Here is a 143,470-nt window from a genome sequence, read left to right as displayed (position 1 = left end):
TTTTTTTTTTTTTTTTTTTGGTTTTTCGAGACAGGGTTTCTCTGTGTAGCTTTGCACCTGTCCTGGAACTCACTTGGTAGCCCAGGCTGGCCTCGAACTCACAGAGATCCGCCTGGCTCTGCCTCCCGAGTGCTGGGATTAAAGGCGTGCGCCACCACCGCCCGGCTTGTATCTCATTCTTATATTCTACATTTAACCCAGAAATGCCTTCCCAGAGCTTGGTCAGTCCTGTCCTTCCCAGACTCCGTGGCTAAATCTCTCCATAGCTGGGAGGGAATATTTAGAATATGATCTAGATTGGAGTCGCTTCCTACCTGAAATCCTTCCACGGCTGCTTCCTGATTTAGGATAAAGTTCACAGTCCTTGTGATGCCATGAGCCAGGCTTCCTGCCTTCTCTAATGCTCCGGCCTCACGGCTTTCCATAGGTCCTCCAGCAGGCCACAGGACCTTTGCACATCTATTCTCACTACCAAACAGGAACTCTTCCCTCCTCAGGGAAACTTTCCCTCCCTCCACCAGTCTACACTTTTCTGTCTTTGTGGACTTTTCAACAGAACCCAGATTCCATTTTTACTTAGGTGAGATTACGTGGTTGGTAACTGTCTTCCCAAATGAACCCCAAGCTCCATGAAGACAGAACCTGTGTGGGTTTGATTTACCACTGAACGCACAGGGACAACGTAACTGGTACAATGTACCTATTCAGTAATGTTGGACAACATGTTGCCACCTGGAGGGACAAGCAGACGGTGAGGAAGCATGAAATAAAGCTCTAGATTCAAGAAGCCCAAGACAGGTCAGTGTGAGACACAGTATTCTCCCCTGGACTTGGGGAACTGAAAATTGTCTCAGTTGTCACCGGACACCCCCAGAGTTCCCTCCCTTACACAATAGAAGCTCTCTGGGACTGTCCCCAGAGGACAGTGAGAAAGCAGCTTACCCCTTGGGGAATGAAGGGGGACAAAAAAAAGGGGGGGGGGGCAAGAGAAGAGACAGGGACAGGAGTGGCAGCCTTCTGAGTAACCTATTTAGCTCTCTGAAATGCAGCTTTGTCCCCGGCTATCAGGAGCCAGAAAGAGGTGGGGAGGAGAAGGTCACAGACACCAGCCACGTCCCTCCCTCTATCCCCAGCTGCAGAGCCAGAGCTCAGGTTATCTCGGAGAACTGTCTTCCCTAGAGGCCGGTGGGGGCTGGGGCGGACGCGGACGGGGAGATGTAGAACAGTCACCTAAGTTAAACACAGTGGCTTTTCGCTTAGGTTATCAGACACATGCCCATTCAAGGGACACAAACCAAGCTGAAGTTTAGGTTCTCTGCCTGGGCCACTGAGTCCCATCAATTACACCACGTGGAAGGAAAAAAAAAAACCCTCTGGACAGTTAAAAATAACATAGGGGTCTGGTGTTTGGCATGCCAGCTTGTCAAGCACAGAGTGGAGCCCTGCCTCCCTGAAGAGTGTTCTGGAAACTCAAATACACACACCAGCCTGCCCAGGAGGTTAAGGGTTAGTGGGGTGCCCCAGCCTGCTCCCTATCACCCAGATAATGACAGCAGCAGCACATCCCCAATCAGGTAGATAAGCACACAGACTAACTCTCCACCCTTCCCCCACCCCACCCCATCCTTATATCCCCAATTAGGTAGACAAGCACACAGACTAACCCTCCACCCTCCCCCTCACCCCCCGCCCCTGGGGTCTGAGGGACTTTCAGCCCTTCTCTAACTGTGAGACAGAAGGGCAGAGTCCATCCATGCAAGGAGGAGGAGGCCGCCATGGAAGCTGGATGCGGGAGGCCAGGTGCCAACCCGTGTCACGGCTCTTCTGAGGGCTGTTGTCAGGATCTGTGAAGTTCCTGTTCTTTTTCACCAGGACCCAATATCAGCAGCAATTAATTAGTATGTAAATAGTAGAGATAAATCTTCCTCAAAGCCTCTTCTAGACCATTTGTTCTAAGAGTGAAAAAAAAATTAGTGATAATACTAACCAGGCATGGTGGCCCCCCACCTGTAATCCCAGCACACTGGAAGGAGAAGCAGATCAGGAGTTCAAGGTTGGTCTCACTTCTATAGAGTTGGAGGCCAGCCTGATCTCAGAGATCTAGTCAATAATCATAATCATAATCATAATCATCATCATCATCATCACCATGTTATCTTACTTCTAGCAAAGTTATAATTTCTCCTACATTTCCTTTAAAATGCCAGTATGTATGGGGGGGGTCATATCCACCAGCTTGCCTTTCCATTTTAGAGATGAAGAAACAAGTCACTGCCGACATCTGTCCCAAGGTGACATGTATCGATACTTCTAAGGACCCCAAAAATACTGCTTAAGTCTCCCAACAGCCCTATCAAACCATAACTGTCAGTCATATTCCACAGATGGGGAAACTGAGTCACAGAGCTTAGGAAACCTGCCTAAAGTCATAAAGATTGGATTTGAACCCAGACTCTGGCCCGAGAGCCTGCACCTAAGCTATAGGTCACGTGACAACTGCTCCCCTAGGTCTCGGCATCTAAGCTTACAGGGTCCTCCATAGGGATGGCACAAGCCTCCTCCTGAAAACCAGCTGTAGGTAAGATGAAAGTGGATGATTGGATGGCTGGGGGTGTCTGGCAGGGGCCGGGCCAATCCAGCCTCAGCCTTGTTCTTCTATCTGAATCATGAAACTCATTCTTGGGACACCAGGCTTGGAGATAGAGGGTCCACATCTCTATGCTCATCCTTGGATTTAATTTTTTTTTTTTTTTAAACAGGGTCTCATGTAGCCCAAGCTGGCCTCAAGCTCACTACCCTAGCCAAGGATGACCTTGGAGCTCCCAACTGCTGGAATTCCGGGAATGCAGTAGTGCCAATGGTGTATGTGGTACTAGAAACTAACACAGGGGTTCATGCATGCTGGATAGCGCTGGATTGGATCTTTACACTGTATTTACTAGTACCATTTCCAGGTTATTGTTTTTGAATAAAAAGAGTATTAACAGCTGGACCTGGTGGCACACAGTTAGCAATAGTAAGGGAAAGCCATCGGCTCAGAAGGCCAGCTATGGCTGCATGAGGCTTTGTCACACGCACAAAGGCTTAAGGAACAAAACAGGGTGATATCTAACTTTTGTTGTTATTTTGCTTTTTGGTTTTTGTTGTTTTGTTTTTGTTTTTCAAGACAGGATCTCTCTCTCTCTCTCTGTGTAGCCCTAGCTGTCCTGGAACTCACACTGTAAACCAGGCAGGCCTCAAACTTAGAGATCTACCTGCCTCTGCCTCCCAGGTGCCGGGATTAAAGGTGTGTGCCAGCATCTAACTCTTTGATCAACATCTAAGTCTTTAATCCACTGCTGGGCTGGGCTGGGCCCTATCCCTCAGCTCTGCCCTTTGCAGCAAGACTATCCATGCAGCTAGACAGGGCTGTCCCAAATCGGGAGGGATGATGGCTCACCCCAGGACAGGCCTGGTAGTATATACCTCCTAAATCTCTACTTGCCCTGGAAGGCACCCAGGAAAGTACTCAGAACACATCACAGGGGCAGCAAAGATGGCTCAGTGGGGAAAGGTGCTTGCCTCCAAGACTGATGGCCTGGGTTCAATTCCCAGGACCCACATGGTAGATGGAAAGAACTAACTCCCACAAAGTTGTCCTCAACACACAAGATGTGGTACATGAGCGTATGCATGTACACACGTACACACACACATACACACACACACACACACACACACACACACACACACACACACACAAATACGTGTAATTTTAATTTTTTTTTTTTTTTTTTTTTTTTTTTTTTTGGTTTTTCGAGACAGGGTTTCTCTGTGTAGCTTTGCGCCTTTCCTGGAACTCACTTGGTAGTCCAGGCTGGCCTCGAACTCACAGAGATCCGCCTGGCTCTGCCTCCCGAGTGCTGGGATTAAAGGCGTGCGCCACCACCGCCCGGCCAATTTTTTTTTTTTTTTTAATGAACACATAGCACAGGAACCCAGGACCACCAGGATCCAGCTTAACCCTGAGAGCAAAGTGATTAGACATAGACTGGAGGACCCAGAATTACAGCCCCCCAAGCCAGGTTCCCCTCTGTACCTCCATTTGAGTTCTTTCCAGGATTTGTTCCAAACAGAGGCACACGTAGAGCCCACCCTGGGGAAGGGTGCTCACTACTTTCTGTGCATAGACACCCAACATTTTTTTCTTTCCCGTGTTCCTTCTCACCTCATCTTCCCTTCCCCGGAAAATAAGGGGGTCCTGGATGGAGTCACCCAAATGCTTTTTTTTTAAATCTTCATTCACTCCCTTTCCTATGTGATGCTCCCCAGTCTTACATTCTATGGAGCAGTTCCCGGGGTCCTAATGGCAGATGGGAGTCCACTTCCTCTTTATCCCTCCATCTCAGCCCGCCCACAGCTCTCCTTTCTCTCCCATTAAATGCTGACCAGGCCCAACACTGCTTAGCTTCTGAAATACACTAGATGTGTCCATTCAGGGTGGAGCAGCTGTGGACATCCATCTACCTTCTCCTGCTTGCAAAGACTACTTCCTTGAGGAACTACTTGCTGTCGGGAGATGTTGGAAGAGGAGGAGGAGGAGGAATCCTTGTCTTCGATGGTGCAGCCACTGTTGAGTTCCCTTGCTCTGGTGAATAGCTCAAACTCACAACCATTTATCAAAAAACAAAAACAAGACCAAAGTTCACGAAAGCGGGAGGGGGGCTTCTTGGAGGGGGTGACCACAGAGAGATGGAGATGAGAAGGTTGGGGGCATGGTCAGAATGCATTATATACACGTGTGACATGGTCAGTGAAACAAATGTGATACTAAAAACTATATGCCAGGTGTGGCGGCACACACCTCTCTTTGGTCCCAGCACTTGGAGGGTGGCGGGGCAGAGGCAGGTGGATCTCTGTGAGTCCAAGGCCTGCCTGGTCTACAGAGTGAGTTCCAGGTCAACCTCTTGGCACCTCACATCCCCGCAGCTTCTCTCTGCGGGTCTCTAAGTCTGTCCTTTCTTCCCCACTTCCCCTCCCCCACTCACAGATCCAGTGGACCACCCTTAGAGACGAAGCCGGGTACTCTTTCCTCGCTTTTGTGCCCCTCTGATTCTTTCAGATCGCTGTGCTAGCCACAGGGCACAGGAGAAAGCTGAATGGGGAGCAGAGGCAGGCGAGGAGGGGTCAGAAGGAAGCACAGGCTGGAGGTGTGAGCCTTGGCAGGAAGCAGTAAGTGGATTACTCCTCCATCCGTGGCTCGGAGGGCCTTGGAGCAGCTTAGCTCTGAGCAGAGAAATGAAATAAGAAACAGAAGGCCAAAGCAAAGTCCATGGGTTCCCGGTGGGATTTTTCTTCCCGGGGATTTGAGAAGCTGCAGGAAGTCGAGCCCGGCAGAGAGATGCTAGGAGATGGGACTGCCCAAGAATGCCAGCTCTGGGTCTTAGCGAGAGGTGCGCGTGTTTTCTTGAGTTCTGCAGCATTTAGACCAGTTCACCTGGGTAACTCGGGAGACAGGCACTTGGCCCAACCCTGGGCAATAGTAAAGACAGTCCCATCCATCAGAGGTTCTATGGGTCTGTATTTCCCTGTAAACTGAAGACATTCTGGGCAGATAAAGGCCAAGAATGAATGATCACCGGAAGAGAGGACAATACTATTGGGTCCTCTCAGTTTGGCAGATCATAAAATAAGAAAACAAGAGTCTTATTGCTCTAAGATCTAGCTGGGTCTCAGAGAGGCTCCAAAATTTAGACTCATAAACCAACTAGACTCCATCCCTCCCCAGACACAGGCTGGGATCGCTAGTCCCTGGGAAGGCAAACAAGGCCCCTCGTAGGCTCTGGGCCAGGGAGCTTGAAGAACTTCCCAAATTTCATAAAAGCCTATAGATCAATGTTCGTCCCAAGTACCCTGTGTATCACTGACCTAAAAGGGAGAGTCCAAACCTGTTTCCAACTCCCCAGAGATACATGTCAGTAGACAAAATGAGCACAGAATATGTGAAAGTATCTGCTAGACTGGGATGGCTGCCCAGAAAGGAAATGAGTGTCGGGAATGGGACAGCCCTCTTTGCCCCTTCCTCCTGAGGGGCTGGAGCGGAATTACCTCAGAGCATAGGTGCTAAGGCACTGTGACCTTTCAGAGGTGACAGGCACTCTTGCACAGTTCTGTTCCTACAGCCTGCACTTTGTACAACGTCCTCATGCTTTCCGACCTTCTACCTTGAAGGAGGGTCGGGGTTAGGAGGTCCAGCAGACCTGGATCTGGACTAAAATTTAACTCCAAGAGTCTGACCCCTCCTCACCTTCCTCCAGACACAAAGACGAGATTTCCCAGAAGTCTTTCTGTGACAAGTAACCCACGTCACAGAAAGATCTGGAGGATGGTGGTGCATGACGAAGGTGTGCCGGAGTTACAACCCCAAGTCAGCGTCTCTCCTAGTGTGAGAGAGAGGCACTCCAATGACCCGGGAACACCCGTTCCAGCAGCAGTGTCCAATGGAGCTATCTGCACTGGCCATGTGGGGACATCGAGTCATGGGAGTTACTATCCCACCTAGGCCCCTGCACTGTCAAAGTGTACGGAAGGCATTCTCCAAGAAGACGTAAGTACACTACAGCTGGACTGACGTCAACTCCAGAGCTTGATAGAACAGGCAGTGTGCTCTCATCAGAGTTCAACCTTAGCTTCAACCATTGCAGGGTTTATTCCTCCTACTTTTGCCTGACTTAAAACCCCAAAATAGGTGAACGTATAGTTCAGTCCATAGAGGACTTGCCTACCATGGATGAAACCTGGGTTTGATCTCTTGCACCTCACACGCCGGGCACGATCACACATTCTTGTACTCCCAGCCCTTGGGAGGTGGAGGCAAGAGGATCAGGAGCTCAAGTCATTACACAGTAAATTTTGAAGTCAGCCTAGGCTACAGAAGATCCTGTCTCTTAATCCTAGCACTTGGGAGTTCGAGGTCAGCCTGGTCCACAAAGTGAGTTCAGGGACAGCCTGGACTGTTACACAGAGAAAGCCTGCCTCAAAAAATCAAACAAACAAATCTGGGCATAGTGGGGGCAGTGATGGCCGTGCATGCCTTTAATCCCTGCACTAGGGAGGTAGAGGCAGGTGGATCTCTGTGAGCTCCAGCAGACTAGCCAGGGCTGCAGAGTGAGACCCTGTCTCAATAAATAAATAAGCAAGCAAGCTAGACATGGTGATGCCTGCCTTTAATAACAGCATCGGGAAGCAGAGGCAGGTGGATCTCTGTGAGTTCAAGGCCAGCCAGGGCTACACAGTGAGAACTTAGCTCAAAAAATTGAATTAAATTAAACCCCTAAAAGACTAGAGTTGAACTTAACAATAAAGTATTTGCCTAGCATTTGCAAGGCCCTAGGTTCAATTCCCCCACACCACAAAAATAAACATAAAATCCAGGAAAAGGTCCTTCGGCACACATAAGGCTAAAGGAAATGCTATACAGTGCTGAGCACATATTACACACTCAATAAAATGTGGTAAGGTCATCCATAGCTATTCACAAACCCTGAGTTACATATCCCTGAAAGAAACCAAAGCAGTCCAAGTGTGGTGGCCCATGCCTGTAATCCCAGCATTCAGGAGGCTGAAGCAGGTCAAATGCTGTGAGTTCAAGGCTAGCCTGGGCTCCAGAGTGAAAAAGAAAAAGGGTTGCCTTTACTTCTTAACACCAAAGTGGAGTCAGGTGTGGTGGAGCATGCCTTTAATCCCAGCACTTGAGAGGCAGAGGCAGGAGAATCTCTGTGAGTTCAAGGCCAGTCTGGTCTATAAACTGAGTTCCAGGACAGCCAGGGCTGTTACACAGAGAAACTCTGTCTGGGGGGGGGGGGGGGGGGCGGGAACCAAAGTGGAAAGCCAAGCCATTTGTATCTACTAGAGCAAATGACAAGACTCAGAAACAGCCATTCCCCCCACATGTCACACAGTCAAGCCTGTGTCTGATGCCTGACACCTGAAATTAAAGAATGTTTACAAAGAAATCGACTGCCTTTCCCAAATGCATGCCATTAAAGTGGACAATGAGAACCAGTCAATCCTAAAGACAGGCAGAGCAAGGTACCTACTTCCTGGCTTCGTTTACTCAGACACTCACCAAATGACAGCTAAGCCAGGTCCTAGGGACACAAAAGCACAGCCAGCCACTGCCACTGCCTTCCAGAGCTTCTTCGCCATAACTGATCACAGTGAAGTATTTCTATGATGACAGGAGGAAAGGCATGCCGTGCGCAGAACTGAGGGGCCGAGGGCAGGTGTGGACAGCCCCACCTGAGGGTCAACAAGGGCTACGATGGGGGAGGGAGCACTGGGGCTGTCTGGAGGGGACAGGCAGATGTGGACCCAGTGTGTCTGGAAGTAGGCTGGGCTAGAGCAGCGTTGAACTGCTGACCTACAGCAGCATACGAGGTTTATTGAGATGTCAGAGGACTCAGGGCAGGGCGGGGCTGCCTCTGCACAGGGAGGCCGAGCATCCTGAGTATTCCATGGTGGTGCACATCTGTAATCCCAGCCTTCAGGAGGCAGAGGGGGGAGAACTGGGTTCTAAGTCAGCCTGGGCTAACACTGGGAGACTCTCTCTTTCAAAAAAAAATAATTTTAATTAATGAAAGCATTCTTTCAGACTGAGAAGTTCACCCACCTCTCTCATGCTGAGGCTGTCACCCAAGAACCAGGACATCTGCAGGGCATCCACAGATGCATTCATCATAGCCTGGGAGCTCCATAAAGCCATATGTGGAGGTTCACACTGGGGTGCATCTACTCCTAGGGAGCTGATCCACAGCCTCCAGAAGATTCCTGAGAGGGGCTATGACTACCACAGAAAGGTAAAGAGAAAATGCCCAGCAACACACTGTGAATACCCCGACCACAGTGTCAAGATCGGGCTTTCCCTCATTGTCTCCTGAGTGTATGGCTCCTGACATATAAGGGTAGGTAAGGTTTCAGGACCTGACAGAGCTACAGGGAGCAGAGGTACACTCCAGTGCAAGAAGACTGGCAGGGAAGACCATTTTCATCACCAAAACAAACGTCTGTATGTGCTGGGCCTCAGGCACTGGGCTAGACTTTTAAAAACCTTAGGGAAGAAGAATGTCTTCCCAGCCTCTTGTTCCCTGGGCTATACTACAAATCGAAGTCCCTAAATGTAGACATAAACCACCCAAGGCAATTCACTGCCATCCCCAGAACAGGCTTAAACTTTAGCTGGCAGTTGCCTAGCAACAGGTAACCCCAAAGACATATCACCAAACCCAGATGTCAAAAGGTCATTTTGTGGACACACGGGTTCTAAAAACTAGTCGGCCAAAAGCCTGTCTGCCAGACCTCTGTAGAGCTATAGGACAAAGGTGCAGACCCCTCCGTGCAAAGGAGGCTGGCAGGGGGAGCCAGGAAGCTGGGCGGATGGCTGCACGTTTGCCCACCACTGCAGAGTAGCAGGCAGAAGCAATAGCTGCCTCTTCACTTCCTTCTTCAGATCACACCAGCAATTAATCTGCCAAGAAGTTGCTCAGCTGATCCCAGCCATGCCTAAATAAAGACGCAGTCCATGCCATGAGCACTGAGCTGAACCTGTCTCCAGCCTGGCTTTAGAGCCAGCACCCTTAGCAGCCACAAGGATCTACTAGGCCAGGTATGATGGTCCCCCAGCTACAGAGTTGAGGCTGAGGCAGGATCCTCCACGCCCAGGCTGGGCAACACATAGTAAGAATCATTGGTTTTATCGTTTGGTCGGTTGGATGTTTTGCTTTTGGGTGTTTTGTTTTGTTTGAGACAAGGTCTCGCTATGTAAACTGGGCTGGTCTGAAACTCACTTTGCAGACCAGGCTAGTCCTAAATTCATAGAGCTCTACCTGCCTCTGCCTCTTGAATACCAGAATTAAAGGAATATGCCCGCCACACCTGACCCGACCCCCCACCCCCCATCTACTATTTTAAAAATAAAAACCTCTGAACTGTGTGAGGCTCTGGTGGGCAGGATGACAGACCTCAAAGTACAACTCAAAGTGAACCCCAGGGAGCAGGTTTTTGCCAACTCCCCACCCCCTCACCCCCTCAAAGCAAGCACAAGAGGCCAATGGGCCTCACTGTCTAAACCCGGAATTTATTTTTCTCTTTTCGGTTTTCTTCTTATCTTTGCTTTCTTCATTTTTTTTTTTTTTTAATGAAAAGCTCATAAACTCCGTCATCTAAGAGTCAAGTGAAATTTGAGTTTTCTAAGGCAAAGTCTATGAGGCAAACCGTCACAGGACCCCCCACTAAAGTAGACCTTCTCTGGAATCCATCCTCCCATCTTGGGGAAAGGTCTTGGGGGTAGGGGGGTCAGGGGCAAATAAACACACCCACCTAAAAGCCGTTCCGGAGGGGCGAATGTGGAAGTCAAACAACAACAAATAAAGGGGATATAAATCCAGATAAAATATTAAAATCATTAAATGGCTGCTGCTCCTGAAGATTGGGAAAAATGAAGAGAGTTAATTAAAAGCAATCTCCATGCACTGCTGAGCCGGCCAGCCCTGATAAATCAACAGCTGGGGCTGCTGTGGAGGGCAGACAGGGGCTGGGGCGGGGGCTCTGCCTCACGGAGATGCCTGTGACGGTGAATTGAACGCCGGGACTGAAGTTTCATGTTTTATTAAATATTTTATGACTGCTGAATAAAGTTGTTCTTTAGAGAGAGAGAAAAAAAATGATGGGCTGAGAGAAGGGACATTCCTTACAGATGAAGAAGTATGTTTGATTTCAAACACACTTGGGGCATTTCTAATACTGTCCCCATATGCAACGGTAGATAAAACATTGTCTTGGAGAACCTCTCTGAGAAAGCCTGGGGTTTTGTGAAGGTTTGTGGAAAACAGCACCTAGGGAGGAAAAGATACAGAAAGGAGACGGGAGTAGGAAAGAGACAGAAAACAAAGACAGAGAAGACTTACAAACTTCCCACTGGTGATCTAAGCTAGACTTTTAACACAAAACTAAAGTCAGCAGAAAATGGCCCCCCTCTCTCTTTCTCTCTCTCTTTCATCTTTACTTCCTTGAGTCCTTTTTTCTGCAGCCAAATAAAGTTTGGAGACTTTATTATTATTTTCAATGTTTTACAACGCTCAGAATGTTCAAGCCCAGTTGAAGTAGAAAGACCAGCCACTTCTTAGGTGTCGGAAGATAGATCCCGTCTCTATTCTGAGGGGAACCCTCAGTCCTTCCCTGATGAAAATATAATCAAGGGAAATGATTGGGAGAAGTGTTTTTTTTCTCCTCCATAGACTTGGGATTGGAAGGAGAGTTGTGTGCGTTGGGGAAACATAAGGACTTATGCATTTGGATATGCATTTTAATTAGGTGGACAGAAGCAGCCGCCTGTTAATTTTTCTTGCTTGTTTCCACTTAGCATTCATCACAGGCAGAACCACCATAGAGCGCTCCCATGATAATAGATGGTTCTGCATTGGCTAAGTCCTCAGGGAAAATAATTAGCGCGAGAGAATATATTCTCTCCACTCCAATGCCCCAGACACCCTGCCCTCCCCCATCTCCAGCAGCAGTTGCCTCCCCTCTCAGCACCCCACCCCACCCCAATGACAGTGGTTTCCCAGGGAGAGGCCTAGGGGAACAGTCAGCCTCCTGCTTCACCGGTACTAACTTCACCGAAGAGTAAAGTCTAGAAGCAGAAACAGAAACCAGGTCCTTCTGGAAGTAGATGCTCCTAAATACAGACAGGGAGGTCATTTGGCTTGTAATCAGCATTTGGCCAGGATGGGATGAAGGATGCTCCAAAGTCAGATCCAGTGAGACTGTCCCCACTGGACTCAACAGAGATCCATGGGAAGCCGTTGCTTGAGGATGATGGCGGTAGGAGGGCTCTGTACTTGATTTGCTTCTATAAAATAAAAGACCCTTGTAGTTTGCTTCAAGATTGTATCTGAAGTACCTCCAACACTAGAAAACAAGATCTGACTTAATGACTCAAACCCGTCATGAGCTTTTAAATCCAGTTTTCTATAAATAAGATGTTCTTTTTCACGGCCTCCCACATCAACAGTTGGCCTTCCTTGGGTCTCCAGCGGATGCAAGCTCCAGCTGACTTTCATGCCCTCTTGCCCCTTCATCATCTTGATGGAAGGAGCCAGAGCTTGGCTGATGACCCAAGCCCCACACTCCAAGGAAAGCCCCCCCTTACCCACTGACCTTCCCACTTCTGCTGATTCTGTGGATGACTCAGTTCAGGGCTTCCAAAGGGAAATGGGGGCTTTTCCTGAGCTCATCTTCTCACCTGCTTCAAATCCAGACCCTGTGAAACCCCTCTGAGCTCCCAGGACTATTGAATCACAGAGGGATGAGCAAGGTTTGCATTTTCTAAGAAACAGTGATTAGATAGGATGCCAGTGACGTGCCTAGATTCAGTCTTTTGGATAATGTTTAATCAGCCAGCCATGGTGGGGCAGACCTCTGACCCCAGTTACTCAGGAGGCAGGCCCAGAAGATACCTGGTAAGGCCTGGTCTCAAAAGAACCATACTAGCTATGTGGCTCTACAGAAAACTCGCCAAGCATGGGCCAGACCCTGGATTTGACCCCCAGCAACACACACATCTAATAGATTAGGTATCATTGACGCTGAGAAGGCCTCCATTCATGACAGGAAAGTTTAGCTTTCCAGGAACATCACACATTTGGAGTTTCCACTTTCTGAAAAGTTGTTTTATTGATGTTGGTTTTATTTTTTGTTTTGGGGGGTTTGTTTGTTTGTTTGTTTGTTTGTTTTACTTCACTTGGGCCCTTGAAGAATAAGCTGGGGCTTGAACAAGAAAAGAGTAAATAAAAGGAGATGTAGGCTCTCCTCACCATGCAAAAAGATGGGCTCTGTTTTTTTTTTTTTGTTTTTTGGGGTTTTTTTGGGGGTTGGTTGTTTTGTCTTTGTTTGTATATGTGTGTTTCTATGTGTCTATGTATTTTAGACAAATTCTTGTGTATCCCAGGCTCACTTCTCACTGGGTAGCTGAAGAGAGCCTTGAACTCCTAATTCCCTGCCTCCACTTCCTGAGGGCTGGGATCACAGGCACGTGCCACCATGCCTCCTGTATGTGGTGCTAGAGTTCAAACTCAGGGCTTCAGTGTTAACCAACACTCAACCGACTGGGCTACACCTTTAGGCCTGTGCTGTTGTTTTGCTTTGCTTGAGACAGAGTCTCGTTCTGCAGCCCAGGCTGGCCTTGAACTCCCAAATGAGCCACCACTCTTGACTCTCAATCTGTCCTGACATCCCAGGTGTCCCTCCCTCACATGGTGACAGATCCCCTCATAAGGGATTCTTACCCTAATGTCAAAAGGGGAACAAGGGGCCATCACTGTAGCCAGGGGTGGGAGAAGTGAGGCTCTGGATTTCCAGAGTGGTGTGCCCAGAAGAGGAGGAGTAAAGAAGCTGAATTCTGCAACACTATTAGCATTGTCTGCGGTGTGATAACAGAGCGACAGCCTCTCCCATCTAGAACCCTGGCCTCCGATTTGTCACGAGTCCGACAATAAAGGCAATCTAGTCCTCTGCCCTAAAGAACTGAACACAGAGAATCAAGCAGTTACTAATACAAATGTTCAGAGGAGCTTTATTTGCAACAGCCGCGAGTGAGAATGGCCCAAGTGTCCACTAACAGATAGATGGATAAACAAAGTGTGGCCTCTACATACAATGGCCATAAAAAGGAATGAAGGTCTGATGTATGCTGCAACATGGATGACCCCTGAGTCACCGAGCAGGGTGACATAAGGCAGACACAAAAGGACAAATACTCAAGTTTCCACTCATCTGAGATCCTTAGGCAGAAAGTAAAATGACACTTCTAGATGTAGGAAGCAGGGTCTGAAAGACACAATTTTGTTTGGTGCTGAAGACTGAACCTGAGGGCCTTGCCCATACAAGCCCCTGCTCCCACTGAGCTATCTCCCAGCCCAGCAAGGTGTTTAATGAGTACACATAAAGTTTTGTTTGGAGTGATGAAAAAGCTCTAGAAATAATGATAATGGCTGACCAGTAACTATAAGTGTATTTAATGTGGGCTAGCAAGATGGCTAAGTGAATAAAGGTACTTGCCACCAAGCCTGGCAACCTGAATTCAATCTTTGGGACCCACATGGTAGACAAAGAGAACTGACTTCCTCAAGTTGTCCTCTGGCCTCCATAAGCACATGGCACACCAGGGCATGTATCTCCATGTGTATGTGTGCCCAAGCACAATAAATAAATATTGTTAATTTGTATTTAACACTGCTGAATTGCATGCCTTAAAAAGGTGGTTTTTAGCCGGGCAGTGGTGGCGCACGCCTTTAATCCCAGCACTTGGGAGGCAGAGGCAGGCGGATCTCTGTGAGTTCGAGGCCAGCCTGGTCTACAGAGTGAATTCCAGAAAAGGCGCAAAGCTACAGAGAAACCCTGTCTCAAAAAACAAAAAAAAAAAAAAGGTGTTTTTTATAGTATGTATATCTCATCACAGATTTTTAAAAGTAAAGGGTGATGTGGGATGGTCTATATGTCAAATGTGTTGCTGATTGGTCAATGAATAAATCACTGATTGGCAGTGGCTAGGCAGGAAGTATAGGCGGGACTAAGAGAGGAGAATTGAGAGAACAAGAAGCTGGGTGAGGGAGACACTGCCAGCCGCCATCAGGACAAGGAAGATGTAAAGTACCGGTAAGCCACAAGCCACGTGGCAAGGTATAGATTAATAGAAATGGATTAATTTAAGCTGTAAGAACAGTTAGCAAGAAGCCTGCCACGGCCATACAGTTTGTAACCAATATAAGTCTCTGTGTTTACTTGGTCGGGTTTGAGCGGCTTGGGACTGGTGGGTGAGAGAGATTTGTCCTGACTGTGGGCCAGGCAGGAAAACTCCAGCTACAAATGGCGCCCAACGTGGTGGCAAGAGTTTCCACCTAAAACCTGAGAAAAAAGATTCTAAAACGGAGCTAAAAACAGCTTCCTAATTGTCTCTCTCAAATGAGCGGCAGCTGCCGGTTTGAGCTACTGGCGGGTTGCTGGCGTGCGCGCTCGACCTGCCGCCATATGGCGGGAATGAGGCCTCTGCAAGTGGCACATTAAGCTACATTGTGGATTTAGCCTTTGTTAGTACAAAACAAAAAAAGAGGTTTCTGGGCTACACACTGCTTTGATAAAAGCGTAGACCCACTATTTCTGAGACTTGATGGTTCCCAGAGCTGGCGGTAACCGCCATGTTGGGAAGCTAAAGTGGGCGGAGCCAGCAGCCACAGTGCCGTTTCAGGCTTAGAAGGCTGCAATTTAAAGCAACAGGTTTACAATAAGACAGATTCAGATGTAATAGTTTAAAATGTGTGTAAAATATACGTAGGCTTGAAAGAGACAAAAAAAGGTGATATATACAGTATAGAAACAAATACATGGTTTTAAAAAATAAAGTCTTTAAAGAGACAGTCAAATTAATATAAAAAATAAGCCACATAGAGATGACTATTACACAGAGAGTCTGGATTGTGTTGTCTTTGGGATTCTTAACTACAGAGAGATGTTTGATTGTAAAGGAAGCTGAGTTAAACCAGTACGTATATTTTAAAGATACTTTGACTTCAAAATTTGGATGTAAGGATATGTTGCTTTGGAAAAGAGTCTCTTTTGTTTCCACAGAAAGCCAGAGGCTATGGATTTGTTCCAGAGTAAGATACATCAGGTTTGACCAGCCAAGACCCCCTGAAAGGTCTCCGATGACACCATGGCCCAGATGATCCAACATCCAGAACCGTTTCAAGACAACTGGCTCAGATGATACAGCCTCACGGACTACTCCATGATCCTAAAATTTTCTTTGTTTCCCCAGAAGATACAGCGCCCCCCTCCAGCAGGAAGTAGTAAGAGAAGCTACGCCCAAATTCCCAAATATACCAAGCTGACTTTGGAGATGTGTAAAGGTTAAAACCTTCCTTTTTAAGAAAAGAAAAGGGGAAGTGATGTGGGATGGTCTATATGTCAAATGTGTTGCTGATTGGTCAATGAATAAATCACTGATTGGCAGTGGCTAGGCAGGAAGTATAGGCGGGACTAAGAGAGGAGAATTGAGAGAACAAGAAGCTGGGTGAGGGAGACACTGCCAGCCGCCATCAGGACAAGGAAGATGTAAAGTACCGGTAAGCCACAAGCCACGTGGCAAGGTATAGATTAATAGAAATGGATTAATTTAAGCTGTAAGAACAGTTAGCAAGAAGCCTGCCACGGCCATACAGTTTGTAACCAATATAAGTCTCTGTGTTTACTTGATCGGGTTTGAGCGGCTTGGGACTGGTGGGTGAGAGAGATTTGTCCTGACTGTGGGCCAGGCAGGAAAACTCCAGCTACAAAAGGGGATGCCTGTCTGCCGGAGATCAACTATTTCATTTTTTCATTTGGTTTAGGACTCAGGATTTACATGCTGGCTTCTGTGCATTTGCTGATAAATTCCGCAAGCCCTTCTTCCTCCTTTAGGCTTGTAGAAAATTGCCAAGGGAGATTTCAACCACGGAAAAGCCTGATAATAATCCCCCAGTGGAGTCTGTGATGTCAATAAAGGGAAGACAATGAAATTCCAATCTAGAGGCTGCTGGTGCCCACATAGGGATAAGCCAACTCCTGGGTGTCCATTGGGCACCTCTCTTTCCCCAGCAGTAGCACAAGCTGCACTACAGGAAGCTCACTGAGACATCAGTACAGGCCCGCAAACTTCCGGTCGCTTAGAAACCAGGCTCTTGTGGCTGTGCAAATGAGAAAGAAACAAGCACTTTGCATCCATGTCATTTGGACTGGGTACCACAGCAAAATGATGGCGTAGAGGAAATCCAGAGGATCAGCTTAAGGCTTGGTTCCCTGTTCTCTAAACTCAAGAATCAAACCCAAGACTTCACAGGTTCTAGATGAGCACCCAGCAATGAGTTACAACCCTGATATTAAAAAAAGGAGGAGGAAGAGGAGGAGGAGGAGGAAATGTTTTCAATAATTCCATTCTTCTTCACATCTTTCCAGATGTGAAATTTCCACTATTTGACTGCTTTTTTTTTTCTTCTTTTTTTGGGGGGGGAGGGTGTTTCTCTGTGTAGCCCTGACTGTTCTGTAACTCACTCTGTAGACCAGGCTAACTTAGAGATTCACCTGCCTCTGCCTCCTGAGTGCTGAGATTAAAGGTGTGCACCACCACCATCCAGCTGAGTGCTTTTAAATAACAAAATAGGACAACTGGTCTCCTTGCTGGTCTTTCCTTTCTCCTAGGCCTCTAGTTGCAGGGCCAATAAGAAAAGCCCACGTTCTGAACTGCCAGGCCACCAGGTCCTCAGTCTTAGGTCCTGAGAAGGGATGGGATGTCCCATCATGTTAGAACCCCATATGGAAACTCTATGTGGCAAAACTGGACCCCAAAGAGTAAAACTACAGAAGGGCTTCCAGGCCTTACCACTCCTCTCTAGAAAAACACTCTAGAAACAAGAGACTGACCACTAACTGTCCTCCCCACCCAAAATGACTGAAGTAAGAGCTAGGAAGATTTTTGGTTTGATTTTTGGGTTTTGGTCTTGTTTTGTTTCATTTTGGGTGAGGGAGAGTTGCTGTTTTGAGACAGGGTCTCACTGTGTAGCCCTGGCTGTCCTGGAACGCACTCTAAACCAGGCTGGCCTCAAACTCCCACACAGAGATCTGCCGGCCTCGGCCTCCAAGTGCTGGCATTAAAGGTGTGTGCCATCACACCTGACCAAAAGCCAGAACTTTTTTTGCCTTGGAGGGAATTACGAAATTGAGTGCATCTCCTCATCTTAAAGGAATAGGAAGCTGCGGGGAGGGACATGTCAGGATAGCAGAGCTAGCCGAGAGGGCTCTGAGCTCCTTGTGAGCTGCTTCTGCACCCTGACTCCAAAGTTACCAAAGCTACTATAGTCACTGGTCAGAAGAGACAGCCTGCAGTGCAGACAGCAAAAGGGTTAGAAACAGGAAACATTTGCTGGTAGATGTAAATGTCAACTATGCATGTTACAAAGAGCAGGTTCGGGGTTGGGGATTTAGCTCAGTGGTAGAATGCTTGCCTAGCAAGCGCAAGGCCCTGGGTTCGGTCCTCAGCTCTGGAAAAAAAAAAAAGACAAAGAGCAGGTTCTCCAGATGAGTAAGAATGACAAGGACATTTAAGGCAACCTGAGGTGACCACAGTCCCTGGAATCTGGGCAGGGTGGTTAAAGGGGGATGGGTAAATGGAGAATTAGACATGTCATTGTTTTCCAGCTTCAGCAGACCTGGTGGATTGAGGCTCAATGAAAGCTAGCTGAACCCCATCACTAGGGGTACGGAGTCTGAACTCAGCCTTCCCTGCCTCCACAGAGCCCCTGTCTCAGCCTCCCACAGCTTCCTCTCTTCACAAACACAGGACCCAGACATTCTCCACACTCGGCTTCTCCAGTCCCATCCCCTCCCCCAGGGACACCTCCTAACTCCTGCTTTTAAAACTCTAATGCAAATCACAGGCTTCAAAACAAAAATACCTTCCCTTGGTGACAGTTTTACGAGGCCAGCTCTGTTCGTCCATATGGTTTGACAGACTGTGAAACACCAGTAACTTGACCAATAAGAAAAACAAACCACACACAAACACCACACCTCATCCCCTCCCAGTCACTCTGGCAGCTAGAAAACTTGAGAGCTGGAAACAGCTCATCCTGTGGTGCTCTTCTGCAGTTAAAACAGTCATCTCCGCAGTTCCAGACCACACAGTGGCTTTATCCACTTACCTATCCTCTCCTCCCTACCCCAGGCCACTTTGTCTTCCCTTGTTAAATACCTTCATAGTTAAAGACTATTTAAAATAGGGTCATGCTTATATAAGACTCCCCTCGGAAAATCGCAGCAGGGTAAAAAATATTCCAGCGCTTGTGGGATTTTTTTTTTTTTTTTTTTGGCCTGAGGTTTGCCACATTTGGCTACATTTCTGCCTTCGAGTGACTTTCAAAACACTCAAAACCCACAAAAGTTACTTTGCGGAGGTTGGGATAATAAACAGGCCCCCCGGATCCTGGGGTTGTTTTATGATGCTGTCCCTGCTGCCACCTCCATCAACAGGGCTGCAGTTTGAAAAATGGATGCCAGCCTCAGTTTCCATTCTTTTTTGGGTACATGCTCAAAACTGAGCTGAGAGGATGGTTCTTGAGATGTTATGGCTTTTCGAGGGTGAATCCGAATTCCAGCTGCCCGAGTGATTCCAAAGAGTGGAGGGAAGATGTAAAGCTTCCAAGTCAGTCACTATGGGATCCCGGTCCGCTTTACAGGTCTCAGATGTTCCCCAGGAGGTCTGCAGACTGGACTGTTTTCAAAGGTTTACCCTGTGACAATGCCTCCACTTGGATTCTGACAGAAACTGAGGTCCTTTGTGGGTATGAACATCCCATGGGGGGGAAAAATGTTTGCTAATGAAGTTTAGAGGCTTTAGGGCTTTTTTTTAAAGATGTATTTTATTTGTGTATGTGTGTGTGTATGTGTTCCTGCAGAGTCCAGAAAAGAGTGTCAAATAATCCCTCAAGCTTGTATTGCAGGCAGTTTGAGATGCTCTATTTGGTGCTAGGAACCGAACTCAGATCCTCTGGAAGACAGCAGCAAGTGCTTTTAATGGGGACCCATCTCTTCCTGCATCCCTTTTTATTTTTACACTGATGAGTAAAAGCAAAGACGCCAGAGTCATGTTCAAGCATCTGTTGGATTCAAGGGTCCCCTTTTCCATAAAGGACTAAAATAATGTCCATAAAAGGCTGCAAGTTCACAAAGCCCCAACCCCACTGTTCTCCACTTAGTCCCTACTCACCACCCCCTCCCCAACCAAAATAGCCTAGACAAGATTAGGAGCAGGAATGTGGCCCTCTGGCCCTTCCTCTCTGATAGCTAAACTGGCCGCCACAGTAAGAGTAAGGTCTGGCTTCTAACTCTCATGTGCCCCAAGACCACTTTAGATTAGAACATACATTATCCACGTCGGAGACTGGATAGAAAAAATGAAGGCTGGAGGTCCAGCTATACACATGAGCCATGTTGGATCTTGATTAAGTAAACATTTACTTCTCTCATAGTTATGTCCTTCATAATAAAGCAGAGATATCAACCCTGACCTCCAAGATAGGGTTACTCTTTACAAAGTCAAGTTTAGATGCAACTGTGTACATGTAATCATAGTGATAAGCAGGACTACATAGTTTACTTTTCTTATTGTTTATAATCCAAGTATTAAAGCCCTAACTAGAGTAATTAAATAATGATAGCATTTATTCCTCTCTGAGCTTGGAGTTATAAAAATAGATACATATGTACATGATCAAGTCTGGCAGAAGGTGGCAGGCGTTCCCAGTTAAGTGCTACGGCCAGGGTTTCGAGAAGTCTCTGAGAGATTGCACTGTTTAAAGTGCTGTTGGCAGACATGGGGGAAGGTGAGTTACCTAAACTAGAGTATTGAGGTTAGAACTTACAACAAAAGCGATAAAAGGCAGGAGAGATAGCTCAGCAAGTCATGGTGCTTGCTTCCAAGCCTGAGCTGAGTTCAGTCCCCAGAGTGGAGAGAGAGAATCAACTCCAAAAGTTGTCCTCTGACAACACACATGTGTACACACACACACACACACACACACACACACACACACACACACACACACACTTGCACTTATACCAACACCTCACCCAATCAAGATACACACCCATAAAATAGTAGCTCTGGCTGTCCTGGAACTCACTGTGTAGCCTAGGCTGGACACGAACTCAAAGAGACCCACCTGCCTCTGTCTTTCAAGTGCTGGAATTAATTAAAGGCGTGTGCCATCATGCCCAGCTACAATAAGTAATTTTTTTTAATTTAAGCATTTTATTTCCTAAGTATATAGAAATCAACAAGTATACAATATGTAACTTGCCCACACGCCTTTACCAAAGCTATAGGTGGCCCTTACCTGTGTATACAGAAATTGAGGATGACTCCAACAGTCTGCACTCAGACAATGTAGCTGCTAACTTAAATAGCACACAACTCACATGTACACACCATACATGTCCACGCGTGCTGTTGAATTCTATTTGTCCAGATGCGACTGCTTCACTGTAGGGCCTCCTGCTGAGTCCCCTTTCTGATCTAATCTGTCCAGGCAGCTCCAGTTTCTGCCTCTAACACCCTATTGGGCAGTAACAAGAAGTTCAAGGCTACCACGGAGAAGCCAGACTGTCAGCTTCAGAGAGGAAGGAGTGAAAGCCACAAGGAGGAAAAGGGGAGTTGAGAGGCGATCAAAGCCAGCCAGGAAGAAAGGCAAACCACCAAGAAAGGCTGTTTTCAGGCGCTTGGGACTCTACAGAAGACACCCCCCACCCCACCCCACGAAAAGCAAAGAGATTCAAGTTAGCCATCCAGTCACCCAGTGAATTGAATTATTAAATGCCCCACATGGAAAAAAAAAAAGACCTAGCATGATGAAAAGTAACCTATAGTCTAAGAAGGCAGAGCCCTGCACAAGGTTGCATGAAAGAAACCTGAGCTGGCTTCTTCTCCACACCGTAACTACTGCTACTTATCCCGCCGTCCAAGAGGAAATCTTTGTGCGACCAGTTTCTGTAGGGGGCGTCCGTGATGTTGCCTTTTTAAAAACGAGAGAGACTGCGCGCACACGGCGAAAATGCTAATGCGGTTTGGAGCTCCGGTTCATTGTCAGGAGGGGCACACAAGGATAAACACATAAGCTCTCCAAACCATTCTCCTCGCTCCTCCTCCTCCCTGAGCCCCCATCCATCCCTTCGGCTTGATGTGGTCGCTGCGCTTTGTTCTAATTTAGCCCATGCATAATTTATTCACGTGTGTTTTGTTTCCTAACCAGCAACTTCTAAAAACAAATGAAATATGTAGATGTTTTATTAAACAAGTTGTTTTTTAAAATAATAATAATAATAAAAGCAGATGACGTCGGTCTCCCAGTAACGACGCGTGTGCTCCTGCGTGCGGAGTTTTTAAAATGTCCAGGCTGTAAAAAGCTTGGCCATTGGGGTTATTGTTTACACCCTTAGCCCTGGGGGGGGGGGGGGGAGGATGGGATGCAAAAGGGGTCGGCTAATTATAAAGTGACCACTCGACTCCCTCCTAGGAAAGGCAGGCAGGGGTGTTGTGTGTGAGCTCCCGTGTGCCAAGACAGAGTTACAAATGCATCCCACGGCAAGTGTTTCCAATTATTAAGGAGTACACGTGTAATTCAGAACTAATTCCACTACCGAGATTGGCCACCTTCTTGCTTCTCTGTCCCTTCCCCCACTACCCCTACACACGCTCGCTTCTGTGTCCAGAAGAAAAAAAAAAAAGTGGACCGATCTGGGGAACCCTGGAGCGTGGAGCTCCTGCGCGCGTCCGAGCGTAAGCCCGCTCCCGGGCATCAAGGATACCGCTTTCCCAATAAGGAAGCCCAAACACATAGCAAATAGATCTCTCAGACTTGAGTTTACCAAGCGGCATCAGCTCGGCTACGTGATTTCGGCTGGAAATGAGGAAATTGCAAATCAGCTGTGTGGGTTCTGGAGAAACTCCCGGCATCAGCGGTGTGGCGGCGCGAGTCGGCGAGGACGCGGCGAAGTTACGCCCATTTAGTCTGCCATAAAACATTTTCTCTCTTAGGTGAAATGCTGTCGCCAGTGCAAAGTAGCTGAGCTTCCGTGCGAGAACTGGAGCCAGGAACTCCCATCAAGCTCAGCCTCCAATGTCTTCTTTACAGCAATATCTTGTAGAAACTCCGAGATCTGGGACATCCCTGCCCTATTCCTGGTTGCTGGCTGGTGCAAACGCAGCGGGTTCTCCCTAGGCGTTTCTTGGCACTAGGAATCCCCCACACCCCCACACCCCCGCCCCCTGCGCCACCCTCCTGCTCTCCAAAGCAAACCATGTTTTTGACTCCAGAAGCCAGGGGTTAGGACACTGCAGAGAGCAGTTAAAAGAGCCAGGGTCGACCACTGCCACACATTAGGAAGAATTGGCACGAAACATCCACGCGCACCCTCCTTCTCCCAGAGGCTTTCACCCGGGCGGGGAAGTCCTAGAACACCCGGCACCTACCCGGAGCCCACGCTGCGCCGCGATTCCCAGGGATCCACCCTCTGCCAACATCCCTGCCAATAGCGCCCCTTGAGAGCCACACTAGTTTTCCGAGGCCACCCCCGGCTCCGCGATCGCCCGCGGACTTGGCGGCTCACATTCCCAGTCCACTGACTGGAAGGAGGAAGGAAGGGAGGAAGGGAGGAAGGGAGGAAGGGAGGAAGGAAGGAAGGAAGGAAGGAAGGAAGGAAGGAAGGAAGGAAGGAAGGAAGGAAGGAAGACAGGCAGCTCCGACCGGGGACCGGCCCCCGCGAGTCCTCGCGCAGCCCGCCCCCCTCTGTCCGCTCAAAGTCTCCCGGAGGCACCTGCCCTTCGCTGTTGCCAGAGCCCCAAACCGCCTCCGCCCGCCTCGGCTTTTCACCCAGAGCAGGCGAGCACACCATTCATAAGACCTGCAGCTTCCCTGACTCCATATCAACCCCCAAATTAATCCAGGTCGTTAATTTACTACAGCCCACAAATACGCAAACACACCGGCGACCGCCCGGAGCGCCTCCCTGATCCCCCGGCTGCCCGAGTGGAAAAGCCTGGGGCAAGCACCTGGGCCCCAGGACTCCCGAGACCCGCCGGTCTGCGCGCAGTCCTCCCAACTCCGGAAGGTTTGCACAAACTCCCTGCGAGAGCTCGGAAGGCAGAGCGAACGCCCAGCAAACTCCGCAGCCACAGCGGTCGCTCATCCCGCCAGGGCGGACGAGCAGCGGAGCCGGGAAGCCTCCGGCTTGGAGCGCAGGGGCTCAGCGGAGCGCACGACGCGGCCCCTGGCCCGCGCTCCGACCGGGCTCAGCCAGCCTCGCGCGGCGCCGAGAGAGGCAAGAGGACTCCGGGGACCGTGCAGCCCCGAGCTGCTCGCGACCCCCGCAGCTCGGGAGCGGGCGCCGCCGCTCCGGGCTCCCTCCCGGTCCGGGTCAGCCAATTAAGCAGAACGCAAATGTAACAATTTTCTTTTTGTTAATTGCATCTCCTGACATTTCTGCGCGCTGGGAGGGAAAAAAAAAAAGATGAAGAAGTAAGAGCAGAAGAAAAGAGGAACCCGGGCGCAGCGGGAGGCGTCTGCAAGAGCCGGGCGCCGGCTGCGCTCCGCAAGGCGCCTTTTTTTCATATTGAAACCACGCGGAATATGTACATTTTTTAGTCTTACTTACGCTTTCAGGGGGTTGTGAATGACAGTCGCCATTTTGCTACAATGTAACAGAATATTGTCTGTCTCAGAGTTCTAAAGGTTCGCTCAGGGGAAGCGGCAGGCCAATCAGAGCACGGGATACCGGCCTGCAGGCCAATCGGCGCGGCTGGCCGCCAGGTAGGCGGGGCCTGCGTGGTGGTAGTTATTAGGGGAGCTGTCAAAGCCCAGAGGTCACTCCCTTTTGTAGAGCCCGAGAGCGAGCAGGTCTTAAAGGGGCAGTACAGTGTTGGTAGCGCCTTTTCTGATTGGGGCTAGTGGAGACACATGGGAGAGCATTCTCGTTTAGTTTGAGTCTCTACTTCACTAAATAACTGCAGAGAGTTTGCGCTCCTGGACAGGAATATTTACATAGTGCCAACAAAACCATTAAATCCCATTCATTAGCTTTGGGCTTTATATATCACGGGTTTTAACCCTTCCCCTCACCCCCCCACCTCCCCCCACCCCCGCCAGCTCCGGGTACACCACAGTGTTTCAGTGCAAGAGTTGGAAGGTTGCAGTTTCCTGCAAGAAATGACTACTTGTGTTCCACCGTTTGCTAATAATGCACTAGGTTCTGAGGCTGTTTAATATTCTTGTTCCCGAAGTGTTTTCTTTATCTCAGCCACCTTCCCCGGTCGGTTTCTGGGAACTGGCGAGTCCAGGACAGCAACTCCCTTCCCCCTGGAATGTCTCAGTGTCTGGCTCGCCCTCTCCTGCAGCCACGGTTTTTGTTACGTAATTCGCGGGTGGTCACTGCACGGTCGGTCCCCTACGACCACCGTTCTCCACTGTCAGTGATTGACAATGATCTGATACGGGCCAGCTGGAGAGCAAAGCGAGACCTGGCACTCTTCTGGCAAAAGGGTAGGGGAGATTTGAGGCAACTTTAGGAAACGCTGCTAGGGAAGGGAAATGGTTAGAGCCTGAGGTGGGTGTTGCTGGAGTTCCCTCAGGGAACAGCGCTGCGGATTCGGGCGTCACCTTTCTGGACTTAGATAGGAGGTGAAAAGAATTCGCAAGTGAATATTGCGACGTGACTCGAGGCTTCTTCCCGAGCCTGCCGCGGCTCAGAATCTGGTGAACCCTTGAAGAAACGGAGAGACTTCTGCGAACTCAGGCTTCCACGGAGCAGAGAGAGGCTCAGAGGGGGCGAACTCGCACAGAGAGCAGAGGCGTCGTTAGCATATAGAAGCCTGGCTTTCGGACCCATAGCTGTTTAACCAGGCCAAAGAGATGGAGGGGGGTAGAGTGAAAAGGAAAAAAAAAAAAGAGAAAGATGCTGAATTGCCAGTTCATAATCCCACCTGCTCTTTCTTTTTACTACTTTTTTTTTTTTACTCTCAATGAATAAAGTAAAATACAATCACAAAGCAGTCCAGAACTTTCAGATTCCAACTCCATTCACTATTAGAGTTACAGATAAGCTCAGCAAAGCTGAGTGAGTACGTGTATGCAGACTGGAAATATTTAACTCTTTGTTTGCCTAGTAGGGTGGTGTTCTCCCCACCCCGCTTCTCTCACGACAGGGTCGTGTGTGTTGAGAGCTGGCTTTGACGAACTACACAGAAAGAACCCCTCATGATGGCGCTTTCTTAAAGTTCAAAACCAGCCTGGACTACACATGCAAACCCAGTCTTAATGCTCTCCCCCCAAAAGAATAGTATTGCCTTGTTTTTTGTACTTGATGGAATGTCATTTTAACTGTCAATGCAAGTCTGACTTTAGAGTCCCTTTTTTGGGGGGTGGTGTTTGGTTTTGTTTGTTAGGTTTTTGGTTTCTTAGGTTTTTTTTTTTTTTGAGACAGTTTCTCTGTGTAGCCCTGGCTGTCCTGGAACTCACTCTGTAGACCAGGCTGGCCTCGAACTCAGATCTGCCTGCCTCTGCCTCCCAAATGCTGGGATTAAAGGGGTATGCCACCACCGCCTGGCCCAAAACCCTTCTTACTGACTGTGATGTCAAAACACTTTTTTTTTAAAATCACATTTCAGGGGCCAGAGAGATGGTTTAGTGGTTAAGAGCACATGTTGCTCCTGATGAGGACTTAGGGTTTCTCCCAGCACCTGCGTGGTGGCCTACAACCACCTCACAACAGTTCCGAGGGGGCATCTGATGCCCTGTCATGAACAGTTCAGGCACAAGGCACGCACATGGTGCACAACATACGTGTAAGCAAAACACACTCGTACACGGAAAATTAAATAATCTAAAAAAAATTAATTCCATGTCAAGGGCCAACTCAGTGCCTGCATAGTATGTATCTTTCTCTGGGATTGAACCCATGACAGCACAAGGGAGAAAGGAAAGGGGGGTGATAAAGGGAGGGAGTAGGGGAGGGGGAGCAAATTCCCATTTCTAAAGCTCTATTAGCCTCATATGTGAATAGGAGCCCCATCTTTTGCACCCTGATCTGGGTGGCTAGGCAGGCTGTGGGGAGTGCAGAAGCGAACCCGGGTGATGACATCCCCACCTCACCTGGGTAGCTCTGAGCTTCGCTGCCCAACATGGTTGTCCAGCGCCCAGGTGACCACTGAGCATGGGATCCGTGGTAATTAGATGTGTCACATATACACACAATTTCATAGGCTTAGCACCAAAAAAAGAGTGTAAATTAGCTCATGAGTTGACTCTGTTAGGTCTCACCCTTGCTCAAAAGCATCCTTCTTTCCTCCACCCCTATATTACCATATCCTTTTCTTTAAGATAGGGTCTCATGATGTAGCCCTGGCTGCCTCCTGCGTGCCGGAATTAAGGTGTCCATTATACCTAACCTTAACTTTAACTTATTGTTATAAAACTTCCTCCCTCCAAATAACTGAATTATTTTATATTGATCACAAGTTGAAATTGTATTTGGGGTTTCCTGGATTAAATAAACGTTAATAAAACTAATTTCATATATTTCTCTTTACCTTTTTAAAGGGTGACTACTAGGAAATTTCAAATCGCACCTGTGGCCCAGGTTGTATTTTATCATGTAGCTTTATACATGGGAAAGAATCAATCACATTAATTTTCCCCCTACATAGCTTTCTCTAACTCAGAATTGATGTCAGTGAGCAAACCTCTCTGACTCAGCTCAGGGATACATCAAGTGGCCAACAACTTAAATCACATGGGTACCCATCTCTGTTTACTCCTAAGTTCTGAGACCATCTGCAGACAAAGGCAAAGCATGGAGACATGGGAGGTGTGACCTTTACAACACACCAGAGAGGAGACGTAGGTACCCCCAAACAACCAAAGGGTCCATACGAAATAGAATACCAGCCAGGCCTCGTGGTGCACATTCATAATTCCACCTACCCAGTAGGCCCAGAGAGGAAGATAACAAGTTCAGGCCTACCTAGGCTATAGGTGGGGTTCAAGTTCAGCCTGGACAACTTAGTGAGGCCATGTCTCAAAATAAAAGTAAATAAATAAAGTGGTGGGGCTGGAGAGTTGGCTCAGCAGTTGAAAGGCACTCGCTGCTCTAGCAGAGGCCCTGGTTCCATTTCCAGGATCCAGACAGCATCTCACAACATTCTATAACTCCAGTTCCAAGGGATCTTATCCCCTCTTCTGGCCTCCATGGGTACTGCACATGATACGGAGACACACTATGCAGGCAAAGCACCCGTACACATATAAAATAAAAATAAATAACCGGGCGGTGGTGGCACACACCTTTAATCTCAGCACTCCGGAGGCAGAGGCAGGTGGATCTCTGTGAGTTCGAGGCCAGCCTGGGCTATAGAGTGAGTTCCAGGAAGGGTGCAAAGCTACACAGAGAAACCTTGTCTTAAAAAAAATAATAAGCCGGGCGGTGGTGGCGCACGCCTTTAATCCCAGCACTCGGGAGGCAGAGCCAGGCGGATCTCTGTGAGTTCAAGGCCAGCCTGGGCTACCGAGTGAGATCCAGGAAAGGCGCAAAGCTACACAGAGAAACCCTGTCTCGAAAAACCAAAAAATAAATAAATAAATTTTTAACAAAGTAAGAGTAATGTTAGGGGAATAGCTAAGTGCTACAGTGCTTACTTAGCATGCACAAGGCCCTAGGCTCAACCTAGGCTCAGTCCTCAGTATCATCCCTCAACCAAAACAAAGTAAGTGTGCCACAAAAGCCATGCAAAATGAACGCAGTTCCTCAAAGGCTCTGAGAACTGAAAGAACTTTATTAAAGACAAGAGCAAGCTCCCCTTCCATCTCGCCATTCATCCACAGCACAGGCAGCCATGACCTCAGGAAGTGGTTCCCTGAGATCCACAACCAGCTCTGATATGTTCTAAGCACTCAGCTGAAGTAAAATCCCTTTGAAGAAAGTGAAACATTAAAACTGTAGCCAGCAAAGCAGGGTGGGAGTGGGGGCACACGCCTTTAATCTCAGCACATGGGAGGCAGAGGCAGGTGGATCTCTGAGTTGGAGGCCAGCCTGGTCTACAGAGCAAGTTGCAGGACAGCCAGGACTACACAGAGAAACCTTGTCTCAAAAAAACCAAATAAATAGATAAATAAATAAACAAACAAACCAGGCATGGAAACAACCCTTAAAATGCAATTCCCATCCATCTGCAGAGAGAACCAAGACAGTCAGACTAAACCCTACAAGCAAGCAGAGCAATTGCTTTATGTGACTTAAAAGGAAAAAGGAGCCCCCCACTTATCTTCCACTGTGGCCTGGTGCACACGATCCCAATAGTCATATCCTTGAGTGTTTATTGGGTGCATCTACTTTTGAAGATAGTCAAGAGTTCAAAGTATGGAGGTTTTTATACATTAGCATGAGACAAAGAAGTGAAAGGTGTCAAAAGACCTGAGTGGAGGGATTGAGGCCATTCCACCATCAGGAGAGAGAAAGGCTCCATGAAGAAGATATCAATTAATTTGATTTGCTTAAGGAGTCCTTAGAAATGAGACAAGGGGTAAAGGGTCCTCTACACTAAAAACATGACCTAGCAACAACTACTTTCCAAAGCAAGTGTTTGTAGATTCCCTGCTGCTGGGCTGTGGGCACAGAAAAGGACAACCACTACATATAAGACTAGATGGTATTTGAAAGGCAGAGGAAGGGAGCATTGGGCACTTAGGGTAAGACAAGAAACGCCCACGAGGCCAGAAGATCAGGGGTATCCCCTTAAAGAGGGCATGCCTGAGCTTACTCTCAATAGCAACGAGGGGGTGTGGTGACAGCACCTTCAGAGGCGACTGTAAGAGAGCACTGGGCTTGTGAGCAACCCCTCGGGTGGGAAAATAGTTGCACAGGATGAGTGGGAAGGAAAATACTGGAGAGGGTGGGGTGGGGTGTAAACACTAAGAGATGTGACATTCGGTCGTGGAGGCAAATGACCAACACTGAAAGATTGTAAGCTGGGGCTGAAAACGAGGAGCCTGCCATTGTAGAAAAGAGCAGGGATTCAGGTTACAGGAGGCTGGCTGGGATGGAGGTCGGGGTGATGGTGACTTGGGCTGGGATTCTCTTGATTCCACCCTCTACCATTTACTTTTTGGTTGGCTGGTTGGTTGGTTGGTTGGTTGGTTGGTTGGTTTGGGGAGGGGGGCCTTACTCCATAGCTCACACTGACCTAGAGCTTACTGGATAGCCCAAGCTGGCCTTGAATTCACAGCAATCCTGCCTCATCCTCCCAAGTGTTAGGATTTTAGGAATAAGATGTCACACCTGGCTTCGTACTCCACTTTCATCTGGGACCTCATCCAACCCCTACCCCTCCTGCTAATTCTGCCTTTTACCTCGAAGGCAGTCTAAAAGTTAGGAGGGTTCCTTCTGGTTAGCATCTGCTCTTAAGAATAGATTTTGGGCGGTGGTGGCGCATGCCTTTAATCCCGCAGTCGGGAGGCAGAGCCAGGAGGATCTCTGTGAGTTCAAGGCCGGCCTGGTCTACAGAGTGAGTTTCAGGAAAGGCACAATGCTACACAGAGAAACCCTGTCTCGAAAAACCAAAAAAAAAAAAAAAAAAAAGAATAGATTTTAGCCGGGCAGTGGTGGCGCACACCTTTAATCCCAGCACTCGGGAGGCAGAGGCAGGTGGATCTCTGTGAATTCGAGGCCAGCCTGGGCTACAGAGTGAGTTCCAGGACAGCCAGGGCTACACAGAGAAACCCTGTCTCGAAAAAAAAAATAGAGTTTAGAGCTGGGCAGTAGTGGTGCACACCTTTAATCCAAGCACACAGAAACAGAGGTAGGCAGCTCTCCGTGAGTTTGAAAGTAGGCCAGCCTGGTCTATGTTATGAGTTCCAGGACAGCCAGGGCTTTTACACAGAGAAATCCTGTCTCAGAAGGGAAAAAAAAAATTAGGACTCTGCAATCTGCTCACAAGGAAAAGACCTCATCAGCCAGGTAAGATAGCACATACCTATAATCTCTGCAAGTGGTAGGCAAGGCTGGAAGATTAAGAATCCTAGGACAGCCTGGGCTACATAGAGACCTTGTCTCGAAAAATCAAACAAAAAGAAAGGAAAACCCCTCTTGAGATGCACAACACACGCACGTGCACACACCATGCATAAGTAGTCACCGGACTTCAAGCACCAGGGTAGACAATGGGTAGAACATTCCCCCCCACCTTTGTCCTCTCTGATCACACCCAGCAGCCCAGTCCTCATAGAGGACCTGCCCTGGCGCCCTTTCCGCCTCCTGGAGGCCAGACCAGCCTGAGCTGGCCTTGGATCTCCTTTCCAGTGAGCCACTGGCTACAGAGTCCTTGTAGCTCTTTTTCCAATAGCCCTCTTTACCCTCTACCTGCCAAGTCTGGTTTGCCAAGCTTTCCCTTGCCCGTGTAGATAGATGGATGAAATCCTGGGAGCTCGTACATCCCAAGTCCAAGTACTGGCAAGGGGGAGGAGAATCCTGGCCACAGCCACCAAACTGTGACCCAAGACAGATGTGAATCAAATTTCTCCACGATCACACATACACACTGGGAAACAAACGCACCCCTCCCTCCCTCCCTTTGGCCATTTCCTAGGTAATCTTCCCATCTGCAGAGGTAGCTCCCCCAGGGTCCCCCCAAGAGAGCTCACTGCAGGGTGTTGCTTTAAGTGTGGTAACACTCCCAAGCACCTGTTTCGCTCACTCACCCCCACTTACATGACCTCAGGCTTCTCTGCTCTGGCACTAGGCGGGAGTCATCCCAAAGCCTGGGAGCCAAGCATAGGAGGGCACATCAAGCCTTGCTGTTCTGTCGATATTTACACTACCATATAAAAATAGGTGTCTACCAGCAGGAGAGATGGACAGAAGCCATGAGACCTAAAATGTCCCACACCCTGGCAAAGGCAGGGGCCGAAGCCTGCTGGGTTTAAGCAGGTGTTTTCTATCCTCTGACAGCTCAAAGGCAATGAACTCTGACCTGCATAACTGCAAAAGGACCTCCACACCATGTTTACTCCAAAATTAAAAGGGAGGAGGCAGCTGCCTTAAGTGCCAGGTGTGGTAGTCCTTCCCTGTTATCCCAGCATGCAGGAAGCTAGAAGAGCCAGAAGTTCAAAGCCAACCTTATCTATATAGCAAGATCCTGTCTCCAAAAAAAAAAAAAGGCTGGGCAGTGGTATCGAACACCTTTGGTCTCAGCGCTTGGGAGTCAGGGGCAGACAGATCTCTGTGAGTTCAAAGCCAGCCTGGTCTATGGAGTGAGTTCCATAGAAACGTATTGTTTATTGTAATGGTAGGAGACAAAAATCTGGAAGTCAGGCCAGGTGGTGGTGATGTACACCTTCCATCCCAGCACCTGGGAGGCAGAGGCAGGCGGATCTCTGAGTTTGAGGCCAGCCTGGTCTACAGAGTGAATTCCAGGACAGCCAGGGCTGCACAGAGAAACCCTGTCTCGAATAAATAAATAAATCTGTAAGTCAAGGCTACTAAAGAAATTTACAAAGGAAATTAACTTTCACTGTCTGGTTCCCACCATCAACAGATGCTGTGTGCTCCCACCGAAGGATGGCACAGCTTGTTCTAATCTTGTACCTCAGCTGAAACCGCAGCAACCATCTTATAAGAGTTGGGAGTCAGAGGCAACTGCAAAGCCAGGGCTGTTCTCCAGATACAAGTGAGCTGGTTTGTTGGTAAACCTGAGAGTCGTGGTGTTTCTCCTAGGCTCTTACATGAAATTGATGTTAAGCATTTTATATCTTGGTTTTTTCATTTGTTTTCTGGTAGTCTTCTAGAGCCTCAAATTCAATTTGTTGTCAGGGTGACCTTGAACTCCTGATCCTCCTAACCTTCCACCATCCAAGTGCTAGAATTATAGGCATGTGCCATTACATCATGCAGATATTCAGTGTTTTACTTTTGCCCGCTTGGCAGCTTGAATCAAAACCTATTGGGTTAAAAGGATCTCAGCTTACGCACATGCTACTTTTGACTCTTGCAAAGTTTCGTACATAGCTCCGTTAAAATACTTGTAATTTTCTGGAGCTGGAGAGATGGCTCAGCAGTTAAGAGTACTAGCTGCTCTTCCCAAGGACCCAGGTTTGATTCCCAGCTCCACACTCTGTAACTCTAGTTCCAGGAGATCGAATGCCCTCTTCTGGCCTCTGCCAACACTATATGAAAGTGGTGTACAGACATACCTGCAGGCAAAACCCTCATCCAGGTAAAATAAAAAGAAATAATAAGATCTCTAAAAAATATATACTTGTAATGTTCTGTTTCCCCACCCTCCAAGGCATGGAGGGCAGATATGGTTGGTAATTTGACATCTCTAGTGCCTGGCCACAGTCTATTCCCTGGTTGACAACTGGTAGTTTAAAAGTTCAGTGAAACCATAAATAACTAAACTTGATGATATAGATCTTACCCTACTTTTAAAAAGAAGTCTCTGTTTACACCTATTAGGGATGGTTAAAATGATAAAGAAACCAAACATGGCAATATTCTCCTACAATCCCGGCACTCTGGAGGCCCAAGAAAGATTATAGTAGGGTTGAGGCCAACCTGGGCTACACAGTTAGATCTTGTCTAAAAGAAAAGCAAAATTCAGCCGGGCAGCGGTGGCACACACCTTTAATCCCAGCACTCGGGAGGCAGAGGCAGGCGGATCTCTGTGAGTTCCAGGACAGCCTGGTCTACAGAGCGAGATCCAGGACAGGCACCAAAACTACTCAGAGAAACCCTGTCTCGGAAAAAAAAAAAAAAAAAAAAAAAAAAAAAAGGAATACTGTTATATGATATGCCACAATGTGAATGGATTTTTTTTAAGCCTATTTACTTATTTCTGATGAGGACTCATTATTTGTCCCTGGGTGGCCTGGAACACATTAGACCAAGCTAACACTGAATTTGTGGTAGTCTTGCTGCCTCTGTTCACCAATGCTGGTGTGTCTATGTCACCATACATGGATGGAACTTATGCTAAGTGAAAGAATCCAGTCAAAAGGTCACACAGGCCGTGTGATTTCAGCACAGGGAAATGCAGAGAGAAAAATACCCAGCCTTTTCTTAGGACTAGAGGAGCAGGTATATGGGAATAAGAGGGTGAGAGAGGGCACCGTTTCTGCTTCTTTTTTTTTTTAAGGCTTATTTTATCTTTATTTATGTATCTGTGTGTCTGTGTGTGCACACATATGTGTGGGGACTGGAGAAGGCCAGAGGAGGATGTCAGGTTCTCTGGAGCGAGAGTTGTAGGTTTAAGCCAGGTGATTGTCAGCCACCAGCTAAGGGCTCAGGGAACTGAACCTGGGTCCTCTGTAAGAGCGGCAAGTGTTTTTAACCACTGAGCCACTTCTCTGGCCTTCACCATATTCCTTCTTCAGGAGATTGAAAAAAAAAGTTCTAAAATTGATTGTGGTGACCGTTACATGTCTGAACATTCTAAAGCCATTGAACCACACACTGGGGGAGGAGGCTATATGGGAGATGAGTTAGATCTTGAGAATATTTCAGAAACTCCCTCCTCATAACAAATGCTGGTAGCTGTTTTCTTTGGAACAGCGTTGGGCATGGAGAGGATATTGTGTGGTATGCGGTTTACCAGTCAGTGATTCCACGCTAATCACAGTCTGTTGCTTCATAGCAGGTATCAGAGGGAGAAATTTTTTTTTTCTTTTCTTTTCAAGACAGGGTTTCTCCATACAGCTCTGGCTCTCCTAGAACTCGATTTGTAGACCAGGCTGGCCTTGAACTCACAGAGATCCCCCTGCCTCTGCCTCCAAGTGCTGAGACTAAAGGAGTGCCCCACCACTGCCCAGCTCAGAGGGAGAAATTTTGTTCCCTGGAAAACTTAAAATACTGAAGCTGTAACCATGCCCAAACACATGCGCCCGTTAACTGGGAGTACAGGCCACACCGCCAGGGGGCTGGAGGCCTCTGGGTATCTAGAAAGTCCATGCAGCCAAATAAATACATTTTCACCTTACATATTAGCCATACTGGAGAGACTCCGAAAGCATAACCTCATATTGCAAGGGCTGAGTGGGAGCCTGTTGTGACCACACCCAGCCCCATCCCAAGTAGTGGGTTGTTTGTTTGCTGGTAAGAGTCTCTGCTATATGGCCAAGGCTGGCCTTGAACTCCTGGTTGGACTGCCTCTACCGGCTTTCTGTGGTTGGGTTGTTGTTGTTGTTGTTGTTGTTGTTGTTGTTGTTTGTTTTTTCTTTTTCTTTTTTCCTCTATTTTGAGACAGGCTTTCCTTGTGCAACCTGGTCTGGCCTCAACTCTCAGCAATCCTCCTGCCTCAGCCTCCCAAGCCCTAGAATTACAGGCACGAGCCACTATGCCTAGGTTATGCTTGCCTTATGGTTTAACTGAGAGTCCAGGGATGGGTAAATCATAGGAATATAAGTCTTTTGTCATTTTTTTATGTCTTTAACTAGTTTTATTGTGAATTGTGGATTTTTTTATAACCTTTCTTAAAACATCCTGAAACATTTATGACATTAAAAAATATGAAAGTACAGAAGAAATAGAAAAAAAACTCTTAAATAAGTCAGAAAATTAACCTCTGGCAAGTTAACTTAATCCTGAACCTCAGTTTATTCCTCTGTAAAATGGAACTACTCATACCAGCTTCTACATATGACAATATAGGTGATACATAGAAATGTCATTGATAGGGCCAGTAGGCTAATTCGGCAGGTAAAAGTGCCTGCCACAAAGGCTGACAACCTGAGTTTGATCCCAGGGGCCCGCACAGTGAGAAGAAAGAACGGACTCCCACGAGTTACCCTCTGACCTCCACGTGGATGCCATGGCACCTGTCCTTCCCATATTAGTTAACTGAGTAATTTCTTAAAAGACGAATGACTGAGCTGGGAACGTGGCTCGGTGGTAGAGCACCCGCCTGGCATGCACAAGGCCCTGGGTTCAATTTCCAGAACCACAAAAGAAGAGAAGAAAGAGAAGGAGAGAAAGAAGGAAGAGGGGGGAGAAAAGGAGGAGGAAAAATAAAAGGAGGAGGAAGAGGAGGAGTGGGGGGAGCGGGAGGGGAAACTGAGGTACTTCTCCCTGCTGGTCAGGGAATGAAAGACCAAGGACTGGTTGCCGAGGACCTAAAGGAATGGGACTGGGTGGGAAGTAGTGGAGTTACAGGAACCAGGGGTCACCAAATCTGAAGCCAAATAATCCTGGGCCACAGTGGGAGCTAAGTCCCTCCTATGTGAAGGCAAAAAGACATCAGACCCACCAGAGCCAACCGGGGGCAGTCTGGCCTGTTGGGAACCCCTCCGCTCAGGAGGGGGCCCGTCCTGCCAAGGCGTTCCTTGTGGGGTATCCTGGAGTCAGAGATGGATGAGGCGGAGGACCGTGGGAAGGGATTAAACGTAACTCCCAGGACACACGAGTTGTTCACTGCTGTCAGGGATGTTTCCAAAGCCGGGTGTGTTGGAAACCAAGGTCTAGACCTCGTCAGCGTACCTCCTCCGATGTCCGGTTGGGAGGAGGGTCGGGACGCACAATGGTTCTCCACGGAAAACAGTCAAGTCGAAGTGGAACCTGCACACAAAGTTCCGGGACCCAAATTTGTTACTGGCAATTGAGTGCCCTCTAGTGTCAGTCAGTGGGAAGACACATTTGTAAAACAAAAAAACAAAGGTTGAGAAACTCCTAGAAGTGCCAAACAGTAATGTTTTACATGGCTGTGGATATTGGGGGTGGGGAGGGGTACCGATAAATCTGGACCGGCAGTGATGGTTCAACCGGTGGCAGGCACTTGCTGCCAAACCTGATGATCTGAGCTCGATTCCGGGAATTCACTCGGTGGAAGGAGAGAGCTGATTCCCGAAAGTTGACCTCTGACCTCAGGAACATGCGCGCGGGTGCACGCGTGAGTTTACATTGGTGGAGAAGTTCAAGAGCAGAGTGGATCTTCCCAAGATGTACGTGGGAGGAAAGAACAGCGCTAAGTCTGTGGCAGACCATCCTGGGTTGCTGCCGTAACAGAGTGTTGACTGTAATGACGACACCACCCGCCAAACCAACGCTTGGCTCCTCGGATTTACGATTCACTCGGAGTGACGCAGGTGGAGAGGAACCAGGTGAGGCATAGCAGTTACTACTTTCTTTGTTGTTAGAACAACGTACCTGATCTAAGCAACTGAGGGAAAGAAGGGTTTGTTCTGGCTCACAATTTGAGAGTACAGTCCCTCACGATGGAGCCTGGTTGCAGGAGCCGGAAGGATCTGGTCACATTATGTCCACAGTCTGGAAGCTAGGGCCCAAGTAGTAGCTTTCTCCTTTTTAAGCCCTCTGGGACCCCAGCCTAGCACATGATACCACTCACATGTAGTGTGAGTTTTCCCAGTCTGAATTAGTATGATATAGAAAATCCTTGGCACACACACACAGAGAGAGAGAGAGGAGAGAGAGAGAGAGATTTGTCTCCAAGATGACTCCAGGTCCTATAATATAAATCATCACACAAGGTTTATGTTGAATTGAAGTTAAACAATTTGTTCTAATGGGCAACAACAACAAAAACCGCATTTGAGAGCGCTAGGGAGATGGCTTAGTGGGTTAGAGCGTTTGCTCAAGCATGAGGACCCGAGTTCAAATCCCCAGCACTCACATTAAAAGCCAGGTCTGGTCACAAGGGCGGTGGGGCGGGGAACAAGAGAATTGTTGAATTCTCTGGCCTACCTGCAGATTCAGTGATAAATCTCACTGGGAATAAGAGCACAATAGGGCAGGACACGGGACATGGACATGTGTACCTACACACACACACACACACACACACACACACACACACACACACACACACACACACACGTATGCTGTTATCAGAACCCCCCTTTTTTTTCTTCTCTGAGCTTTGGCGAGTCCATTTGCAAGGTAGGGAATGTGGTTTGCCCTCTCAGAAAAAAGGCTACCCACAGTTGCACGTATAGGGAAATCCACAAAACCAACAGGATATTTTTCTCACATGTGTTGGCTCCAGTGGAGAAAGCACACCCACTTCCGCAGCCAAAGCAGGGCTGGCATCCATCTCCCTGACAGTGAACGGAAAACCCTAGCCACACCGACATACCTCCACCCGCTTGCCAGTCCAGTTCGTGAAGGTCGCCAGGAAGTCACAGTCGGTGAATTCAACCATTCACAGTGTGGATTGGCCTGAAAAGGTGGGGGAAACAGCCCTCTCATGCAAAGATGCACTTGGAGCAGAGAGCTGGAATGGCTGGGATATCTAGCAGTCGGAACCCACGTTCTCCCTGCTTGGAGGATCTGGAGACCCACTGCCTCCTCAGTAAGAATGCAGAGTGTGACCCAGACTACTCCCATTCCACCCCAAATGCAGCGCCTTCTGCTTCCTCCTTTGTGAAGGTCACACAGAAGTTCTGAGACTTGAGCCAAATCAGGTCAATTACCTGAAAAGGGAGAATCCAGAAAAACGGCCTGACCTCTGTTTTACAGACTAGGCCTTTCAGAAAAACTCCAAAAACCTGACCCACAGATGAACACTGTTTGATGTGGAAGACACCAAGGGACACCTTTATATCTCCTACATTCTTTTTTTGAACACTTACTACCATGTTTTAATGTGTGTGTATATGTGGGGGGGGGGGTGCACACTGCGACCAGAGCATCTGATGTTCCAGAGCTGGGGTTAGAGGCAGTTGTGAGCTACTGGATGTGTGTGCCAAGAACCGAACTTGGGTCCTCTGGAAGAGCAGCAAGTGCTCTTAATTGCTAAGCCATCTCTTCAGCCTGGGACACTTTACTGTATTAGTTAGGTTTCTGTTGCTGTCATAAATACCATGGCCAACAGCAACTTGTGGAAGAAAGAGGGATTTTTTTCAGTTTACAAGTGATGTCTATCATGAAGGGAAATCAGGACAGAAACTCAAGGCAGGCCCCTGAAGGTGGGAACTGAAGCCACGAGGACCACTGCTCACTGGCTTGTTCTTCATGGCTTGCTCAGCTTGTCTTCTTTTTTGGTTTTTCGAGACAGGGTTTCTCTGTGTAGCTTTGGAGCCTTTCCTGGAACTCACTTGGTAGACCAGACTGGCCTCGAACTCACAGAGATCCGCCTGGCTCTGCCTCCCGAGTGCTGGGATTAAAGGCATGCGCCACCACCGCCTGCCTAGCAGCTTGTCTTCTTATAGAACCCAGGCCCACCTCCCTAGGAGTGCTGCCGAGCACAGTGGTCTTAGCTCTCCAGTATCAACTGTGAATCAAGAAAACGCCCCCACAGACTTGCCCACAAGCCAATTGATGGAGGCAATTCCTCAGCTGATGTTACCTCTCCCTAGATGACCCTAGCTTGTGTCAAGTTGCCAAAAATAATTAACAAACTTTAAAAGTACGGGGCCGGGCATGGTGGCACACACCTTTAATTCCAGCACTTGGGACGCAATAGCAGGTGAATCTCCGTGTTCGAGGCCAGCCTGGTCTACAAAGAAAGTTCCAGGACAGCCAGGGCTACACAGAGAAACCCTGTCTTGAAAAAGAAAAAAACCTAACCAGCGCAGATCCCCAGAGCACAGAATGTATGAAAACTCCAATGGTTATTCCCAATCTTCTTTCTGGGGCCAGGAGAACAAAGAGAACAGGGGCCTTGGGGCTTCAGGCACATGAGATGCTACTGGAAAGGAGATCAAAGCCATCTCAGACCAAACCCTTTAGGACGCAGATCAGAGCAACCTGAGCTTACTCGCTTCTAAAAGTGAGGCAGGGAGTGCCCAGCCACCAACAGCACACTGTGAAACCAGAAGTGAGGAGGAAACAGGCCAGGGTCCTACATTTGCTCTGCACTGTGGCCATCACTCAACAGCGCTGGCTTCTGGGAGCCCTGCAGGGCCTCTGCCTCCCGCCTTGTCTTTGGGACTCTGACCGCGAGTGCTCTTAATGGATGAGTGGAAACAGTGTAGGGAGAAATTCAAGAAAGAGGAAGAAGAAGCTAACTCCCTTCAGAGCTTAGAGGGCTTTGACAGTGTGTCAGGATGAAATAAAACACCCCGCCCAAGAGCAAAGCTGTCATTTACCTCACAGCATGATATTGTGACAGGCCCTCTGGTGTTGTTGCTATTGTTTGCTTGCTTTTTAAATATGCGTGTCTGGTTTTGTCTGCATGTACGTAGTGTGTAAATATGCATGTGCATCGTGTGTTTACCTAGTGCTCTCAGAGGCCAGAAGAGGGCATCTAGATCCCCTATATTTTAATTGTGACTGTTACAGATGGTTGTGAGCTGCCCTGTGAGTGCTGAGAACTGAATCCAGTCCTCTGTAAGAGCAGCCAGTGCTCTTAACCATTGATCCATCTCTCTAGCCGCTCCCCCCCCCGGGGGGGAAATAATTTTTAATTATTAGAAAATATCTTGGGGGCTGGAGATGCTGGTAAAGAGTTTGGTTGGTAAAGCGCTTGTCAAGAATTCACAAAGCCCTGGGCTGGACTCCCAGCACTCCAGAAATCAGGGAGAGTGGTATGCACCTGTAATCTCAACACTCTATTGGCAAAGGCAAGAAGATCAGAAGTTCAAGGTCATCCTCAGCTATGTAGTGAGTTCAAGACCAGGCTGGCCTACATGGGACCTTTTCTCTAAGTATTAAAAAAAGGGGGGGGGGGGTAGGAGGGAGGAAGAAGAGGAGGAGGGAGAGGAGGAGGAAATAAAAGACATCTGATATGAAATCTATTAGTATCCCAACAGCTGAACCTACATCCTGTGGCAATCAAAACATCAGTCATGCCTGACTTTCTTGTTGAAACAGTTATTTAAAGAAATCAAAAATACTTCACAATCTATTAAGTCCCTAAACTTCTTTATAAGTTGACTATCTGTAACCGTTGATTGAATCTTACCCTCAAATAGAATTTAGTGCCCTCGAGTCCATGGTTTCAAGTGAAGTATAGCATACACTGAGTAATTCAGACAGTGTGTCTGAATCTTAAACTACATCAATACATTAAAGGCCATTTTTTAAAAAAAAGGTTCCAAAAAGAAAAAAAAATAAAAAAAATAAAAAAAAAGGTTCCATGGCATTTCCCATGCAAGATGAAAAAAAGATGCCAAGCAATAAGAATCACCCTTGGCTAGTTTCTCCCAAGTCCACAGTTTGAAAGCCTTTTATCCTTGTGAGCACTTGGAAGCGACTCTCAACACCTCCTTCCCCAAAGGGGGAGCCTTCCCTGGCAGCATCTCTGTTTGCAAATGGTTAATGATTTAAAGCAAACTCATCTACGGTCATTTAAATGAGAATGCCCCCACAGGCTCACATATTTGAACACTTGGTCTCCAGTTGGTGGCGCCATTTGGAGAGGTTTAGGAGGTTTAGGAGGTGTGGTCTTACTGAAGGAGGTATGTCCCTAGGGACAGGCTTTGAGAGATTAGGGCCACACCCTACTGCCAGCTTGACATCTCTCTGCTTCTTGTTTTTAATGGAAGATATGAGCCCCTAGCTCTTAGCTGCCATGCTTTCCTCCATGATGAACTCCTTTGTTTGTTTGTTTGTTTGTTTGTTTGTTTTTCAAGACAGGGTTTCTCTGTGTAACAGCTCTGGCTCTCCTGGAACTTGCTTTGTAGACCAGACTGGCCTCGAATCATAGAAATCTGCCTTGCCTCTGCCTCCCGAGTGCTGGGATTAGAGACATGCACCTCCACTGCCCATCCATGATGGACTCTTATCCCTCTGGAACCAGAAGCTAAAGTAAAGCCTTCCTTCTGTAAGTCCCCTTGGTTTTGGTGTCAGTCACAGCAACAGGAAAGTGACTAATACAACATTCTAAGGAGCAGCCTCAATGTAAAACGAGACCAAGTTTCCCGGTCTCTACGTGGCACTCCAAATAACCTACTTTCAGGTTCAAAGTACAAAAATAAATTTTTACACTTGAGTCTAAAACTGGCAACAATGGGTTTGTGTCATCACACACTGCTATTTTCTTTAGCTACCTACGAGGCAAGGAGGAAACCTCATTCACAAACCAATAAAACCAGACCTTTGAATCAACAGGCGATACAGAGCGGCATCCCCGCGGTTGCAGAGGACTCCAAACCTTGGGCTTCAGACTTTCCTTTCTCTTCCTCTGTGTTCTCATCTGGGGAGGATGCAGAATTTCAAACCTAGGTTACCGCTGTACCTAGTCCATGTGGGAGAGAGCACCATACCAGATCTCAAACTCCCACTGAAAGTTTTCTAGAGTTTCCTGAAAACAGCCAATGATTCTGCTGACACAGGGAATCCAGCAGAGAGATGTGCTGAAGCAAATGCAAGTGTGACTTTTTTAAACTCTGTCCCGGCTGCCTCATCACTGGCAATGAAGGTAATGCTTCTGAGCAGTCAGGGCTCCCTTTGCTCAATTGTTCCATCCATTTCTCAAGCTGAGCCCCCTCAAGACAACTGTAAATAAGAATGTATGTGTTATTGAGGACGTTAGGATTTCCAGTTTCAGGTTTATTTGGTTTTTGTTATTTTACTTTTGAAGTATGAAGAACTTCTTCCTCTCCTTGGGTATAAAAATAATACATGTCCATTATAAAGAATTGAAAAAAACACATGAAGAAGCAAGGATAAAAATAAAAGTCCCTGAAACCTCAGCATCTTTTCTTTAGCTTCATTTTGTTGGCTTTTGTTTTGAAACAGGATCTCACTATGTAGCCTTGGCCGACCTGGATCTAGCTCCCCATGTAGACCAGGCTGGGCTGGAACTCATAAAGATCCACTTGCCTTTGCCTCCTGAGTGCTGGAATTAAAGTCATTCACCACCCTACCTGACCAACATATTTTTTTCACATATATTTATTTATTTAGGGGTGAGGAGACATTGTACAAAGCCCCAGTATGGAGGTCAGAGGACCACAGAGAAACCCTATCTCAGAAAAAAAAAAAAAAAAAACAAAGAGTTGGCTCTCTCTTTCCACCACGTGGGGTCTGGGGATGGAACTCGGGTCATCAGACTTGGTGGCAAGCACCTTTACCCACTGAGTCATTTCATCGGCCAAATCTCAACATCTTAACAAACAACAACGAAGTTAACAACCTTCAGTGCATAAATATACACACATATTTATTACATACAAGCACAGATGTTTCCACAGCTTACATGAGTGGGGTCCTTATACTTAGTACTTTTATTATGGGCAACGGCTCTCTCTCCCTGTCCTCCCACAATATTAGTAACTTAAAGTTCATGTGATATATCCAGATCATATATATAATATATACATATGCATATTATATATATACATATATGTACCATACACATGTCTTCATAGACATCAACACATACAGGGAGAATTTCATTCTTTTTCCAATAATGAAATCACATTACCCTCATTTCACATTTTACTTTCCTCATTGACTGGTACCTTGCAGGTCTCACTGACATCTGGCAAGGCTATAACTCATTCCAATGAAGGGCCATATAGTATTCTATAGAGTAATATCTCTTAATTTTTCAGCCATTCCCTGATTAACAGCCATCCACCATGATTGCAGTTCTTGGCCGCCACAAACAGCCTGCAGTAAACACACTTGCACATGTGGCCTTACCAATAAGCACAGTCTGTGCGGTGGGATTCACGGGTAAAGGAAATTACATATTTTTTATTTCAATAGATGTTGCCAGATTGCCTTCCAAACAAGGCCAGACTGTTTTGCATCCCCACCAGCAATGGGTGAAAGCATGTTACCCTCCCTCCCTGCTGGCAGCAGGGGTGATAACTCTTAGGTCCTTTTTGCCATTTTAATGGCTGAAAAGCAACATTTCATAGTTAATTTGCATGTCTCTGTGTCTGGGCCCCTGAATATGCAGCACAATCTGTGTGGCAGGTGAGAGCATTGAAAGCCACCCCACAGGTGGCTCTGGTGCTTCCCAGCAATCGGGAGGCAGAGGCAGGAGGGTCTCGGTGAGTTCCAGACCAGCCTGGTCTACAAAGTGAGTTCCAAGACAGTCAGGACTCCATAGGGAGACTGTATCTAAAATAAATAAATAAGAATAAAAAATAAAGGGTGTACATAACCTTACCTCACCACATTGCAGCCCCTAGTTTCAGCGTGCAATCTTTGGATTTCTGTGACTTGAAGAGCCGGTCTCCATTTGCCCAGGCTTCTGCTGTAGAAAAGAGTTCTCTCCTCTCTTCCTCTGTTTGCTCACCCTGCAAGGTTTACTTACCAGTGTAGACGTGGTACTCCCCACTTACCAAGCTGGGTTATACAATCCATCACTATCACTCTTCACTTGATACTCAAATACTCTCAAATTTTGCCAATTTGGGGGCACCTCAGAATAGCTCCCCCAAACTTTTAGAATTAAAACCCTGGAATCAGTCATTTCTCAGGAAACAACGGCAGCAAAAACTCCGGTTCCTTTCAGGAAAGAGTATTTAGGAACCACTTCCTTTCTGGGGGGACAGGGGGTTCTTGTGGTTTTTTGAGACAGGGTTTCTCTGTGTACGTTTTAGTGCCTGTCCTGGATCTCGCTCATGTAGACCAGGCTGGCCTCGAACTCACAGAGATCCTCCTGGCTCTGCCTCCCAAGTGCTGGGACTAAAGGCGTGCGCCACCACTGCCCAGCTAGGAACCGCTTTCTAAGCACTGCAAGTACTCACTACAGATCTTGCGAGGTCGCTGCTTCTGAATCCTCTCAGGGACCAGAGGGAGGGAACGAAAGCCTGTGTGCCTACACACATTGGCATCAGCCAGTGGGCCGTATGCAGCTATCTGGGCATAAATACACCTGTGACTTCACTTCAGCATCTCGGGCCCCAGTTCAGCGTCTGCCTGGATCTACAGCTCCCTTCTGTGGCAGTGAGAGCCCTGACTCTGTCATTCTCAATGTACTTACCCGCTAGGTCATATCACAGGCTGAATTACATCGGGTAGGTTGGGGGGGCAGGGCCGCTGGGGAGGGTGGGGGAGTCAAGGAAGTGCTGATAACTCCCAGGTCCTCAGAATACGTCTAAATTGGGATATAGGTCCTTTAAAGAGGCGAACAAATTAGAGTGGGCCCTTATCAGTGTTATCAGTGTGTGTCCTTTTTATTTTGTTTTATTTTATTTTTGGCAACAGGGTCTCCTGTAGCCCAGGTTAGTCTGAAACTCATTATGTAACCAAGCATGTCCTTGAACTTCTGATTCTCCTGCCTCCACCCCCAGAATCCACCACCTTGCCGAGTGGCATAAGGAATCAGACCCAAGGCTTCTGTGCATGCCAGATGAGCACTCTCCCACCTGAGCCACGTTCCCAGCCCAATCAGTGTTCTTTTTTTATTTAATGTTTGTAATTTTTAAATTTATTTATTTATTATGTATACAGTGTTCTGCCAGCAGGCCAGAAAGGGGTGCCAGATCTCATTACAGATGGTTGTGAGCCACCATGTGGTTGCTGGGAATTGAACTCAGGACCTCTGGAAGAGCAGCCAGTACCCCTAACCTCTGAGCCATCTCTCTAGCCCCAATGTTCTTTGTTGTTGTTGTTGTTGTTGTTGTTGTTGTTTTTCGAGACAGGGTTTCTCTGTAGTTTTGGTGCCTGTCCTGGATCTCGATCTGTAGACCAGGTTAGCCTCGAACTCACAGAGATCCGCCAGGCTCTGCCTCCTGAGTGCTCGGATTAAAGGCGTGGGCCACCACCTCCAGCCAATCAGTGTTCTTATAACAGGAAATGTGACCATGAAGAGACACTGGGGTTGTTTGCCCACAGAGGAACGGCCAGCGGCTAGCCAAAAGGAGCCTCAGAAAAAAAGCCAAATCTGCTCTCTGAACTTCTGCCTTCCCAAACTGTGAGAAGCTCTGTTTCTGTTGTCTGCCGTCACCCTGTGACACGTCTTTAACAGCGATCCCAGCAAACTCACCTAGACCACCTAACCAAAGGCAAGTACCGCTGAGTCCCGCACCTGCCGAACATTCTGCGGAAGTCTGGCCTGCCTTAAGCAAGCTGAGTGTTCTATGTAAATTCAGTGTTCTCTGACAGTCATCACGGCACAGTCTACACACCTCTGCAGGCTTGTGCAGTCTCACAGTGAAGGGACCGGTGGGTCTTGTCACACACTGTGTGTGTGATGTGCTGTGGCGAACCCAAGTCATTCTTGGGCTGTCCCCGATGTCTCAGCTGATCTACATCACTTGCAATGCATATTTACTGAGCAGTAGCAAGCACAATCTCGACCTAGGACACCAGCTCAGAGCTCGGTATATTCCTCCATAGGAAATTGCTCAACTAGCTACTCCCTTAGGACCTATCTGTACTTTCAATTTTACTACCCTGGTGCCTTATTCAATTTTCAGAAACCTAAAAAAAGGTTCTAACCACCCTGGCCCAACACACATACACAATTATACACACACAGAGACACAGACACACACACACTCACACATATACTCACACACACAGACACACAGACAGTCACATTCACACACACATACACACACACTCATACACACACAGAGAGACACAGACACACACACACACATATACACTCACACACAGAGACACACAGAGATAGACACATTGACACACACACTCATGCACACAGAGAGACACAGACACACACACACACACATACACTCACACACACAGACACACAGAGACAGACACACACACACATACACACACACACACACACTCACACACACACACACAGAGACACACACACACACACACACACACACACACACACACGAGTCCTCTATCCCACTCAGTTTCATTCCTCGTGGAATTGATGTCCTGACTCCACGAGTCTGATTACACTAGCCTCCCAAACTGCACAGTGTGTGCCCGGGGCTGGGAGCCCAGCTGTGCTTGCTCTACCTCTGACACCTCCCCTGGCAATAAACAGAACTCTGCTGGGGTTTCTCTAATGATGCCTCCAGCAATGGGCAACACTGCAGCTCATTAACGGGAGCACTCATGCTATGGGGCCAGTGGGAACAAACGCCTCCGATTTAGTTCCAGAAGATGAGCCGGCTCCCCCTCCCCCACCAGAAACCAGAGGTAGCAGGGGATGCCATTTATAGAAAGAGGAGCTTATTTTGCACCCGGAGAGGAGGTGCCTGAGCCTTCTGAGGCAGGGACATGGTGTGGCTCCATCTTAGCCTATGTCCTGGAAGAATCACACCCATGACTCCAGGTGGGAAAACAGCCGCCGGAAACCCCGACCTGGACAATGCTTCATCACTCTCCTAGCCTGTTCTCATGGGGTCCAGCTAAGCTGAGTTGTGCCAGTGAGAGAAGCCCTCGGGTCCATGTCAGGGAATTCCTGAGTATTCATCCTGGGTAGTTCCAAGTGCTCTCCATGACCCATCTAAGCGTGGCTAGTCCTCACAGAGAGGACTTAGTCTCCTGACCTCTCAAATGGGAAAACTGAGCTCATGAAGGTTAAACAGCTCGTCCAAGGGCCCACAGTTAAGGTGAAACTGTAGAAGAATAAGAATTTGAACCCAGGACAGCTAGCTCCTTGGCACACAGCAGCCTTAACTGCACTGCTGTATTCCGGGTGATGGCTGACAATGTCTTTTTTCCCCCAACTTATTTATTTCGTGGGGAGGGACATGTGCACGTCACAGAGAACTTGTGGAGGTTGGAGGGTACGTCTGTTCTCTCCTTCCACCCTGTAGATTCCTGAGATAAAACTCAGGCAGTCGAGCTCAGTAGCAATTGTCTTAACCCACCGAGCCCTCTAGGGGCCCCAAAAACCCAGCTTTTTTTTTTCTTTCTTGAGACAATGGTCTCATGTAGCCCATTCAGACTCAAACTTGCTATATAGCCAAAGATGACTTTCAATAGCTATCCTTTTGCATCAGGCCCTCCTCTCGGATGACACTAGCTTATGTCAAGTCGACATAAAACTATCCAGCATGCCAGGCGGCGGCAGCAGCGGCGGCGGCTCACGCCTTTAATCCCAGCACTCAGGAGCCAGAGGCAGGCAGATCTCTGTGAGTTCGAGGCCAGCCTGGTCTACAAAGCAAGTTCCACGACAGCCAGGGTTACACAGAGAAACCCTGTCTCAGAAGAAGAAAAAAAAAAAAAAAAACACCACCAAGAACTCTTTGAAGTCAATGTTCTATCAGTTTATCAAAGCTGCATTTATCAATATTAAAACTTTGAACCTCTGGAGTTACAGCTGAAACTAGTCTCTCCTGTACCACGAAGTCTGTGACTGAGGCATAGCTGTCTGTGATTTCGACAGGTGCTTGTAATCTTGGGGTTGGGGCTGTTAATCTGATACCCTAGTCATCAAACACCATCAGATCTGCGAAGGATACATTTAAGAAGAAGTGAGACAGCCATCCAGCCACCTAGGCAGAAAGCCCAAGTCTCTCCACGGTGGTTGGGGGGCAGGAGCCCCAAAGGCAACACTTATTCAGCTGATCGGTCCAGAAGACCTGACAGATTTTTTTGTGAAATAGTAATCTGGGGAGGTCATCCTACCTGTCTTGGCAGAGAGGACAGCCGCCCCTGTTGTTCCTCTTATTCACAGTCTGGACAGGACCTCAGCTTTTCACTGCGTGGCCGGCCTTGCCATAAGCTTCCAAGTTCTTCTGCGGCCATCCATCTTCTTGGAGAAGATACAGGATGCTGCCAGGAGCTGACATGTCTCTTTATCATCAAAAGCTTTTATATCAAATGCCATATTCTCAGATCTCTACAGGTGTTTGAGGACTAGGGGAACAAAATCTGTTAGATGTATAACTTTGAGAGCATATATATGACTTGAATCGGAATATACAGGTTTCCCAGTTAGTTGGAGCTTAATGAAGTCAGCAAGGACAGGGAGGCTCACATTCCTAAGCCTGAATAGACCTTGAGTAAGGAGAGACATCCTTTAAGCTGTTGGCAGTGATATCTGAATCTATTACCATTTTTAAGGCCCTGCAGCTGTAGTTCTGATCTTTGAGTACAGCCAGATTATAATCCTGAATGACTTATATAGAAATAATTATTTCCAAAGCTATCTCCTGAGAAGACAAAGAAGAGTGACAGGGGAAAGATTCCAAGGCCGAATGAGAACAGGAGAAAAGGGGCTTGTGAGTCAAGGTGCAGCCCAACTCTGAGAAAAGAATCCTCTGAGAAAAGGAAAAAGACCCTCTTGATGGACTCTATGCCAGGGTTTCCATCCCTAACCTAGCCCTCCAGCCTGTCCTGGGAACAGGGAGCACAGGACGATGTATTCGCCATAGCTTCTTCAAGATGAAGTAGGGTGCAGATGGTCAGGACTCTGACCTAGCTGTAGAGAAAGAAAATAACTACATTTGGCTGGACCATATCAGTTTTCAGCAAGTCCATGTGTCACGCACTGAAGTCAGCCAGATGGAAGCCCACTGAAACAGATACAGACTAGAGACAGAGTTAAAATTTATGAACTTGGGGGCTGGAGAGATGGCTCAGCGGTTAAGAGCACTGGCTGTTCTTCCAGAGGTCCTGAGTTCAATTCCCAGCAACCACATGGTGGCTCACAACCATCTGTAATGAGATCTGGCGCCCTCTTCTGGCAGAACATTGTATACATAATTAATAAATAAATCTTTAAAAAAAAAATTTATGAACTTATTTCAGCTGGGCGGTGGTGGCGCACACCTTTAATCCCAGCACTCGGGAGGCAGAGGCAGGTGGATCTTTGTGAGTTCGAGGCCAGCCTGGTCTACAGAGCAAGATCCAGGAAAAGGCGCAAAGCTACACAGAGAAACTCTGTCTCAAAAAACAAAAAACAAAACAAAAAAAAAATTATGAACTTATTTGAAATCTTCAGGCCTATAGTTTTGGTAACTGGAGACCAGGAGAGAAAAATGCCATCCTCAGGAATAGATGTGTGAGAAAGACTCCTGAACTGGATTAGGGATGGGACATCTGAAAAGCAGCAGTAGATTCATACCCATAGATTTAAAATCCTGAGCTTGTGACCCAAACAGTATCAGAATTAAGTTAATGTTAAAATCTTAATATGATACCACCTGCATATGGTTCCACTGATGCCCCTGAGGGGAGTGTATATATTTCCGGGCCCCACCCGATCGAGCAGATGCAGAGGAATGAACAGCAGGCCTCGACTGGACTTCTGTCCCGCCCAGACAGCTGGAGCCTGAGAGAGGTAGCTGGGGAATGTCAGGTCAAGGCCTGAGGACTTTTCCTCAGCCCATAAAACAATGGTGAAACAATGTGTGGTAGGAGGTGATTCCCTAACCTCCCTCCATACTGATGGCCTGAACACCGGGTGCCCTACCCATGCTGCCCTTAGTAAAGATGGCAGTGAGTTATATGACCTGCCTGTTTTGACCTTAACCAAGATGGCGGCTAGGCCATGTGGCTGTCCTTATTTAAAATGGCACCTTGATCACGTGATCACCCTTATTTAAGATGGTGTGCCGCCTGTTCACAGGATCACCCCTATCAAATATGGTGCCTGACCATGTATTCATGTGGGTTTCTTTTTTTTTCTTTCTTGGAAATAAACTGAGCAGATAAGGAACAGATAAACTGAAGCATTTAAAAGTCAGTCAGAAAGAAATATAGATGGCCATATCAATCATACATTTCCATTCGCTCATAGGAAATAGACTTTGTGAAAGAAAGACTGAGAAGTAGCAGTGCAGCTGGGTGGGAGAGAGGGACCCCTCGGACTGCGGCATGGTGCAAGCAGTCGCAGGGGAGTGAACCCAAGCCATGGGTCATTGGCAGTGGTGGGCGCAGGGGGCCATAGGCACATTTTTCCACAATGAGGCACAAGGCCCAGCAGACTGACCTCCGGGGTCCCAGAGGGTCGGCGAGGGCCAACATTAACGGTATAAGACAGCCAATGGACCATTGTCACAAAAGCTATGGGCCGTGGAATGGAGAGGGCACAGGCTGTCTCTATATGCCTTCCCATAGGGACAGGGGCCAAGGGGCTTAGAGTCCAAAAGACACATGGTACCAGCGAGCAAAACGAGATGAATCCTCCTCACTTGTGGGAAAATGGCCAGAAGGGAAGGGAGGAATCTTACTGATCAGGTCGGGTGAAGAGTCCCCAGCCGTGCTCCAGCCTGAAAAATGGCGGGTGGTACAGGATCCCAGAGCTCCTCAAGACTGCCAGGGGTTAGGAGAAAGCAGTGGGATTGCCTGGCAACACTGGGCACCAGTGTTATCAATTATGCACGTGCAGTGGTGGGCTGGGCAGATGCACGCCATGCGGGCATGGTGGCAGCAGCCAGTAATTCACAACCCAGATGCTGCAGCCACTCGGAGAATTTATTATAATAGAGAGAGAGAGACGAAGAGAAAGATAGGGAAGAGAGAGAGAGGGGTGTGCCTCCTGGGAAGAAAAGCAGAAGGGGGGGGCGGGAAGGGGAGGAGTTTTTCCTTAAAATGAGGCTTTTGCATCAGGAGCAGGGCATCGCCAAGGGACGGGTCAGAATATTAACAATCTCCACCTTAGTGGTTGCTACTCACCACCGGCCAATCCTAGTTCGCCTTAAGGACCCCTCCTCCTTCCCTTCTAGACCCTAGTTTCTTATTTCTGAAACGTATCACCGGGGCCTCAAGCCATTATTATTACCTGCTTCTTATCTTAGGGACTTTCAATTCCTATTGAGTTGCCCTGCAACACTCCCATTCTCATGGTACCTAAGCCCCTCTGGTACTTACCATTCAGTTCAGGACCTCTGCCTCATTAATGAGGCAGTTATTCCAACCTATCCAGTGGTCAATAACCCTTACACCCTTCTTTCTGACATTCCTCCTCCTACAACTTCCCACTTTACTGTCCTGGACCTAAAAGATGCTTTTTTTCTTTTTTTTTTTAACTGTCCCTCTACAGCCTGACTCATATTTTCCTATTTGCCATCACCTGGGAGGATCCTGACACACGGTTGTTATGCCCAGATCTTGGGGACCCCTAAAGACCACCACCAGAGACTGAATCTGTATGCAAAAGCAAAGAGTCTTTATTCAAGCTCGAGCTTGGACCCTCCATGTGTTCCACGCAGCAGTACAATCAGAGAGCCCCCCGAGCCTGGTTGGGGCAGGGTTTTTATCATAGTAGAGGTTGGGGTGAGGGGATTTCCAAGGTTCAGGACCCCTGATTGGCTGATATTTGTCTAGGGGTGTCTGGGTGAAAGGGAATAGGTGCATGCTCGGTTCAGGGACATCTGGTGATCTTATCTAACCTTATCTAATGGTTGGAATGTTTGAAATATCAGGCACTTCCCCTTAGATGCTGGCCCGTCCCTGGGTGGTGTCAACTTATGGCTTTTCCTGGAACTGAAACTCAGGCCTATTCTCTTGGCTGGTTTTTATCAAGCCTGTCATGGTAGCAGTATGGCCAAGCTATTCTGGGACCCTCAATGATCCTCCAGAACATGGACTGTTCTCCCTTAGGGTTTCTGGGACAGGCCCCATTTCCTTGGCCAAGCCTTGGCCCAGGATCTTTCCACTTTTGACCCCAGTCCTTGCACCCTCCTCCAGCATGTAGCTGACCTCCTACTTTTTAGTCCCTCCCCATCTCTGTCGCAATGGGCCACCTCTTTGCTACTAATCTACCTCGGCTCCCTGGGATATCATGTCTCCCCATCTAAGGCTCAGCTACGCTCTCCCAATGTTGTGTATTTGAGCATCCAACTCACCCTGGGGCCTAAGACCCTCACCTCTGATAGAACCCGAGCCCTGTGGAACTTACAGCTCCCGACCACAGCAGACCAGATTCTCTCATTTTGGGGCCTGATGGGATTCTTCCATCATTGGATGCCTAACTTTGCCATTATGGCCAAGCCCCTGTACCTGGCAGCCAGAGAGACCCCCATGGGGCCCGTCACCTACCCGGCCACCACTTCTCTTTACTGCAGGATCCTCTCCTAATGGCCCACACCCTAGCTCTCCCAGACCCCACCCGACCTTATCACCTCTATACAGATGAAAAGATGGGAGCAACCACGGGTTCTAGCCCAATAGGTTGGGCCTTCAAATTGGGCTGTTGCTTTCCTATCCAAACAACTAGATCCCACTGTGGTATATTGTTTGTAATCTAAGAAATAAAAAGCTTGCCTGAAGATCAGAGGACAGAGCCAGCCACGGAGTTAGCCATAGAGGTCAGGCAATGGTGGTACACACCTTTAATCCTAGCACTCAGGAGGCAGAGATCCATCTGGATTTCTGTGGGTTCAAGGCCACACTAGGCTACATGAGACTAATCCAGTCTAAAAGTGGTGGCGTGTACCTTTAATTCCAGCGCTTGGGATCACACACCTTTAATCCCAGCATTAGCAAGATTGAAACAGGAGATATGTCTGGGCAGAGAAAGGAATACAAGGCGGGAGGAGACAGGAACTCACGCGCTTTCAGGCTGAGGAGTTGGAGAGATAAGAAGTGGTGACTGTGGCTTGCTCTGTTTCTCTGATCTTTCAGCTTTCACCCTGATATCTGGCTCTGAGTTTTTATTAAGACCAATTAGGATTTGTGCAATACCCCACTGTGTGTGGGTGGCAGCCATGTCTGAGAGCCCTAGCAGCAGCAGCTGAATTCACCAGGAGGCCCTCAAGATCACTCTGTTTCAGCCAATCACTGCATACTCCACCCACCGCCTCTCAGACCTCCTGAGTCACTCTTTTCTCTTCTTCCGTGGGCCCCTCATGGGTCCAGGTCTTTCATTTACTGTTTCTAAAAAACCCCCAAATTACCTTGGCCCCCAACCCTGCCCTGAACCCTCAACCTTCCTTCCTGTCCCTTCCTCCTCTGATACCTCTTCTCACTCCTGCCCTGAAGCTGTGGAGGCCTTATGCTCACCCCAGCCTGGTCTCCTAGACCCCCAACTCATGCTCTTTGTGGATGGAAGCTCTCTTATAGAGAGATCAGGAAACCACCAGGCAGCTTTATGCAGTGGTCACTTCTACTAAAAGAGTTGAAGCAACCCGCCTGCCAGTGGAGACTGTTGCTACATGGCCGTACATCTGCTGCTCAGTAACCAAGCAAGGGGCCTTATGTCCTACATAATCCCACGCACTGCATGATCACACAATCTATGCGCATGCGTGGCGTAGCTATGTGAGCCCATACATGCACGTGTAGGGGAATCCATAAAAAGCAAGTCACAGACCCCTCCCCCACCTTCTTCTCCTTCTTCCTCTCTCTCCATGCACAACCGTCCATAGGCCTAAAGCACATTCCCCTCTGTTCTTTCTCCTAATAAACTCTTAAAGTGGGTTTTGTCCTACCTCATGGCTTTTCTCTCATGGTAAACAGAGCCACTTAATGAATAACATTGCACCACAAAAAACTAACAGAAACCTCTTCACAAAAGGCTGAATTGGGCTAACATCTACATTGACTCTAAATATGCCCATTCTGTCCTTTGGAGGGAAAGGGGCTTCCTCACTACCAAGGGCACTTCCATTGTCAATGGACCCCTCAGAGCCAAGCTCTTGGAGGCCCTCCAGCTCCCTGCAGAAGTAGTCATAATCCACTGTCGGGGACATCAGGCCTCCAAGGACCCAGTGGCTTTATGCAATGCCAGGGCTTTCTTCCTCCCACCAGCAAGCGCCCCCTCCTCCTAACTCCCCGCTGATGGACTGGCTCAACCAGTTCGAGGCCTGATCAGGACATGTTACAAACAGTTGTGGACCAATCAACCATCTTATCTTTCTTCAAACTGACCAATTAAATTAGGAAAGGGAGAAAAAAAAAACCCTCAGCCCTCAAGAAGAGACTAGATTTTCCGGCTTCCTGAGTCTTCCCCTCTGCTTTGAAGAGGGTCTTTTACTGTGTGTCTGCTGCCTTTGTGTGTTCTCTCATTCCCAAAGTGAGGGAACCTTTCTTCAACTCCTGGTTCTGCCTGTTGTAGGCTGCATGTCGAGATCTTTCTTCCGCTTCCTGCTGCTCTTTTCCCCTGCCTTTTAATTCTTTAACTGGCAGCAAATGTAAACCCAGCCAAGGCCCCTAACCTGTATCACAGGCGAATGGAGGCCAAAGGTCAACTTTGGTTTTAGGCCTCAGGAGCCACCTATCTTGTTTTGTTTTGTTTTGTTTTTGAGGCTCAGTGTCCTACTGGACCCGGGACTTGACATCTTTGGTTAGTCTGGCTGGCCAGCAAGCCCCGGAGATCTTCATACTCTGCCTCCCTGGTGCTGGGATTCCACTCCAACACCACCGCACCTAGCATTTTACGTGGGTTCTCATCCTTGGACAGCAAGCACTTTCCAGATCGAGCCATCTTCCCAGCCCCAGGGTATTTTTGATGTGGCAATATTTAATACTGACTTATTCTAGCTAGAATTTCAAAGAAAAGTTCGCATTGGTTTCAGATTCTGGAAATTAACTTTTATCTTTATATTTTATTTTACGGATGTTTCTGTCTGTGCACCATCTGCACGCCTGGTACCCATGGGGGCCAGTAGAGGGCGCCAGATCCCCAGGAACTGGAGTTACAGATGATTCATCCAATTTCGGATTACAGTTTGTACCCCAAATCAGGTCCATCCACCTATCCTCAATAAGCCAATTAAGAGTTCAATTTAAAAGTGGAAAGTCGCTGGGCGGTGGTGGTGCACGCCTTTGATCTCAGCACTCAGGAGGCAGAGGCAAGCGGATCTCTGTGAGTTCAAGGCCAGCCTGGGTGGGCTACAGAGTTCCAGGAAAAGGGTCCAAAGCCACACAGAGAAACCCTGTCTCAAAAAACTAAAATAAATAAATAAATACATACATACATACATACATAAAAAGTAAAAATATAATAAAATAAAAATGGAAAGTGAAAAAGGTGATCTATTCAACGTGGCACATAGCAAAAAGCGACAAATATGTTGAGCAAACTCCTCAAGTCTGTCTTCAGGGTCCTGAAGTGAGATCAAGGTTTAAACAGAGGGCCAAAGATACGTACACTAAGCAACCCACCGAGGTGTGATACTGCCCATCATTGACCTGTGAATGAGAAGCCCTAAAAAGAAGCTGTGTCTGCAGAGACTGACTGGCTGGTACGTTTCAGTACTGTGGAGGAGATTGGAATGGTGAACGTCCAGAGGCTGCCTTATCTTGGGGCTAGTTCCAGCCCTCCGGAACAGCCATGCCTTGTCTGCCTCTGCATCAAAGCGAACACCCTGTGACTAATAGATAAAAACCTTTTGGAATCTATTAACTCAGCAAACCATTGGCTTCCTCCACCAACCCAGAAGCTCAGCATCCTGGCTCTACGGAAAGGCTTCCCCCACCCACCTCACTCTATCTCCCTCTCTGCTGTAACTTGCTTTGACTTTCTTTGTTCTGTAAAACTATACAAACTTCATTAAACCGCTTCCACGTTGAAACCTGGAATTGGGGGTCACCTAAATGTGTTCCCAGGCCATGGTCACTCACAATGACTCCAGAATAAACTATCTCTCGTTTCCTTTAAGACGAGAGCTGTGTTTGCTACAGACTCATTTCTGTCTGGGCTTCCGTCTTACCCTGTAACATTTCCTTCCGGGAGATAAGCTCCTCGTCTGGTGGTGCCTATTCTTTCTCCCAGCATGAGATTCCTAGGGAAATTCCCATTTCTTTGGGGTCCATTGTTTCAACAGCTTGATAGAATGAGAGACACAGGTGTCTCTTTAGAATATGTTCTTTTCTGCCAGGCTTGGTAAGCTGTGAGCTGCCATGTGAGTGCTGGGAACCCAGGTCATCTGGAAGAGTAGCCAGTGCTCTTAACGACTCAGCCAAGTCTCCAGGCCCTGGATGGGTTTTTGTTTTGGGGTGTGTGTGTGTTATTACGTCTGAATATTATTCACCATCTAGACACCAAGTCAAACTTGTGACACAGGATGCTTAGTCACTGGAAGCCATACACCAAGCACCTGATTCTGGGTCATAGCATCGGCTCTCCAGGACTTCCTTTTTCAGCATTACATTCTGTCCTCACTTTACCTGAGAGAAAAGTGAACCAGGGATGTCGTATGACTTGCTTCCAAGTTTCCTTTGTAGATCGAGTACACGTTACAGGTTTCCAAGGCAAAACTGAAGTCTATCCGGTTCCCGTGGTGGATAACCAGTGGAGCTTGTCAGTGGTGCCAGCCGGCTGGCTTTTGGCCCCCCTGCACTTCACAAGCCCACAGTCACCTCCCCCTCCTCAATCCTCCAGGGACCTCAAGGCTTAGCATAGAATCCTGTCTTCCTCCTCCCCGCAGAGTTCAACTCGGAGATTCTCGGCCGGATTTTGTCTCCCATTCACCCGCCCTCCATCCCAGCTGCAGCCTCTCTGACTACATTCACAGCGACGGCTGCTCCCCCCAAGAGACTTCCCCTAAGCACAGATTTAGTTCTTACTCAACAAGGTTCCAGTCTCTGGAGCCTCGCATGCTTTCCCTGGCTCTGAGGCTGTTCTCCAGCTCCATCCATCCACCTTGCTAAACCTTCCAAGTTCCTCACGGCCAGCCCAACCAATAGCTGGAACAGGCTTCCAGCTACATATTCTGTCCGTTTGGATTCTTTTCTTGCCCCAAGTACAGTAAGATCAGTCCTGTTGGTGGTGCCCACCTAGCCTGGCCTATTTGAACCAGCTCTCCTTACACTATCACTTCTGACCTATCACAAACTTCATCTTCCTTGGGGTGGTCGGTTGGCACAGGCACGCCAGATATCATTCTGGAAATATTGCCTGTACAAACAAACTTCGGGCTGGAGATCATTGAATTAGAATATTTCCTCGATTTACTTGTTACTGTGGAAGAAATTAAGGCGCAGAGAAGAAGTGCGCACCCTAGATCACATATCAAGTAGGAAACAATCAGACACAGATTGGAAGGCACCCACACAGCAGCCTCCCGCACCTGCGGTCACGAAGACTCTCCCTAATTCTTTTCTCTTTCCCGCTCAGAGTCTCCTTTGCTCTTTCCACAATACAATCATCTCTCCCCACAACATATCAATGCTAACTTGGGCTTATGCACCGGCCCCAAGCAGAAAGAAATTTCTCCGGGTACGGTCTACAGCAGAAGAGAAGTCTCTGTTGGCCAAGAGGGTTCCTGGGATTCCCGGGCGCAGGTAGCCACCTCCAGCCCCGCCCCCAAGCGCACCAGGCCCCGCCCCCGAACGCACCAGGCCCAGTCAAGCCCGGCTAGCACGGAGCGGAAGTACTAAGTCCCGCCCTCTGTAGAAGACCGCCCCTACTGGCATGGACGGGCAGATCCCTTATCCAATGAGAAGGCAGGACCTGTCGCCTTAGTCCTATGGGCTGCGACAACATTGACCAGGATGGTCTTTCCGGGTCCTCGCACGCTTCTCTGTGCTCCAGCCGGCCTGTGCTGCGGTTGGGAGAACCGTTTGTGCAGGTAAGCGTGTTCCGATGCCTGCCAGCGCCCCTGGGTGCCGAAGGCGGGTGTCGCTGTACCCACGCAGAGGTCGGGGAAGGCCGAGCTAAGGGCAGGAGGAATGAGCAAGTGATACACAGCCGGAGTGGGCGTGGGCCCGGGCCTGGCGGGTACAGCGGGGTCCCCAGGGTCACCTAGTAGCGACCGACCCACAGGCCCAGGGCTGTCGCCTCCGTTGAAATTCGGGCGGTGATGGAGCACCAGCCCAGTAGTACTTTTTGGTATGAATTTTGGAAGAGGTTCTTGTTTTGGTTTTTGTGTGTGTTTATTTTTGTGTGTATGGGTATTTGGCTTGTGTGTGTGTGTGTGTGTGTGTGTGTGTGTGCGCGCGCGCGTGCCTGGTGTCCATGGCGGCCAGAAGAAGGCAGACAGATCCCATGGAACTGGATGGTTGCAGCCGCCATGCGGGATGCTGGGAATCGAATCTGGGTCCTCAGTGCTCTTAACCACTGAGCCATGCCTACACACACACACACCTTTTTTTTTTTTTTTTTTTTTTTGGTTTTTCGAGACAGGGTTTCTCTGTGCAGCTTTGCGCCTTTCCTGGGACTCACTTGGTAGCCCAGGCTGGCCTCGAACTCACAGAGATCCGCCTGGCTCTGCCTCCCGAGTGCTGGGATTAAAGGCGTGCGCCACCACCGCCCGGCTTATTTTTATTTATTTATTTATTTTTTGGTTTTTTTCGAGACAGGGTTTCTCTGTGCAGCTTTGCGCCTTTCCTGGGACTCACTTGGTAGCCCAGGCTGGCCTCGAACTCACAGAGATCCGCCTGGCTCTGCCTCCCGAGTGCTGGGATTAAAGGCGTGCGCCACCACTGCCCGGCTTATTTTTATTTTTTATTATGTGTGTGGGTGTGTGCACTTACACGCCTGTGGAAAATGGAAGAGACCAAATGTGTCAGACACCTGGAGCTGTAGATTCAGACGTGAGCTCCTGTGTGAGTGCTGAGTATTGAACCAGGGTTCTCTGAAGAGCTGCAAGTGTTCTTAACCGCGGAGCCATCCCTCCAGCCCTAGCGGTAGAGAGGCTAAGTGGTAGCTTGCCTGAGGTTTTGGACAGGCTGGTGGTATATGGAAGAGTTAGTAAGCCCTGGTGTGGACCAGCCTCAATTCTCCGCCACACCATGTTGTGCATTATTGAGGAAGACCGTCCTTCCACACCATTTCTTCACAAGCCGGGTGCATTTGTGGTCTCCTTAGTGACTTTGGGAAGCACAACCTTCCGGATACCTTTGAGAGCCACAGACACCGTCTTATGTGTGGAGCAGGGCAGTAAGAAGGAGGGGGAAAAAAAACTAATGAATCAGCTTCCTGGAGAAGTCAAACACCCTATGTCTGGAAATTGAGTTGTAAATAACAGTGGAAATTAGTTGAGGTGCTGTGCCATGGATGATTGCGCCCAGAGGTGACGGGGACCCCCTCTTGCACCCTTAATGCGACTTTGTTAGATAGATATTGTTAGTTCTATATATCTCGGTTTCCATGTTGTAAAGTGGGGTTTAATTTTACTGTTGTGTGTGATGCTTTTGGGCAGGTGTGCATGTGGAGGTCCGGGGCAGCTTGGTGGAGGTGGTTCTCCTGTGGATTTCAGGGATGGAATTTATAAGGCTAGGGGCATGTGGGAGTGAATGCTGCTTGTGTGGCAGTGCCCTCTACAAGAGCAGCAAGTGCTCTTAACTACAGAGCCACCTCTCCAGCCCTTTATTTTAGGTTTTACGCTGGACAGAACTCCTAATGAGCCATCTGCATTTTCCCATTTCCCTCCTTGTTCACTCATGGTCCACACTACTGAGGGTGGAAACTTTTTTTTTTTTTTTTTTTTTGGTTTTTTGAGACAGGGTTTCTCTGTGTAGCTTTGCACTTTTCCTGGAACTCTCTCTGTAGCCCAGGCTGACCTTGAACTCACAGAGATCCACCTGGCTCTGCCTCCCAAGTGCTGGGATTAAAGGCGTGTGCTACCACCGCCCGGCTTGGAAACCTTATTGAAGGGACTGTTTTTTTTATGCTGGATTATACCAGCATTAGCATTTTGCATCTTCCTGTGTCTTAGGAATCAAGAGTCTTACTGAATTTTCCTATGATTGCATTATTTCTCACCTTATTTATGTATTTAATTTTTGTGTGTATAGTTGAGTGTTGTTGTGTGGAAGTTAGAGGACATCCTAAGATGTCATTTGTCACCTTTTTTGAGCCAGGATCTCTTGTTCCCTCTTAGTTCATTGAGCTAGCTGACCTTGGAACTTATGAGGCGTTTCCTGCCTCCACCTTCCATCTTACAGTAGGCGTGAAACCTTGTTCTGGGGGTTCCAACCCATATGAGTGGCAGGTGCTCACCCTCCTGTCTCCCCAGCCCTCACTGAATGCCATAATAGCGTGCTGTTACGTAGTACATTTGCAAGGTTGTGCAGCCACCGTTAACTATTTAATTGCCAAGTACTTTTATCATTATCCCCAAACCCCAAGTCTTCCAGCCATGTGTTGGGGTAAAGTGGTGTAGCCCCAGGACCCCCAACTAAGATGTCCCCCAAGTGCTCAGGCTATATTTGGGTAGCAAAGAGCCCAGAAGCGCTGTACCACCCACCCATACATGCTGTTGCTCTCATAGAGCTCCCAGCCCCAGGCTCTGGGATCTGCTGCTTAGCTGGTGCTTGCTGCCATGTACAGAGCCCCAGTAAACCCGGGCCTTTTGCTAGGACCTACAACATGGGGAATATCGAGCCAGGCCTGGAAGGTCCTGGAGGACAGGAAAGGCTGAATGTAGGCTGTTGGATCCTCAGACCACACACAGAGCCTTACCTCTTCATATGTAGGAAACTGCCTGACAACAGGAAAAAAACCCAACCTCCCAAAGAATGAAAGAAACAAGCAGACCTTTGCTAAGCTCTGGATGTAAAGCGGGGCTTGAGCAACTGCAAACAGACTGGGTTTGCTTGACTTCTGGACCATCCGCAAGGAAAGGTCGGGAGCCAAAGGAGTTGAGCCTTGGAAAGCATTGTAAAAATAAAATGAGGGAGCTGGAGAAATGGCTCAGGGGTTAAGAGAGCTACCTGCTCTTCCAGAGGTCCTGAGTTCAACTCCCAGCAACCACGTGGTGGCTCACAACCATCTGTAATGAGATCTGGTGCCCTCTTCTGGCCTGCAGGCATTCCTGCATGTAGAATACTGTATATATGATAAATAAATCTTTAAAAACTTTAAAAAAAATAAAATGAGGTGGCCTCCTGGTGCCACAGGCAGTGGAGAGTGCAGAAGCCTAAGCAGGTCCCCAGATTATAAAGAACACGTTGGCTGTTAACCTGATAGTGGGCCTGTACCCCAGCATCTCCGGAGTTATAGGGGAAACTTTAGGGCCAGGCTGGCCTTGACCTCGATATATAGCCAATGGTGACCTTGAACTCCTGATCCCTGTCTGGCTTTGCGGATGTATCTGGACAGGGCAGAAACCCACTTGGCAACTAAGGATCAGCAGATAGTGGAGACTGTATGGGGGAAGGGTAAATTTTAAGCACACTTATTTCTCCTCATTTCCATTTTTATCTCAAAATGACTTAGACTCCAGATTCTTAAATTGTGCAGCTTCATAGTAGCCTGTTATCTCCAAATGAAATGCTACTGAAAGTGGCATTAATTAAAGGGAACTCTGGTGAGTGGAAATAATGGGTTATAAAATACTGTACTCCCGGGTATTTAAACACCCTCCATGGTGATGTGTGATCTTTTTCATAATTTACGATTATGGACTTCAAGCCAGGTGTGATGGTGCACATCTGTAAACATAGCTTGTGAGGGGCTGAGGCAGGAAGAATCACATGTTCAACGCTAGTATAGAGAGGACCCCCCCCAAAAAAATTGTAGATTTCAAACTATTTGATGTTTAATATAATTGGTAATGCTGTCATAAGTAGTTGGGGGTTTTTTGTTTTGCTTTGGTTTTTGGTTTTTGGTGACATGGTTTCTCTGTATAGCCTTGGCTAGCCTGGAACTTGCTCTGTAGATCAAGTGTGTGTGTGTGTGTGTGTGTGTGTGTGTGTGTGTCTATGTATGTATGTATGTATGTATGTATGTATTCTGAGGGGCGTGGAGAGGAACCAAAGCTAAAGGAACAGATCTGAAAGCCATTGAGCGTGGTGACACAGACCAAGTTAAATGTGGCTCCAGAGCCATATGCACAGTGAGAATTCAACACAAAGAGATAATTTTGCCTGATAGCAATATGAAAAAACAGTACACATCATGGGGTCTACACATCATGGGGTCTAAATTAATCCTTCCCAACCAAGGGCAAGTGGTGGATCACAACTGTCTGTTTACTGTACCAGGGAATCTGACTCCCTCCTCTGGCCTCCTGGCCAATAGGCACTCATGCACAGGCAAAGCACCCATACACATAAAATAAAGAGAGAAAACAAAACAGGAATAAAGTGAACTAGGTGAAAACATGTTAAGTGGAAAAAACCAGATTCAGAAGGCCTTGTATTTTTGGGATAACTTGTATATGAAATCTTTAGGACAGGCAAATTGGGCTGGTTTTTTAGGCTTCCTAGTAAAGTCTTTTGTTGTGAATAGTTGCTATTCCAGTTAACTCAAATACATTTAATTCATAAAGGAGCTGTTTTATATTTGCAGGAATAAGAATGACTATTTCAGTAGGTTAAAGTGCTTGCTCTGCAGGCCTGCAAGCCTATGTAGCTGAGTTCCACCCTCCGAGCCCAGTGGAAGGAGAGAATTAATGCCCAAAAGTTGTCTTCTGACCTCGTACGCTGTGGCACATGTACACCCATATTCACACACGTAATGAATAAATCTCTAAGAAGAGACTTTACACTTTCGCTAATGAAGTGTCAGCTTAGAAACTAGCCAGCTCTGTAGCATTCTGTCTATTTCAAGTCTGTCTCTTCCCCATTTTTACCTACTTTCAAAATAAAAGAGTCTTATATTGTGGCGTTCTGGCCCTCCCCCAAGTTTGCTTCCCCACCACCCTTTCATATTTTTGTTTTGTTTTTTTCTTTTCTTTTCTTTTTTTTTTTTGGTTTTCGAGACAGAGTTTCTCTGTGTAGCTTTGGAGCCTGTCCTGGAACTCACGCTGTAGCCTAGGCTGGCCTCGAACTCACAGAGATCCGCCTGGCTCTGCCTCCCGAGTGCTGGGATTAAAGGCGTGCGCCACCACCGCCCGGCCCCTTTTCATATTTTTGAGCTAGTCTCCTATGAAGCCCAGGTTGGCTTCCTGAGATCAGTTATCCCAAATCAGGCTTTTGGGCTCCACTCCTCCATCCTTGGTGTCCCGGCTCCCGATGCCTCCAGTTAGTCACTTCCTAGTCCCAGTTCCTCTGCAGTCCATGAAGGTCCCGCCCCGCCTCTTTCCACTTGAGTGCCACCTCTAGTTTGTGAGAGTTTGCCCTGCCGCAGTGTCCGGCCTCTCTTGCTCCCTTTCTGACAGGGGTGATGAAGCCTGGAGCTCTCCTCAGCCTGACCTGCCTGCCTCTCAGTCTCTTCTGCAGTCCCTTGTACTTGACTCTGAAGGCACCAAAGTGCTCCTCCTGTGTCATCATCTGTCCCGTCCTGTTACACACACACACACACACACACACACACACACACACACACACACACACACACACACACGGCTATCATTCCTTGCTCTCCTGCTAGGATGTGAGTGGTGTCGTGAGGCGGGGGAGAGGGGAGGGGCGCCGCACGGCTCTGCCCAATTCCCAGTGCCTGATGCACATCGGGTGTTCTGTACATATAAAATACTAAGGGAAAACATCCAGCAGAAGGAAGCTACCTAGGGTTTGAAGTAAGGCGGGGCTAGAGAGAAAGCTTAGTGGTTAAAACACTGGCTTTAATTTTCAGAGGACCTTGTTTTGATTCCCAGCACCCACATGGCGGCTTATAATTGTAACTCTAGTCCCTCCCTTCTCCTGGCCTCCTTGGGTACCAGGCACACAAGTGATGCACAGACATACATGTAGGCAAACCACCCATACACATTTTGTTTTTGAGTATCTCATAAGTGAAGAGAGCGAGAAGTAAAACTCAATAGTCGTCAGGCCCCGGACCCTGGATTCAGCCCGAGCTTATTTATTTATTTATTTCAGAATAAAGAGTAAAGAGCAGCAGGTTTGTTATTGTTTTGGATTTTTTTTGGTTTGGTTTGGTTTTTGCTCAGCAGTAATTTCCACATAGCCAACTAGGTCAGTGGGTGCTAAGAAATGAAACAGTAACACGGGATCTCTTGCCTAGCGTGCGCAAAGACCCTGAGATCTCCAGCTCTGCAGCAAAACAAAAAAAGGAATTCACAAATCGTGAGACAGGAGTGTATAAGCAAAGCTTAAAACAGACAAATTAATGCAGACGGAGACCACAGTGTGGGTCTTGAGAGTGAACCTGTATTTTAGAAAAGTATACTGTTCATCCTTGAACATGTCCTGGGTTTTGGTTTTTTTTTGTTTTTGTTTTTGTTTTTGTTTTTCTTGGGTAGCTCAGGCTAATCTCAATCTCCCTGTATAACCCAAAGGATAACCTTGAACGTTCAACCCTCTTGCTTACCCTCCCATGCTGGGGGTTACAAGAGTACCACCAGGCCTTAAGGTTTATTTATTTTTATTTTGTGTGTATGGGTATTTCCTGCATGTATGTCTGTGCACTGTGGGCAGTTGGTGCTGGAAGAAGAAGGCCCTGGGGGTACATGTGGTAGTCAGAGGACAACTTGGAGTTGACGCCACCATTTGGGTCCTGGGTTCAAACTCTCCTCATATTTGGTGAAGAGCATCTTTACCACCCACTGAACAATTTACCAACCCTCACCTTTTTTTAAAATTATGTGTATGTGAGGGTAGGGTGTGTGCATGTGAGTACAGGTGCCCTCCAGAGCCAGAAGAACACTTGGATCCCCTGGAGCTGGGGTTAACAAGCGGTTATGAGCCACCTGATACCAGTGCTGGGAACCGAACTCAAGTCCTCTGCAAGACCAATGCATGCTCTCATACCTTCTGGGTTCTTTTGAGAGTCTCGCTAGGCAGCCTAGGCTGGCCCTAACTTAGTGACCTCCCTGCCTCAACCTGCCAAGTGCAGGAATGGGGACTAAGTGAGGCTCCCCAGCTTTGACCATAAGGACCGCTAGTTGCTACCTCAGCAAGAGCATTTTAGCAGAATGCTGGGGGTGGGGAGATGAAGACATTGAATTTGTAGATCACTTTTCCGGAGTGTTTCTGCGCCTTTGCAGTAGAGAGGGAGCACCAGCAGGAATAAGAGGGAGCCATTAAACATGAACTAACTGTGATGTCCCCAGGGGAAGATGAGGTAGACATCTAGGTGGAGAGAGTGTCTTGGAAAGGCAAGAGACAGACATTAATTTCTCCAAGACAAGAGTAAGAATTCACCCAAAGCCAGGCTTGGTGGTACAGGCTCTGAGTTCGAGGCCAGCCTGAACATTCTACAAAGCAAGTTCCAGGACAGCCAGGGCTACACAGAGAAACCCTGTCTGGAGGATTGGGGAGAGGATGAAAAAGAATTCACACAAGTGTGTGTGGAGAAGATGTGCAGAGTTGAGGTGTTCGCATCTGATCACGTCTCGTCTCTGTAGTGGTGGGAAGGGATACTGGGAAAGTGCCAGAAGCAGACTTTGGGGAAGGCTTGAGTGGTGGGCTCACCAGTGGCCATCGTCAGCATGGTGGAGCTGCTGGGCAAGTGGGAGAGCACACAGCTGGGTGTCTGATGTTGTTTTTCTCTCACAGGAACAGAAATGAGTAGAAGCGCCTGGCAGAGTAGAAGACGCGGGCGAAGCCGCCAGCAGAACCCCGCCTTCAGTCAGGGTGACCCTAGTGAGAGGTAAGTGTACAAGTTTGGGGGCCAGCTTTGCCCAGTGCCATCCTGGCTGTCCAGTACAATGCCCACACATGTACTCGCCTCCCAGAAGGAGTCGGCAGTGGAGCCAGTAGGCCCAAAAGCTTGACATGTTGCCATCAGCCCACTGCTCCAGGGAGTGAGGGCAGCCACACTCTTTCATGGTGACTGGCTTCTGACCAGAGTGCCAGCCATAAGGCTACTGGTAGAATTTTTTGACACAAATGGAGATCTGCTTTTCCATTTGGAGACTTGGGAAGGGCAAAAAAAAAAATCTTTCTGGAAATAATATCTAAGGTTAGTCCTGGGAAAGGGCTTATAAAATATGTACTTAACATATATGTTGCTTATATAAATGTATGTAGTATGTAGCATAATTACATAATATATGCAAATCTTTATGTGGACTATATATATATATATTTTTTTTTTTTTTTTTTGGTGTGTGAGTGGGGGGTTTCTACATAGCTCTGACTGTTCTGAAACTCACTTTGTAGTCCTTGAACTCATAGTGCATGTGCCAGTCGTCATCCCCCCACACTACCATCCCACCCACCCCCGGCATACCAAGTTTTTTTAAGAATTATTTATGTACTTATGTACACAGTGTTCTGCCTGCAGGCCAGTTGAGGGCACCAGATCTCATTACAGATAGTTGTGAGCCACCATGTGGTTGCTGGGAATTGAATTCAGGACCTTTGGAAGAGCAGCCAGTGCTCTTAACTGTAGCTAAAGTTTTCCTGCCTGGCCCACAGTCAGGACAAATCTCTCTCACCTGCCAGTCCCACAGCCGCTCAGATCCGACCAAGTAAACACAGAGACTTATATTGGTTACAAACTGTATGGCCACAGCAGGCTTCTTGCTAACTGTTCTTACAGCTTAAATTAATCCATTTCCATTAATCTATATCTTGCCACATGGCTCATGGCTTACCGGCATCTTCACATGCTGTTTCTCATCATAGCGGCTGGCAGTGTCTCTCTGACTCAGCCTTCCACTTCCCAGCTTTATTCTCCTCCTTGTCCCGCCTACACTTCCTGCCTAGCCACTGGCCAATCAGTGGTTTATTTATTGACTAATCAGCAACACATTTGCCATACAGAACATCCCACAGCACTTAACCCCTGAGCCATCTCTCCAGCCCACCAAGTCTTACTATACACAAAAGTATACAAAGAATAAAGCAGTGACTGCTGTGTGCCCAGCCACCTTAGACTGTCCTTAAAATCCCCAGTATACACATTTTCCACATCACATTACGTTTGTTATCCTGCATGAAGTACAAGCATGCCCATTTCAGACAAGTTCCTCCTCACCACCCACTCCCGCATCGTCACCTGGCCTTGGGTGAGGACTCCCAGGACTTCTGACAGGAAGTCTTCCCTTGGCTTCACAGGCTGTCCCCTCTTTACAGCACATGTGCCTGTTGCAAATTCTTCCACATGCCGGTCCTCCTTTTATGCATTTTGGGGCGGTGGGGTTGCGTGCCATGGCGTACATGTGACGGCGAGGGGACAGCTTGGGGAATCAGTTCTTTTCTTCACCATGTGAGTCCCAGGAATCAAACTCAGGTCATCAGACTTGACCACAAACACCTTCATCCACTTAGTTGTCTGGCCAACCCAGTCCTCCTTTTAAAACAGATAAATTTGGAGGTGACAGGAGTTGAGTGGGTATGAACTCTTGCTGCCATTGTGGAAGGAAAGAACCAACTCCCTCGAGTTGACCTCCACATGCATGCTTGCCCATGCATGCTTGCCCACACCCATACACATTTTCAATTCTTTTTTTTTTTTTTTTTCAATTTCTAAACACAGGGTCATGATGTCAAATATCAAGGTACTCTCCAGAATAAATTAACACAAACAGTAACAAAACCCTTTGAAGATTATGGGAGAAAGAACAGAACTATGACTCTGGGAGGTCTACTTTCCCATCTAAAATGGCTCTGTCCCATAAAACCACCCTGGCTTGACCGTATAAAAACCCTTAATAGGCTGCCTGGCCCTGGGAGTCCTCAGCACGTAGAGAGCTCACTGGGTATAATTCTCGAATTTGGCCCATACTGTAGAAAGATCAGCACTACACCCATTGTTGGTATGTTTTGTTAGGAGAGCCATGGATACTTTTTGGGCCCCAGGCCTTACCCCACAAGCCAGAACGGGTAGCAAGATGTGATCTATGAGATTCGCCGCCAGTTTTGGCAGAGTGGTTTGGAAACCTGCTGGGCACAGCCACTTTCTGGGCTCTATGTGGAAAAAATGGAGCAGCAGTCCTTGGATGAGAAAGACCATCATTTGTCATGACACTTAATCCATCCTCCTGCTGATCACAGATGGGCTGCCTCAGAAAGCTCTGGACAGAAAAAGGAGAGAAAGTAATTTTCCCTGCAGCTGTGCATAGCGTCAGTATTGATGGGACACAGGCTGGTCTTTGCTTCCCTCAGCCTAGCTTTGCAAATTTCCTTTTATTGTGTGTGGGGAGAGGGATTCTCTCAGGATTCTCACCCTATATTTCAGCGTGTAATTGCCACCGAGGCCACTGATGGCTTTACAAATCCAGTGTGTTAGCCATGCCCCCATCCTAATATGGAGGAAATTACCTCTGTTCCCTAAATCCCAGTTTCTCCATCTGCAAGGTTGTCTAGCCAGATAAAATTGAAACTCTTCTGCTGCTGAAGCCAATAAGGAATGAAACTCATCTGGCTTTGTAAATGCTGCTAAACAGATAGCACAGCTAGTAATATCCTCATTGACAAAGATTTCTGGTTTTCTTTTCATCGTGGAAAATTCCAAAAGACCTCACGACATGCAAAAGGCCCAAGTGAGAAACTAAGGAATTCCTATGACAGGTGTCCTCTTAGGAAGGGAGGGAGGGAGAGAGAAGAGGGGGGAAGAAAGAGAGGGGCTGGCCCTTGTTTTGATGTGTTTGCAGACAGGGGCTAGTGCTCCCCAAATAATCACAAAGGTCAGGTGAAGGCTACAGACCTGCTCGTGTAGGACCTTCAGTCAGAGTGACTGAGAACTGGCTGGGGAGATGGCCTTGTTTGATTCCCTGGAACCCATATCTAAAAGCCAGGTGTGGCATCGTGTGCTTGCACTCCCCATACTAGGAAGGCAGAGGGAAACATAGCCCTGGGGCTCACCAGCCAGCCCCGTCTATTTTGTGAGGTCTAGGCCAATGAGAGATCCTGTCTCAAAAAGACAGATAGTGCCTAAGTGTGGACACCCAAGACTGGCCTTTGCCCTTCGTGAACACACACACTCACACTGCCACAACTGTGTGTCAACAGGTCCACCACAGAGACATCGCAGAGCCCACAAGATTCTGACCACCATGATGCTGAGGCCCCATCAACCTCGTCCAGCAGAGCTGGAACATCGTCCGTACCAGGTAGGCAGGAAGATGGGTAGGGCTCCTAGCTTGCCTGGAGGAAAGATTTTAAAAAAGCTCATCCTGCCTCAAACCAGGTAGTGTGTCTGTCCTGGCAGCCATTCCTCAGCCAGGACTTGGCTGTGTCTCTTCGTAGGGGGAGGGGGAGGGGGAGGTGGTTGGGAGGCCTTTTTCGGTTTTTTAAGACAAGGTTTCTCTGTGTAGCTTTGGAGCCTGTCCTGGAACTCGCTCTGTAGCCCAGGCTAGCCTTGAACTCACAGATATCCGCCTGGCTCTGCCTCCCAAGTGCTGGGATTAAAGGCATGCGCCACCACCACCCGGAGGGAGTCCATTCTTGACTTGAGGGAATTCTAAAAGCAAATGGATCTGCTGAAGGAGCCAGGTGTCGGGAATGATTCTGGAGGAGATGGTCTCTCCAGTACAGAACTCAGCAACTGACCGTGACTGTCGCTGAACCAGCAGAAAAGACACACAGACGATTAGGTGGGTCAGTGTTTTCATTTAGTCAGTTGAATTCTTTTTCTTAAAGATCTTCCGGGCTTTTATTTCGACCCTGAAAAGAACCGCTACTTCCGTTTACTCCCTGGTCACAACAACTGCAACCCCCTCACAAAGGAGGGCATCCGGCACAAGGAGCTGGAGAGCAGAAGGCTGCAGCTGCTGCACCAAGAGGACAAGCAGAAAAAGGTGGGCCTCACCCTCGGCTGCCCCGTGTCCTCTCCTCCGACAGCACCCTCTGCTGCTGAAAGCAGGTGGCCCATCAGACGCCCCGGGACACTCAGCGAGAGGATGGCAGTGTGCTGTCAGATTTTCCCGGGCATGGATGATGAAAAGAGCAGGCAAGGACCCCATCTCCTACCCTGTTTCTGTCTGCTGACATAGACCTTGGCGTCTGGCCTTGCTCTGCACACACCAGCCTGTTGTTGCCTGTCCAGGAGCCCAGACGGAGGTGTGGCATTGACTCTCCAGCACAGCCCACAGGACTGCCTTGTGCTTGGGTTTCCTTCCCGCCAATGAGAGGAGACTTGGAGAGGACACCATCGAATTTCTGTCCACTTAATACCGGTTTCTCTGATTGTGTCCTGTGGGACCTCCTGTTACCCAAACCACAGCACAGATAAATCTCCAGTGGCTTTTTGTTTTTGTTTTTGTTTTTGTTTTTTTGGGCAAGGTCTTGAAAGTACTATGTGTCCAAGGATGGCTTTGCACTGGTGTCCAGGATCCACCTCCCCAATGTTAGAACTCCAGGTCTGTACCACCATGGCTACCATCACTGAATCTTCCTTTTCTTTTTTTAAATAAACTTAGAAAATTACCAGAATAGGATTTAACGCATCTTCCATCCTACGAAAAAACCAGCTGGGTTTTCTCAACACGGCCAGTTATTGCCGGTAAGACAATGCCTTGGTTTGTCTTGAATGTTCTTTCCTGTCCTTATTTCTGTAGTCCACAAATCTAGTCAGATGAGACCTTGTGCTACTCTGTGAGAAGTCTTCAGAGCTGAGGATCTTTAGTTTGCTGGCTGCCTTCTACATCTTTTTGGTTTTTCAAGACAAGGTTTCTCTGTGTATCCCTGGCTATCCTGGAACTAGCTCTGTAGACCAAGCTGGCCTTGAACTCAGAGATCTGCCTGCCTCTCTGCCTCCTGAGTGCTGGGTTTAAAAGGAATATGCCACCACTGCATGGCTCCTTTTTTATTTAAGCCAGGTCTGGTGACACATAACTTTTAATCCCAGAACTCTGGAGGCAGATCCCCTGGGACTGGAGTTACAGACAGTTGTGAGTTGGTGGGAATTGAACCGGCCATTCTGGGCTCAGTCTCCAGCCCTACCTTGGTTTTACCGATTACACAAACCCTCCCTCCACAGCCAGGTCTGCCTGCTGTACCTTAAACAGCTCTGAGTAACTGCTACTCTCCTCAGCAAGGGATCGAGACTCCTGAGGGTCTAGTAAGAGAGGAGAAGGGATTTATAGAAATTAGTCGGGACTCTGTGATGCTCACAGTAACTTCATTCCTGAGACCCCTTCTGGTGACACGTGTGGCATTAAGTGAGTGTGTATGTACTCCACTTCACCAGAATGCTTGTGATGGGAGGCCAGGGATGTAGCTCAGCATCCAGTCATGCTTGCTTCACGTGTCTGATTCAGTCCCCCAGCATTTCCAAAAGTTGTATTATTTTTGTGACAGCTGTTATGAATCTAACTAGACCTGGCAAGATAAGCTGATAACTCCTCCCATTTTCTAAAGAGGAAATTGAGGTTCAGAGTGGAGTGACTTGCTGCAGGTAAAAACAGGACCTGTCGGACTCCAGCCCCTGATCCTAACCCCTACACTCTACTTCCTCTACATGTATGTGAGGGAGACCAGTGCGCGCTTCAGGGAAGGCCAGCCACGCAGGAGTGGCTCACAGTCTCCTATGTTTCCTTTCTAAGAAGGAAGAGTCTCCTCAGAAAGAGCTCTTCTGCTTGAGCTGGAAAGGAAGCCATGCTTTGGAAGAGGAAAGGGGCAGTGAGGTGGGGGGCCACATCCTGGACTCTTCTAGTTCACTCTGTGCCCCTCAGCGGCTTGCTCATCTCTCAGGCACAGCCTCGTCATCCCAAGAGAAAGTTTGTACTAGGTGACTGGGTCTGATCCCTCTGGAGTCTAATCTTGGATTTGGGGAAGGGCTGCCCAGTGGTTTGGTTTATTCGTCCTTAGCGTTCTCTGTGAGAACTGATGTGGAGATAGATGAGTGTGGGGAAAGGCAGAGTCCCAGGTGTTTCCCTTCTTTAGTAGTTGAGACATGACCTCCTGGAGATTCTAAACTAAATCATCCTCCTCTGGTTTGAGACCAGCCTGGTCTACAAAGTGAGTTCCAGGACAGCCAGGGCTACACAGAAAAACCCTGTCTCAGGAAAAAAAAAAATCATCTTAGGCTGGAGAGATGGCTCAGTGGTTAAGAGCACTGGCAGCTCTTCCAGAGGTCCTAAGTTTAATTCCCAGCAACCAAATGGTGGGTCACAACCATCTGTAATAAGATCTTATGCCCTCTTCTGGCATGTAGGTATAGATGCAGATAGAGCACTATATACATAAAATAAATAAATCTTTAAAAATAAATAGCCGAGCGGTGGTGGCGCACGCCTTTAATCCCAGCACTCGGGAGGCAGAGGCAGGTGGATCTCTGTGAGTTCGAGGCCAGCCTGGACTACCAAGTGAGTTCCAGGAAAGGCGCAAAGCTACACAGAGAAACCCTGTCTTGAAAAAAAAAAACAAACAAACAAACAAACAAAAAAACAAAAAACAAAAAAAAAAAAATAAAAATAAATAAATAAATAAAGCTGGGCAGTGGTGGTAGCATATGCCTTTAATCCCAGCATTTGCGAGTCAGAGGCAGGTGAATCTCTGTGAGTTCGAGGCCAGCCTGGTCTACAGAGTGAGTTCCAGGACAGCCAGGGCTGTTCCACAGAGAAGCCCTGTCTGGAAAACAAACAGAAGAAGTCATCTTCCCACAGAGGTGGTTCTAGAAGCGTGCACCCCGGCATCAGACTGTGGTGTCCATTCCCTCCCTCTATTTCTGTTTCCGTCCTCAGTTTATCCCATGAGCTTCGGGTGAGCTGCATGGAGAGGAGAAAGGTAGAGATTCAGAGCTCAGATCCTTCTGCTCTAACAAGTGACCTGTTCAACTTCATCCTGGTGAGTGACACGTGTCTGTGGGTCCTCGGGTGTGGCTGCCACTGCTGGCTCATTGTTAGTGTTCACCACGCCTGGCTAACAAGCTGATTACTGTGGAAACAGGTGTCTGTCCTTTGGTTTGGTGGGAGTTTTTGCTGTTTTAAGAGTGTGTGTGTGACTCACTCTTCAGTCCTGTCCCACAACATAAAGCCTGGGTCTTCTCCCTGGCCATGGCGTGTGCAGCTGAAGGTACACAGTGTGGTACACGTCCACGTGCCCTCGGCTGCAGCACAGTGTGGTACACATCCACGTGCCCTCAGCTGTAGCAGTGTGGCACACATCCACGTGCCCTCAGCTTTAGCACAGTGTGGTACACATCCACGTGCCCTCGGCTGCAGCACAGTGGGGGTTTTGTTTTTTTTTTTTTGCTCAGTGTCCATAGTTCCCACAGTGGCAGGGCCCTATGGACCTCCATCACATCGTTTGTAGGAAGTGGAAGGTCTCTATTTACTGAGACCTGGGCTTGATGGAAATTAAGGCCCACCAGTAGAGCCTGTGGACATTGTCAAGGAGCCAGCGTGTGCCCTGCAGAGGAAGGATCCGCCCCTCTCCATGGGCCTCCTGAGTGTATGTCTTGCCAGGAAGGCCACCTCCTTCCTGGAGGCCAAAGGGAAGCCTGGGAGAGTGAGACTAGGCCATGGAAGTAGTGATGGGCTAGCGGGATGGGAGGCCACAGCCACAGAGTGACCCTTGAGGTCACCCGGGTCTCGAGCAGAGCCCACCCATGAAAGGAGTATTGGGGTCAGGCCCAGATTCTCCACTGCCGCAGCCCTTGTGATGGCAGTGGGATCTGAATCAGCAGATCATTCGCTGCGGTGGGTCCCTCCAGCCCCTTCCCTGGCACACTGTGCAGTCTGCTGGTGCACGTGCCTTCGGTAGAGCAGTCTCCCGCCACCAGCATCACGTGGGACTGGCTGGCTTGTATGGCCAGAGGACTGGGAAGGCAGTTTTCCACATTTGATTCTCCACTGGTAGGTTCATCCAGGCACGTAACTCTTCAAGCTTGTAGAGTAGGGGGAATTTCACGTGTGTGTGTGTGTGTGTGTGTGTGTGTGTGTGTGTGTGTGTGTGTATACAAGCACATGGTTACATATAAAAAAAAGATAAATATGGAAATTTAGTTTGAAATAACAATGTTATGTTTTGTCTGGAATTCTATTGGGGGAAGTTTAGGGAGTGTTTTTTGAGACAAGGGAACTATGTACCCCAGGCTGACCTCAAACTCAGTTTTCCTGCCTTAGTTAGCTTCCTAAGTGTTGGTATTACAGGCACTGTGTTGTATTTTTAAATTAAATACAGCAGGGTCGCACTATGCAGCTGGCCTAGAACTCACAGAGTTCTCCATGGCTTTCATGGTAGCCATATGGTATAGTTCTCTGGGCCAACATTCAGATCCTCCCAAACTCAGTTCTGAGGTAGTCACTAAAGACACCAGACTTCCTGGCCATGACCGCTCTTTACCATCTTCATCCATGCCTCAGAAATGGCAGGGCAGACTCTGAGCTTTGCTCGAAATCACTACATTGAGCAGGAGCTAAGTTAGGACCCTGCCATATTCCCTTATGGAGAGGAGCTTAGGCAGCCGCATGGCTCAGCCCGAGAGATCACTTACAGCCTGTCTCCCTCCAGGCAGATACTAGCAGTGACTGCCTCTTCACAGTGAATGATGTCAAAATTGGAGGATCCAAGTACGGCATCATCAACCTGCAGGGTCTGAAGGCCCCCACGTTCAAGGTGCACATGCATGAAAACCTGTATTTCACCAACAGGAAGGTATGTCCTGTCCTGCCTCTCCAGCCTTGCAGCACACTTGATTTGGGCCTAGGACACTGCTTAGTTCCTTAAATTCAGCAGGGAAAGGGAAAAGAGCTTTGTGAAGAATACAGGAAGAGCTATCTCACTTGGGGACAGATGACTTGTTAGTTCCTGAGAGCCCACAGGAAAAGGAAGGCCCAGAGCATCTTAAGTCAGGAGAGAAATTTAGTTGAGGTGGTTGGGGCGGCCTCAAGGCCGTGTGCTCACTGGCCATCAGGACATTCTTTTTTAAAGGATCAGAATCGATGTGAAGGGGTGTGGTTCCTGGAGTGTGGGCTGCGGTAGTCACAGCCTGGATGGAGTCTGCCCCTGGGCATCACAAATGTCTGGTGCTCGCTGACCAAGAGCAGCCTTTAAACTACATCTAAGAGGCTGTGATGTCCTGCTCAGCGGGCACATGAGCCACAAGGTAGATCGGGGTGAGCCAGGTGTGGAGCTGGAATCTCAGTATACAAGAAGGCTGAGACTGGAGAGTTGCCCTTTGCCTGAGGTTAGCCTGAGCTACAGGGCGAACCTAGCTGTGTTTTTTCCTGTCTCGGAGGAGGCAGAGAAAGGAAGGAAGGAAAGAAACCCTGGTGGGGTAAAGCAAGACATGGCACACCTTTGGTTAAGAGTACACTTGTCTCCTGGCCCCATAAGTTAGAGAACTCAGGACTGGATTGGGGGTGTGGGGTGCCAGATACCTTAGCATGGGACCCATGCTGGTGTGCAAGGACTGAAGCCTGGAGTTTGCTTCCTTCCTGTACCTCTTAGGTCCCAACGTGTCTGAGCAGAGAGCCCCACTACCCTCAGGATGCTTCGTTCAACCTGTTTTAAGAGAAAACCTAAAGAAAGAAGTCACATGTCAACCTTCCTAATGCTGCGACCCTTTAATACATTTCCTTATGTTGTGGTGACCCCCAACCATAAAATTATTTCAATGATAATTTCATAACTGTAATTTTGCTGCTGTTAAAAATCGTAACGTAAATATCTAATATACAGGATATCTGATATGCGATCCCTGTGAAAGGGCCACTTGACAACCCTCCCAAAGGGGTCACAGCCCACAGGTTGAGAACCTCTATATTAAGGGGTAACTTAGTGGTAGAGTGCTTGCCTAGTATGTTCAGAGCTTTGAGTTTAGTCTCAGTACTGTGTGGGCTGGAGGGTCATGTGTCTGTATCCCTATAAGTCTTTTTTAATTTTAAGGTGTGTGTGCGTATGCATGCACATACATGTACACATGTATCTCTGTGCATCCAGGAGAGGTTGTTGGGTCTCCTGGAGCTGGCATTACTGGTGCGGGTGCTGGGACCCAAACTCAGGGTCTCTGTAAGAGCAGCAAGCGCTGAGCCATCTCTCCAGCCCCTACAAGCTGTTTTCTAGAAGAAAAGCATTGACCATTGTTCCCATGAGCGGCAGTTCCTAATCTTTCTCTCGTCCCACTCCCTCTCCAGGTGAACTCTGTGTGCTGGGCCTCACTCAGTCACTTGGACTCCCACATCCTGTATCCTTTGGCAGGTGAATAGGTGTAGTGGATAACCACGCCCTGGCATGGACCTAAGCATCTGTGGAGATGGCAGAGGGGTAGACCGTTCTGCACCCTTGGCTCCCGTTTTGGACACAGACTACACCAGGTCCATAGCAGGGAGTCTCCATAAGCAACTGAAGTGCAGAGGTGGCTGTTTACTGGATGGTGATGAAGTTGCTGTGGGCCAGACAGCTGGGACTTGATGTGTAACTGCTAGAGACCGCACTGGACCCTAGGAAGTCTGACTCCAGACCCTACCTGCTCCACCACTGACATATATGTCATATATGACTATAGTCTCGGGCTCTTGGGTCACCAGACTGACCCATCAGCCCCGCCAGGGGAGTCAGTGCTTTGGTGAAGGAGTCAAGTAAAAAGGATTAGTACAGCCCTAACAAGGTAGCCAGCCATGAGGTGGCGTGAGAAAGCAGAGACTGGGGGAACACCGAGGAAGGCAGAGGGGAGTACTTTGACCCTGAGCACAAGACTATAATCTCAGACCTGTGCCTTTAGAACACAGGTTTCTGGCCTCTCAGTAAGCCCACGGGGCTCTTCTCTAGGAACACAGTAGCCTACTGTGATGGGGCCTGGGCTTTCTTTGTAAAATGTGTTTAACACACGTTCATGACACTTATCATTGGTTCAGTCCATAACTAATGAGTTCTTTTTTTTTTTTTTTTTTTTTTTTTTTTGTTTTGTTTTGTTTTGTTTTTCGAGACAGGGTTTCTCTGTGTAGCGTTGCGCCTTTCCTGGGACTCACTTGGTAGCCCAGGCTGGCCTCGAACTCACAGAGATCCGCCTGGCTCTGCCTCCCAAGTGCTGGGATTAAAGGCGTGCGCCACCACCGCCCGGCTACTAATGAGTTCTTAAGCCTGTGTGCTGTCATTGAACTTGAGACTTAATTCATCACATGCACAGGCAAATACATGTGCAGACATGTTGTACCATGGCCTCAACAAACTCACTTCGCTTTGAAAACCCTAGTTCTCTGGTAGAAGACAGGAAACAGACTGAAAGGAACCAAAAGTTTTTAGCTGTCTGTGACATTATGTTCCTGAAGAAACTGAACCTGGATGTAAAAGTGTTGTATCTGGACTCTCCACCCTCCTTTGTATTTTATAATTTCCTGAAAGATACTGATGACCATTCTTCTCCCAGAGGAGGGCCCTGTCCATACCTGACTTTCCTTAACAGATTTTTGCAGCCTGTGCCTCATGGGCCTTGCAGAGACACCAGGCTGTGCCACCCTGCTCCCAGCATCTCTGTTCGTCAGTAATCACCAAGGTACTACGGAGTCCTTTCCTTTGTCTTTGAGGAAGGCCTGTGTCCTCTGTCTCCCTGGGGTCTCGTGGAGACATGGGTGCCAGAAGCTGGACGACCCCGGTTCAGCACATGGGGTGGGGTGGGCAGCACTGTGGGAGGGTTCCCAGAGTCTGCCCCGGATCACTGCAGTTTAGAGTTGGCTGTTTTTTATAAACCCTTTGAGGTCATTTCAGCAACCAGAGCAAAGTGCACATGACTAGCCAGTACAAGACATCAAAACATTGGTTTGAGCTGCCTATAGCGATCATTCAGAAGGCATTGGTTCAGCTCCCAAGTGTGGTAGGCGTGCTGGCTGGCTGGCAGCAATTTGACTGCTCCTTCTGGCAGACTTCTGCATGTGGTTTGCAGACATCAGGCAGAGCTGGCCCAAAACACAGCTACTCCGTTCCACGTTCAAGCACACTGCTTGCTCTCTGGAAGATGTAGGCCGTACCTACCCCAGCAGGTTGGCTCTTCCGGGAAGTAGATGAGGCCGTGAACATTTAGCCCTGTTGGCATCTCACTGCCCAACAAACTTGTGGAGTATATATCTTACCACTTTACAGATAAGGAAACTGAGGTAAAGAGCCAGTCAAATTTTGCCCCACAAAACTAGTTTTTTAGTGCTAGGAGGCTTGTTATTAATTCCCTTAGGGAACTATGCGAAGTACAAGCAGAAATTGGAAAGGAGTGTGGAGAGACTTCTGGGGTACTGGTGCTTCCTCGTGGTGGGCACAGGCTGATTCTCCCTTGAGGTGTTCTCTCAGTTCATAGTTTCGGGGTTTGACTTGAACAGGCTGTTGGTATTGGGACCAGGACGGAAACCACAGTCCCTGTGACCCCACTCGGCCCTGGAACAGTGTTATTATCACTGTGAATGCCACAGTCTGCCCCGAGAACACAAGTTGCTCCTTGAGCAGACATCCCTCCTGAGTCATTCTCTAGTAACCACAGAATCCAGTAAAGGTCCTTGTCTTGGTCCTAGAGTCCTGGAGGCTGGGAATTCCAGCGGCATACTCCAGACTCTGGGGAGGACAGCCCATTAGTGCTGATGTCATTCTGTTGAAAATCCACCATTGCCACGTTGGAGGCCCATCTGCATGACCTCATCAAATCCTGGTCACTTCCCAAAGGCTCCATCACTGAAGTGCATCATTGTAGGACTTGGGGGTAGTTGTTGCAGATATGGACTCTGGGAGACATCTAAACCACAGCTTTTCCCAGTGGTGTCCCAGATCTGGTGGTTGCTCGCCTGGTAACATAGAGGTGTTCCTGGGCCTAGAAGGCTGCCCGGTTTCCCTTTGTTTCTCTTAGCAGGTACCGACCAGCCTGGCATGCTCTGCAGTTTCCAGATCCCTGGTGCCTGGTCCTGTGCCTGGTCCCTGAACATCCAGGCAAATAACTGCTTCAGTACCGGTGAGCCATGGCCACATCCCTGGGTGTCAAGTAAAGAACTCCACAGACCTGGAGGTCCACCCAGCAGTTCCTTTCCCCAGACTGCCAGCATCCCTGGTCTCAGGGACCCATTTCTTGTCTCCACCAGGTTTGTCTCGGAGGGTCTTACTGACCAATGCGGTGACAGGACACCGGCAGTCATATGGGACCAACAGTGATGTCCTGGCTCAGCAATTTGCAGTCAAGGTTGGTTGGATCGGGAAGGGTATAACAGAAGGTCCCCACAGTGAAAATGTTTGTGGGAGTGGAACTGGATTTCCCTGGCGTAGCATCTGGGCTGCCGCCTCTTCTACAAGAAGAAAAGCACGGGAATGATCGGTGGGCACTTTGTTTGCTTGGGGTTTTTATAGGTTAGTTGTTTTGGTTTGGTTTCATTTCCTTGAGACAGAATCTCGAGGAATCTCCGCCTTGAACTGGTGGATCTCTGAGTTCGAGGCCAGCCTGGTCTATAGAGCGAGTTCCAGGACAGCCAGGGCTACACAGGGAAACCCTATCTCGAAAAAAAGAAAGGACGCCTAAGGGGCAGTGGTGCTCCCTCTAAGCACCTACAAGCTCACCACAGGGTGGACGCTGGAGAACACACAGGGTCCATGTCTTCAACCTCTTATAAGAACTCAGACTTCCTTCTAAGTCCATTGAGACCCAAACTCATACCAACCCTAATGCCAGGGCATACCCTTCCATTCTTAGGGGCCGGTGGTAAAAACTGGGTGCTGCCCCTCCCTCCACAGGCTCCTTTACTTTTTAATGGCTGTCGTTCTGGGGAGATCTTTGCCATTGACCTACGTTCTCCAAGTCAAGCCAAGGGCTGGAAGGCCACCCGCATCTTCCATGACTCAGCAGTGACCTCTGTGCGGGTCCTCAAGGAAGAGCAATACCTGATGGCATCAGACATGGCTGGAAAGGTGGGAGATCCTGACTTCAGGCCTCAGAAGGGTAGGGTGCAGGCCTGTAAGAGACCCCGGTACCAAGACACCAGGGTAGGGCCTATCTTGAAGTTCTTTTGATACTCCACATGAGCTTAATCTTGCCTAGATACAAGTGCAGAAGGGCCTCTGGGTCTGTGATTTTGATGGACTCAAGCTTAGGAGTTAACGGCATCAGTCTCCATAATCAGAAAAGGCCACTGGAGATCACTCCAAATGTAGCATGAATCTTAAAAGTTCTTATTAATAAAACAAACCTGGAGCCAAGTATTGGGGTGAACACTGGGAGATCAGAGAAGCAGAACAAGCCACAGCTAACCTCACCTGGCCAACTTCTCAGCTGATCTTGTTTCCTCAGACTGGAAGCCTCTGTGTCCTCATATCCAAATGGCTCTCAGCTGAACTGTGCTGCTCAAAACCTAAAAGCTTAACCAGCCAAATGCTTCTAGTTTCTGGTCCTCACACCTTATATATCTTTCTGCTTTCTGTCTCACTCCCTGGGATTAAAGGTGTGAGTCACCATGCTTGGCTGTATCCTTGAACACATGGATTTCTGCCTCTGGAATGCTAAGATTAAAGGCGTGTGCTACCACTGCCTATCCTCTATGTTTAATATTGTGGCTGTTCTGTCTCTGACCCCAGATAAGTTTATTAGGGTGCACAATATTTCGGGGAACATAGTACCACCTCACTCCACCCTTGCAGCTTCATACCTGGTAGTCACAGAGTTCCTGCTAGACCCTTCCAAGTAACCCTTTGTGCTTCTTCCCCCAGATCAAGTTGTGGGACCTGAGGGCCACCAACTGTGTGCAGCAGTATGAAGGTCATGTGAATGAGTATGCCTACCTGCCCCTGCATCTGCATGAGGAGGAAGGGATCCTGGTGGCAGGTGTGTGGGGAAGGGGAGGTCCGTCCATCAATGCTGCCTGTGAGGGCTCTCACATCCTACACAGCAGAGGGAAAAGGTGGTCAGACTAGGGCTAAATAACGGGAATTCTGGGCCACTGCCAGCATCACCTCAGAAACAGGCAGGTGATGATCAGTAATACAGCAGCTGGGGACGGAGTTGGACTGGAGGTCAGGCCTCTTGGAGTCACAGGATTCCATCAGGCACCAATCTTACCTAAAAGCTGCCCATTCTGCTCACATTCCTCCCTTCAGAAGATGCTGAGAAATTAAGGGTACTGAAGTGCTTGGATCCTGGCCCTTTCACATTACCCATGATCTACAGAGGAGCAGCAGCAGCTGTCTGGCCACTGAGCCCTGAGGGAATTAAAGTAACTACAGATCGTACTATGTCCAGGCCACAACATAAAATCAGTGTTTCTACACATGGAACAGTCGGCCCTTGACATGTTCTAGGTCTTCCTGAGGCCTCCTCTGGGCTAATGTCCCTACAGACAGTACTCATTCCCTGTTAGAATCCTGGGGGCCAAGCAGCAATACTGTGCTGAAGCTTTAGCTGTACTCAAGCGTCTTCAACGCCAGCACGGGGCTTGCTCCTACAGTGACGGTCCTGAGTCTCTCGAGAGTTCTCATGTGCTGGATAGCAGGCAAAAGATCAGCCATGCTGAGAGGCAGGCACGGGGTCTGCACAGCTGCAGTAGCAAACCCCATGCTCCAAGTGTGGGCCTACGGTCACCAAGTACTCAACTGAAATCTGATTGCTGAAACCCCACAGACCTCTAGGAGCATGGAGCATCTGGGCTGTCACAATCCATGGTGTCGCGTGCCACAGTACTCAGAACTAGGAGTCCTGCAGACTTTAACTTCAACCAGAAATAGCTGGCATCTGCTCTGCCAGGATGTAACGAAGTTGAGAGATCTTCCTGGCTAGCTCATCAAAAGGAACCCAGCTGCCTGGACTCTAGATCAGCTAGACTCCCGCTTGAGAAGAGTCCCTAGCCGTGAGCCAGGTGCCGACTGAGCCACTGCTGTGTCACAGCCAGCCAGTTCATCCTTGTCACTTTGAACAGCTGCGGCTAGTTCGGGTTCTGGAGCAACAGACCAACCCATGGTCTTAATTTTAAGAACTATATTAGCAGAAACACCTTCCACCAGTGGGTTTGTGTTTGGCCCTGGGAGGTCCTAAGAAGCCTTGTCTACATGCCCTAACTTTCTTTGCATTCTCTAACCTCTGTGTCGTCTTCCCTCTTTCTTAGTGGGCCAAGACTGCTACACAAGAATCTGGAGCCTCCATGATGCCCACCTGCTCAGAACCATACCTTCCCCATACCCCACCTCCAAAGCCAACATTCCTAGTGTGGCCTTTTCTCCTCGCCTTGGGGGCCCCCAGGGAGCCCCAGGGCTGCTCATGGCTGTCCAGCAGGACCTTTACTGTTTTTCCTACAGCTCATTGTGTCCAGGCAATCTGGAGGAAGGCAGGTGGGAGTGAATGGCAGCTCCCTTCAGTTTCTAACAAGGACTTTTTAAGTGGCGCCTGATGTATTCAGTTGGTGTTGTTCAGCTTGAGGGCAGTGCAAAGTGGTTGACATGGGGGGGCTGGATAATGACTCAGCTGTTAAGAGCATTGGTTGCTCTTCCAGAGGACCAGGTTCAATTCCCAGCACCTACATGGCAGCTTACAGCCGTCTTCAATTCCAGTTCCAGAATCCAATACCCTCTTCTGGCCTTAGCACCAGGCATGCATGTGGTACAGACATAACATGCAGGCAAAACACCCATATACATAAAACAAAAAATGCAATTTTTTTCCAAGTAGTTTATGTGGAATAAGTTCAGTAAAGTGGCAGTTAAATTGTGGGTTCGGGGACATGAAAGGCCTTTTCCTAGGAGGTACTTCTTGGCTTTTCCTATTGAATTCCATAGACATTTCCCCCATTCATTGGCAAAGCAAAATTAATTAAAGCTACTGCTGACACCAGGAACCATCCATGGTGGAGACTGAGTGGTCAGTGCTGCAGCCCCAGGAAGAGCTGCCTCATCTACCCTGGAGAAAGGCATCGGGTGCAGAGGGAGCAGCAGGCCATGGCTTTGTGTCTGCGGATTCAGGGCCAGCATTGAAGCCATTTACATTGCCTTCTCAGACGATGCCAATAAGTCCTGGATTCTTCTGTTACCATGCACAGGCATTGGAAGGGACGGCGGATCTCTTCGAGTGCTGTGGCTCTAAACAGTCCTGAACACACCTTTCTTGAGTCTTCAGGATGTGTAAGGGACAGCCGCTTCTGTTACAGTGACTTGAATGTCAGCTCTAAAGCCCAAGGCCACATTTGGCTTTGACTTTTTTGCAATCTTGGAGCTGCAGTTTATGAAATATTTATAGTGTTAAAATCCTTTCTACCAACCAATAAAGTAAAAAGAAGCATGTGCAATGTTGTTTCTGCATCTGATTCAGATCTTGATCCCTTAAGCTGGTGAAGGATCAGATTGCCCAAGGAAATCCCTACTGAGCTGGCCAATGGGAGAAAGAGACCCTAAGACCAGCCTCATTAGCTTGCTGGAGACCTTCAGGTTGCCCTCCTATACCGCTCTGCCCCACTCTGCTCCTGCTCCAGGAGGCTGCTCTCTAGGCTCTCCAGCCTCATTGTCCCCAGCACTCAGTGGGAAAGCAGAGGGCAACGGAGCAGTGGGGTGGGATTGATGGTCCTCTGGCTCCGTTCCTGTTGGGACTATGAGTATCTGTGACCAGAGGCCATGGCCTTTATTGGAACACAGCTCTCTGACCCAATGACTATTCTATTTGTGTCAAAAATATCCCTGTTAGGCACTGAGTTCCCCAATTAAGCAATTAACCAATGAGTATTCATCTTTTTCCTCAGGGGTCCTAATATCACTTATATAGAGAATATGACCTATCTACTATTCTGACTATCTCACATTTTATTTGATCCTTGTAACAATTCATAAAGAAGAGGGAATAAATAGTTAATGTAATTTGCATCAACGTCATCTTACCAGGGTCCAGGCTCAGTGGTACAGCATGTCCTCAACTAGCAGGAGGCACTGGCTTCAGGTAAAAAGCTGCTGCAGTTCTAAACTGCCCTCTTCAGAGGCCATAACCTGAGCAAAGACACAGAGATGAAAGACAGCCTGGGAAATACAGGCTCTTTTGTTCACAGACTGTGAGGATGGGGGTGTCAGGAGAAAGGAGCAGTGTCAAGTATGGCAGTGGCTGAGATCGTTCAGCACCAAGCAACCAGTGTTCTGTTGACCACAAACCATCCGACTGCTCTGGGCACACGTAGTACCTGGATCTATGACCAATACATGAGGGAATGCGGCAGCAGACGCTCAACAAGGGTGGATTATATACAGTGAACGTTATAAACAGTAACAAACCAGTGCCATTAATGAGGATATGCAAGCCACAGGCACAGATTCAATTGCCTCCCAAAGTTGGAGATGCAAACACGGTTGCACAATTACCATTTCAACGGGACATTTTTTTTTAACACCTGGAAACCTGGCTCTGTGTTCCCAACAAGAACAATCTGTATAACCTCCGAGCGAGGTGCTGGCACAGAGAAGTATTACTGTTGTCACGTGCCATGACTTCAGAACAAAGGGGGAGGTTAGACCGCCAAGCCCTGATCATAATGGAGAGCGGCTTGTAAATGGTCCGCTTAAGGGAAAGGTACTGACCTTACTGGAAATTCACAGCCCAGGGAAGGAAAACGGAAGCGCTTTGGCACCTCGAAGGGCTCGGATGCTGACACCAAGAGGCTCTGCACTTCCAAACCTCAGCCCACAGGCAGCAGCTGTAAAACCATGAGCACCAACACCTACCTTCCAGGCCGGTGAGCAGCACGGCCAAAGCTCACACAATGCCTGGCTGTACCATAAGGCAACTCAATGGTTGTTTTCCAACTCCCAGTAAGCCTACCCGCTGAGAAAGCCGAGAGAGCTATAAGGATCCCAGCGGCCACTGCTTAGGAGACCGCTTAGAATGACTTAGGAGACCTCCTGGAATCCCAGTGCTCATGTTGAACAGCCGTCTTCACGGTTCTGTGCAGTTATTAAAGCCTGTATGAAGGACCTGGTGAGGAAGTGACCTGTGCAACTGGTGCCCGGAGAGTTCTCTGAGGAGAGGGACGAGGTGTTCCTGGAGGACAGCCAGGCTGTTTCTTAATCAGGGTGCTGGTTAGATTTGCAGCATCCAGCTGGAGAAAATTAACCAAGCCCTTAGGTTTGACAGTTGAGGAAACTTCTCCAGGCCCCGTTTTCAGCCTGCATTTAGCTACCTACCCCCTCCCTAGCTGAGGGTGGGAGTCAATATATATATTTTTTTTTTCTTTTGGCCAAGAAGAGCCCCTTTTTGCCAGTGAACTTCCTCTCCTCCACTGGACTGAATAGCATGAAGAAAAACGTTTGCAGATTTTCCTGTGAGATTTCTATAAGAGCCGGAAATAGGTGCTAGAAATGCCCCCACCTCGTGGTTAGTGGGATTCACATTCAAGTACCCCAGCAATGACAGAACAGGGTCTTCTACAGCCAGTTTTCATCTCTCTTCCCCAAGCCCTCCCAAAATAAAGGAGAAGGAGCAGGAAAAAATGGAGATGAAGGAAGAGTCAGGAAGTGAAAACTGCAGCCCGGAGTGTCAGCAGTCACAGAGGGACATGATGGGTGACAAGGCAGGAAGCAGAGCTGTAGGGGTGGGTGTCTGTGCTTCACAGGTAACTGCTAGGTGCTAGGTACCTGCCCCTGCCCGGGGCGTGGCCGAGACGGGGACCCCTTAAGACCTGAGATGCGAACGTGCTTGCTCTCGTGGCTACCTTGTGATCCTGGATGCTGGACTGCAGACCAAGTCAGAGTTCTCCTGAGAACCGCATTGGACTGCGCCTCGCCTCTCCTGGATCCTGTAACCGACCCCTTTGCTTGCTGCAGGTTGACCCAAAATAAACCTCTTTTGACTACCAGGTAAACTACGTGGAACTGCCTCATTAATTTCCACTATACAGTTTTGGAAATTACAATACACAGGCATTGAAGTGGTAAGCACATGCCTAGAACATACAAGACCCACTGAGGCCCAGCACCACAGACATCTCCACTGCCTCCACCGATCACTGACATCTGTTTAAAACATCCAAGTTACACATAAGGAGTAATGAATGCCCAAACCACACCAAGTTACAAAGCACCTAACTCAGCAAGCCGGCCCCATCTGGCCTGGCTGCAGCTGTCCCTCCGTGACAGTCTGAGGAAGAACTCTCAGAGTCCTCTGGTCACTACTAAGAATTCCTAGACCATAATTTGCCTTCTCTAAGTGAAGGGATATTACAGAAATCATAAAAGATCAGGCCCCACTTGGCAAACTAATGTGGAGCATGCTAGACACTGACCTGGAAAATGAGGATGAGGGATGTAGTTCGATTGGTAGAGTGCTTGTCTAGTGTGCAGGAAGGCCAACGCCACGTAAACCAGGCATGGTGGTGCACACCTGTAATCTGAGCACTTAGAAGGTGGAGGCAAGGATGAGCAGAGGTTAGAGTTCGCGCTTGCGTACATGAAACCTGGGTTGGAGGACCTGGGGGAGACTGTCAACTGTTAGGAGGTTGGCTAAAACCCACTCTAAGCTATTGCGGTGACACACTTTTGAAGTCCCAGCTACTTGGGAAGCTGAGGCAGAAGGATCTCTTGAGCTCTTGAGTTCAAGACCAGCCTGACATATCAGCAGACTTTCCATCGTGTGTGTGTGTGTGTGTGTGTGTGTGTGTGTGTGTGTGTGTGTGTGTGTGTGTGTGTGTGTGACTATAAATGGTCTTATGGTACCCATGTTCTAAAAAGGCTCCTGTCCAAATAATAAGACGACAAAGTACTGTACGTAAAGCACTTCCTTTCTTAGGCATGTCTTCTGCGCTGCTAGCCACCGTCTATCAACTAGAAAAGAGATGCGAGAGCAAAAAAGAGCCGACACAGAGCCATGTTCAGCAGGAAGATTCCTTTATGGTGGTGAGTGGATGACACAGCTCTAGAGGAGGGCCTCGGGAGGCAGAGAGGAACAGGTCACGCAGATACACAGCCCAAAAATGACTGCCCACAGACCTCCCCAAGGCTCCACCCACTCATCAGTTCAATCCATAACGGTGTTGCTTTACTTCTTCTTTTTTGGCCACTGAAGATAAACTCCACCCCGACGGGAGTTCGGCAAAACAGTCTTTCCAGTCATGATCGGTATGTCCAAGCTCTTGTCGAGAAACATTGGTTCATTTGGTTTCTCTTGCAAGAACTAAAGAGAATTTTTTCCTTATGATCTGTTGAAATATTTATATATATATATTTATATATATATTTAAAAAACACACAACCAACTGTCCATTCTGTGCTGTTTCCCTGGAAGGTTTCTCATGACCCCCTTCCTCCCTCTAATAGACAGAGGGGTTGTATGTCTGGAAACAAAGAATAAGACACTTGGAGTAATAAAAATTCTAGTGTGACACTCAGAAGCAGGTTGGGACTCCAGGGGCTAAGGGGGAGGTGTTGGGCTGACTCAGGTGCAGGGTGTGGCCTTCTAAGATGGCCTCTTGGAGACAGAAGCATCAAGGAGCAGACATCCTGCTAGAGAGACCTACTTCCTCCTGGACACCCCAACTGCAGTGGCCACAAGCACCTGCATTTTGACTTTTTATGTCTCAAGGCCCTACTCCTCTGACCCTCGACACACCAAGCTGGATGATCTCTGCCTAGAACAGGCTGGAACCAAGGACCAGAGCTCACGCTGGGAAAGCCTAGTGGAACCCCTCTAGGCTGCTTCAGGCAAGAGGAGGTTCAAACCCAGGCACCCATCCTCACAGCCTGGGAGCAGGAGAGGGAAGGCAGGAAACACTCGGCCCAGCTCGGGGAGAAGCCGCAAAGGTGACTCGACCTGGCTGGCTTCAGGAGGAAGACTGACTCCCAAGGCCACCTGACCCCTGTGCTGGGGACACACCGGGCTAAGTCTTCAAAGCAGAAGCGGCCTTGGTCACTCCAAATCCCCTCTATATGGATATATGGAGATATAGGTAGATAGATTTATTATTTTTAACTGAAATAAATGCAATGGACTCGGGTCCATTCTCCTTTACTGAGAGCTGCTCGGTCCTCTGCCCTGAGGTGATTCATGCCTTCCGGTCTACAGCCAGGCTCACCTGCACTGACAGAAAGTGGCCCAGGGATGTGAAAGGAGAGCACACACACCCAACAGGTGCCAGAAGGGCCTACCTCAGTGAGACTTCTGTTTCTAACCCTGAGAACCTAAGGAATTGTGAAGGAGTCGGAGAGGGAGCTGGGGTTAAAGGTCACCGGGCTTTTTATTGCAGTTGAAGCAGACTCGGACTGGATGGTCCCAGCCCCGAGAGGGGACAGCCCTCCGGTCGTGGGAGCACTCATCACAGAAGCCCTGTCCGCAGGCTCGGCAGTGGTGCTTGGAGAGCTTGACGCTGAACTCCTTCCGGCAGCTGTGACAGTGCAGGATCTCATGGTCGGGCACCCAGTAGGCCGGCCTGGCCGCATCTTTCACCAGGCCTGTATCAGAGAAGGAACGTGACAGTTAGGACACCAGAACCCTCTGCCACGTTTTGGCTTGTCACCGCAAATGCACACAGAACCGTTACTGTGCTGTGTTTTTCAGCTTATTTTTATTCACGTATTTTTTTAAAGATGTATTTATTATGTATACAGTGTTGTCAGCACACCAAAAGAGGGCGCCAGATCTCATTACACATGGTGTTGAGTCACCATGGGGTTGCTGGGAATTGAACTCAGGACCTCTGGAAGAGCAGCCAGTGCTCTTACTTTGAGCCATCTGTCCAGCCCATATTCACGAATTTTATGAGACATAGAGCACAGGGTGGTCTCAGACTCACTGTTGCTGAGGATGGCCCTGTACTTCTGACCTTCCTGCCTCTCCTTCTCCAGTGCTAGGATTATGGGTACAGGCTGATGCACCCAGTTTATGTACTGAATTAGACCTAGGACTTCAGGAATGCTACCCAAGTGAGCCACATCCCAGCCCTGCTTTGAGTGGAAATCAGAGGTTACTTGGGAAGTCTCTTCTCTTCTTCCGCCTTTATTTACGTGGGTTCCAGGGACAGAACTCAGGGCGCCAAGCTTGCACCGCAGGTGCCTCTAACAATCTCACCACCAAGCCTGAATTCAACCCCCAGGACTCGCATGGTGGGAGGAGAAAGCCAACTCCTACAAGCTGTCCTCTGACCTCCTTATATGTGCCATGGCACATGCATACAAGTGTGTGCACCTGCCACACAAACACAATAGATACATTATTTAAAAAAAAAAAAAAAAAGGGCTGGAGAGATGGCTCAGAGGTTAAGAGCACCGACTGTTCTTCCAGAGGTCCTAAGTTCAATTCCCAGCACCCACATGGTGGCTCACAACCATCTGTAATGAGATCTGGCGCCCTCTTCTGTATACATAATAAACAAACAAACAAACAAACAAACAAATAAACAAATGAATAAATAAATAAATAGAAATAAAAATTTAAAAAAAAAAAAAAAGCCAGGTGCTGGTGGCGCACGCCTTTAATCCCAGCATGTGGGAAGCAAAGGGAGGTGGATCTCTGTGAGTTCGAGGCCAGCCTGGGCTACAGAGTGAGTTCCAGGAAAGGCGCCAAAGCTACACAGAGAAACCCTGTCTCAAAAAACCAAAGGAAAACAAAACAAAAGCCAGGTTTCCACCCTTGACCACAGGACCTGTGGTTGAGGCTGAGGCATGGATGTTTCTCTATCACACTCTCCAAGTGACTCTAGGTGAAACTGCACTCAGACCACCAGAAGGGACCACAGAGAAGTTCTGACTCTGTATTTAGACATCCAGTGGAATCCTAGCACCACTGAGCACGGTAGCTGTGGGATTAAGTGAGGTGACTTCACTTCTTAGGGCCTCATTCATCTTTAACAAACCCTTCTAAAGCTATCATCAACAACCAGAAATAAAATACCTGTGCTATAGAGTTGGCTCTGTGGTTAAGAACACTTGTAAGCTGGGTCTGGTGGTGCAAACCTTTAATCCCAGCACTTGGGAGGCAGAGGCAGGCCTGAGTTCAAAGCCAGCCTGGTCTACAGAATGAGTTACAGGACAGCCAGCCAGGGCTATACAGAGAAACCATTTCTCAAAACAAACAAACAAACAAAAAGGTAAAAAGATAGAAGACACTTGCCACCAAGCCTGGGGACCTGGAACCTGCACAGCAGAAGGGGATAACTGATTACTCCATACTCAGACCATGCCACATGGGCACAGACTCACAAAGTCAATGAATAAATTAATGGAGCAGGTTCTCTGGCACGCTTTCCTGCTCTGAAACTCCTGTTCCCCTGCCTTGAATCTAGGCAGGCCGTACAACTGCAACGAATTACAGAGGCACACTTCCGATCTCGTCAAACTTGAAAGCATTAGCTGCTCCTGCCTCCTCTTTTTCTTTCCTTTTTTTTTTTTTTTTTTGGAGACAGGGTCCTACTATGTATCTCTGGTTGGCCTAGAACATGTTATGTAGACCAGACTGGCCTCAAAGTCAGAGACCCACCTGTGCCTGCCTCTGTCTCCTGAGTGCTGCGATTAAAAGCCTGTACCACCTGGCTTCATACATTAACTTTTTTTTAAATTAAGAATTACTTATTCATTTACATGTGTGTGAGCCATATGTGGATGTGGGTGCACATGGACGGCTCTGTGTGTCTGTCTGTGTGTGTGTACATGTTACACAGACAAATGGAAGCCCCAAGAGAGCAGAAGAGCCCCGGGAACTGGAGTGACAGTTGGGACATGAGCTTTGTCCTCTGTGGTGGCAGCAAGTGCTCTCCACCACTGAGCCACTTCTCTAGCCCCAAACATTAGCTCTTGAATCCTGAGACACCACAGAGATTCATCTACTACCAGGGACTCCACGGGGAAAGGCCCAGAGAGTCCACAGAGGAAGTGGGATGCTCCACTGAGCCTAGTTTCTAATTGTCCTCCTAAGGTCAGTGTGGACCTTCCAAATCAGTTCAAATGCTACCCTGCAATATTCAGACAGTGACTCCAGACAATGACACTAAGGAAATAAATTTCTCTGACCGCTGGATGCACCCCACTTTAAGAATATAGATTGGAGCCGGGCGGTGGTGGCGCACGCCTTTAATCCCAGCACTCGGGAGGCAGAGCCAGGCGGATCTCTGTGAGTTCGAGGCCAGCCTGGTCTACAGAGCGAGATCCAGGAAAGGCGCAAAGCTACACGGAGAAACCCTGTCTCGAAAAACCAAAAAAAAAAAAAGAATATAGATTGGACCTGCCTTTTTTTTTTTTTTTCCCTCGAGACAGGGTTTCTCTGTGTTGTTTTGGTGCCTGTCCTGGATCTCACTCTGTAGACCAGGCTGGCCTTGAACTCAGAGATCCGCCTGGCTTTGCCTCCTGAGTGCTGGGATTAAAGGCGTGCGCCACCACCGCCCGGCTTATGGACCTGCTTTTATGTACAGCAACAGGTAGCGACAGATGGCCTCCAGGAACATTGCCACTGAAGGATTCGGCACAAAAGCACATGGAAATAAAGCTTCCCTTCATTCCTTGCTGCCAAACTCCATCCAGTAAGCAAGCATGTCAGAATGACTGTCCAGGGCGCCCTGAAACCCCTCATCCTACACACACCGCACCAAGACAGGCGTCACCAGGCTCACCTAATGGTATGTCAATAGCGGTCACCACGGCTCCCAAGGTATTCTGCACAGCCTCGCCCACCTTCCGGGCAATCAGCGTTCCGCCTTCCTCATCTGCCTGCGCCTCAGCCACATCTGTGGAAGATAACAAGGGACAGCTGTCGCCTCTCAATTGTCATTTCTCAAATGGGAGCTCAGGGGCCACACTGGAAGAAGGAACACTTCTGGATTTCTCATAGTAACTAAAAGGAAGTGACCTGTGGGGCCAGTCAGCTCAGACCATGAAATTGGCTGGGGCATCTCTTGTCCTTTACCTCCAATTCTCTAGGACTGATTTATAACTTTTTTTAAAAGTCAACCACATTGATTCTGGGAGAAAGACCTAGAACTTTCTACAGAACGAGGACTCAATCTAAGCTTGTATCTGGCTTGCTATATGCTCATGTTTTTCTCTCTGAAGCACCACCGAGCCCAGAGCTCAGGCCAGGCCAGGTTCAATCCTGCCTCCCAAACTTCCACCCAAGGACCAGCATCATAGGCCAAGGCTAAGAAGGAGCTCAGGGGATGCCTAGCCTCGGTCAGGGGAGCAACTGCCCTCAGAAGTGATATGGATGGAGCAGCCCCCGGTGCCCAATATCCAGTAAGTGCAAGGGAGGGTGGCTCCCCCCCCCCCCCCCCCCCGGCAGCTTCTGAGCCCCGCGTTACCTAACTGGACGTTCCTTGCGTCGTAGCAGCTGTCACACACCCGGACGGGTGCAGGTCCCCAGCCTCGCTCAGGCACTGGCCGCGTCTTGGATGAGCAGCTGTCACAGAAACCCTCACCACAGGCCCGGCAGTGATGCTTGGTGTCGTTGTCTTTGAAGGATGTTGCACACTGGTTGCAGCTCTATTCCAAGTCCAAAACAAAACAGAGAGGCGGGAGTCCTACAGACTCTGCAGCTGTGGGTTTTGACATCTGGGTAATATTAATTGACTCTCACAGGTACAGAAATACAACCCATGACAAAGAAAAGACAGGACACAAAAGGAAGTCCAGAAGCAAAGAGGCAGCCTAAAGCTGAACCCTTCCCAAGACTCCCAGAGCTAACTCTAGGAGGGGAAAATGTTTGTGCCACCCTCTTGGAACCAGCTTAGCACCAGGCAAAGTGGCATCAACAGGATGGTCTATGTCAGGACTTAAGAGGACTCCCACATCATACCAGGATCTGGGAGTTGGGCCTCCAGTAGGCAGGGGCGATCTGGTCCGTTAGCCAAGAAGTCACTGCCTTAGTGGGTCCAAGGCTAAGCTCGGACACCGACTGAGCCATAAAGTTCATCCCATCCAACAGACGCTGGGCAGCATTGTTGTTGTCCTTCAGAAATGCATCGGTCTGCAATGAAAACACAGGGGCTCATTAGTCTCTGAGTGCAGGGAGAAAAGGAGAGGGACATCTGGGACCAACTCAGAACAGTAAACCACCAGGCAGGGCAGAAGAGCAACAGACTGGCAATTTCACTAGCTGCTTGGCAATATCATATGAACCAGTCAGCACTGATGTATTCTCATCAGGGCTATCACGACGTCTGATGTACAAGTGCTCAACTCAGGACTAACTCTGCCCTACAGTACAGAAGGTGACGCATTCCACAGGAAGCCCCACCAAGCCTAGATAGGGATCCTTCTTCTCAGTTCCCCTAACACATGTAAATCTCTAAGAATCCTATTTCTCTAAGTATGGTAGCTATTACATCTAAAACCTGCTGGACTGTGGACTCTCAGAATAGTGACCTACCTTTTTCCATGTATCTAGCTCAATTCTGGACATGCACTACTTTAACAACATATATTCAAATAATGAATTAACAGACAGACACACAGAATGCAAGGTATTCTAGCTCCAAGGACTAAGAGGACTACAGCTGAGGTGCTCTTTTCATGAGACAGAAACTAAAGTTACCACTTTATTGCTTTCCAAACCCATGTTAAACCCTTGAGACGGGACAGGCTACACCATTAAGGGCACCAAGTGAAGGAGGTGGGCTCCAAAAAAGACATCACATAACAGTAACAAATTTCAGAAGGCCCCAAAATTCTGTGAGAAGGAGAAAAGCAAGAAATCCTCAACTCTATGTGCCTGCGTGATCCAAGAAAAATGCCAAGGTGGATCTTCAGAAAGGACTGGATTATAGTTTGGATCTAGACTGCCTATTAGAGGCCCATGTGTTTGTTCTCCAACTTGGCTCTATGAAACACTGCTAGAAATGAAAAAGATAAGACCCATTGAGTTCTAGATCATTAGGGACATGCTCTTGAAGGGGACTATGGAATGCTGTACTCTTCTCTTTTGATTCCTAGCCTGAAGCAAATGGGTTCCCTCCATCACATATGTTGTAGAACAATCTTTTTGTACACTGTGAAGAGGTGTTGCTCTCACTGGTTTAATAAAGAGCTAAATGGCCAATAGCTAGGCAGGAAGAGGTGAGGCAGGACTTGTGAACAGGGAGAGAGCTCGCTGGGATGAAGGAGGGTGGAGTAGACAGGAGAGGTGGGAAGAAAAACAAGATAAATATGTCATATTGAATACCAACTACATGGTACAACTTAGAAAGAAATATGGGTTAATTTAAGATGTAAGAGCTAGTTAATAACAAGCCTACGCTATCAGCCAAGCATTTAAAGCATTTTTAATTAATAATAAGTCCCTGTGTGGTTATTTGGGAGCTAGCAGGCAGGACAGAAAATTCCACTAGCCTCAAGGCGAATGAGTTCCCTCTATCACATACTCCCACCATGACGTACTATTTTACTATAGTCCCAAACAACCCAGCCAATTAGTCATGAATAGAAAACTATGAACAACAACAAAACAACAACAACAAAACTTTCTTCTTTATAAGTTGGTCATCTCAGGTATTTGTTACAGGAACAGAAAGCTAACCAACATGACTACTGGGCTAAATAGTCTGTGTGAGTTTAAATAACACAGCCACAGCAATTATCCAGCAAAGAGAACAATGCAGTAAAATAATGCCCTCCAAGAAAATTAGTCATGTTCGACTTGTTACGATTCATGAGTAATTATAAATATGAATAGTGACTTGATTTTATTCTGAGACAAGGCCTTTCTAATGTCACCCTAAGCTGGACTGAAACTCCTGGGTTCAAACCATCCTCCTGTCTCAGCCTCCCAAGGAGCTTGGAACAGAGGTACTCTACCATGAGCAACTGTGAGCAGTGATAGACACGTCTCCTACATAGATCTGATTTTCCACACCCCAAATTCAACAGTCCAAGTGGAAAAAGAGGCCTACAGTAAGTAACCCTACTTTTAAGTGGAGGAATGGGACACACTGGCCACCACAGCTAGTGGGAGGTGAAGCCAGGAGGCTTGCAAGCTGGAGGCCAGCCTGGATAATACAGTGAGACTCTCTCCTGCTGCCAAACCTGACAACCTGAGCCCAATCCCTGGGACCCACATGATAGGAAGTGAGTACCAACTTCCACAAGTTGTCCTCTGACCCCCATATGCATGCTGTAGCATGAGCACACATGCATGTGCGTGCACACGCGCGCGCGCACGCACGCACGCACACAATTTCCCAGAACAGAGAAATAGCTTCCCCATATGCAGAGATTCACTAAAGCATTTTCATTAATAAAAAACCATAAAATAAATAAATGTCAAAAATAAGGAAATGGAGTCTGGAGAGATGGCTCAGAGGTTAAGAACACTGGCTGCTCTTCCAAAGGACCTGGGTTCAAATCCCAGCACTCACATGGCAGCTCACAACTGTCTGTAACTCCAATTCCAGGGGATCTGGCATCCTCACATAAACATACATGCAGATAAAACCCCAATGTACATAATAAATAAATAAAATCTTTAAAAAAAATAAGGAAATGGTAAATCAAACTATAGTACTGAGTCAAAGTACCATGAGAAAAAGGCAGGGAAAATGGCATGTAAATATAATTGATCAAGGAATTCTGGGGCATGCCTCTAGTCTCAGCTACTTAGAAGGCTCAAGGCCAGCCTGAACATCATGAGGCACCATCTCTACATAAATAAATGAAGAGTAAGGACATCTATGAAAATATGTACATGTGCATAAGGAAAATGAGTAAGAACATATCAAATGAAGTTTTATTTGCTAGTAGAGAATAACAGACTAATTTTCATCTACTTCACCCAAGGTTGTGTTCCTTATCATTTATGCAACAAGAAAATAGGAAACAGAGTGCTGGAACAGGATGGGCCCTGCAGCAGATTGGCCTTTCTAGACCACGAGTGTGCTGAAATTCATGGGTGACTTTTCGACTGGAAGCAAGCTCCACCTCTCTAGACACAAACACATGGTAACCGACAGGACAAGAGACCGGAGAAAACCAATGAACAGTTCTTACTCCAGGCCACACGTGTACAATCTCCGTCCGCACCACCGTATCCACAGGATCTTGGTTCCCAAACCAGTACTGCCGGCTCCGATAGACCACACCACAGTTAGGACATTCGATCACATACCTACAAGGAGTCAAGTCAGCAAGTCAACAGGGTCACTCTGCAGGTGCTATGAAAACAAACACCCAAACCCCGCCAGCTGCATTATTCCAACTCACCCAGACCAGGCATATTTTGCAAGCCCCATCCAGGGAGAGTCAGTGGAGGCAGATGTTTTGGGCACCACGCTGACTTCCTTGCCTCTCTCATAGCAGGCCTGAAATAGGGAGTACTCTGACAGTTTTTTCTAGGTACACTGGACCCATGGCCTCCTCACACCCCTACCTCACAAATCTCCCCAGCTGAGGAGTACAATGCCTTGAGTTTAGCACCTCAGAAGGTTAATTCTCTAAAGAAGTCAGTGAATGCCTTTCTATGAGAAGGAACTGTGAACTAGTCTGGGACCCAAAACTCTGCTCTACATTATATGCCTGTCCTGTGACATATATGCCAATATGCCAATCCATCTAAATTGGTTTCCTGAGAAGCAGTTCTGCTCGGAAGTGAAAAGATGATCCTTAACCATGAGCTCAACAGAGGGAGAGATAAATAAGCTAAAAAACAACAGAGAAGAGGCCCCAGAATGAGGTGTAAGCACTGCTGAGTCACTACTTTCTCATTCTGACCATCCACAGGGTTTCTAGAACTTTCCCTGTTGGAGGAAGGAGCCGCTCAGCAGACTCACCTTACAAGTATAAACTCGGTTGTCATACTGGTGTGAGTACCTACAGCGGCTCTTGGCTTCATGAGGCACTCCTTCCTTGCCATGGTTCATGCTGTTCTTACATCCAACCCTAAAGGAAGCCAAACACATGGTGAGAGAGAGGGCAAGGAAGACAACGTCACCAACAAAGAAGTGTCTGGATCTGAAGAGGCACGGGGCCAAAACCAGACCTAGTCCCCACACACAGGAAGTGAGCTACCCACACACAAGCCCCTCTGCAATACTCATGGTCAATCAGAACAGACAGCAAGTAACTATCAGCCTGAATGGGGGAATGAGGAAGAGAAAAATCAACCTGGTTCCTCAGTAAAAATGGAAGAGACAGAAGACACCAGCTTGGCCAGAGGTGAAAGCTGAGCAGCAGGTCTCAAGAAATTAAAAACACAAAAATGATGAAAAGGACATGTGGTAGTTTAAATGAGAATGGTACTAATATGGTCGTGTGTTTGAATGCCTAGTCCCCAGGTGGTGTAACTGCTTGGGAAGGATTAGGAGGTGTGGCCTTGTTGGAGCAGGTTATGTCACTAGGATGGCCTTTGAGGTTTCAAAAGCCCACACCATTCTCAGTTAGTGTGCGCTCTCGCGCTCTCTCTCTCTCTCTCTCTCTCTCTCTCTCTCTCTCTCTCTCTCTCTCTCTCTCTCTCTCTCTCTCTCTCTGCCTCATTGGTGTGTCTCAAGATGTAAGTTCTCAGCTATTGCTCCAGCACCATGCCTGCCTGCCTGCTGCCATGCTTCTCACCATGATATCACGGGCTCCAAACCTTCTGGAACTCTGAGTCCCCAAATTAAATGCTTTCTTTTGTAAGTTGCCTTGGTCATGGTGTCTCTTCACAGCAACAGAAAAGCAACTAAGACAGGAAAGTTAAACCATAAGGCTGTCAAAATGTAAAAATGAAAAGCAAGCCCCCAAATCTGGCAACGTCTCCGGGGGAAGCTTAATGATGAGCCACAAACACTTTCAAGTGAACAACAGCCAGCTCTGCCACGCTGACAATGCAGAAAAAGAGATCAGCACTTTGGGGTTTCACTGTGGTAACACAAAATTCTAGAAATCCTGCAGATGTTCAGAATGAAAGGTGATCACCCAACAGTGCTTAAGCCTCTCCTGCTGGACTCAGGCAGAGTAAAACAGTCGAGTCCCATGGGCAACTAATACCTCTCCCTCCTCCCTTCGCCATGGAACTCTCCACTGTAAAATTCAAGAGCTTTCCAAGGTCTCCTCCTGTAAAGGGGCAGGAGTGGAGGATATAGAATAGATGGTGACCCTGATATGAGCAAAACAATTCAGAGGTGAAGAGAATTTGGAAGTATGTCTACAGGTCAAGAAGACTGGAACCTAGCCTTGACACTATGTTTAGACCCACAGGATCCATCAGGCAAGGAATAAGACTGTGGTTGAAGCCGGGCAGTGGTGGCGCACGCCTTTAATCCCAGCACTCGGGAGGCAGAGCCAGGCGGATCTCTGTGAGTTCAAGGCCAGCCTGGTCTCCAAAGCGAGTTCCAGGAAAGGCGCAAAGCTACACAGAGAAACCCTGTCTCGAAAAACCAAAAAAAAAAAAAAAAAAAAAAAAAAAAAAGACTGTGGTTGAATTGCATTTCACAGCTTAAAATGATACAGCAATCCTCGTCAAGGTAAGGCCTCCAGAAGCCGTGTCACTATCACCTGGGAAGTTCTCAAATCCACCAGTTGGCGGGTTGTTTGCAGATCTACTAAATCTGAAATGGGTCTAACCAATCAGTTTAGCACACTCAGTTCCTCTGATTCATGCTAACATGTCTGAGTCACTGCTCTAATCCACAGACCAGCAGCAGCATCACCCTGAGACTTGTTGAAGACACAGGCGTGTCTCAGGCCTACTGATCCAGAGCCTGTAATTTAAAAACTAAAGGGGCTGCAGGTTAAGGATGGAGAATTCTTCTAACCCAAGGCTCTCAGCTTTAAAGGCACACTTCAGAATACCTCCAGGACCCCTGTAAATACACCACTGCCAAGGGGACACCCCAGATCCCTCCAGGGAAGATCCCCGGATCCCGCAAGATCTCCTGGGGCCTTGGTCTCAATTCTGAGTATTCCTTAGAAAATCCTACTGGGTTCTAAAGATTTGTCCTTATAAAGAAAATCACCCCACCGGGCGGTGGTGGCGCACGCCTTTAATCCCAGCACTCGGGAGGCAGAGCCAGGCGGATCTCTGTGAGTTCGAGGCCAGCCTGGGCTACAGAGCGAGATCCAGGAAAGGCGCAAAGCTACACAGAGAAACCCTGTCTCGAAAAACCAAAAAAAAAAAAAAAAGAAAGAAAGAAAGAAAAGAAAAGAAAATCACCCCCCAGGACCAGCACCCGTCACAGAGCTCTGAACCAGCTGGGAGTGAGGATGGGGACACTGACATACTAGTACTTATGTACTAGCTAGGTGAATAGAATAGTATGAAAAAACCACCAGCACTGAAATACATGGTTGAAGAACCAGAGAAAAGCAGGCAAGCCGGTGTCCTGCCTCCACCACAAGCCGACCACTCAGATCTACAGCAGTCCTCAGGCAATTTCTCCTGACACGTATTCCTAAAGTCCTTACTGCCCCAAAGGGTGGTCTCCAGACCTGAAGCTTGTCAGAAATGAACATGAGGCCTTACCCCTGGGAATTTATTTTAACACACACACACTCACCCTCTCTTACTGCATGAGCAGAGGTCAGAGGACAACTTGTGGGAATCAGTTCTCTCTCTCCACCATGTGGGTCCTAGGGATCAAACCCAGGTCTTCAGGCTTAGCAGCAGGAACCTGTTTACTTCCTGAGCCATCTTGCCGGCCCAACCCATCAGATTCTATACTTTGACTAGCAATCAGGTGACTGGGCCACACACCCAAGTCAGAGGCAACACTCTCAGCCCCTGGTTCCGAGCTGAAGGATGGACATGGCTGCTCTCACTTACCCACAGCTGAGGCAGAGCGAGGAGCAGGTGAAGTACTCATCTGGAAAAAACGAACTGTACGCCATCTGGTCATCGGGGATTTCACCGCTGAAGCGATCACTCAGTGCCTGTCAAGGAGAAAAGGTGATCTGTGAAAGCCTGCAGCAGAAGCCTGGGCTCTGGCTCTTCCTCCTCGCCTGCCTTTGTACGGTGGCCCGTTCACTCCTAGCAGACTTCTTGCAAGTACCACAGTAGAGGAGGGAGCCCCACACATGAACTCCTTACTCTCCTCCCTGACCCAATCTGCACCAACTCTCACCACAGCAAACCTTGGAAAAAGCAGCCCATTGTCCAAGAGGTCAAAAGTAAATGGTTACTCTCATCCCTGAGTTGCCTTAGAAATCACAAGCATCTCTCACACACGCAGCATTTTATTTGAAGTCATCGCAGATACGGATGCTCACTTCCTTTGGGAAAGAACTCAGACTCAGGTAGGAGCCAAGAAGCGAGCTAGGAGTGTCCTAGGCTTCCTCCCCTTTCTAACCACTGGCTCCCCCATGAATGTTACTAGGCCACACAACTATCTGAACACAGGAAAAAATGAATCTGTAAGAAAAAAACCCAGTAAGAATGCCATAGTATTTCCCAGTCATTTCTCAGCTCTATTAACCTAAAAGTCAGCAATTGGCCAAACACTGAAATGACAGAATCAAGTGCTTGAGAAGCAGAGAACATTTTATGCAGAGTGCCTTCCATTTCAAATCGATTCCTTTGTATTTCAAGTATTCTTCAGCTTAATGACAAATACTAATGGGCTGCCCTCCAGCGCCTTCTGATGGAGTTCCTAACTTCAGCATTCCAAGTTGGAGGCGGCCAGGCACTACAGAGGGAAGAAGTGGAAAACAGTGGAAAACAAAAGCATGTGCTGTTAGCCCTTCAGTGAAAGACATAGAAAAGTGGAGGTGAGAGCTGGAGGGCAGGGTGAGCAGCTGTTTGTCGTTGTTGTTGTTGTTGTTGTTGTTGTTTGGTTTTGAGACAGGGTTTCTCTGTGTAACAGTCCTGGCTGTTCTAGAACTCACTCTGTAGACCAGGCTGGCCTCGAACTCACAGAGATCCGCCTGCCTCTGCCTCCTGAGTGCTGGGATTGAAGGTGCGCCACCACCAGCCGGCTTTTGGTCTCACCTCTTTCACTCTAGCCTTCCCAACCACACAAGGCCACATCTTCAGTCTTCTCGGGAGCACCAATTGCACCAGACACCTGAACTAGGTACTAAGCAGGCTAAAGTGGAACTCTGGATACTTCACATTTTTCTCCCAGGTTAGATCACAGACACTACAAATTTCCTCCAACCCCTAGCACGGGTCCTCAAGGCAATCAACAGGGTCTTCTGGGGATGAAGTGACCAGCATCAACCCCCACCCCCCTCCTTCTTGGTCCTGGTCTTGCCCCAGTCTTTATCTCATAGGCCCACTCAAGCTTTATTCCTTTAAATGGCCAAAGTTATGATAGCTCTTAAGGCTGTGTTTCTCAAACATTGTTGGCATAACTAACTTTGAGGATAACTATGGGAAAATGGACAAACATCATCTTATTAAGTTACCAAAAGATTTGGGAAATTATTTTTTATTTTATGTGTATGGGTGTTTTGTCTGAATCTATGCCTGTGCATCACTGTGTGCCTAGTGTCTGAGGACACTAGAAGAGGGTGCTGGGTCCCCGGGACTGGAGTTACAGATGGTTGTGAGCCACCATGTGGGTGCTGGGAAATTGAACCCAGGTCCTCTGGAAGAACATCTTAACTGCTGAGCCATCTCTCCAGACCCCTTGGGAAGTTATTTTTATATTTCAAAAACCAACAAGACCTAGGATAAAAGTGTGATGGCTCATTGTGACTGTCAACTGACTACATCTGGAATTAACTAAAACCTAGGCAGTTGAACACACCTGGGAGGGATTCTTCTTGGTTGGATCTTTTTTTTTTTTTTTTTTTTTTTTTTTGGTTTTTCGAGACAGGGTTTCTCTGTGTAGCTTTGCGCCTTTCCTGGTACTCGCTTTGGAGACCAGGCTGGCCTTGAACTCACAGAAATCCGCCTGCCTCTGCCTCCCGAGTGCTGGGATTAAAGGCGTGCGCCACCACCGCCCGGCTTGGTTGGATCTTTTGAGGTCAGAAGACCCACCCTAAGTCTGGGCCACACCCTCTGGTGGCAGCTCACACAAAAGGACCTGGGAGAAGGGAGCTTTTGCTTTTTGCCTGCTTGCTCTCACTCTATCCTGCCCCTGAGCCATTCCTTCACTGGAGTTAGAACCCACCTCTTCAGGATTCTAACATGGACTGAAAACAGCAGCTCTCTAGAGCTTCCCTGGGACTCCAGCACCAGACTGTGACAGCCGAGACATCCAGTCTTGTGGACTGAGCAACTACCAGATCCTTGACCTTTCCGTGCAAGACAGCCATTGTTGGACTACTCAAATCACAACCTGTAAGCCACTAGAATAAATTCAAGAGTGTGTGTGTGTGTGTGTGTGTGTGTGTGTGTGTGTGTGTGTGTGTGTGTATACACATATGTTCATCAGTTTTGTTCCTTTAGAGAACCCTCATTTGGAAAAAAAAAAAAAAAAAAAAGGAAACTTTGCATACTCACACCCAAGGCCTGCAGAGTCATCTCAGTGTGTGGCTGACGGCTCGGCACTGTATCTGTTTCCAGTTTTTAGGCTAGGTCATGCCTGCCCCACCTTCCTCACTAGACCTTACAAACACCACTAAGAACCATGTTAGCGGCTGTTGACATCTTTGTCGCTGGTTTTGATGGCTGCATTGTTTTCCTCCCTTCCTAAGTCATTCTCACCGCCTAAACCAGACAATGCACAGGACCTAAGAACCTTTCTCAGACTGTATGCTTAGAATCCCAACTCTTGAAAGGCATAGGCAGGACTGAAGAGATGGCTCAGCGGTTAAGAGCACTGGCTGCTCTTCCAAAGGTCCTGAATTCCAATTCCCAGCACCCACATGGTGACTCACAACCATCTGTAATGAGATCTGGTGCCCTCTTCTGGTGTGCAGGCATACATGCAGGCAGAACACTGTATACATAATAAACAAATCTGAAAAAAAAAAAAGAAAAGAAAAAAAAAAGGTGCAGGCGGAGAACAAGGAATTCAATTCAAGGTCATCCTTATCTATATAGTGAGTCTGAAGCCAGCCTGGGCTAATGAGACCCTGATTCAAACAAAACAATGTAAAATACCAGGCCTCTCTACTGGTCTTCATGGCTGCTGGCATCTGCAGGTGAACACTTACCTACAAGAAAATGTTTCTATATCTAATGAAACGTCACAGAAAATACAATAGAAGGACAGTGAAGGAACATGGAATATGCTACACAAAGCATATAGCAATATTTTAGCCTTGGAGGTTTTGCAACAGATAGCCCAAAAGCTAATTTATATTTGTTCTCAGACAGTCTCATGTAGCCCAGGCTGGCCTCAAACTCACTCTGTGGCCAAGGCTAACCTGAACTCCTTGATCCTCCCCCTACCACCTCCCAAGCCCCAGCACAAAGGATGCCACCATGCTCTGGCAATACTTGTTTCCTTGAAGACAAACAGCATCAAATCTAGCTGGCAGAAATAAATACGTGCATTTTATTCCGAGGAGGGACTTGTCACCCAGTAACACTGACAGAACACTTTCTATCATATCATTCCAAGTAGCTCAGTTCACTACTTTGAAAAGTTCTCTATAGAAATGCTCATGGTGGCACATGCCTTTAATCCCAGGACTCCTGAGGCACAGGCAGGCAAATCTGAGTTCCAGACCTGCCAGGGCTACATAGTGAGACCGTTTCAAAACAAAACACAACAAAATGATCATTTTAAAGTATCTCTCAGCTTTTCATGAGACAAACTGGCTTTTTCCCCATGGTACTCATGCCCTTAAATGCAGCATCCTCTGACCCAGACAAACTGCTGGCTTACATTGTCAAAGGCAACAGTGACTTCTTATGACATCAGAGAGAGAACTCTCACACAGACCAGGCTAACCCTTCAGAGGCTGGGTAAGAGAACAACTGTGCCACTTCCTTCCCACGTCACAAGCTGATATTAATATATGAGGCCCCCACATGCTTCAGGAGGACTTAGAAACACCGAGCGAATGGGAATAGAATAGTAACTTAAAAAAAAAAAATCAAAGGTAGCATACTTTAGACATGAGGCCAGAGAAAACCCAGCCTCCTTCCACTGTAATGTTTTTCTAGTATAGACATAACCTCCCACCTGACGCACTGGCTTAGCCAGGTCCAAATTCCCAAACCCAGGCCTGGGGATGTACAGGCATGAGGTCCTAGGTCCCCAGCACTAAAAAAAAATTTCCAAACCTCACATCATTCCATGGTTCTTGGTCTCTGCTCCTCCTCAGGTCTCAAGCTACAAGGGAAAGGCAGGGAAGGGCTTCTCTTGAGAGTGCCTGTGAAAGTATTTGAGGCAAAATTGGAGACCTGGTTGCCTGGCGACCAGATGATCTTGAACTTTAGTTGCCTTGGCAACAGCAGGGCCCTTTCTATTGTACCTTTAAGGTTAGCCCCAGTTATCAGGAGCTGGCAGTGGAAGGTCTGGTTCCAAATGGACATTCTTCGATGCTGCCACCCTCCAGCAATAACTTCATGAATATTTAACAGATGCTTGCTAATGTGATGGAATTGGAAAGTCAGAGTTCCTACATTCAAGGATCGGAGGCTAAAGAAGGTATCGCATGACACCTACTCGGCTTCAGACTGAAAGTGCATCTCGAAATTATTGAGACCGTAAGTACAGATATCCACAGTTAATTCAATTTTCAATTCCCCTTTCATTCACTACTGATTCCCCTACTGGACTGGGACTTGGGCATCCATGAGGCACCTACAGGTATCTAAGCTGGTGCTACAGTGGACCTTACATAAAGGGGCAGTTATCACAACCAGAGAGTGGTACTGGGCCTGGAGATGACAGGGAAAGTTATCCTGTGAAGAGGTAACCATTTCCAGGCACAAACGGGCAGGCCACTAGTGGCAGCAGATATCACTGATACTTGTGCAAGTCGCGGCCAGCGCATAATCCCACTACTTCCTCCTCCTCACAAATTGCATTTCCAAAGTCATCTTTCCCATTCGGTAATGAGCACGGGCTGAGTGTGAACAGTGAGAGCACCTGCCTAATGTGTGCTAGGCCCTGGCTTCAATGCCTAGGGCCACCCAAACCAAAAAGAACATGGAAGTAAGGCCAGGCGTTGTAGCACATACTTTAGTCCCAGCAAAGGCAGGAAGGTCTCTGGATTATTAGAGGCTAGCCTAGTCTACAGGGCAAGTTCCAGACCAGCCAGGGCTACATAGTGTGACCATGTCTGTCTTAGTCACTGTTTTATTGCTGTGAAGAGACACCATGACCAGGCAACTCTTTGAAAGGAAAACATTTAACAGGGCCTGGCTTACACTTCAGAGGTTTAGTCCATTATCGTCGTGGCAGGAAGCATGGCGGCACGCAGGCAGACATGGTGCTGTAGAGGAGCTGAGAGTTCTACATCTGGATCAGCAGGCGGCAGGAAGAGAGAGCCACTGGGTCTGGCTTGAGCATTTGAAACCCCAAAGCCAGCCCCAATGCACACTTCCTCCAGCAAGGCCAGACCTCCTAATTCCTGTCAAGTATGGCCACTCCCTAATGACCCAGTATCCAAATCTATGAGCCTATATGGGCCATTCTTATTCAAACCACCACACTGTCTCAACAAAAGAAAAGAGAAAGAACAGCTACCTACATAGCAGTACCTGGACTCCCTTCAAATTCAGTGTTGCTCCATCCATGGGGGTGCGGGGAGACGGGGCTCACAAATAAGACTCAGCTGGTTTTGTTTTTGTGAGGCAGGCCTTGCATTTAGTTCCATGTTAGCCTTACATCAGCACCGTTCTCACTTCTGTCTGCTAAGTGCTCATATTACAGGCATGAACTGCACTGAACATTAATTACTGTTAAAGGTATTATTTACTAATATCAAAAGGTCACCAAGATGCATAATTAATAGGAGGGAACTCAGACACAGACTAGTATTGTGATATTATGAAAAATAGTATCTTGGTTCCTGGCTTACAGATCCCTCCCTAAAGCAAGCTCCAGAAACTTAGAATTCACAAGTAACTAACTAAACTGAGTAGGGGAGGGGAGATGTGAGAGGGGGAGGAAGAGGGGGAGGGAAGTAGAAGGGGGAATGTATTGAGAAGAGGTATGGGAGGAAGACAAGACAGAGTAATGAGGGTGAATATGGTCAAAATACATTTATGTGTGTATGAAATTGTCAAAGAATTCCTGAAAATGCTTTAAAACATAATTTCTCACATTGTGTATGATGGTACATGCTAGGAAGCCTAGTGCTAGGAGAGACAGAGGCGGGGGGGTCACAAGTTCAAGACCAGCCTGGGTTACATAAGACTGTCTCCAGAAAACAGAAAGTAATAGAAACTAGAACTTCTCTTCCAACTCATAGAAACTCTAACCTAACCTCCCCAAAACTTACCTGACTCAGCATCAACCATAAAGAAATTCTCTGACCTACTTCTGTCTGATAATAGTTGTATTTCCCTCCTCACACCAGAGAAATCCTCCCCCATACCCTGGAGAAAGCAAGGACGTAGAGACCACAAAGAATCTACACAAACCTTGCTAGGTTGCCTCACACAGTCTAATTGACATTAATCAGTTCAAGCCCACTCTAACCAATCACACACACTTCAGCAAGGCTGACCAGGCATATCCACAGTATAATGAGGTCTTCATAAAAAGCCAAAAGCAAGCTAGATATGGTGGCAAATGTCTTTAATCCCATCACTCGGAGGAGGCAGCAGCAGATGGATCTCTCTGAGTTCGAGGCCAGCCTGGTCTACATAGCAAGTTCCAGGACAGCCAGAGTTACATAATAGAGAGACCTTGTCTCAGTAATAGTGATGATGATGATGATGATGATGATGATAATGATGATGATGATAAAATACAATTTTAAAAAGGAACACAGTACACCGTTTTCTTCACAGGTGCCTCACAAATCCACCTTGGGTAGGACATCCAGAACTCCTAAGGGAAGGCAGTCCCTGAACACTCACCACTGCTCCCAGCACTCAGTGTCTCCAGGATGATCTCAGCAAAACATTAGGTTGGGCTCCTTTGGGGAAGAGCTAAAAGTGCTTTATTAGCCTGCTCCAGCCTAGTCACCTCAAAATTCCTGGCAACCAGTTACAGTCCTTTGCATATCATGGCATGAATTCAGCCTCTTTTGAGACTGTTTGCAATACTTAAAGTCACAATAAGGACATGTTGAGCTGGATAAATAAGCACACTCTAGCCACAAGTTTAACAACAAATACTCCATGAATTATTCAAAGAGAAATTTTTGTGCCTTTAAAAAAAAAAAGGTTTTAGTGATAAGGTCTCTCATTCTGTAGCCTAGGCTGGCCTGGAACCCAAATTGGCCTTGAATTTGAGGAGACCCTCCTGCCTCCGCCTCCAGTGTACTATGACTACATGCATGCACTACCACGCCAAGATTTTTTGTTTATTTGGTTTGGTTTTTTGAGACAGGGTTTCTCTATGTCCTGGAACTCGCTCTATAGACCAGGCTGGCCTCTCACAGAGATTCTGCCTGCCTCTGCCTCCCGGGTGCTAGGATTAAAGGTGTGTGCCGCCACCACCCAGCAAGATGTTTTTCAAAGAAGCAAGGAAATTATTTTCAGGAAACCTAGAGACCAGGTCACAGTACTGCAGAACAGCAAGAATGGAGATACTAAGTTTTTAAATTATATTTATTTATAGATGTGTGTTTACGGGGAGGTGATGCACATGCCACAGCCCTCGTTTGGAGGTCAAGGGACAGATTGCAAGTCTTGGTTCTGTCCGTCCACCATGTGAATCCTGGAGACCAAACAGGTCCTCGGGCTTGGCAGCCAGCACCCTTACTGGCTAAGCCATCTTGCCAGTCCACAGGTGACTCTTCATTCTACATATGAATCTGCAGAAGAGCCTTAAGAACAGCTTAGGGGCCTGGCGGTGGTGACGCATGCCTTTAATCCCAGCACTCGGGAGGCAGAGGCAGGTGGATCTTTGTGAGTTCGAGGCCAGCCTGGTCTACAGAGCGAGATCCAGGAAAAGGCGCAAAGCTACACAGGGAAACCCTGTCTCAAAAAACCAAAAAAAAAAAAAGAACAGCTTAGGGAACACAACCCACAGTTTATACAAAGTAGCCAGCTGTGGTGGTGTGCACCTGTAATCCCAGCACTAGGGGAAGGAGCTAAGGCAAGAGGATGGAGAGACAAAGGCTAGCCGGGCTACAGAGGAAGACTAACGAGGAATTCAAGACTCTAACGAGGAATTCACGTGTTGTCTACACTGTGCCGCACGGCACCAAGCAAAGCCAGAAGGTGCTAGCCAGGACCCACCCAGCTTTATGGCAACTCCTATCTTTTCTTCCCAACCTTCCTGGGTCCACAAGTCCAACTGCTGAGTCACGGGGAGCCTCAGCCCAGTTCCAATCTCTTGGCCAACATTCCCCTTGTCTCTCCAAGAGCTCAAATGCTAGCACTGCCTCAAGACCCTGCTCCCTTCCTACCACCCACTGCCCTGGCCTGAGAGCATGCAGCACAGTGTGCACAGAGCGAACAGCAGAAAAGTGGTATACTCAAAGAATGAGCTGATGACTTTAGTACAAAGAATAGTAAATTAAAGTGTGTATACGGAAGATAAAAGATTATGTTGAAGCCAGGTGGTGGTGGCACACGCCTTTAGTCCCAGCACTCGGGAGGCAGAGCCAGGCAGATCTCTGAGTTTGAGACCAGCCTGGTCTACAGAGAGAAACCCTGGTTCTAACTCAAAAAACAAACAAACAAATAAGAAAAGATTATGTTGAAGTCAAAGAATTGATGGAAAAAGACAGAACAGAAAACACACACACACACACACACACACACACCAGAATATTAAAATATTTAAATAGAATTACATACTCAACTACGTGAAACTTCATGAATGATGATCACTGTTAAAGTATAAATATACAGCACTGAGCAGCTTGACAGCTGGGGCCAACGAGAGCAGTACACTTCCGGAGTACAGAGGCAATACACAATGCAGAGATCACCTGCCCAGATAAGGCCCAGAAGACTGTACACACACACACACATACACACACACACACACACACACACACACACACACACACACACACACACACACACACACACACAAAGACCAACACATACACATACACACACACACACACACACACACACACACACACAAAGACCAGCACAACCAGGCCCCATGGCACACCCTATAAACCAGCACTTGGGAGTTAGAGGCCGGAGAGACAGGATCATCGTCAGCAAACAGCAAATTTGAGACCCTGTCTCCGAGAACAGCCACCTGTAGCTCAGTGGTTAAGAGCAGGTACTGCTCTTGTGCGGGACCCAAGTTTGGTTCCCAGCATCCACAACAAGGGGCGGCTCACAATTGCCTGTAACTCTAGCCCCAAGTGATCTAGTGACTCCTTATGGCCTCCAGGGGCACCTGCACTCATTCATATGCATATGAGTAATTAAAAAATAAAGCTTAAGGGGCTGGAGAGATGGCTCAGAGGTTAAGAACACCGACTGCTCTTCCAGAGGTCCTGAGTTCAATTCCCAGCAACTACATGGTGGCTCACAACCATCTGTAATGAGATCTGGCACCCTCTTCTGTATACATTATAAATAAATAACTCGGAAAAAAAAGCCATAAGGAAACCTATTGTCATCTAACCCAATTTAAAAAATATTAAAGGACTGGAGAGTTGATTCAGTGGTTAAGAGTACTGGCTGCTCTTCCAGAGGTCCTGGGTTCAGTTCCCAGCACCCACATGGCAGCTCACAACTGTCTGTAACTCCAGTTGCAGGGGATCTGGCACCCTCACAGATGGACATGCAGGCAAAACACCAATGCACATAAAAATAAACAAATATTTAAAATAAAATAAAATAAAATAAAGCTTAAAAACAAAACCAACCGCTAGGCGAGCAGTCTACTGTGCTACAAGCTCCTGCCCGTTTATCAACTGTTTGACTGACTCAAGATTCCTTCCCATTGGAGCTCCTGGCAAGCTGAAGGCACATGACAGGTGCAACCTCCACTTGCACATCCTCTTCTGTACCGACTCTTTCTAGCCCAGGCTTCCAAGCACCTGCACTAAGAGTACTGGAGGACCGAGCATTCTGCTGGCATCCTCATGAGAAGTACCCAGGGCCCGCGCCAACTGACCTTCAGGGCTTTGAAGATGACCCCTGGGTGCCGGGGAGACCTGGTGGTATTGTTCTCTAGCAGATGCTCCAAAGCGCGCCGAAGCCCAGAGAAGTCTGTAGGGGGATTGTATGTCCTCGTCCCCTTGTAATGAATGGAGCTAAAGGCTTCGGGGAAGCGGCCCAACTTCCTGAACCGGTCCTGGATGAGCTTCTCGGGTGCCTCTGAGGGGTGATCTGTGCAAGCAGAAACAGGCATGTGGGCAATGAGTGCCTTCCTGAAAACAAGTTACCTACATTTCACTGTACAAGTAAGATAAACTTTACTTCGCACTTGTAAAGCACATGTTTAGAATTATAGCATTTGTTTGGTTCTGACTGGAAAGGAACAAGGAGAGGGCATGGGTATCTCCTAAGCTGCCACTGATTACATGGGTATATGATAAACTGCCTTACACACTGTGGTATGATGTGCGCTTGTCTGGATGTATATCATAGAAGAATCTTGAAAAGGATTCAATGGATGAGAAATGTAGACGTGTAAGCATAAAAGGAAAGCCTGTGCCTCCCAACTCCCACATGTTCCCCCTTTCTGCCACACTTACCTTCATCCATACACAGCTTGCTTTGTAATCACCTGCTACACTAGACACTGAAGAAGCACCTGATTCTTTTTGTGAGCCTGTAGATAGACTTAGCCAGTTGTCTACTAGTGAGCATTTACAATTTTATCCTTCGAGAAGAACTCTGGTCTTACACAATGAGGTTGCAAAGCTGTAGCAAGCTAGCAATGCGGGGGGAGTGGCTTACAGACAGGCTCAGCACCTCTCCAGCAGCCATAGGATGGGCAGAGTCAGTACACTTTTTAGAGGTAAGATACTTTGGCTTAACTTCCTTTAACATTTTAATAAAGTCACTCAAACACTGAAGCCACATCAGTTCAAATTTAAAGGGATAGTCATTAAATAGCAGCCTTCGTAATTCTTCATTTACTCCCTACACCCAGCTCATGCTGAGATCTGAAAGAATTGGTTGGAAGTGTTAGTTCCTGCCTTCTCCCAAAGCAGTCCAGGAACCTGACCTGGCCACTTCCCTTCATCCCAATATCTCCTCCACATGCCTTTCCTTGAGCATGCAATCACTGCTCCCAAACGAATTCCTTCTGCACACCTATATGTAGAACAGAATCCAGGCAGGGCATTCCTAAAATGAATACCTAACTCAGAAATGATTTCAACACTGTCCTAACTTGATTTCTATTGCTGGTCAAAAGCAACTTGGGGAAAAAAAAATGTGCTTTTTTACACAGCTTAGGCCCACCTGCATGGGGACAGTACTGCCCACAGTGGGCTAGCTCTCCTTTATCAATTAGCAATCAAGAAAACAGGGGTTGGGGCTGGAGAGATGGACCAGTGGTTAAGATCACTGGCTGCTCTTTCAAAAGACATAGGTTCAATTCCCAACACCTACATGGCAGCTCACAATGGTTTGTAACTTGAGTCCCAGGGAATCTGACACCCTCCTCTGGCCTCCTCAGGCATCAAGGCATGCATGTGGTGGATAGGCATACATATAGACAAAACACCCATACATATTAATTTTTTTTTCTTAAGAAAATATAGGCTGCAGAGATGGCTCTTGGTAAAAGCAACACTGATTGCTCTTCCAGAGGTCCCAGGTCCAAATCCCAGCACTCACATGGTTGGCTAACAACCCTTTGTAACCCCAGTTCCAAGAGGATATGATGCCCTCTTCTGGCCCCCACAGATACTACATGCATGGTGCACAGATAATATGCAGGCAATATACCCATACACTTACAAGTCAATCTCAAGAAAATGCCCATAGACCAATCTGATCAAGCCAGTCCCCCAACTGCTGCTCCCTCAGACAACATCGGGCTTTGTCGAGTTGACTTCTGGAACTAACCAGGAGAACATTTCAGATCTCAGACTTTCAGATTCAGGATGCTCCTCTCACAAGACTTTGCAAACATCCCAAAATCCAAAACCTCCGATCTAACTTCTGGTCCCAAGCATTTTAAATAAGGAATATTCGACCTGTCATTCATTTTCCTATTAAACTCCTACCTAGCACTCCTCTATCCAGAAAAGCAGCAAGATCAAACAGGAATCTGAAACTAAACAGCTCTGAGACAAGAAAAAGGCAATGATCAATTTGCCCATTTTTTGGCACACCTCTACCCTGCTGTCCTTGCTCTGTATTAAGGCTTCAAGAAGCCTTGTTGCTTCACAAAAGGGTCTGGATTTCAGAATTCGAAGACCTTGGTTCAACACCAATTCTGCTAGGACCGCCTTGGCTATAGATTGCAAGCAGTTCTCTGTGCTGTCATTTGGGGCTGCTACACATAGCACAGTACAAGGCACAGTGCAGCGCAAAAAAGATGGCTTCTGGAGACTGGTTATTTCAAAAGCCTGAGCTGACAAACCTTGCCCTTAAGGCTGTAAAGACCCAGAAAGACTTGGGACTGATCACAGGAACGATCCAGAGTCAGCATTCCTTGTTTCCTTACCTTATCTCACAGTCATTTCTATTTAGTCTCTTCCTTCACTCTGGAAGGTCATGACTCACTGGAACCAACAACAACAACGGGTCCCAGGTCCATCAAAACAACCTCCCTTCTGGTCCAGCCTGGCCACTGCCTTTTACCACCACTGTCACGGCTACCATGGAGACTCCCCAACTCAAGGCATGCTCCTCTACTTGTTCCTGAGGACGGGAAGTGGTGCTCTGAAATACAGATCTGACATTATATAGGTCTCTGCCCAAGATCCTTCAGAGAACTGACCCAAGGCCACCCATGGTCGGATCCTCAAGTACAACTCCCTCTAACACAAGCTGGCTATGCTTCAGATGGGCACAGCTCTTCATTTATCATTTGACACACATCTGTGCAGCAAACATCTGGGCTCTTTAATACACATGCAGCAGCAAACAAGGTAGGCAATTTTCTGCCTTCATGCTGTTTCCATTCTCATAAAAAACATCAAAAAAATGAATAAGCGCACACAGGGTGACTCCAGGTGAGCAGAGTGCAGGTGAGCAGATGAGTATGACCGCACCAGGGTGTGGGAAGGACCACATCATGGGAAGAAGAGTCAGGAAAGGCTCGGCCCAGATGAGAGACAGACGGTAGCTGGGGCAAAGTGGTCCGGACAGACAGAGAGCATATGCCAAGGTGAGGACACAGAAAAGGTTGTATAGCTAGTGAGGACAGTGTGTGTATGTGTGCGTGTGTGTACGTGCGCACCCACGTGCATATACAAATATATATATAAAATGTACACATGAATACACACACAGACACAGAGTGAGGAGAGGATTGATCAGCTAGTGGCCAGACACATTGACAGGGGTTAGACAGAACACCACATTTAGGAGTTTAGATTACATTTGTTTTTTGGTTTGTTTGGTTGGTTGGTTTGGTTTGGTTTTTCGAGACAAGGTTTCTCTGTGTAGCTTTGCGCCTTTCCTGGATCTCACTCTGTAGCCCAGGCTGGCCTTGAACTCACAGAGATCCGCCTGCCTCTGCCTCCTGAGTGCTAGGATTAAAGGCGTGCACCACCACTGCCTAGTGATTACATTTGTTTTTATTTTTTTGTTTCTGGAACAGGGTCTCTTTGTTTCTGCTGGCCTCAAACTTGAGCTCCTCCTGCCTCAGTTTCTTGAGTGCCAGGATTACAGGCATATATGCCCATCTTCAGCTACTGGATTACTTTTTTTTCTTGGCTTAGTTTACATTTTGATGTAACTGAAAGCAAGCAGGAATATCACAAGCTTGGGTATCTAAATTATAAATGAAGCTTTCATTTCAAGAGAGCCCTCTGGAAGGCAGACAGAACACATCCAAGGGCTGATGCTGAGTTTAGGAACCTGCTGTAGAAGCAGCTGCAGTTCCCAGCATGCAGCTGCTCTGGGAAGCTCCGAGGGATTTGCCCCTCCCAGAACATGCTCTTCCCCTCTTTTGCCTATCCAAGACTCCACTTGCAGACATTGCTTCCTCTTTCCAAGACCCCACTAAGATGCGTGGTCCTCCTCTCCATTCCCACAGCTCCAGTGCTACACGTGCTACAAAACCAAGAACTCCAGTCTCTCCACTTAGACTGAGGGTAGGAGATTTGAGCTCTACACTTCATTGTCTAGAACATGATATGGGTACTTTCTTGGCTGAATAAACAGATGTGACCAGTATAACTGTTTTAGAGGTCAGACTACTCACCCTACCACAGTGAATGACTATTGTTGCACCTGGTAACATTGCTCCATATTTCTCAAAGAAACAGAGACAATAAGATAACTTACAGACACACTCACCACATGCACCCACATCCATTCCATTCTCTCCTGTGACACAGGTGAACTGTCACGATCTTAAGGCCATGCCCTCCACCTGAGCGTCCATCACTCCAGCCGTTTCTGTTCTTTTCTCTTTCATTTGAATTCTGAGGCAGACAGGGCCGCCTCACACTTACAGCAGCAGCTCTGCTGCCTCCCAAGTGCTGCCATTACAGGGCTGTCAGCACACTTTCCTTGTCTTTTGCCGTGCTCAGGGTTCAACCAGCTCCTCCAGCATGGAGGTATCTGGTCTCTTTCTTGTGTTTACCCCTCTCTAAGGAATCATCTCATCAGTACACCAATATCTTAAATGTCTAAACACTTAAAAAGGGAAATTCTTAGAAATTCCACGTGAGCCATCAGCTACTACTTTATGGTCCTACTTTCCCCTATGAAACTCTTGGAAAGAATTCATTTAACATACTCACAACCTTAATAGTGACAGTGACAATGTCTGTGTGTCTGTGTGTCTGGTTTTTCAGACAGAGTTTCATGTAGGCTATGCTAGCCTCTGACAGAATGGAGCTAAGGATGGCCTTGAACATACCACTCCTCCTACCCCGAGCTCTGGGATGCCGGGCCTCCAGGCATGCGCACCGTATCTGCCTATCTTTTGCTGCAGTGTGACAAGGTCTCACTGTGTAACCCAGGTTGGCTTAAAATTCGTAATCCTCCTGCCTCAGGTTCCCAAATACTGGAATTACAGGCATGCATCCCTCTGCCTGACTTCTAGTCTCTCTTGATCCTACTCTGATCAGACTTTCACTGTCAGCGTTTCAGGGAAACAGAGCTGATCCCAATCTCCCAGGATCTCTAGTCCACTAGCATGTCTTAATCCTCGCCAGAGTTGATTACTCCAACCTTCCTGGAACATGTTCTCAGTCTTTCTGGGCATTCCACCATCACCATATTGCATCCCAGAGGCCACAAAAAGGTCGGTCTGTGACACAGCACTGTCTACTCACCAGAACCCAGAAGTTGCGTGTGCACAGTCTCATGGAAAATAATAACTGCAGGGCCCAGGGTGGATAAGGGGACATCCAGGCCACAGCGTGCTGTGGTGGCCTTGAGTTCCTTGGTAAAGTGCTTCAAGTAAGCTTCCGAGGCATCCCCAAGGAATTTGAAGAGGTCATTATGTAGGCGGTCTGCATGAGTTCGATAGATGACCAGGTCTGAGATGGCCAGGACCTTCAGCAGCAGCCGTGTTCTCTGGCTTAGATTCACGGTGGCCCCCAAGAGTCCTTCTGTGTCTATCACTGCTACTTTATAGACTGGGTCATAGGCTGCCCACACTCCCACTGTGCAGGACTCCTGAGCAGGGGAGGTTTTGAAGACTTCTCGGCCATAGAAGAAAGTGTGGTTGAGGGTATGGGACTTTCCATCACCAGTATTTCCAAAAATGGAAACCACCTTGAGATGCTGATCAGGCTTACAGTCCAATTTCCTAATAAAGTCCTCTTCATTTGTTACCTTCAAAAAACAAAAACAACAACAACAAAAAAAAGACAATAAAATATGGAAACTGAAAAACTAACTCCTATAAGAAACAGAGATGCTTCCCAGGGTCAAGGCCTTCCTGACTTGTAGAAGTGGAAGGAAAAGGAAGGACCAAGATGACAGCTCCACCCTTAGCAAACAGCTCACGGACCCTCTGAAGCTTCCATCAGTGGAAGAACTTGGCAGCCATGAAAGAGCCAAAACCGGGGGCTGGTGACACAGCCTGATGATTCAAAGTATTTACTGCTCTTGCAGAGGACCCAAATTTGGTTCCCAGAACCCACATTGAGAGGCTCCTGCCAGGCGGTGGTGGCGCACGCCTTTAAACCCAGCACTCGGGAGGCAGAGACAAGCGGATCCCCGTGAGTTCAAGGCCAGCCTGGGCTACAGAGTGAGTTCCAGGAAAGGCGCAAAGCTACACAGAGAAACCCTGTCTCGAAAAAACCAAAATAATAATAATAATAATAATAATAATAATAATAATAATAATAATAATAATAATAATAAATACATTCTGAGAAGGAAAGGAAGAGGAAAAGGAAAAGCACCAAAGCTACCAAAGCTACACAGAGAAACCCTGGGGTGGGGGGTGGGGGAGACTCCTAACTGTCTGTAACACTAGCTCCAGGGGATCAAATGCCTCTTCTGGATTTCATGGACACCTGCATTCACCTGCACTCATACACACACACACACACACACACCTGAAAAATAAAAATTTAATGAAAAGCTAAAACCATAAAGTTCTTAAAAGAAAACATGTTAATTGTTGGGTTCAGCAACAGTTTCTAAAAAGAAAGATAACAGTTTAAGTTAAGACCATATGCTGTAAAGCCCCAAGACAGTGAAAAGATGAGCTGGCTCAGTGGTTAAGAGCACTGGCTGCTCTTCCAGAGGACTGGGCTTCATTTCCCAGAGCCTTATCTTGGCTCACAATCATCTGTAACTCCTGCCTCAGGGGTTCCAATAGCGTCCTCTAGCCTCTGCAGGCATCAGGTATGCATGTGATATAAATACATATATGCAAGCCAAACAGGCATACACACAAAATAAACATAAATTAATGCATCATTTGTTGTTGTTGTTGTTATTTACTTATCTATTTGTTTGTTTATTTATTTATTTATTTATTTGTTATGTATATAGAAGAGGGCACCAGATCTCATTACAGATGGTTGTGAGACACCATGTGGTTGCTGGGAATTGAACTCAGGACCTCTGGAAGAACAGTCAGTGCTCTTAACCGCTGAGTCGTCTCTCCAGCCCTAGTGCATCATTTTTTAAAAGAAGCCAAGAACGTGAATAGGTATTTCTCCAAAGAAGATCTGCAAGTGGCTGCAAGTACATGTAATCTGCATAACACCACTCACCACCGGAGGACCCCAGACCAAAACCGTAACCACAGCACTCTTCCATCCAACAGAATGGCTATGCTCAAAAAGGCATTAACAAGTGTTGGCAAGCCGGGCAGTGGTGGCGCACGCCTTTAATTCCAGCACTTGGGAGGCAGAGCCAGGCAGATCTCTGTGAGTTCGAGGCCAGCCTGGGCTATAGAGTGAGATTCAGGAAAGGCGCAAAGCTACACAGAGAAACCCTGTCTTGAAAGAACCAAAAAAAAAAAAAAAAAAAAAACCAAGTGTTGGGAAAAACAGAAATTACAACCCTGCAGGAACACAGAACATGGTCACTCTAGAAATAGTGCAGCACCGACTAAAAAAGTTACGTTGAAGAAAACAGGTATGGTGGCTCATGCTTGTAATCCTACCAGGGAGGCTGAGACTGGAAAATCTTAGGTTGGAGGCCAGCCTGAGCTACATCAAAAAATAACAGAAAGGCTTATTTTCCAATTTTGTGTGTGTGTGTGTGTGTGTGTGTGTGTGTGTGTGTGTGTGTGTGTGAATGTACAAAAGGAAGGAAGAAGGGAGGGGAGATTAGAAGCAGGGGAAAGCTGGGGGCTAGACAGATGGATCAGAGGTTTAGAGCACTTGCTACTTTTTTTTTTTTTTTTTTTTTTTTGGTTTTTCGAGACAGGGTTTCTCGGTGTAGCTTTGCGCCTTTCCTGGATCTCGCTCTGTAGATCAGGCTGGCCTCGAACTCGCAAAGATCCGCCTGCCTCTGCCTCCCGAGTGCTGGGATTAAAGGCGTGCGCCACCACCGCCCGGCTAGCACTTGCTACTTTTACAGGACCCAGGTTCAGTTCCCAGCACCCACACAGCAGCTTACAACACCCTGTAACTCTAGTTTCAGGGTTCCACTGCCCTTTTCCAATCCATGGGCACCAAACACGCATGAGGTGCACAGACATACATGCAGACAAAACACCACACATGAAATCACTTTAAAACATAATGCAGGAAAGATTATGTGCAAGATTCCATGACTCAGAAATCCTATTTCTAGGTTTATATCCAGCAGAAATGAAAACATACATCCACACAAAACCTCTCTGTATGTTATATAGCAGCATTATCCATACCAACCAAAAAGTCACTACATCCCAGATGCCTATCAACTGATGAATGCGTGAACAAAACGTGGCACATTCCCACAATGTCCATTATTCAGCCATAAAAAAGGATGAGCTCTTTCTTTTCCATCCATTATTGCAATTACAACTATATTTCCACCTTTGAGGCATTTCTTGAATGTGTCCTTCCTTTGACCCGATTCTGTAGAAATTTCTGGGGTATCTGTACTGCATGTGGGTGCATATACACCGTGGCACACCATGGAGGTCAGAGGGCCACCTCAGCTGTCAGTCTTTGTCTCACCTTGTTTCTTATCTCTGCTTATGCTGGGCTCACTGGCCTGCAGGTTTCCAAGGATTCTCAGGTCTCTGCCTCCATCTCACTGCGGCAGCACTGGCATGGCAGTGGAAGGACAGATGCAGGACAGAAACACACTACCTCACCTGCTGTACATGGGTTCTGGGGATTTCAACTCAGATCCTCATGCTTGCACGCAAATGCCTTACCCACTGCGCCGATTTGGCAAAAATATTCTTTTGTTGTTGCTGTTTTGTTTTGTTTTTGAGACAGGGTCTAACTGTGTGGGCCTGGTTGGCCGGGAACTTACTATGTAGACCTATCTGGCCTCAAACTCACAGAGATCTGCCCACCTCTGCCTCCCCGAGTGCTGAGATTAAAGGTGTGTGCCATCACGCCCAGCTAAATTTTTTTATTATTATTATTTTTTTATGTGTATGGGTGTTTTGCCTGCTTATATGTCTGTGCACTGTGTGCGTGCCTGGTGCCCTTGGAGACCAGACGAGTCAGAGCCCCTGAGGTCGAACTACAGGGAGTTGTGAGCCACCATATGCTTGCTGGGAACTGAACCCAGGTCCTCTAGAAGAGCAACAAGGGCTTTTAACTACTGGGCCATCTCTCCAGGCCCTATTTTTTTAAATTACATTCTATTTATTTTTTGTTGTTGTTGTTGTTGTTTTTGTTTTCTGAGACAGCTCAGCTGTCCTAGAACTTGCTTTATAAACCAGGCTGGACCTCAAACTCACAGAGATCCACTGCCTCTGCCTCCCTAGTGCTGGGATTACAGGTGTGCGCCACCGCTGCCCAGCTTTTACATTCTATTTGCGTGTGTGTGTATGTGTGTGTGTGTGTGTGTGTGTGTGTGTGTGTGTGTGTGTATGTGTGTGTGCACGCCCCAAGTAAACTATGGTGTACATGTAGAGATCAAAGGACAACTTGAAGTACTCAGCTCTCTCCTTTCACTATTCAGGTCTCAGGGATCAAACTCAGGCTGCCAAGGCTTAGAGACAAGCACCTTCAGCTGATGAGTCTTCTCTGGGACTCCTGTTTCCAATCACAACTGTGCAGGTACCCCTTTCTAGTCTTCCTAAGTCTTTGCTCACTGAACTTCCGAAGGGGATGAAAATGCCACGGAGAGACTTCAGAGTCCATGGCTGGAAAGTAATATGCACTACATGGTATAATGGCCAATGATCTGAAGCTCAGGTGGGCTTGTGACCCATACTGCTTCTGTACTGACCTGTTTTGATTGCTTAGAAAAGCCTGAGACTAGCTTTGGAGAGGAGTTACCCATCTGAAGGATTCTGCTGGAAAAATGTATCATAAATCGTTTCAGCTGGGCGGTGGTGGCGCACGCCTTTAATCCCAGCACTCGGGAGGCAGAGGCTGGTGGATCTTTGTGAGTTCGAGGCCAGCCTGGTCTACAGAGCAAGATCCAGGAAAAGCGCAAAGCTACACAGAGAAACTCTGTCTCGAAAAATCAAAAAAAAAAAAAAAAAAGAAAGAAAGAAAATACTAAAAAAAATCATTTCAATTACTTTTTCAGTGAGGAAAGTGATTATGAGGCATAGTCACTAGACTAGATTCATGCTAGTCTTTCACCTAAATCCCACCTACAACAAACCTTTTACTGAATTAGAAAAATGTATGTAATTAACGTGATCACATTTGTCTTAAAGTAAGTGCTTTCCAGTTCTAATTAAAGAACTTACAATATTTTGTGGTACAAGGTATTTTTACTTGTAAACCAATACTCTATAAATATGTTTATGGAGTAGACAAGTGACGTTTTGCACACTTCTATCATCCCCTAAACTGTAACTACAGATGCTAAAACAAAAATATTATCCCTGTAAAAATAATAAAAACTTAAAAGGGGCATAGTTGTGCATGCCTATAATCTTATCATTTGAGAGGCTAAGACAAGAGGCTCACTGGTTAGAGACCAGTTTGACCTAAGATGTTGGAAGTTTCAGGCTAGTCTGGGTTAAAAAGTGCAAGTCTAACTCAAAAAATAAATTATATGTGTGTGTATGCATGTTATATATGTATATACATGTGTGTATGCATGGGTGTATACATGTGTATGTACACATACGTGTATATACTTATATGTGTACATGTATGTATATACATGTGTTAGTATGTATATATGTGTGTGTGTATATGTATGTATGTATGGCAAAGTAGCTCACTGGAACCAGGCATAGTAGTGCATGCTTTTAATCTCATCACTCAGGAGGCAGAGGCAGACAGATCTCTGTGAGTTCAAGGCCAACCTGGTCTACAGAGTGAGTCCAGGGAAAGGCTCCAAAACTACACAGTGAAACCCTGTCTCGAAGGGGGGGAAAAAAAAAACGCCCCCTCCAATTAAAATAATAAAAAAGTAAACAGCTATCAATATTTGATCAGTATTGATTTCACATGCTGGGAAAAACAAAAGAACTAAGTACCAGCACATAATAACATGATTACAGGAAAATGAGATTAAATGACAAGAACCAGACAGAAACAGCCACATATGATGTGACCCATTTATATCAGATGTTCAGAACAAGCCAATTCATAAGTCAGGAGGTAGATTAGTGGCTGCCAGCAGCCGGGAGAGGAAGACACAGGGAGAGGCTGTTAATGGGGACAAGGTCTCTCTCTGCCTGGGGTGACGACAATGTTCTGGAATCACATAGTGTCCAGGGTTGCACTGCTTTATGAATATACTAAAGGCACTGAATTCTCTAGTTCACTTATTTATTTACTGATTTCACTTGTGGGGCTGGAGATCAGACCAGGCATGGGCTTTCAATGAACTGCACACTTTAAAAGATCAATCTGAGCCGGGCGGTGGTGGCGCACGCCTTTAATCCCAGCACTCGGGAGGCAGAGCCAGGCGGATCTCTGTGTGTTCGAGGCCAGCCTGGGCTACCAAGTGAGTTCCAGGAGAGGAGCAAAGCTACACGGAGAAACCCTGTCTCGAAAAACCAAAAAAAGATCAATCTGGCCTGAGGGTCAGGTTTAGTAGTACAAGAGTTGTCTAGCATGTGCAAGGCCCACATCTGACCCTCACACAGAAAAGGCAGCTTTGAAATACAATAAAGGGTGGGTTTGTGGTATGTGAATTCCATTTTAATAAAGTTGAGATGTTTTTAAAGAGCTTACTGTTCCATACATTCATAACCCCCACTTGTAGTTCTGGTTTCTTTATAGAAAATCAGGACAATTTAAAGAACATACAGCGCAGGATGGTTCACCTGCTACCACCCCGGTATCCAGAGATCCAGGAGTCCTCCAACTCTTCACACTCCCCATACATGCTCTCCAGAGCCAGAATACATCTCTCTCTCTCTCTCTCTCTCTCTCTCTCTCTCTCTCTCTCTCTCTCTCTCTCTCTCTCTCTGTTCAGTTTTTATTTTCAAGATCCAGAAAGCCCCCCTCAGAACCCCTACTCTGACTCCAGAACCCCACATCAATACCTCCACCCCACAAGACTCCTCCAGCCAAGGAGTAACAAGCCTTTTATTTTTTTATTTTTTTATTTTTTGGTTTTTCGAGACAGGGTTTCTCTGTGTAGCTTTGCACCTTTTCCTGGAACTCACTTGGTAGCCCAGGCTGGCCTCGAACTCACAGAAATCCGCCTGGCTCTGCCTCCCGAGTGCTGGGATTAAAGGCGTGCGCCACCACCGCCCGGCCTTATTTGATTTTTTTAAGACAGAGTTTCTCTGTGTAGCCCTGGCTGTCCTGGAACTCTGTAGACCAGGCCGGCCTCAAACTCAGAGATCCTCCTGCCTCAGCCTCCCAAGTGCTGGATTAAAGGTTATGTGTCACCACTGTCTGGCAGGAGTAACAAGCCTTTATAAGCAATTTCTTTCAGCCATCAGAGAAAAAAACAGCTGTCTGATTCAAATGTCTGCAGTCTGATAGAGAACGGAAATGCAGACAGACCACTGAGTGTGAAGACGATGAGCCTTTGTCTCCTTTAATCTCATCAAGATGGTGAAGCACTCATTATTAATGAGGTGACCACTGTCAAGATTATTAAGTGCCTTAATGCTGATGACAATACCAATAATTCACGAAATGATCCTGCAGCGACAGGGCTCAACACTACACAGAGCACCCAACCACGTCTACCTTATCTTTGCATGCATAGCACTTAGGACACAGCTTGGGACACAGGATCCACACCTTGCTAGGAACTTGAATCACTCCCCTCACCCCCATCCCTTCCACGGAGCTGAACACTGCAGCATTTGATAAGCTCAGGGACAGGCTACTTGAACTAGCCGACAGCCCTGAGAAACAAGGGATCCAGAAGCTGGCCAGGGAGTTTAAATCTGTGATCCCAGCATTGAGACGGAGGCAGAAGGATCACAGGTTCAAGACAAACTTGGGCTACACAGCAAGACTCTGTCTCAAAAAATTAAGTTAAAAAATTCTAAGTGGCCAGGTATAGTGGTACACGTCTTTGATCCCAGCACTCTGGAGGCAGAGGCAGGAGAACCTGAGTTTGAGGCCAGCCTGGCCTACAGAGAAAGTTCCAGGACAGCCAGAGCTACAACACTGTGAGACTCTGTCTCAAAACACAAACCAACAAAAACTTTTAAGTAACACAGAACAGTCCATTTTGGACCTGTGTCACTCAGCCAATCTGGTTCCAAGTTGCTAAGGTGGCCAGCAGGACACAAACAAAAGCCCCATAAACTTCTACTAGTAAGAAGTCAGCTAAGGTGAGGGTAGCCAGCTGGAAGAACCATCACTTTCTCAAACACTCCTGCAGCAGAAAAGACCAGGCCTTCAGGGTGTCTCCCCTCAAAATCTACCACATGATCAAACTGTCAACGCAGAAACAGCAACTGTCCCCAGAATATGGTAAGAGCAGTCATGTAGAAGACTTCAGGTACAGAATTGAGTGTTTCCAGATTAACAGTAAGTGCTCGTCAAATGATGTATGTAATCTACAAATAAACCAGATGTGCTGACCCACTCCTGTAATCTCAAATCTCAGGAGGCTCTTGAATTCAAAGTCAGCACAAGCCATAGAATAAGACCCAACTCAAAAATAAAAAAAGCAAAATTCACACTCGTGTACACACACATGTACACACACACACACACACACACACACACACACACACACACATACACACACTCATCTCGGTGTGTCTGTATGTATGTACAGATGTGAAACTCACATCTGGAATAGTATCTGGCATTTAGTATCCTGAGATACATTAAGCACATATGCTCTTTTGTTGGGTATAGATTCTCATCCAGTAGGCAGACTCAAGAGCAAGGACCCAAAGCCTCTGCAGTTTGTCTTCAGGTGGTCTATGGATAATCAGCATGGACCAGTGGCTTTTTTCATATGCAAAGTGAGAACATAACCATTTTAACCCCCACTAACTGGAAGGTACAGTGGCTAACTAAATGAACAGATGAGGAAAAACTTCTTGGCAGACCTAAAAGCAGGCCTCACCCTCCTGTCCCTCACATGACTTTGCTCCCTGGTAACACTACTAAACACATCCCCAGCCTGTGGACATCTTCCCTGAGCCAGCAAAGACTCAGCTGCTGCCCTTTGGTGGCAGCAAGACTGGTTTTCAAACGGGGAAAGCAAAGGTCAGGGAAGATAAGAGGTCAGGTGTGCCTGCACAGCAGCTGGAGGCTGTGGCTGCAGGCTCAGGGCTGAGAGGAGCTCTGGGGCAGCCTGGACTACCTGGTAAGACCAGGTCTCAAAAGGAGGGGGGGAAGGGGTGTTCCCTTTGATAAGGGAAGGTTCTGGAAGGGATGAGGCTCCCGCTCCTCTAGTTCTGTCTGTTTCCACTCATCCACCCATTTCCACTCCCTTTGATAACAGAACGAAGGTTCTGGAAGGGACAAGGCTCTGCTCCTCTAGTTCTGTCTGTTTCCACTCATCCACCCATTTGCACTCCCTTTCTGAGGTGAAGGAACTCCCTGCCCTTGTCTCACACACACGCGCACGCACACGCACACGCACACCCCCGCCCCCACTTCAGACCTCTGAAACAGCCCTTGCCCTGGTACATCGGCAAAGCAGCAGCAGCAAACATCAAAGGCCTCCCTCTCCAGCATCACCTTTGCCCTCCCCAGAGCCTGGACTCTGAGACCTCAGGGAAGGCAACAGGCCCGGCTTCCAGCCCAGGCTTAGCCACTGCAGGGCCCTGAAAGAGCTCCTTCACCAAGAAGCCTCAGGGACATTAGATAACAACCCTGTGGGGACACAGAGGGCTGCTAAGATAAAGCAGCCAAGGGCACAGCCCAGTGTGCGGCACACAGTGAGGGAGAACAGGGGCCATTCTTAGAACCAGCCCACTGGGAAAACACCCAAGTGTGTTGCAACACGGCTCCCACCTGCCCGTTACCCATAAGTCTAACTCAGCAGCATGGCCAGATCCAAACCAACTCTACCAAAAATGCACTTTAAATAACCCCTTTCCTCTCCCAAACCAAAACAACGCTTAACAAGGTTCGGTGGCACGTGTCCTGAATCCCAGCACTCGGTTGGCAGAGGCAAACATATACCTCTGTGAGTTCTAGGCCAGCCAGGGATACACAGTGAGACCCTGTCTCAAAAAGAGAGGGGGAGGGAGGAGAGAGAGAAGGAGCCAGGCAAGATGGCCCAGAAGCCTGGGGGGCTCTGTCTCACATAACAAACATCTAACATAAAAGTGCATTATTAATACTGGTGTTGCATCTGACTCAGTAAAGTGGCCAGCTCATTTATAAACACTAAGCTGAAAGAAACTCAACAAGAGGGCTGGAGAGATGGTTCAGCAGTCAGGAGTGTGGACTACTCTCTTCCAGACGACCCCCAGTACCTACATCAGGAATGTAACCCCGCTCCAGGGGACCCAATGCCTCTAACCTATATTCACAGACACATACCCATACATACACACACAGACACACATAATTAAAAATCAGTCTTTCAGAAAGAAACTCAAAACACCTCCATCTTACCCACTTCTTTCTCCCTTACTACAAAACTTAATTTATGTAACATTCCAAGCCCAGTTTATAAAATGAATTAACAATTCTCAACGATCCCCACTATTCCTATTTGAAAATCAGAGTACTTCACGGCAGAAAGGACCCAGCCAGGAGAGCATTTCAACAAACCAGCCATACTCAGGAGATAAGCCACAAAGGCATCAGGAAGTGCTCTGATGGTGGTCAACATCAAGGCCCTTCTAGTCCTGGCCTAGTCTACAGAAGATCCCATCTGTACCAACCATCATCAGACATCCCTCTCAAGATTACTAAGCTGTTCCCAGTGCCAGGGGCCCCAAGTCAGCTCCTTCCCCAAGTAACACAACAGGCTATCAGAAGCTCCACCACTCCCATCACAATAGAGAGCTCATGATAAATTACATCCCATCCAACAAATGATTATTTTATAATTTTCCATTGAGATTTGTAAGTAACTTAAGTGGGCAATCATTCTCAACACTGAGTTTCTATTAATGATTTTTATTTGTTGGTTTCTGGTTCATTTTGCTTTCTTTTCTTTTTTGGCTGAGTTCAGAGGAAGAGAGCCAAAGAAACCAAGTAAGATTCTCTAGTTAGAGCCAGGCGGTGGTGATGGTGCACGCCTTTAATCCCAGCACTCGGGAGGCAGAGCCAGGTGGATCTTTGTGAGTTCGAAGCCAGCCTGGTCTACAGAACGAGATCCAGGAAAGGTGCAAAGCTACACAGAGAAACCCTGTCTCGAAGAAAATAAACAAACAAACAAACAAACAAACAAACAAAAGATTCTCCAGTTAGAACTCTGAGACCACTACCCTAAAATTCAAGTAGAGCTTGCCGGTAGTCAACAGACATATACTTAGTTCATCTCGTATCCAGCACTAACTTGACGACAAACCACACACAAACAGACCTGCTGTTACAGTGTTTGTTTTCTTCTAGAGGCAGGAAAGAGGGAATTTCCCCTTGAGAAACCCAAGGCCATTTCCATCACATTCAAAAGGACAGGGCAGGAGAGTTGTCTCAGCGGTTAAGAGCACTGGCTGCTCTTCCAGAGGACCCGGCACCCACATGACATTTCACCACTGTCTGTAACTCCAGTTCCAGGGCATCTGACACCGGTACACAGACATACATGCAGGCAAAACACCAATAAACTTGAAATAAAAATAAGTAAATCAACTAGGACTTTACTAAAACTATGTCAAACAGATCAGTACTCTAGTTTTAAAGTCCCAACAAAGGCTCCATTCCAGTAACAAATCCCTCTAACAGGAGGCAGAGGCAGGCAGATCTCTGGCCAGTCTGATCTTAAAAATAAGTAAAAAAATAAAAACAAACACCTATAACCAGAACATTCTAGAAACCCTGCTTCCACATGACAGGAAGTTCTAAAGGAGCTCACACTCACTTTAGGTTCACATGTGAGATGGCAGAGTTCCTTGTAAGAAACAGCCATTTCCCTATCAAATGTTTTCTTTAGATGACTGGAGTCACAGTTTGGCCTCACAAACACTGAGTACATTGGTAAGGACAAAGATCACTTTCTTCCACTCCATTGTCCCCAAAATGTCCCATGACTTGAGAGTCAGGAATTCCCCTTCCCTGTCTTATAACTCCAACAATGTTTGACCCTTGCCTCACAGACACGGCCCACAGCTCCTCCACTGTCCAAGCCGCGAGAACACAGCCACACAGAAATGAGCCTCACACAGATTCTTCAAAAACATTTCTTTTTAGCTCCATGACGAGCTTCTTTGACATAAGCAACTAACCCAGTTCACCTCCTTTTATATCTGAAGAAAAAGCCTTCCAGTCCTGAGGACCAGGAAACACCAACTCAAGAGATCCAAAAAACCCTTCCGGATGGACACGCAGCCCCTTTCACACAGCATAGCAAAAGCCTACTTAGCTACAACAAAACCAGCATAAGCTCTGGTGACACCTGGAACCTTAGAAGGGAAAATACCAGACTAGAAGACAAAGACACAGGCCACAAAAAAAAAAAAAAAAAAAAAAAAAAATCACACCAGAGTCAACTGATAAAATCCTCCTCCTGCTCAGACCCTTCGCTCCCACCCACCCTCTGCTAACACGTCCACATTCTTGTCAGCTCTCAGCTTCACAACTACAGGGTCCACCTTGCCGGCAGGGGTCTGGTCTGTGCTACTCAACACCACATGCCTAGCACAACAGTGGGTGCTGCTGAAATGGATGGATGTCTAGAATCATCAAGGAGGAACACCCTCTAGATGCATCCATGAAGGTGTCTCCAGAGAAGCTTAACGAAAGATAGAAGAGCCACCTGAGTGTCAGTGACACTATCCCACAGGCTGGAGTTCTGGACTGAATAAAAGGGGAAAACAGAAAAAAGGAAAAGGATTCCAATTTAAACAACATTTAAAAGGTCAGCTGAGCAGCAGCATTCCTCTCTGCTTCCTGACGACAGATGCACCAGGACCAGCTGCCTCACACTCCTCCTGACAGGTCTTCAAGCTATGACAGACCTGTCATTGATCACTGATCGCTGAGGCCTCCCTTGATTTGCCTTTGTCGGGTATTTTACCACAGCAGTGAGAACACTAACTAATGCAGCTGTTTTCATGGAGCTTATGTTCCAATACAAAGAAGAATGGCATTCAGTATAAATACATGGTACAAGCTGAGTCCTGGGGTCACACCTAAAATTCTAGCACTCGAAGAGGCTGATGGAGGAGGATGAGACCCTATCTCCAAATAAACTATGTATATATACATATATTATATAACACATTCACCAATAAATGGATAAATAAATTATGGGTATACCCATATAACTCAGCAATAAAATGAATTACCTTACAAGATATACAAAAATATAGATGACTCTCAAAAGCATAAGCTGGGTGTTAACAGCTAGAAGCCTAGCTACTCAGGAGTGAGGTAGGAATACCATAAATTCAAGGCCAGCCTGGACAACTTAGTGGCAGGGGATATAATGGGATCGAAGGTAGGAGTACTTGCCTCACAGGGACTAGACTCTGAGTTCATCTAGTATTGGGATGGGGCACAGTGAGTCATTTATACAACACTCTAGAACATTCGATCTCTAATGCATAGTGACAGAAAGCAGTTCAGTGACTGCCGGGGACTGACTTCTCAGAGGCACAAGGAAACCTTGGAAATTGGTGGAAATGTTTTCCTTCTTTTTTTCCTTTTCTTTCTTTCTTTATTTATTTTTGTTTTCTGAGACAGGGTTTCTCTGTGTAGCCCTGGCTGTCCTGGAACTCACTCTGTAGTCCAGGCTGGCCTCAAACTCAGAAATCAGCCTGCCTCTGCCTACCAAGCTCGGGGATTAAAGGCGTGCACCACCACTGCCCGGCTTCATGTCTTTTTTTAAAAAAGATTTATTTATTTTATATGTATAAATATCTTACTTACATGTATATCTGTATATCATATGCATGCTTGGTGCCCTACAAAGTCAGAAGAAGGAGTTGGATTTCCTGGAACTGGAATTATAGATGGCTCTGAGCTATGTGGCAGCTGGGAATCAAACCCGGGTCCTCTGCAAGAACAAGTACTCTTAGCCAGCAAGCCATCTCTCCAACACAATGTTTCATGTCTTGATTGCAGTGGTCATAGATGTATACATCTGTCAACTCATAAAACTACACGTCTCAATGAAGCGGGATTTTGAGATTTGTTGAGTTCTGTTTTGTAGACAGTCTCAACATGTGGCCAGAGATGACCCTGAATTCCCAATCCTCCTACCTCTACCTGCCAAGGCAGAACTCAAGAGTTCTCAGTACTCAGTATACCAAGTTCCAGGTCAGCCAGGGATACAGAGTAAGGCCCATCTAGAAATGAATGAATGAATAAATAAATAAATAAATAAATAAATAAATAAATAAATAAATAAATGGCACACACGGTCAATTTTCTGTAGTAAAGGAAGAAAAAGAAATTCAAGAACAATCCAGAATGAAATATAACCCACAACCATTTGTATTTGGTTATACCAACTGCTTACCCTAACAATGGGAGATTTCAAGTCTTAATTTACAACCAGGAAAGAAAAGGGGTGAGGAAAGGAAAGGAAAAGGAAAAACAAGAAAGGAAGGAAGCAAGTAGGGAAGACGGAAAGTTGTTTGCTTGTCTGAATGCCTGCCAAATAGTCCAGATCTAAATAGAGTTACTGAAACACGGGAGTGGGGGTGGGGTGGGGTGCACAACAGTGACCTACTACCTAAAGTAAACCCATGGTCACCAGGACCAGAAAGGCTGTGCAAAAAGAACTATGGAATCCTCAAATAACCTCTACTCAGGGCAAACAAGAACTGGGCATTCCAAGCAATGCTGGCCTCTATCACTCCTCCCAGGCTCACTCACCATCGTAAGTTCCCATTTTAAGAACATTTTAGAGGGAGGTAGGGATGTAGCTCAGTGGCAGAGCATTTGCCTGCTATGCATACAGCTCTGGGTTCCATCCCCAGAACCCAGAAAAAGTTTGCACAGAGATTATCCCAAAAACTAAGATGCACAGCTCAGTGAGAACTTCCATTTCAAGGCAATGGACTGATGTCTGTCTGAGCTTTGAAAGAAAAGATTACAAAAGGATATAGAACAGTTTAGCCAAGTGAATGACACAGTCACCAGCTAGCAGGATTTGAACTAACTAGAAAGCAGAAAATTTTCTAGAATATTCTTTGACTGCTAAGTTGCTCAGGAATGTGTTGTCACTTAACTTGCACTTGTAGTGTCTGAAAGGACCAAACTTGGTTAGCTCTTTTTAAGCACCAGTGTCTAGAATCAACCAGAAATGATTCAGGATCAGAAAAAATAGGGGGGTCAGGGCAGGGATTCCAGGAGCTACCAAAAAATCAAATCATCCTCCAAAGATGTCAAGCCAGTGGTCAGGTTCTTATATATATAACTAGTATACTCTCTACCCTAAAATTCCAACCACTACCACTCTGACCCACAAATCAGTCAAACAGAACCTCTTGACTAAAGGCTGGACATAGTAGCACACACTCTGGATCCTAGCACTTGGGAGGCAGAGGCAGGTGGATCTCTATGAGTTCAAGGCCAGCCTGGTCTACAAATCAAGTTCCAGACCAACCAGAGCCACTCAGTGAGATCTTGCTTTTTTTTTTTTTTTTTTTTTTAAAAAAGAGAGACAAAGGGCTGGTAAGATGTCTCAGTGTGGAAAATCCATATGCTGCCAAGCCCGATGACCTAAATTCAATCCCTAGAACCCTCATGTTAAAAGAATAGACTTCTGCAAATTATCCTCTGATCTCCACACTCAAGCAGTAGCACACATGTCTACTACACGTCATGCACATAGGCACATACCTAATAAAGCTTTTTTTAAAAAATTTTTAAAAAGAAAGGCAAAATGAGAGCTGAGAATATAGTTCTCATGGTAGATTGTTTGATGAAGCCCTGGGTACAGTCTCCAGCACTGCATAAACCAGTAGAGATGAATAACTGCTTATCCCAATTCTAAGAGGGTAGAAGCAGGAGGATCAGAAGTTCAAGGTCATCCTCAGCTACCAGCTGAGTTCAAGATCAGCCTGGACTACACAAGATCCCACCTGGGAGAGAAGGGGGAAAAAAAGAGGAGCAACATAAGGAAAACTCCAAGGAAGCATCACCCACTCCTGCCTCAGAAAGCCCTTCTGTGTCCTTTCCCAGAGACCGAATTGCTCTTGCCTCAACAGGCTACACCCTTACCTCCCTTCCTTTCCTGGTCTCCCCACTAGCTCCCTCTAATTTCTCACCAGCAATCAGCTGTGCTCAATCCTTGAGCACTTAAACTACAAAGGAGCTCCCAGGAGCTCTGTCCAAAGCAGGCCAGGTCCCTGGCACAGTCCAGCCAGCCACCAGAGCTACACAACCTCAGGAAAGCCCCAGGCGTGGCCCAGCCAGCGGACACATCCCCAGAGAAAAGGCATGAAGTCAACTTAAAAAGAAACCTGCCGCCGGGCGGTGGTGGCGCACGCCTTTAATCCCAGCACTCGGGAGGCAGAGCCAGGCGGATCTCTGTGAGTTCGAGGCCAGCCTGGACTACCAAGTGAGTTCCAGGAAAGGCGCAAAGCTACACAGAGAAACCCTGTCTCGAAAAACCAAAAAAAAAAAAAAAAAAAAAAAAAAAAAAAAAGAAACCTGCCTTCTGCAGTAATTGTGGCTCAAAAGAAAAGCACTTGCCCAATTCAAAACAGGCAAGAAGAGGGGGGTGGGGGGGAGAACACACAAACTGGAGGTAACTTAGGACAGTTAAAGACCCGTTCCTTAAAAAGCTGACCCACTGTGATTTTGACAGTTTGTGTGAGTCAAATTTTAAACAGCCTTATACTAACCAAAATAATATCCTAAGTTAAAAGCCAGGAGTCAGTTACAGCACAATGAGCCCCAAACTGAGCACACTCTCAAGCCCCTGAGCAGAAGGAAGGCACACAATAGGGGCTCTTTCATCCTTCTGTCCATCTGAGTCATCCCCAATGCTGTGTTTCCCAGTAATCCCATTTAAGGCAGTCCAGTCAACCACATCACCAAACAAAGGGGCTTTTACTTTCTATGTGTAAGGGGGGGGTGGGGGCCTGCCATTCATGCAATTATTACTTATTATTTTGACAGTGCCATCGAGTTTTTGTGTTTTATTTTCTTGACACAGAACCGAAGAAACTAATGGCAAAATGTATCTATGTTCTGACCAGAATTTGCCGAAGGGTAACTACCCACCGTACCAAAGTCAGGTCTTACTTTCTGTCTGGCCATTAAAAAGAATGGAAAAGTTCAACAATGTAAAAATCAGGACTCCTCTGGCTTATGACCTACTGACCAAAATCTTGGGGATTTAAACAAGCCTACCTAAAGAGAGGGCCCAGAAGGAACAGAGCCCAAGAAGCTACCTAGACCAGGAGCCAGAGCCAGAGCCAGAGGGTGGGGTGTAGCAGGCCCACGGCACATGACACGAAAACAGAAATGTGGCAGACCAGACCAGCCAGTCAGGGGAAAGACGAAAGAAAACATCCTCTGCTGTTTCCCATTTCTGAGTCCTACTAAAATAAGGTCTCTTTTGGCCAATTCAAAAAAAAAAAAAAAAGGACAAGTCCCAGTATTTTGAGCAGCACTATTCTGGGACCGTAAACAAGGGAAGCAGCCAAGCAGTACGTTGGGTCTTCTTAAAGGACCAGTCTCAGTGGTATCCAATGACCAGGAAGGGAAGGGCAGGAGACTCAGCTTGGGTTCCCATTAACCTATGGATGCTTCTGACTCAAGGAGGGCAGGGTACACACAGACGCTGTTATCCTCTCTTCCCCTCATGAGCCCACACGGACTCCTCAGAAGACAAGTCCCCAGGCCCTCCTGAGTCTCAGTCAGTGGTCAGTCAGCATGAAGGTGAGACAAGGTTCTTCTGGGCACCATGCTTCTGTGTTCTCCTGGAGCGGGCACTCGTGAGAACTTTATAGAAAAAGGACAGAGGGAAATGGGTGGGGTGAGGAAAAAACCTGTCTGGAGTCTTTAAACAAGGGGGAACGTGGAGCTGAAGAGATGGCTCAGAGTATTTGCTGCTCTTTCAGAGGATCCAGGTTTGGATACCAGCATCCACATGGCAGCTCACAACTGTCTCCAACTCCAGTTCAAGGATCCTGGCCCCTGTGGGCACCAGACATGTACAGGGTACCACAGACACACATGCAGGCAAAGAGCATTCATACACATAAAATAAAAACACACAAACCTTAAAAATAAAGTCACTGGCCTTAAATGTTGGAGGAAAAATGAAAAAGAATGAAGAATGACTTTTTGTTTCTCATCTTTTCCCCCCAGCTTGTAAACATACTGACAAAACAAGATGTCTGACTCCCTGAAGACCCAAAAAGCAGGTAAACGGCATCCTCTTCCTCTCTTAAGAACCCTATGGCGCCGGGCGGTGGTGGCGCATGCCTTTAATCCCAGCACTCGGGAGGCAGAGCCAGGTCGATCTCTGTGAGTTCGAGGCCAGCCTGGGCTACCAAGTGAGTTCCAGGAGAGGCGCAAAGCTACACAGAGAAACCCTGTCTCGAAAAAACCAAAAAAAAAAGAACCCTATGGCTAGAAAGTTTATTCTCCTAACCTTTGAGACATTTGCTAAGGGCGTTGCCCCTGGCTCCTTTATTAACGACTAAATAATGGGTCTCTATAAACTGTGTTCTTCCTCAGTCGGCCCCACTGAGGCCTAGAAAACCAGTGAGTACAACCCAGAAGTCTACCCATCTCACTAGAAAGGCCACAATGAGAAGACAGGCTTCCTGGGCAGGACTACTGAGAGACCAGAAGCAGGAGGGAGGCAGAAAGGTGTTTGGTTAAATACTGTGCCTCAAGGCAGCTTCACCCTCCTGACCCCAGTTCTGTAGTGAGCCTTCATCTGGTACATCCATTCCTCAACCACTGCACTATGGATATTGTGCATCAGATGGACCTTTAGGGTCCTCATCTGTGAAACACAATCTACTTCACAAAATGTAGCAGGCTGGAGATTGGCATTCCCCAAGAGAGAACCATGTCCTAATCCCAGGAACTGTGAATATGCCACTTTGTGTGACAAACAGGCCTCCATGGATGACTAAATTAAGGACCTTGAAATGGGGAGATTATGCTGGATTATTCTGGTAGGTTCCAATATACTCTCAAGGATCCTTACAAGGAGACATCAAGAGGGACACAGAAGCAGAAAGACTGTGACAATAAAGCAGAGAAACACAAAGGGACTAGAAATTGCTACAGTGCAGGCTTTGAAGTTCAATGACAGAGCCACAAACCAAGGAATGCAGGTCAATTCTTACAGCTAGACAAAAACCAAGCAAAACAAATTCTCCTCTACAGCTTCTAGGAAGAACACAGTCTATCAACCCATTTTAGGACTTTTGACCTTTAAAATTAGAGGATAATCTGTGATAATTTGTTGCTGCCACATGAAATTAATATACAGGATTATTATTATTATGGTTAAAAGTTTTATATAGGTACTAAAAAAAATTCCTAACTGCACAGGGGAAGCTTTTAAATCTTTAGCTATCAGTTTATCAATCACAGCAACATCAGTTGGGAGTAGTGGATTGGAACAGAATTCATTCACTTTAGGGGAGTATTTGTTCTCATAGAGTCATTAAGTAAAAACTTAGGAAATGATCTAGTTCAGTTTTCTCATAGATAGCAGCATGTGCAAAACAATTAAAAACACAGTTGTGAGCCGGGCGGTGGTGGCGTACACCTTTAATCCCAGCACTCGGTGGCAAGAGGTGAATCTCTGAGTTTGAGGCCAGCCAGGTCTACAGAGTGAGTTCCAGGACAGCCAGGGCTACACAGAGAAACCCTGGGGGGGGGGGGGATTTTTTTATTTTTGTTTTTGTTTTTGTTTTCAGCTCCTATGAGCCAAGACTAGAACACAGAGAAAAGAAATTTCAGGCCCAGTTGTGGTGGTGAACATCTGTAATTCCACCGTAATACCATCATTTGGGAGGCAGAGGCAAGATTGAAAGTTTAAGGACAGACTGGGTTATACAGAAGTTCAAGACCATAGGCTACATAATCAGACTCTAATTGCTTTTTTTTCAGTTATTTGTGTGTAAGAGTGCATGAATGTACACACAGCACATGTGGAAATCAGAGGACAACTGTTCCAAATCTGTTCTCTCCTGACAAGCACCTTTACCTACTGAACCACCTCACTAGCCAGTCTAAAATAATAAAGTCAACACTATCAGTGTGTTTATCCATTGCATATGATGTTGTATAGGACATAAAACATAAAGTAGCTGGTGCTAGAGAGAGATGGCTCAGAGGTGAAGAGCACCAGTTGCTCTTCCAGAGGTCCTGAGTTCAATTCCCAGCACCCACATGACAGCTCACAACCATCTATATTGGGATCTGATGTTCTCTTCTGGCATAAAGATGTACATATAAACAGAGCACTTGTATACATCAAATAAATAAATAAATAAACAAACAAACATAAACTAGCTAAATTTATAATCTACATCTGTATCATACATTTTTATTTCCCCCGAGACAGAGTATCTCCAGGGAGCTGGATGGATTAATCTCATTACATTTCCTTCAATTTTCCTAATCCCTTCTTAAGAGACATGGACTAGGGCTAGAGAGATGGTTCAGCGGTTAAGAGCACTGGCTGTTCTTCCTGAGTTCAATTCCCAGCACCCACATGGTGGTTCACCACCATCTGTAATGAGATCTGACAGCCTCTTCTGGCCTGCAGGCATACTTGCAGACAGAGTACTCATATACATAATAAATAAATAAAACCTTAAAAAAAAAAAAAGAAAAAAACATGGACTATCTTGTCATGATGTCAAACCCTTTTAGTCCCAGCACTCAGGAGGCAGAGGCAGGCAGAGGCAGGCAGAGGCAGGCAGAGGCAGGCGGAGGCAGGCAGAGCAAGTTCCAGGACAGCCAGGGCTACAGAGAAACTGTCTCAAAAACAAAAAAAGAAAAAGAAAAAAGAAACATGGAAACAGGTGCACAGTGAGACCCTGCCACAAACTCTAGGAGGGGGCTGGAGAGGTGACTCAGGGTGAAGAGAGTAGGCCCTCCTGCAGAGAACCAGAGATGGGTTCCCAGCAACCACATCCGGTGACTCACCACTGCCCCCCACTCCAGCTTCCTTCCAACAGCCTCTTCGGGCCTTCCCTGCACACATGGGGCACACACGAACTCAGACACACACACACACACACACACACATACACACACACACACACACATACACACAAATAATTTTTAATTAAAAAAAAAATAAAAAAATAAGCATGGCCTTCCTGGGGAGCTCTAGGCATTTAATAGTTGCTAGGGAAGGGAAGATACTTCCTTCAGTGGAGTAGCCATTGGTAACTGTCCGTGCTCCTGTAAATACCCCTAAAGATACTGGTTCACAAAAAATCAGGTTATTTGAAAATAACAATACTGAGTTGTTGTTGTTTTTTTCCCAACCTGTTTGGGGGGAAAAAATATTTTAAGAGAACACGATAGAGGTAAACAGATGGACAGACTGACTGACTGGCCTGGGCTGGGAATGTAGTTCTGTTGGTCAAGGGCTGACCAAGTACGCCTGAAGCAAGCCCTAGGCTCGATGCTCAGCACCACATAAACCAGGCCTGGAGGCACAATCTGTAATCCCAACAATAAGAAGGTGGTGTCAAAAGGGATCATAATTCAAGGTCAAGCCAGGTGTACTGGCATACACCTTTGGAGGCAGAGCAGGCTGATCTCTAAGTTCAGAGCCAGCATGCTCTATCTATGTGGTAGATCACAGGATATCTAAGGCCTGTGAGACCTTGTCTCAAAATTAAAAAAAAATTAAGGTCATCCTCTATTGCAAGGAGTTTGAGGATAGCATGGGCTACATTAGATGATGTCTTTAAAAAGTCTCCCAAGAGGAGGAGGAGGAGGAGATGATACAGATGTGGTGGCAGGTACCAGGAACCTCAGTGCTGGGGTATGGTTAAAGGTGGAAGCAGAGCGGAGGATCCCAAGGGCTTCAGGCCAGACAGTTCAGCTTCAACAGCAAGCCCTATGTTCAGTGAGTGAATAACTGAAGATCCACCTCGAGCTTCAGCATGCAAAAAGACACACACACCCCATCCCCACACAAAGGTTAGGGTAAATGTTAGGTTGAAATGAGCATGTACTTAAGTACGAGCAAGTTTTTTAATTCATGAAAATTTAAATATTCATGAAAATTACTGGTTCCTCAAAAATCTTCCTCTCACTTTAGAAAGTATCAATACCATGAACTGTGACTTTCAGAGGCTGACATTATACCAGAACAAACCAGAACCATCCAGACCCAACTGCTCCATTTATAAAATATTCAGTGCACAATGTTGCCCAATTAGAGCATAATCCATAATGAAGACATTACTGCTGACAAGGGAGGCAGAATGGGATCTGGGTCATTCTCCCATGGCTCTATTAGTTCCTCTCAAACCAATAAAGGGAAGTCTGTGTTAGCAAAGTATCCAGCAACGGTGCACACTAGAAGCGGACAGCAATCATGACGTAATTCATTTCCATCAGCTTATCCACACAGGAGAAAGGCAGAGGTAAAAAATACTTAGTGGATAATTGGGAAATCTCTCTAATGGTGACTATGTATCGGTATTCCTCCCTCTGGAGACTGAGTCATCGCCACCACAAGTACTAAGTCAGTGGGCCACAAATACCACACGGACACTGGCAACAACGAACTGGTACTGGACATGAGGTCCCAGGCCCTATGATAAGTCTTTTCCACTCCTAATCTCCGAGTCCTCCCGACAGGTCTATGAAATGGAGACAGAACAGACCGGTGAAGCTGGAATAACTTGCTGTGGTTGCACAGCCTGGGAGCACTAGCTAGGAAGGGAATTCCAACAGGGAAGCAGTCTTCCCTTGGAAGGCAACTAAAGGGCCTGCCTCAAGATGGCTTACCCAGTGAGAAGCTTGTTGCCACCAACCCCGAGTTCAATCCCAGGGAACCACAGGTAGGAGAGAATCAACTCAAAATATTGTCCCCACCTCCATACATGAGCAATGGGACACACAGATACATGATTTTTTTTAAAAAAAAAAGCCAACTCAAAACAAAATAAATAAATAACATAACATTACCCTAGCAGGGCAGGGCAGGGCAGCACAGGCCTTTAAGCCCAGCACTTGGGAGACAGAAGCAGGTAGATCTCTGTATACAGACTGGAGTTCTAGGACAGCCAGGGCTACACAGAGAGACCTTGTCTCAAAAAAAAAAAAAAAAAAAAAAAAAAAAAAAAAAAAAAAAAGCAATAAAGAAGCAAAAAACAAAAACAAAAAACATTACCAACTCCTGATGGTCACTGGCTACCACCATCTCCTTCCCAGCTTAAGGGACATGCTCTTTGAACTTACTATTTTACATCTCCTATTTCTTGCTACCCTCTCACCCAAATGGGGAACAAACCAAAGATTCTCTAGGCGTTCTGGAAGCCCTCACTGGCTTCTACACATTAGAAGTCACCATGGTTGGAATGTTCCTCTGAAACTATATTTTAAATGATGTGTGTTCATGTGTAGTATGGGTCTGTGCACATGTTGTTCTTGGAGGCCAAAAGAGGGTGTTGGGTCCCTGGAACTGGAGTTACAGGCAGTTCTAAGCCTCCTAACATGAGTGCTGGAAGTTGAACTTGGGTCATCTGTAAGAACAATCCACTACTCTAAATCAACAACCAGTCCTGCCCCACCCACACTTGATCCTTATACACACACACACACACACACACACACGCTGATGTTCTGGAAGTGGACCCTGCAAGTAATTGAGATAAGGTCATCAAAGTGGAGCCCTGTGATGGGAGAGGTGGCTTATCAAGCCACGACACTTGAGCAGGATTCTGATACCCCTCCACACAATACAGCCCTCAGATGCTCAGACACTCATGGACTTCTCAGCCTCTAGACCTGTGAGCAAAAGGAACTTTTATTCCTCATATAAGTTACTAGACTCAGGTATTTTGTTATAACAACAGATAAGGGACTAAGAAGCTTGTATAAGAAAACCAAAAGAGGCCATTGAAAAGAATATTGTCTTTGTAAAAAAATAATAATAATAATTCCCCCAATACTGAGGATACACAGTCCCCTATCTGTCACATTATCTTTGGTTTTCTAAGTGCTTTCCTGCAGGCCACTGTCCTAAGCTGTTCTTCCTACTACTACAAAGACAGCGCTGGTAGGCAACAGCCTGCACAGCCTCACTTCATTCTCACAACCACTGTTCCCATTGTACAGATGAGAAAACTAAGGCTCAGGGGAAAGCAAAATGAATTTAGTCCAAGATTATCCAGCTGGTAAATAACTAAATCTTACTCCATAGTCTCAGCACATCAGGACGCTGAGGTAGGGAGATCACCAGTTCAAGGTCAGCCCGAACTACCCAGCAAGACCCTGTCTCAAAAAACCAAAAGGTAAGCCAGGTGTAGTGGCTCATACCTACAATCCCAGCACTCAGGAAAAGTGAGGCAGGAGGACTGCTGGGAATTCCAGGCCAGCTGAGCTAAGAGTGAAATTTCTCAAAACAAACAAAACTAAATAAACTTAAGGCTTCTGAGGCCTTGGCTTTTACTGCTTCTAAGGGGCACTCCTGGGCTGTTTTGGAGAGCAGATCAATACAGCGATAGGAGTCCCGTAATGGCAGGGCACTTACCTGAATCTCTTCATTTTCATCTACCAGGAGGAAGCTCACAACCCTCTCTGTCATCTTCTTCCTCTTGGTCTCCTCATCCATCTCTTCCCCCTCCAGGGATTCCTGGACCTTACTGACATGGTACACAGTGATGGGGTGTCTCCTCTTGTTACCTCCTGAATGAGTCCTCTTCTGGCACTCCAGGCACAGATTGTTTTTGCAGGTCTGGCACCTCACGGCTGCCCTTTGCCGAACACCTGGAGAATGCCCGTTGGGGCCCTTGCAGATGTCACAGTAAGGGACGTGGCCAGCTTTGAGTCTTATCCGCTCATGGCTTCGTAGACGCTCCTGCCTGTGCAGCTCCTCCTCACAGCGGAGACACTGCAAACTGCAGCACTCATCGCATTCGAAGACAGCTTCGTCAGACCCGCTGCAGGCGTAACTCTCCTGGCACATGAGCCCCGGATTCAGGCCTTTCTCTGCTGGGGAAGTCTGGGCACTCATAACTTAGACTCGTCTAAAAACCACCCACCCTGGAACACTCACTCCCGTGCTTTTTCCAGGAATGAAGGAAGACAACGGCTTTGAGTCTGAAGGCGGCTAGTGCTTCCACAGGGTTCTGAACACTTTAAAATAAGAAAACCTGTCTAAGAATTTCTGCACACTCACAAATGTTTAAACTTTTAAGGCTCTGCCTCCAAGTCTCTAGTCTCAGCAGCAATGTTGATCGAGTCTGAAGGTTTCATCCTCTGCCAAGTGCAGATAAAGTTGAAGTCAAAATGAACTCGACAGAGTCTTTGATACAGGTTGAGAGGTCTGCTGGGTTCACAAAGGTAGGCTCATCAGTTGGGCCTCGGCCACAAAGTCGTAGTGATGAAATAAGGTGGTGAGGAGCTGTTCGATATACATGAGCCTTGAGCCAATATTTCAAAGGCTCCCTAGAACAGGGGAAGAGGATTTCACTCATCTGGAAAAAAGCAGAAGCGTACCTTAAAAAAAAAACAAACAAAAAGAACACCTAAATGCCAGGCCAAAACCACCAAGAGAACTCTCATCCTTGCTTATAAAAACTACAGTGGCAGTGGGTGGTGGTGGCACAGGCCTTTAATCCCAGCACTTGGGAGGCAGAGCCCAACAGATCTCAGTGAATTCAAGACCAACCTGGGCTACAGAGTGAGTTCCAGGAAAGTCTCCAAAGCTACACAGAGAAGCCCTGTCTCAAAAACCAAACAAACAAAAAACTACAATGGCTTATTCTAGGACTAGAAACTTCATCTCCAAATGATGGTTAAGGATCTCCCTTCTAAAAACAATCGCAGCCGGGCAGCAGTGGGACACACCTTCAATCCCAGCACCCGGGAGGCAGAGGCAAGCAGATCTCTGTGAGTTCGAGGCCAGCATGGTCTACAGAGCGAGATCCAGGACAGCCAGGACTGCTTCACAGAGAGATCCTGTTTTGAAAAACCAAAAAAAAAAAAAAAAAAAAAAAAAACTAAAGAAAAAAAATTAAACAATAAACTTTAGACCTCCCTCAAAGACCTAGACAAACCCAATTATCCTCGTAAGTGGACTGCTTCAGTTTTGGACAGGTGAAGGCCTTGCAAGGGGTCTAAAGTTGGCAACAATCGTCTCAATTTCACGTTCAAAAACTAAAACAACTACTATGCTTCTTTTTGCCCCTTCTTTCTCTGTCTAGAGCAGGGAGCTGGGAGCAACAGGAGGCAGAATTCCTTCACTCTGGTGCACTGTAGAGTCAGGCCCTATAGTGAGTCAAAACAACTCATTTTTCTCTTGACACTCAGAATCTAACTTAAAAAAAAAAAAAACTTTAGCCGGGCGGTGGTTGTGCACGCCTTTAATCCCAGCACTCGGGAGGCAGAGCCAGGCGGATCTCTGTGAGTTCGAGGCCAGCCTGGGCTACCAAGTGAGTTCCAGGAAAGGCACAAAGCTACACAGAGAAACCCTGTCTCGAAAAACCAAAAAAAAAAAAAAAACTTTAAAGGAAAAAAAGTGGGGAGACAGAAAAGGGGGTTGGGGTCACTTCTTCATGTAATTACACTTGTAATTCCCCCTAGCTTTGCCGTCTAGTCCAACAGCACAACAAAGTGTAAAGTCCTCCTTTCGGTTATTCGCTCCTCCCTTACAGTAATCAGTCTATCCATCTGATCTGCAGATAAACAAGGAAGGCAGCGGAGTAACCAGGGGACCTTATTTACCCCCTAACCTCAGGCGTGCCCAGCCAGCTCCCAAAAGGGAAACAAAAATCAAAACTTGTCACTACTAAGAAAAACAGAAAATCAACCTTCATAATACCCGACCCCTACCAGGCCAAGCAAACAATCCGGCCCCTCCTCAGGGCCCCCACCTGGACAACTCTCTCCAATCTCGGGTTCCTCACCCCTACCTTGTTCCAGGACACCGCCACCACAACCCGAGGGGTGGCAGCGGAGCCGAAGAACAAAGAAGGCCCCCCAAATCTCCCCCACACCCGCACATCCCAGAGCCTAATCCATTGTTTATGCCACCCCACCCCCATCCGAGCCGCACCCGTCCCCCCCTTCCTCCTAGAAGCGACCGGAGCCCCGGGACCAGCGCTCGCCCGGGGCTGGGCCAAGCTGCCCCCGCCCTGCCCGTCGCGCCCGTCGTGGCCCGCAGAGCCCACCCGGAGTAGCTTGGCCGCCGCAAGGCGACGCGGAGGACGCGGGTTGCCGACGGGACCCAGGCTGCTCTAGGGCCCCGACGGATCCATCCTCAGCAACATCTCCGCCCCCTCCTCCTCGGCTGCCTCCCAGGCTTCCTCCTCTCTTGTTGTCAGTTGGAATCAGCTGATCAGAGTGAACTTCTCCCAGCTCGGACCAACAGGAAGGCATGAGCCGCGCAACCCAGCGCCGGAGGAGCGGCCGGGGGCGGAGCACGACAGCGGCGGGGCGGGAAGGGCGAGCGTGGCATCTTGGGAGCTGTAGTTTTCTGGGTGGCGTCCCTCTGTCCCAAAGCCCAGAAATATGGGCTCCAGATGACTACAACTACCAGATGGAGGTGTCGCCCTTGTGAACAGACGGCGAAGACAGGCCGACGAGCATTTCGGGACTTGGAGTTTCCGCTGAGACTGTGGTTTTTGCAGGTTGCAGCCCGTTGTTTAGGGATGTGGCCTGGGAAGAAGTTCTGTAGATTAGACAAATAATATAATGTTTATATAAGCAGGAAATGGAACGGCACATTATTATTGTACATCTTTCCTTCAGAAATGCGCAAAGTGGGAAAAGACCATTAAACACTGACTGAAAGGATATCAGTATGCTTGAGGGTATTTTTGTGTTTTCCCTAAAGATATTCAACAAACCCACTGTTAATTTTTGTTGTCTTTTGTTGTTTTTTGTTTGTTTGTTTGTTTTGTTTTTCGAGACAGGGCTTCTCTGTGTAGCATTGCGCCTTTCCTGGACCTAGCACTGTAGACCAGGCTGGCCTCGAACTCACAGAGATCCGCCTGGCTCTGCCTCCCGAGTGCTGGGATTAAAGGTGTGCGCCACCACCACTCGGCTTACTGCGAGTTCTTTTTCCGTCTTTTTCCCTATATAGGCCTCATAACTTCTAATTTTTAAATTGTGCAAGATAGCTGGGCCACACATTCCAGTAAACTTTAAGATTACAGTGCCTGCTAATGTTAACACTATTATCAGACTTTTAAAAAATAGCTTTATGTTTGTTTAGTGCTTTCACTTTTTTCTCATTTATTTCTTGGAATAACAGTGAGAGAAAACATGAGGCACAGAAAAGATA

The 143,470-nt window shown here is 47.4% G+C and overlaps 3 protein-coding genes across 11 annotated transcripts in view; 1 reads left to right on the top strand and 2 right to left on the bottom strand.

Moving 5' to 3' along the window:
* Dpf3 (double PHD fingers 3) overlaps positions 1-24,636 on the bottom strand; it is a 297,137-nt gene extending 272,501 nt beyond the window's left edge. The window contains exon 1 of one of the 2 annotated variants that reach the window (XR_008218495.1): positions 24,274-24,636. Coding sequence is in view for 1 of the 2 variants with exons in the window: in XM_052739375.1 (XP_052595335.1) it covers positions 24,274-24,305 (32 nt within the window). In the remaining variant the exon portion in view is untranslated. The remainder of the gene's footprint in view (positions 1-24,273) is intronic. The other variant, XM_052739375.1, reaches the window with a different exon arrangement.
* Positions 24,637-57,807: 33,171 nt separating this feature from the next.
* On the top strand, positions 57,808-83,244 carry Dcaf4 (DDB1 and CUL4 associated factor 4). 4 transcript variants are annotated; one of them, XM_052739372.1, is made up of 14 exons: positions 57,808-57,911; positions 65,686-65,779; positions 69,088-69,188; positions 69,718-69,875; positions 70,497-70,579; positions 72,762-72,864; positions 74,533-74,676; positions 76,158-76,207; positions 77,436-77,515; positions 78,851-78,949; positions 79,077-79,174; positions 79,720-79,893; positions 80,689-80,803; positions 82,077-83,244. In XM_052739372.1, exons 2-14 carry the CDS (start codon positions 65,694-65,696, stop codon positions 82,307-82,309), a joined length of 1,524 nt encoding a protein of 507 aa, XP_052595332.1. In that variant the 5' UTR covers positions 57,808-57,911; positions 65,686-65,693; the 3' UTR covers positions 82,310-83,244. The 4 variants fall into 4 exon arrangements, with proteins under 4 accessions (XP_052595332.1, XP_052595331.1, XP_052595333.1 ...); XM_052739371.1 differs by having other exon boundaries at positions 78,848-78,949; XM_052739373.1 differs by lacking the exons at positions 57,808-57,911; positions 69,718-69,875 and having other exon boundaries at positions 78,848-78,949.
* Positions 83,245-86,803: 3,559 nt separating this feature from the next.
* Positions 86,804-142,581, bottom strand: Zfyve1 (zinc finger FYVE-type containing 1). Of its 5 annotated transcripts, none has more exons than XM_052739367.1 (12): positions 142,356-142,581; positions 139,715-140,682; positions 115,228-115,732; positions 109,929-110,143; positions 99,641-99,747; positions 96,672-96,780; positions 96,106-96,203; positions 95,893-96,010; positions 92,708-92,878; positions 92,214-92,394; positions 91,530-91,643; positions 86,804-88,380 (listed from the first exon to the last, which is right to left on the bottom strand). In XM_052739367.1, exons 2-12 carry the CDS (start codon positions 140,195-140,197, stop codon positions 88,148-88,150), a joined length of 2,334 nt encoding a protein of 777 aa, XP_052595327.1. In that variant the 5' UTR covers positions 140,198-140,682; positions 142,356-142,581; the 3' UTR covers positions 86,804-88,147. The 5 variants fall into 5 exon arrangements, with proteins under 5 accessions (XP_052595327.1, XP_052595326.1, XP_052595328.1 ...); XM_052739366.1 differs by having other exon boundaries at positions 139,715-140,660; XM_052739368.1 differs by having other exon boundaries at positions 139,715-140,631.
* Positions 142,582-143,470: the final 889 nt, after the last annotated feature.

The sequence above is a fragment of the Peromyscus californicus genome, unplaced genomic scaffold, assembly GCF_007827085.1.
Source record: "Peromyscus californicus insignis strain IS unplaced genomic scaffold, ASM782708v3 Scaffold_15__1_contigs__length_86483966, whole genome shotgun sequence".
NCBI lineage: Eukaryota > Metazoa > Chordata > Mammalia > Rodentia > Cricetidae > Peromyscus > Peromyscus californicus.
This window is presented reverse-complemented; position numbering and strand designations above follow the sequence as displayed.

Coding starts and splice junctions, on each gene's coding strand:
- Dcaf4 (XM_052739371.1), top strand. CDS start 65,694: ATGAGTAGAAGCGCCTGGCAGAGTAGAAGACGCGGGCGAAGCCGCCAG. Junction 69,876..70,496: donor AAGAGGACAAGCAGAAAAAG/GTGGGCCTCACC, acceptor AAATAAACTTAG/AAAATTACCAGAATAGGATT. Junction 70,580..72,761: donor AACACGGCCAGTTATTGCCG/GTAAGACAATGC, acceptor TTCCGTCCTCAG/TTTATCCCATGAGCTTCGGG.
- Zfyve1 (XM_052739367.1), bottom strand. CDS start 140,197: ATGAGTGCCCAGACTTCCCCAGCAGAGAAAGGCCTGAATCCGGGGCTC. Junction 96,781..99,640: donor TCGCTCTGCCTCAGCTGTGG/GTAAGTGAGAGC, acceptor GGCTTCCTTTAG/GGTTGGATGTAAGAACAGCA. Junction 91,644..92,213: donor CGCAAGGAACGTCCAGTTAG/GTAACGCGGGGC, acceptor TATCTTCCACAG/ATGTGGCTGAGGCGCAGGCA.